This window comes from Equus quagga, chromosome 9 (assembly GCF_021613505.1).
Source record: "Equus quagga isolate Etosha38 chromosome 9, UCLA_HA_Equagga_1.0, whole genome shotgun sequence".
Taxonomy (NCBI): Eukaryota; Metazoa; Chordata; class Mammalia; order Perissodactyla; family Equidae; genus Equus; species Equus quagga.
Window position 1 is genome coordinate 15,634,967 of NC_060275.1, and position 144,179 is coordinate 15,779,145.

Here is a 144,179-nt window from a genome sequence, read left to right on the forward strand (position 1 = left end):
TTATGAGGCCCCGCAATGTGTTTATCCCCATCCCTGCAACTAGATGTGAGATATTGAGGGGTGTGACATGTGTCTGGCAATAGGTAATAAAGGTTTGTTGAATGAATGAGTGAATGAATCATGTTCCTGCTGTAGTGGGGCTCTTGTAGCAATACCACACTTCCTCCACCATCCTGTTTGTTTTATTTCTTGTCCTGATAATTAGCATATCTCACTTGTTCTAACAGATTATTACACAGCAAGAGGTCTGGTTGAGGAGGAGGTATTCTTGGCTGGTGACCACCATAAGCCCAGTCCCCGCAGAGGATCTGAGAGGGGGAGGTAGGCTGGCTTTTGTGTTCCTTGGGCCTTGGATAGTCTTCAATTGGGTCTGAAGAAAATTGGCTCATTGCAAGTTAGATGCATCCTTGCCCAGGGCCTGATGGCACTTCTTTCTGTATCCAACCTTGTTGCCAGCTTAAAATATTTCCAAAACATGTCTCTCCTCATTTTATAGGATGTTTGTGCTAACATTTCAACAGCAGAACATTTTCAATGTATTACTGAAATTACTTTTATCTTCCACATTGTTTCAGTGACAAATGGTTTGCAAGATTATAAATCTCATGAAACAGCGATGTCAAGACAACAGCAATCTTATGCAAAATTCATAAGTATTGTCTGGAAGAAGGTAGCCAGTAGAGACAAGGACGTAAATGCGATTATGAGTGGTGTTGTTACTGCAGGTGATTATTATTGAACTGTCATCTAGATACATTTGACACTTGCTCAAATAGTTAATTGCTGTGGGTTAACTAGTCACTAGGCATTTATTGAGAGCTAAGCCCTCCACTAAAGGATAAGATAATAAACCAAATAATTCCTGCCCTTGGAGAGTTTCCAATCTAGTTAACGAGACTATGTATGAATAGAAGCAATAAAGGTACTCAAGAGCAACTTGCTACTGAGTTATTGAGGCTCAATGATACATTTGTGCTTGCTTAAGGCCTGAAGACTAGAGACTGGGTCAGGAGTAGGGGGTTAATCAGGAAGGATGTAGCAGATGAGTTTTAAAGGATGAATGGAGGAACGGTAGCATTTACAGGTGAGGGAAATAAACCTCTAAGAGGTATAGGGACCAAACCCGTAAAGCAATAATGGATTTATTAAGTGAGTTATTTAGAATAGCACCTGTACATCACATAAAGAAAAATATGTCACTTTTCAAAGATTTGCTCGTGCCATTAATTTTGGAGTGGGAATGTGATAGGTGTTGGGGGTTTTGTGAACGTGACTCCTGGTGCTGTCGTATTTGATGTCTGATGAGGAATGAAACCCGTCTAGCTGGAAGGAGTAAAATCATTGAAGATCATAGTTTCTGTCTGATTGGCTGAGGCAGGAAGCAGGGAGAGCACCGGCTCTAAACAGTAACTTACTCAATCCTGCATTTCTTTCTAAAACTCGCATGGAAGGCAAATATTTTTCTCCAGGCCCAGGATTTAATGCAGCAGAACTAGGAACCGGTTTAAAGTCTATAACGAGGAAATTGAATCTGAGAACTCCCTAACCCTTTCAAGACCTTGACAACTTTCTACCTTTAGTCTGTATAAGGTGAATTTCTGGTAGGAGAAAGCAGCGCTCGCTCTGCCCTGTGGCAAGCTGAGATGTTTACAGTCGATGTGTTCAGGTGAAAATTTGATGTTCAAGTGAAGAAAAATAGTGGCAAACACCGTGAGGTGGATGTGGCATGGGGAGGGGACGGGAGGAATTAGGAGAGAGGAAGAAAAAGAGGTTTTCCTAGTTGCATCTTTATGTCCTCACAGCTATTCCATGCAGAAAGTCAATGGGAAAATTCAGAAAGAGTTTAGGAGCTCTGAAGATATTGGCTCTCCCAAATAGTTTTACATATTGTGAGGTGCTAAAACAGATTCCATGCAATCCTCAGTAAAGAATATTGGATTCAGAAAAAGAAAAGAATTATCGGGTGCCGTTTGATGGTTGTCGTTGGGAGGGTGTTGGAGAGAACAGATTACTGGTACTCACAGGGTTTTTTCTTTGAAGATGATCTCAAAAGTCACAGATGACAGGACAAAGTGGTATTTAAAGATTCATATTAGTGTCCAGACTCCTAAATCCTTTGTTGAGGCTCAGGTTAACAGACCTTGGGGCCACCGTAATCCCTATCCCGGGGCTCTCTCTTTGAACATCCCAGTGCCGGCACATCTTCCTCCTTTGAAGGACTGTCCTGAGGATTTACAGGGATAATATTCCTAAAGCATTTTGAGCAATTCTTAGCCCTGAATAAGTGGGAGACATTGTGTTTTTTTTTTTTTTATTTTGACAATTATTAACATTAGATTTGATTTTTGCAAACACTTGAAAGTCATGTAGAGGGAAGTCTGATGTATAAAGAAGGGAGTCAAGCCAAGACCCGGCATTTGGAGTCTAAAAGGCAGGCAAAAATGGTGGGGTTGTTTCGTGTGGTTCATAAGCTGAAAGTGAAAGGTTATATTTCACTAAAAATTCCTGGAAAAGAGAAAGCTTCGAAAATATCTTGCGAGGACATCCCTGCGCGCTCAAGGTGACGGCTTCACTGGCATGTGTATATTCTGGTGCGCATTCTGAGGACACTATGGGATGTTTAAAGGGGAATCCAAAAAGTCAGGGAAGGCTCTGTTACTGGGGAAAGTTGGGGGTGAGGGGTGGGGTACAACCCAGAGAAACCAAGTAATAGGAGCCCAGCATGAGGTCGAGGTGTTGAGGCTGCTGTTGCCACAAATGCAGAGGTCCCCCTGGGTCCTGGCTGGTGCCTTGGGGACTGAGGAAGATCCCAATTCTCTCCTTATGGAAGAGCCAGAGGAACAGCCTCCAGAGGGAGCTTCTCTTTTGACTTTGGGGGACAAGCAGTTTGGGTGGTTACACATATGGATATGGATTCTGGCTCTACCACGTGTTAATAATTGGGCTCTTTAGTCATTCTGAGTTCACTGATCTTTTCTTCAAAATTGGGACATTTAACACATTCTTCAAAGGAGTTTCTGATTTTTATTATGAAAATTTTCAAAGTTTTCACAATTAAACAGAACAGCACACATAATAACCCCCCATGTATCCATAAGCCTGCTTCAAAACCTATTACTTTACACTGATCTTATTTTTTTTCTACTTTTACCCCATCACTCCCCCCACTCCAGATTATGGGAAAGTAAGTCACAGGCATTTTGTCATTTAATCCATAAGTATTTCGCTATGAATCTCTAAAAGATAAAGTCTCTTTTTAAAACTATAACCACAATTCCATAATCACACCTAAAAAAATAAGACCAGTAATTTCATAATATCAAATATCAGCTACCTAGTCAGTGTTCACGTTTCTCCATTCATCTCATAGTGTTTTTTTTTGTTTTGTTTTTAAAGATTTTATTTTTTCCTTTTTCTCTTTATTTATTAGCTTGATAAGTTTTTCTATAAAGAGAAATCTCTCCTCTTCAACTATTTGGTAACCCAGAGATAGATTGTACGGGAAAGGTAGATTAAATGCTTGTTTCTTTCCCTTTATTTACCTGTTTTCAAAAATAATGTGTGGGTAAGCATCTTCAGAAAGTGACCGATGAGTTTGTTTCATAGATTTAAACATATTTGATCAGTTTCAAACTGCTGTAGTTATGCTTGTCAATGCTAAAATTGTCCCATTTTAGAGCACTAGGAGCTTCTTCAAGTTGGCCTCTGACTCATTTTGGCAGACCATCAGTGGTCTGCCCGTCCTTTGGGATGAGAAGAGTTCTAGGCTTGTATTGTACATTTCCTGCCCCAGACCTGGAATCAGCCACATCTGTGGGAGCCTGGTTCCTTTTAATGGGAGGTTGTATTTTGAGACCATATTTTCATTGTTTTCCAGTACTCATTGCTTCTGAGTGGGTCATTGTTTCTAGGTCTTATCAATGGATAGAGCAAGGAAATACATGTGTAATTGGTTGACATGTTTAGTAAGCCTCTTTTAAATGTTGGTTTCTTCTCATTTTCCCCTTCTTTCCTTCAGTATACCCTCCTTTCAGTTTGGTTGTTGAGTTCATACTGATACTTCCAACTCAAATTCAGATACTCAGGGTTTTTTCCTAACTTTTTCAATAATACATCTGCCGCACCTTTTTTGATGCTGAAAATCCTAGTTCCCAATTCAAACCAACATATTTACTCACTTGCTTTATCTCAAAATATACAGACAACACTCTCAGAATAACAATTGCAACACTTCCACCAACAAGGTGATAACTGAAAACTGTTAAATTTTTTAATAGTTCTTTTTGTCCTTAGGTTATATTTCACTAAAGGATGCTCATTTAAATTCTGTGTTTTAGAGTCATTGAAATAATCCTTCTTGGAGTGGTTATTCTGCCAGCTCAATTCTCCACTAGCCCATTCATTTTCTTCATTTTGCTTTAGACTTTTAAGGATAGCATATTTTTAAAATTTAAATTTGTTTTATAGTCAAGGTATATTCAGATGAGGCTAGCTTTTATCCTCGTCTTCTCTGCCCTGTACGCCTTGCTTCTATTGTTTTAGCTTTTAGTTTTTTTCTCCTTTTTTTTAGTATAAGCAAGTTTTTTAGTATAAACAAATTTTAAAAATATAAGCAAATATTCCTTCTCCCTCCCCTTCTAAGCTAAAAGTAGCTTACTCTACATGCTTTTCTCCACCTTGCTTTTTTCACTTAATATATGCTGCAGATCTCTAAGTAAGAATATTTTAAATACTAAATAAAATACAAGTCCACTGACTCATCCACAATTTCCAAATTCTCAAAGGCTCTGAAAACCCAGAATTTTATTATAATCTTGCAACTCATTTAGGGAAAAAAAAAATCAGACGTGAGCACACATAAAGTTATTTATTGTCTTTATTTTTTATTCTTATGTGCCTTTATACTTGATACATTTTTGATGCTGGAATATTTAATGTACTTGACTATGGGTACAGCCTGGTAGATCAATGGCAAGTACTAAAGCATCAATGGAGGTGTTAAATAATATATGGTATATGCACTGTATTACTTTTCTGAAACCTGAACATTATGAATTTGGAAACATATCTGGCTCCAAGGATTTCAGACAAGGCATTCTGAACCTGTAATATATAAATCATGTATTCGTCACTTTTGGTCCCTTTTCTTCTCCCAACACTTGCTTTTGAATTTTTTTTTTTTTAACGTTTGTGACTATAATACTCAGTCTCCCATTTTAGTATAACCGGGTAAATAATGTGATTCTCTCAGTACAAACTGAATGGGGACAGAAGTCCATGGTTTTTTTATTTTTATTTTTTATTTTTTTGCACAAGCCACTACCAGGTGGGGTTCAGAGACTTCCTCTTCAGTAAAGTAACTTCAGGGGCAAGGATTTCTGGGGAGAGGCTTTGAAGACTCAGAGTAGTATGTTGAAATTTTAAGTATAATTATGAAGCAGATGCATTTTAAAGAAAATCCTGGTTGGAGTGTTTTCACAGAATTCCCAGACTTTGCTAACCCCTTCCGTGTTAGAGTATCATAGAGTTTTGAGGTGGAAGAATATTGGTCATTGCTGGAAAGCATCTTCCAGAACAACTGGACCAACCATGACTTACACCAGAAGCCTCTCCTAACTTTGCCTGTTGCTTTTATGAGGAACCGTTGCGTTTATGGTGCTTATAGCGGGCAGGTATGAACAATAATTACAACACTGTTCTACTTGGTTGCCAAGTGGTTTTCAGAATTATTACATCCTAAGCTTTGTCTGGGAGGTGACTTATGCCAAACTTTTTCACAGGTGAGAACTGAGAGTCCTCTTAGTGTGATAGATTGTATGACATTCACAATACTTGTTATCCCTCCTTTTGAGAGGATTTTGCATCCCTGTCCCATTGACAGAGCCATTGGACTTGCTCTGGACAGTAGAGTGTGAGTAGAAATGATGTGGTCCGCTTCTGGGAAGAAGCTTTAAGAGCCAGCATGTTACTTTCCATGTGTTCTTTTCCCTCTGTCACTAGACTGTCCAGATCCAAGATAGAAATTGCTCCATCAGCCTGGATCTGAGAGTGAGGATGATGACACAAAGCCACAATCACTCGGATAGACATGTCGTGTGAATGGGAAATAAACCTTAGTAGTTATAAAGCACTGAGGTTTTGGGGTTGTTTGTTACCACAGTATAACCTGTCTTATACTGACTGATGCCCTTGCCAAGGGTCATGCAGCCAATGGTTAGATGTGATAGGGAGCCCCAGGGTCCAGATGAAAGCCCCAAGTGTTTACTAGAGACAACAGTTATCCTTTTGGTTTTCTAAAGCTCACTTTCCTTCCCTATTCTAATTTCTCAAATTGCTTGAGATGCCTAATTAGTATTCATGAAGTTCTTTGAGATCCTATGTTTATGGCAAGTACTAAAGCATCAGTATCTTTAGATATAGCAAGTATTAAGTATTATAAATATATTCACCATTAGACAGGGAGTGAAAACAAGGTGACAGAGAAATTAGTAATCTAGGAAGTGGAAGAAAGATGAAAAGGAGACAAGAAACATATCATGATGGATGAATTTGTTTGGTATTTTAATTTTCCTTGCTCTGAACTGACAGAGAGGACTTTTGAAAGAATGGTGCTTTCATCAATCTTTCTAATTTCTTTCACCAGAATAAGGAGATGGGAAGGTTTCATTTTATGGGGGGAAAAAAGACCACTCAGGATAGAATTTTAAAAGTTTAATTTTTGCATTGCATCTCTTTGTTCTTATATGCTCATATACACATGCTGAGTTTGGGGGTTGAAAGACCTTCTCTCCCTCTCTTTTCTCTCCCTCCTCCTCTTTTTCTTTCATTTTATTAAAAGAAACCCCTAGGGCGAAGCTATCACATTAGTACCCCAGGCCATAGAAGAGGGTGTATTATAAAGGCCTTTGCAGCTCAGGTAGGGACAAGTCTTGGATAGATTACTGAATTCTGTACCCTCATGGACTAAACAATTCTAAGGCTCCAGCATATTTATTCTAATATCTGTAGATCTTTGAGGAAATTAACTAAGAGTGGGAGATGATATGATATTAAGAAAGCTTAGAGAACTCACCCCTTTCCAGGAATTCTGTTTAGTGCTCTGTTATCAAAGAGACCTTGTGTCAGTGTGTCCCATGCCAGGAACATCTTCCTTCTATTGTCTATTGAAAATTGAAATTGTTTCAGTCAAAAAATACCATGTATATATCCCAGGATTCCATAAACATTTATCGAGTGCCTACTGTGCGCCAGACTTTCTAATACTCATCCCCAAAATAAGCAATTTGGAAGAACTCGGGATTGGCATAAGATTCCAAATCACTTGGCCCCAACTCATAATTACAGAACAATGGAAGACATTGGAATAAATCCTTGAAATGCACCAATTTGGCTTGGCTTATAAAATCTCAATTGAAAGTGTGAATTGGGAAGGCAAGAAAGACCCACAGATAAGCATCCAAATGGAAGAGGCTCAAACTGGACCCTGCTACGGTGGTGCCTGGACTTTTGGGCAGTTGAGTGGCCGGAATCAGAGGAGCTGAGATGCTCAAGAACTCACTGACTCACCCTGAGAATTTTTATTACTAGGTAAAACATGCCTTTCTTTTGAAGGATGATTACAGTACAGTAACTATGATGAACCACACTCTAATTGACTTGGAAGTTCCAAATAACGCAAGCAATTTTCTTAAGAACATGGAGCATATATAGTTATACTCACAACCAGCATTCTATTTCACTCTCTAGTTCTGACATAACTGTAGGAAAAAATACCCTTGATTCTATCCCAGTGTCAGTATGAATTAAATTCTTTCATCACCTATAGTTGGAGGACAGCAAAGTATCGTTTCCTTTCCATCAGCTTTTTCTCACTCATAGATGTTTGAACAAGTATGAGAAAAATAAATTCTGGCAAGCATTAACTTGCAACTGCAGCTATTTGGGGAAAAAAGAAAACAAAATAAGTTCAGTCCACGACAAGGAGAAACCTATTGGCTATTGTCAACGAGGCAGGATTAGGACCAAAGCCTAGCTCTCCACCCGGACCTAATTTACTGCTCTCTTACCTCCCCACGGCAGTCTGGATGGCACACGGACCCCTCGCCTTCTGTAGAAATGCTTCTCTGCTGAAACACTAATTGGCCAGAGTCAATGGGGTTGGCTGGGCTGTTTCTGACTGTTTTGCTCACAAGGCACCAAAAACAGGAAGGCGTTTTTATGGGCTAGAGCCAAATCAGGTGGGTTTCACATATTGCTATCAAAAGATCATTTGGGAAATGAGCTGGGAAAAGAAAGACAGAAAAGATAATTGATGAAAACATGTAAAAATAAAGCCTCGCTCTGATACCCTGCCTCTACCTCATTCCAGGTAAGAAACTTATTCTGTAGCTCTTAAGGCAAGGTGGCAGGGCCATCCACCAATGGGATTTAAGTCCTGGCAGTGCAAATGTAGGCAGTCTGAGATAGCATTTACATTGCTGAGATTTGAGGTGGAGTGAGATGGGTAAAAAACATGCTCAATTCAAAGAAATGACAAATAGAAAGTGATGAATAAACAATTCAGAATTTGGGTAAACAGATTTCAAGATAATGAATCATAAGAAAGAATTCTGTCACTTTCAAGTAAAAAGCTTATAATTTTTGATTATCTAACAAGACGAATTGGTCATGCATGCATTCTCCGTGTATTAGTTATCTATGATTGTGAGACAAATTACCCCCAAACGTAAGCAACTTAAAAAAGAAAACCCAAATACGTATTATCTCACATGGGATCTGAGAGTCAGGAATACAGGAGTGGCTTAGCTGGTGGTTCTGGCTCAGGATCTCTCATGAGGTTACCATCAAGAAGTCAATCAGAGCTGCAGTCATCTGAAGGCTCAACCAGGGCTGGGTGGCCTGCTGTCAAGATGACTCACTCCCATTACCCTTGGTTGGAGGTCTGTTTCCTGTCAGTGAACTTCACCATTAGGGTTGCTTGAGTGTCTTCACAACATGGCAGCTAGCTGCCCGAAAGAGTGACCTGAGAGAGTACATAAGGAGGAAGCCACAATGCCTTTTATGACCCACGCTCAGAAATCTCATAAGGTTACTTCTGTCATATTCTCTTTGTTAGAACTAAAATACAACCTACACTGGAGGGGAGGGAAATTAGGATCCATCTTTTGAAGGTAGGAGAGCAAAGAATTTGTGAACATATTTTAAAACTGCTACAGTAATGAATCACAGGAAAGAATTCTATCACCTTGTGGCAGAAAGCTTACTATTTTTGTTTATCTAATGTAAACAATTGTTCTTGCATTCTCCATAATTTAACCTTAGGCTGATCTCCCCTTGCTTACATAACAGAGTAGTAGAGAAGAACATCATTTTAGGCAATGGGTGACTAGTAAAGAATGAATCTGTCTGGAATTTTTAAAGAAAGTAGAATTTGCCACTTTGCTTACCTGGGATGGTTCTAGCAAAGCCATTCAGGAGACCCAGCAGACATGCTGCATCAGAATCACACCAAGCCCACTCCATCGTTGTGAAATTTGTGTAACTGCTCTTAGCTGCTTTCGTGGCCGAACCTGATTATGTTTCCTTCTCCTCTTAATCAATGCCTATTCTGTGTTGTGCATGTGCTTTCTGGGACCAGAAATTTGGGGAACGAGAAGGCAGGACCACACATGGAGTGTGATATTCAGTTCTAAGCAGAAAAATAAAAAGGCAAGACCATCTGATGGAACAGGATGGAGGAGACCCCTGGCTGCGCTGTGTGCAGAACCCTGGAAGACTCCTGGGCAGTCTGACCTGGAGAATGTGCCGTCCATTTCCCCTTGAGTCTTAGCATGATAGTGCAGGCTCCCTGAGTGTTAGCCGCTCTTTGCTGGAGGGCTCTCTCTGGAAGCTGGAGCCTGATGTCTCTCAAGAGCGGCCCCCGATTAACAGCTGATGGGTGGTGTGTACATCCCTGGCTCCCTTACCCTTTAGATGGAATAACTCTGAGGCCCATATTCTACACTGGTTTCCAGGTTGCCCGAGGATTGTGCTCAGGTTGTCCATAGTGGTAACTGGCCTGATAGCATACACGCTGTTGGCTGCCTTGGCTTCCCTCTCAATTCCTGACTCCTTTACTGTATTTCCTAGAACCACCTCCCAAAAAAACTACTTGCATTTGAACAAATCCTTGTGACAGAGTCTGGTTCTTAGGGAATCCAATTAACTCAGTAGATGACATGACCACTGTCTTCAGATGTTTGAACGATTTTCCTATGAAAGACTGATTAGATTTACCATTCAAAGGGAACACTTAAGACGACTAGATAATGGTTATTAGGGTTAGTGTAAGGAAGAATTCTAGAATAACTCAAGATGCCTGTGACAGTTAGTTTTATGTATCAACTTCACTGGACTAAGAGATGCCCAGATAGTTGGTAAAATATTATTTCTAGATGTGTCTGTGAGGATGCCTCCAGAAGAGATTAGCATTTGAATCAGTAGACTGAGGTGGGTGGGCACCATCCAATCCATTGAGGGGCTGAATAGAGCAAAGAGGCAGAGAAAGGGTGAATTCACTCTCTCTGCTTGAGCTGGGACATCCATTTTCTCCTGTCCTTGGACATGGGCACCCCTGGTTCTCAGGCCTTTGGACTCAGACTGAACGGCACCCCCACTTTTCCTGGTTCAGCTTGCACACAGCAGGTTGTGGGACTTCTCGGCCTCCGTAACGGCATGAGCCAATTCCTATAATAAATCTTTTCTATATATCTATATATAGCCTATTGGTTCTGTTTCTCTGGAGAATCCTGAATAATGCAATGCCTAAAAATGAAATGGATTGCCGTGGGAGGTAATAAACTCAGTGTCACGGGGAGTGTTTATAGAGAGGCTGGCTAACCACCAGGCATACGTGATTGATATGAGGCCTAAACTAAGCGACTTTGAAGGTCAGAGGTGTGTTTACTGTGAAGCCAATGAAGCTGAAACTTTTGGGTCCTCCTCTAGCACAGGCCCCCTTCCAGGCCCAGCAATGTGCTTGTATGGCCATACATTTCCATAAACATACAGATCTTTGTTTTACAACTGATTAAGACCACTGACTGTTTCTACTCCAACTTAATATTTTGTCTGGGAATTTCTTGAAACAGAATTTATTAGAATTCCAGGGTTTGCAGGTAACAAGTAACAATGCTGGACGTGAATAGAATTCTGTGTGAAGTTGCATGTTTTTATACATCCCAACGTACTGGATTGAATTTTAGAATATCTGACACATCTTGTCCTGACAAAGTATGGTGGTTCCAGATGAAACAGCATGCAAAATTGCCACCAACGCGGCAGAATAGCCTGAAAAAGCAAGTGACAATGGCAAAAAATTTCCAGTGACAAAATTCTTATACTAAGAGCAATTTGATAACATAATATGTCACCTTTCCAATATAACAGCAATTATACAAGTATTAAAATTGCCTTTTGTTTGTTCTTTAATTTTAGATGAATTTTTAATATTTTTCATAATTGTTAACCAGCCAAAATTTTAAATATGACAGACAGGAAGTATCTTGATGGAAACCCTAAAGGTAATATCTAAAATAAAATGGTTGTTAGTATTTCTCAGCTTTTTAAAGTTTATGTGTATGGTGATTTCTTTTCTCATTTGAAACAGAATTCACTTTTGTACCTAATTTTGCATTCATAATGTGACCCTGTCTGTTCCTTTTACTTAAAGGGGCCCACATGTAATTGGGGCCTGCCACTGTCTGAGGTACTTTTTGATTTGGAGATTCTGAGTCATGAATCCTCTGGTTTCCATGAGCTGAATGGCAACCATGTTCTTTACTTATCTGCTTAGGAATATTTGGAAGAGTGGATTCATGAGATGTGTGGCCCTCTAGCTCAAAAGTGCAGGGAAAATTCCCAGTCGTGCTTTACATAAAATCTTCATATACAAAGCCAGGGCTGGCGAAAGCCTCTGCCATCTCTCTCCATAGCCTTGTCCCCTTAGGGGACCATCATTTGGATGCTTACCCACACTTTCCAGAAAGAATCTCATAAACTAAAAGGGCTCTGTAAGTGTGTTATAAATAACAATAAAAGTAAAATGATAAAACTATCCTTTTGAATGCTTTCTAATCTATATGCTACTGCCCAGGGACGAAAGTTGATGATTATACAAATATGTGTGATAATATTAATTTGAATGATCAGCATGAGGAGAAAATGAAACAGTAAGACAACTAAAAGTGGCCAGTTACAAAAATGGTTTAAACACCTAAGTGCTTATCAACGGACAAACAGATAAAGAAGATGTGGTATACACACACACACACACACACACACACACACACACACACACACAATGGAATATTACTCAGCCATAAAAAAGGTGAAATCTTACCATTTTCGACAAAGCGGTTGGACCTTGAGGGTACTATGCTAAGTGAAGTAAGTCAGAGAAAGACACACACCACAAGATTTCACTCAGATTTGGAATATAAAAAACAAAACAAAATCAAACCAAAACAAATGAACAAACAAAAGTAAACCCATAGAAGCAAACAACAGATTAGTGGTTACCAGGGGGAAGGTGGTGGGGAAAGGGCAAAATGGGTAAAGGGGGTCAACTATATGGTAATGGATAAAAACTACACTGTTGGTGCTGAGCATGCTGTAGTGTATACAGATGTTGAATTATAATGTTGTATACCTGAAACCTGTATAGTGTTATACGCCAGTGTTACCTTAATTTTAAAAAAAAGGGTTAAACGTTCCTTGATTGCAAAGGGATAAGGTTATGTGGCTGGAGCAGGAGTTAGCAAACTGTGGCCCATGGACCAAATCTGCTCCTGCCTCATTTTGTAAATAAAGTTTTGTTAAAATGCAGCCATTCTCACTTATTTGCATGTTGTCTACAACTGCTTTCACCCTTTCACTGCAGAGTTGGGATGACAGAAATGGTATGGCCTGCAAAGCTTAAAATATCTACTATCTGGCCTGTTCTAGAAAAGGTCTGCCTACATCTAATCTAGAGGTAATCTTTGGACTGGACAAAATTTGTCTCCTTGGAAGTCTGTAGTATGGATATATAGAGAGGGAAAATTATTTTTCTATAAAAATATTTCCAGTAAAAGGGATCTCAATGTTGTAATAGTTAGAAGAATTTTAAAAATTAAAAAAATATATTTTTGGCAGTGAAAGTTGTGAAACTTCTCTATGCTCAGGTCAGGCTGTTAGCGATGAACGCAGAAGAGGGGAAAGAGCAGGTTTAAAAATATTTTTGTCCTCAGTTTTCTCATCTGTAACTATCTATGAAATGAGGAGATTGGATAACGTCCTCGCTCGGATCCCTCAACTTTAACATTTTACGGTTTTATGAAGTCTCTTGAATTCCAAATTCAGTGAGCCTGAATTCCTGAGGTTTTTCTGTACCTGGGGCCTCAGATAGACAAAGGAGGGGCAGCACTGGCCCTCCCGTGCGAGCTCCTGCAGGATCGGCCAGTGTGCGTTCCTGATAGCAGCCTTCAAACCATGGGGACCCCTTTCCCACTGAAATTTGTTCTCTGTTCCCTTCTTTCATTCCTAGACCCCTGGTATTAAAATTTATTTCTATTTTTACAAGACCTACCTCGATTTTAGTAGATTGTTGCAGGATCCAACTTCATGTCAATCACCACTATTGGCAACTTTTGAATAATATTAAGAGCCAGGATAAAACACATGGAGTTTTTTTTCTTTTTTTGAATAGGAAGACCCACATGGGGGCCTTCAAACGTGTTTGCATTTATCTCAGGTCTTTAGAGGCCCAACTCTTCCAGTGGGACCACTGATGTCTGTGTGGTTCACTGGCTAAGGATGGGCCTGGAGATGCACATCTCACGTGGACCTGAAACCAGGAATGAAATCCCTTAGTCTAGTACATACTCCATACAGAAGGCTATTTGTTTCATACTCGGGAAGAAAGTGACCGTATTTTATAGCCTGGAAGAACTGTTAGAGTGTCCCCAGAGCTTTCTTGTTAAATAACTTTTAAATCCCAATGCTCTTGGAGCCTTAGAAGTTGCAGTTTTTATTATGAATGATGTCATTACCTAGGAAATAGCCACCCAAACCTCATTCTTTGAAAGGATTATATCGAATACTTCTCAAAAGTATGGAGTTTTCTGTACACATGCATTAAACTACGTAAACTTGCTAAATTGATTATGTAAATTTTGGAAAATAAACAAATATTTGCTGCATAAATATTTCTAATATCCATACTCTATATTACATATACTAGAAGCTATATTTTGCCTTTCTATTAAGTTTTGCAAGTATAGCTTAAGAATAATAATGATGATGCTAGTCAAAATAGCAATGCAGAATTTTAATTGAGAATAATAAGGTGCTCGGAAGGTGATAATGAATATAAATCTCACACAACCTTACGATTAATTTCTTGATTTATTAGGAAAGGATTTAGAAAGGTAAAAATTCAGCCTGGTTCCTATTAGTATAAGACTAATTATGAATTAGTGGCGTCTGAATTAGCAAGGTTTTATTTTGAATAAACTTTGCTTTTTAAAAAAATTCGTTTCGATTCTGTAACAGTTTTTTGTGGTTGTGTCTGTGAAGTCTCCCATAGCTGAAAGTGCCCACTCACTGGAGCCGAAGATCTCACCCTGAGGGCCGCGCTGTCAGGGGCATCATTGTGGAAGACGCTCCTGCCGTTATTTGTGGTCACTGCAGGTTATTTTAATCCTGAGCCGGTGGTTTATTCCACAGCGGTCTGCTCTCATGATGGCTGGGAGGCAGAGTGGAGCAGGGTAAAGAATCCTGGGGTCAGACAGACCTGAATTCAAGTGACATTTCCGTGACTTACTAGCATGAGGTCTTAATTTCTCTAAGCCTCAGGTTCTTCATCTGTAAAACGGGTCCTACTTTGTAGGATACCTAATGGGACTGAATGGGCTTAAGTAGGAAGAGTGCTCTTCAATGTGCTGTGTAAAGGTCAGCCAGTGGTGTGAACCAGCTCCAGGTCTGACTTTCGTACCCCCAGCAGGGTCTAACATTCCTAATGGGCTTATAAGAAATGTTTATGGAGCAAAATTAAAATCCACCACTATATGTGCTGGAGGGTTCATGGTGGTAAAAAAGAAAAGGGCCTCGGTTGATCTGACAGTGGGATAATTGGTTTGGATTTGAGCATCTCACAGAGCCCTTTTAGGTTTAATGCTAGGTGAGCCCATGTGGGTTCCTGGCACAGAGCTCCTAAAATGCTTGGAATTTCCTGACTTATAGGAGTGATAGGAGCATCTTTTGTTATTCCTAATGAGCTCATTTCAACCATCCCTGAGGTTTTGCTAATGAGGTGACTCTTGGCAGGGGGCTCCTAGATAGCTTCAGAATGGGGGCTGGTGGCCAGAGAGACTGAGCCATGACCAAAAGGTTGGAACTTTCAGTCCCATTCCCTGACCTCTGAGGAGGAGAGAGTGGCTGGAATTTGAGTTCAATCACCAATGGCCTATGATTTAATCAATCACGTCCAGATCAGGAAGCTTCCATAAAACCCCCAAAATGAGGGAGTTTAGAGATCATCCAAGTTAGTGAACACATCCACGTGCCAGGAGGGTGGTACACCCCAACTCCACAGGGACAGAGCTTCCTGTGCGTGGGACCCTTCCAGATCTCGTCATGTGTACCTCTTCCCCTGGCTGCTCATTGTATCCTTTATAATAAACTGTAATAGTAAGTAAATATTTTCCTGACTTCTGTGAGTTGTTCTACCAAATCATTGAACCGGAAGGGGAGGGTGCAGGAGCCCCAGAATTTTTAGCCAAGTTGGAAAGATGTGTGAGCAGCCTGGACAACCATCCACGACTGGGATTTGAAGGCGGGATGGTCTTACAGGACTGAGCCCTCACACGCATGGGAACTGACGCTCACTCCAGGTAGTTAGTGTCAGAAGGGAATTGACCAGTTGGACGCCCAGCTGGTGTTGGAGATCAGAGAATCTGAGAGCCCATAATGACCATTTCTGATACGTTTTGTAACCTAATCCCCCTGTGTTTATTGTTTCTAAATTAACTAGAAGGGTAGCTGGGACAAAGTTTGTCACACTTCTAGGCTGGTGCGAGGGAGAGGTGTGTTCGTGTCTTCCCGGCATCTCCACAGTGTGATAGGGAGGGCCGTCTCTCTCCTCTGGACTGCTGTTATCACATGGGCATCTTAGAGTGAGAAATCAATGGCCTAAATGAGCAACTATAGGGCCAAGAGTCAAGAGAACAGGGAAGTTAGTTGCCGTGGCCAAAGTCATCCTCGAACCACAAAAGGGGATGCTGTGTGTAAGCTTATTGCCTGGAAGAACCTTTAGGGTCTTTCTAGCGCTTTTTTGTTAAATAACTGATCCAGACTGAAAACAACCCCCTCACCCCCAGGATTTTCTTATTCACTGCAAATACTTTCTGGAAGTGGGCAGGGTACAGCAAACATAAGCAAACACATAAGTCAATATCTCATCTTCATTATCGTGTAATATCACTGGGATGGATCTCATTCTAAGCATCTTCCTTGCCCTCAGGAATCATGCGTCTACTCCTGTGGTTCATCTTTTCAATTTTGAAAAGCTTTCCCACAAACCGTTTTCTTCCAGTTCTGGCCTTATGAAGCGAAATTAATTTACTTGCCTCCTTTCTGTGGTGTCAGCTTAGTTCTGTTAAGTTGGACGCTGGAGGACATGTGTTATAACCCTCCATGAGAACTAAAAAATGTTTTCCAGCTTGTAAATTGCTTTTTGTTTATTTAATTTTGTCTTTCACGGACTATATATTCAGCATATGCCTCTGGGGTCTTTTATACATTAACAATTCAAAAACCACTGACCTATAATCATATGAAAACTCCCATTTTATCTCCAGTTTACCCATAATAGAATCCTGTTACATGAGTTGGGCAGAAGCCTTGTGAATAGATAATCTGGCCTCTAAAATGCTCAGTCTTTATGGAGTAAGTAGGGATTGTAAATTCAAATTGTGAGCCATTTTGTTCTTGTAGATTCTGTCATTGTCACACAATTATAAAGCATTCCAAATTTTATTATCTCTTTAGCCATCTCCTGATCAGGTTAGTTTTTCATTCTTTTTGGTCAAGGTTACTGACCCTCCCAACAGGTGGAGATGAAAGCAGTTCACAGGGGCAGAGATTGCTTCCGGTTCCGTGTAGGTGGTGAGTAAGTCCTGGGCATCTCAGCAATCCAACATCAAGAGGCATTTCCATGCTACCCGGGGATTGCAATATGACATTGAAGCATCTCCTCCTTGCAAAAAAGTAGTTTACGCCTGGGACATTTGAAGACTTGGCTGAAATTTGTCCCTCCAGCTAACAAGTTTGGCCCGTTTCCAAGAGGAAAACCAAAAGCGTTTGTTTAAAACAACAATTACGCTGAATGTCTGCCAGGTTCTGATGAACGAGACAAGTCACGATGTTATGTTAATGACAGCTTGATCTAAATTTCATTATTCGGTTTTATCGAGAGTTCTGTTACGAGAAAAAAGGAGACAAGTCTAAAGCTGCAGCTATACATGGTCATTCAGTCCATTTTCTGTGTGGCTGTTTGTTTTATTTGATTTTTGCACAATTATTTAGGATACCACATAGTTAAGGCAACTGGGTCATTACAACAGCTAACAGAATGGACCATGTAACAACATATTTATCTGGGCCATTTAGGACAAATAAGGTGAATTTTTTAAGGCTACATAACCAGTTTATTGAATGGAACCATCTCAGTGGATACAAATAGGACGTGGTATTATTTATTTTTCCCTTCATGGCCTTGTCAGATCTCTGTTCCCTGACTTGTGATGGCACCGTGGGCAGGGCTCATTTCTTGTGAGTGGCTTTCAGTTACAAGAACAATCTCACAAGTAGCTGTGACTCACTTTCAAGAGTTAAAGTGTCTCCTCTAGTTTAAATCAAAACTTGAGCCTCCCATGCAATTCAGAGCTTCTTCCTTCCCCACCTCGGCCTCACCCTCGCTCAGACGCTCAGAGACACAACGGGGAAGGGCGGGTTCCTTCAACTCCTCTTCCTCCTCCCCTTCCCCACCCCCCCATCTTCTTGAAGACCACACCCCTCCAGCCTCAGTGAGGGTCCTTCAGGGGCCTCCCACTTCTGCCCTGGAGTGGGAGGGCCTCTCCTTCTGCCGTTCCATAACTTTCTCCAATTACTCTTTCCTATTTCCTGTCTTTCTTAAATAAGCTGGAAGTGGACTATAGGGATTTTTCTCCTGTTGTTCTCAGCATTGAGGCTGTACTCAGAATATATGGCAACAAGAAAAGTCCTACTAAACATCTTTTTACAGATACATATATCACAGCACAGGTATGTTCCAGTGTAGACACTTCACGTCATTTGATCAGAGAGTTCATCAGAGATCAACATAATTCCTAGAAATTCTTTAGTTTACTAGGAAAGAAGTGACCCTAGAAAGTGAGTGTTGAGAAGAATAGCCAATTCTGAGCTTTGGATGCTGTTATTGTGTACTTCAGGGCCCAGAGGGTCTAAGTGTCTTCTTAGATTGTCTCTCTCATGCACATGATAAGGTGATGTTGGTGTCCACATTGACACAAGTGGTTCCCATTTGTCAGAGACGGAATCAGGACCATCTGTCTCCTCTTGGTACCACCTCTAGATAGTGGGTGGTCTGAATAATGTGGAAAGGAGTCCTGAGTTTTGTGCTGTTTCTACTTTAATTTGTTTATTTTTCATTTAACTGCTCTGCTGGGAACATTAAATCAATGTGGATGATTTTTGAAGAATGTAATCTAGAAAATTCAATTATTTAGTGCCTGGAAGGGTTTCAAAGATTAAAATGCTGTGTAAAAATGTGTAAGCATTTATTATTAAAATTAAATAAATGTTTGCTCCATGCAATTAAACTGCGTTGTCAAAATGGTTTGTATAACTCCTCAAAGCACATTTTTGTATTATTTTTGTTCCGACTTTTCCTAATTCCTCCAGGCAGAATTAGAAATTGCTTTCCTCTGTTGCTCTCATAGCTTTTTCTTTATACCTCTATTTTAGCTAGATTCGATTCAATTTGGTTTGATTTAGTTTCAAATAACATTTATTAAGCGTAAACTATGTGCTGGTTGTTGTGCTAGGCTCCAAGGAAAAAAATTAGGTTGTACTTTCCATCAAACATCTAGAGTGTGTGCAAGTACACATGTGTGTGTGTTTTAACTTTAATGCAATTAGTTCCGTGGTAAGAACAAAATTCAAAGAAGGCAGGGGGAAGGGAACACCTGTCAGTGTTCCCGTTGCTGAAGAGTTCAAAGGAGAATGATTTTGGTTGTGTTGAATTAACTATGAAAGCTTTCATCAAATCTGTGTCCCTTCCCTTTGGGAAGAGTTCAGATCTTAGTGGATGGGTGGAGAAAATGCTCCTCCCACCGCTCCCATGGAAGAGGCAGGATGGAGAACTATGGTGGCAAAATTTTGCTTTCACTAGTTTTGCCCTTGAACTTGGTGAGCACAGTTGTGCAAATTGGACTATTTCTGAGGTCTCCAGGTCCTTCAAGTTTCCAGCAAGTGTGCCAAGCATGATGGCGACCTTCTTCCTGGAATCAAGCAGTTCTCTTCACTTGCTCATAAGTCTGACTTGTTTACTGAGAGTTGATTCTGAATAGTAGACAGTTAGTATTCAGAAAAAAATAGTACGGACCAGCCTTCACGATCATAAAATCATTGCAAATGTGAAAATTGGAAAGTCAAGATTTTAGCCTAGACCTTTGAGTATTAGCAAAGATTTTGAAAGGGAAGGACATTAACTAAACTGAACTAAACCAAAAAAATTATGTATTAAAGTTAAAATACCAAAAAAAAAAAAAAACCAGGATAATAATCACAAACCATTTGCATTTGTCAAAAAAGCAGGATGGGGTTGCCTACATTATAGATATTTATTGTTGAAATGTTGAATTCTGAAAAAGATGAGAAAAGCATCTTCCTGTTTACTTCTTACCTATAAACATGTTTCACAGCCTATTAAAAGCTCCTCAGGAGCAAAAATCCTTTTTAAACCATTTTTGAGAGGCAGCAAGTTTGATAGACTATGAGGTTACTTGAGTGTAAAAGACCAATAAAATAAATAAATGGTGAAAGGGGCAAAAAAAGTGAAGGGAAGGATTACAAAATGAATGGAGTAATTTCCATTTTTTTACATGCACTGGAACAAACCATGGAGGATGTGAATTTTTATTCCTCAAGAATTTGAAAAAATCTGCTGGTAAAATGATCTGGTTCTGGAGCCTTTATTGGGAAATAGTTCTTTGATTTTTTTTTTTAGCTTATTTTACTGTTATTACTCTAGTACAGTCTATATTTATGGGTTTCAATTTTGGAATCCCTGTCTTGACAGACAATTCTGAATTAACAAATGAATTAAAAGACATGAGTTTGAATGTAGGGAAGATTGTAGTCAGTACATGGAGTGGTTTAAAATGTGGCCACAAATTCTTCAACACTCTTCCCTTCGGAAGGTGCATCCTATCCCCTTCTTCTTGAATGTGGGTCAGATGTAGTGACACACTTCTAAAAAATAGAATAAAGAAGAAATGATGCTGTGCAACTTTGGAGACTGTCTGGGTCATCAAAGGCACTGTGGTTTCCTGCTTGCTCTCTCTCTCTCTAGAATCACATGCTCTGGGGAAAGCCAGCTGCCAGGCTGTGAGGACACTCAGGCAGCCCTTGAGGGGCACATGTGGCAAGGAACTGAAGCCTTCTCTCAGAGCCAGCCAGGAACAGAGATGTCCTGCCAACAGCCATGCGAGTGAGTCTTGAAAGTAGATTGTCCAGTCCCAGTCAAGCCTTTGGATGATGGCAGGTCCAGCTAACACCTTGCAGCCTCATGAGAGATTCTGAGCCAGAACCACTTAGCTTAGCCACTCCTGGATTCCTGACCGCCAGAAACTGTGAGAGAGAATGAATATACATATATTTTTAAGCTGGAAAGTTTGGAGATAATTTGTTACACAGCCGTAGGTAACTATTACAGTGCAAAGAGATGCAGTGAGGGTTGAAGAAAGGAGAGGTCACATCCCCTTGGGAGGATAGCAGGAAAGGAGAGGTGTGGCATTTGAGAAGGGTCTTTCAGGGGACTGAGCGAATACGTGCATATGGAGAGGAGAAGAAATATTTCAGGGGAAAGAACAAGGAGATGGAAAAGTAGAGGTCATGTTCAGTGGTCTGTTTCTATGGCCTAAGTCAGAAACTGGTGGCAGATGAGGCAGGAAAGGTGGGCTGGCTCCACAAAGTAGAGCACCCATGTGTTTCCTCTTCCTCATCCAGACCCCTAGGGACAGCTGTTCCCCACGGTTTGATCCTTGGATCTCTGCTTTTTCTTTATTGAGTTCCTTGGTGATCTCATTCACATTTGGGATTCTAACCAATTTCTACCTGGATTACTTTAAGATCTAATTCAGACCTAACCTCAATGATTCAGTCTCACACCTCCAATTGTCTGCTGATCTTCTCCACCTAGATATGCTACCAGCATGTCAAATACTTCTGGCTCCTAAATTCATCTTTCTTTCCAGCCATCCTCCCTAACTAACTGCCTTAAATCTCAAGGCTGGCACTGCTACCGTCACCACCATCCAGGTTGCTTTTCCATAGGCCACTCATCTGGGGATAGTTGTAGGAATCCAAGAGGAAAACTCTCTCATGGAATGTTTCTAAGGATGCAATTTAATATCCCTGAATGGAAGTCTGTGGGACAATCCAGAGGAAGCATTGTCCATATTGTTCCCTTTATAGTTAGCCGAACTGCTTGCCCCATACACATTCGTCATGCAATCCCTTGTTACCATCTGTGGACGCCTGTTTTAGATCACATTGAAAGCAGCAATTTTCCTTTTATTTTAACCCTGAATGCAGCTGTTCCAGATGTAGTGTATCCGTCCTGGACTGGTGAGATGAGGTTGTTGAGAAGGTTGGTCCTCAGGGTAAAAACTTCGTCATCACACTGACGTCTTTCTGCCATCAGTCTTGAAGTCCCCGCCGTTCTGCCTGCCCGTTGTCTCCTGTTTTCAGCCATACCACCCACCCCTAAGTAGTCAGGATGGCGCTGTAGTTCAGAGATTCTCAACCCAGCGGCAAATAGAATCCCTGGAGAGCTTTTAAAAACCCCCTTCTCTGGGCCTCGCTTAAGACTTACTAAATCAGAATATCTGGGGTGGAGCCTAGACATCTCATTGTGTAAAAATTCATCCTGCGATTCTACTGTGTAGTCAGGTGGTGCCCCACAGGTGGATGAGAAGAAGCATGGCCTTGGGATCTGATGCTCCCCTGGTCTGTAATTACTCTGACCTGGGAAAATCATTCACCCCTTCTGAGGATCAATTTGCAATCCTGTAAAATGCAATGAAACTTCCCTAGCTAGATTATTGAAGGACAAACGAAACAGTGGTGTTGAAAGACGTGACAACTATAAAGAATTAGGGATTATTATTAAGATTATCACACTTTTACTGCTTCTTGGCTGATTCCAGTCCTAATCACCTCTGCGGGCACTGGGGTAATGGCTTTTTAGCTGCGCTCCTTGTTTCCGGGATCTCTACCCTCCAAGTCATCCTCCACAGCAGGGCCAGATCAGAAAGCACACTGGCTCAAAAACCGTCCTGCTTTTCATTTCTTGCAAAATGAAGTCCACCACTCCAGACATCCTCAAATCGAAACTCGAACCACTTTTCTAACTTATTTTCTATTTCCTAACTCTAGCCCATCTGCATCCAACCTCCACAAACGTCTGAGCTCCTATCAGATGACAGCACTGAGCTGGAGCTGTGGGGACATGCAAAGATGAGCCAGAGGTACGGGAACCGAGAAGCTGGCCATCCAGAAGCTCGTAGAAATGATTAGTTAAATATGATTAGTTAAATGATTAATTAAACAATTAGTTAAATGATTAGTTAAATATAATCTTCGAAGACATCTTTAGCTTCTCCATCTCTCTGTTTAAGGCTCAGTTCGCATTGGGCCTTAAGCAGTTCTTGAACAAACTTTCAGAGATGAGTGAACGTCATATCATTACTGAATGGTAGAATAACTGGGGCCTATTTCCCATGTTTTTGAGGATTACAATAGTTGACAGGGCTGGGTTCATGGACAGGCAACCTGTGCAGTCACACAGGAACCCCGCCTCCAGCCCCCTCCCCATTCTGAAGGGTTCAATGCTTGGTTTAATGCTCTGCTGTCACCATCTTGAAATTCTTAAAGACTTCTAGGCAGCGGCCCCCATTTTCGTTTTATATTGGGCCCTACAAATTATTTAGGCGGTACTGATACTGAGTGATAATATTTGATTATTCATTTATTTCATTTTTTTAAATTGATTTTTTACTGACGTAACATTGGTTTATAACATTATATAAATTTCAAGTGTACATCATTATATTTTGACTTCTGTGTAGACTACACTGTGTTCACCACAAGTCTAGTTGCCATCCTTCACTGCAAACATGTGCCCTTTACCCCTTTTGCCCTCCCTTCACCTCCTTGCCTTCTGGTAACCACCAATTTGTACTCTGTGTCTACGTGTTGTTGTTGTTTTATCTTCCACGTATGAGTGAAATCATGTGGTATTTGGCTTTCTCTGACTTATTTTGCTTAGCATAATACCCTCAAGCTCAGTCCATGTTGTTGTAAATGGCAAGATTTCACCTTTTTTATGGCTTAGTAGTATTCCATTGCATATATACATACCACATCTTTATCCATTCAACTGTTGATGGGCACTTGGGTTGCTTCCATATCTTGGCTATTGTGCATAATGCTGCAATGAACATAGAAGTGCATAGATCTTTTCAAATTAGTGTTTTCGTGTTCTTTGGATAAATACCCAGAAGTGGAATAACTAGGTCATACAGTAGTTTTATCCTTAACTTTTTGAGAAATCTCCATACTGTTTTCCATAGTGGCTGTACCAGTTTAAATTCCCACCAGCAGTGTATGAGGGTTCCCTTTTCTCCATATCCTCTCCAACACTTGTTATTTCTTGTCTTTTTAATAGTAGCCATTCTGATAGGTGTGAGGTAGTATCTCATTGTGGTTTTGATTTGCATTTCCCTAATACTTAGTGACATTGAGCATCTTTTCATGTGCCTGTTGGTCATGTGTATATCTTCTTCAGAAAAATGTCTATTCAGATCCTTTGCCCGTTTTTTAATTGGGTTGTTAGTTTTTTTGTTGTGGGGTGTATGAGTTCTTTATATATTTTGGACATTAACCCCTTATTGGATATATGATTTGTAAATATCTTCTCCTAATTGGTGGGTTGTGTTTTCATTTTGCCAATGGTTTCCTTTGCTGTGCAGAAGCTTTTTAGTTTGATGTAGTCCCATTCATTTATTTTTTCTTTTATTTCCCTTGCCTGAGGAGACACGATATTCAAAAAGATACTGCTAAGACTGATGTCAAAGAGTGTACTGCCTGTGTCATTTATTTTATTTCTGTTTTATTGTTTTAAGAAGGATTTAAGGCAGCATAAAAGATGACTACAATGGAGGAACATAAAATTTAAAAGTAGCTTCTTAATGAGGCAAAAGAAAAATAAAGTTAGGAAGTTAAGATGGAGCTGGACTGAATTTATTACATTAGAAGGCATGTCAGGTTATCCAATTCGCCTGCTAGAAATGGTTCACAAATATGGTTTTAGGCTTTCTGGCAGCCATTGTGAGGAGGAAGGAATGACCAGCTATAAGATGTATGATACCCACGCTCAGCTAAGGAAGAAGGACAAATATCCCTGATAGGAGGTCAGGGGAAATTTCTCTCGTGGATCTTCCTAATTGGGATGGGCCACAATGTCCTTTAGGGAAAAACAACACTGGCTTAGCTGCCTTGCACATGAGAAGGGCTCAGTACATATGCGCTGAATGAGTGAATGAATACCACAGGGCAAGGATCCCCTGGGTAAGCAGTGCTATTGAGAAGTCCAATTCCTGTAAAGCCCAGAGGGAGAATTCTTGTATCATATCATAACTCTACCCCACCCACACCCATCACTCTCCCAAACTCTTTACTTTAGATGGATTTGGCAATAACTGTGAATCCCATTCTGGCTGAGCTGGAGTAACTGAGTTGTAAAGACTTTGTGAAGAAGCAACTTAGAGAAAATCCCCTGAGAGGGCATGTTGGAAGCATGACTCTGGAAGGCAGAGTAGAAACTCCTTTCGGTAATTTTAAATGAATACTTATTAAACACTGTGTGCAGGGCATGAGCACTCTATTCTGCATGGTGCTGGGGGCGTGTGGATGGATGTGTGTGCTAGGATGGATGGGGTGAGTAAATAACAGTTGCAGTCTTCAGGGACCTCTTGGTGTTACAGATATGTGAATAGCTAGCTATGAGGGAAGGGAGGAGGTAGTAAGTGCTAAATAAAAGAATAACCAATGGGTTCTAAAGGACCCAGAATGTCAAAATGAATCTGGAGAAATCTGAGTGAGCTTTGAAGGGACAGAAGGTCAGGGTGAGAGGCAGAGATGTCAATACCCCTGGAAACTTTGAAAACACAGTCTTTGGGGATTGACAATTATAAAGGTAGGTCATGTTGCTGCATAAAGTCAAAGAAATTATGAGAGTGAGGATAAATGAGAGCAAATCTACTTGAAATCTTGGGGGAGATTTGGGACCCTGTGGTACTACGAGCCACAGTGTCAGGCTTAGAAGCTACTTGCTGACCCTGAGCTACAACAGGAGAGGCTTGGAAGAGACAGATGCGTTTAAGCCAAATGAAGCGAATTGCCGGAATACTGCCGTCTATGGGCAGAATCTCGGTGCAGCAATTCAGGGGGAGTGCTTTGGGTTTGGCAGACCTGGGTCAAGTTCATGTTCACCATTTACTGGGTATGTCATGTTGGGCAAGGTGCTTAAATTCTCTAGGCATCGGTTTCCTCCTCTGTAAAGTGGGGATGCTCATACAACTAAGGTTCTTGAAAGGATGCATGGAAATACTGCAGGTCATGGGCAGCAACACTATCTGGTTCACAGGCTCAATTATCATTCACTAACCAAAAAGAAATTATTGTTATTTACTGATTTTGGAAGTGATTGCTATCCTGAATTTCCCTTGCCCTGTGGCAGAATAATTTGTGTTCTTTAAAACAGTCACATATATGAACATGCCAAACTACTGTGGTCACTGGGAAGGGGAAGACAGAAAGAGACTAAAGGAAAAAGGTTGAGAATGGAATGGGGGGTGCTTTACTCCATCCTCCCACCCCCAGCACACTCCACCCACAGGGAAGGGAGAGAAATAATAGCAGAGGGAAGACATTAAGGCAAGAAGAGGTAGAAAGTGTTTGGAGAAAATTCTATTTGGCATTGCCCTGTGGTGACCTCTACAAGGATCAGACCTCTAAGTGACTCCAGAGGTTGCCATCTCTCCTCCTGACCACTAGAGGGTGCCCTGATTTGATCCTCTGCATCCACAAGCCACAGAAACAGATGTTTGGTTCCCTTCTGTTGGAATGACTATGGCAGGTCCTGACTGAGAACAGAGACAGTGGGGAGAATGGGCTGGGTGAAGCCAGGTCTGGGCCTGGAACAGGTGTGGCAGTGCCAGGTCAACTTGGGTAAAACGTAGTCTAGGGATGGAGTAGAAGAATGGATCCTGGAGGGACTGGAGCTAGCTTCTGGGGACCAGGAGGGCAAGGCATTGGATCCAGAATTAGGTCTTGAAAATGGTGGTGGAACCTCCATTCCTTTGTTCCTTTTCTCCTGTCTCAAAGCTGCACCATTACATTACCTGGCAGCTGGAACAGCAGGTTTAGTGGCCAAATGAGGGGAGGAGCCAACTGGTGCCAGGAAGCTGACAGCTGATGGAAAGGAAAGATAGGGAAGACAGTAGGGACGGCGTGGATGAATGGAAGATGAGGGTGTACCTGGAGGGAAAGAATAGGACAGAAGATGGAGGTGAGGCACAGTGCGGTAAGAGAGGAGCTACACGTCCAGTCCTTCCCTGGCTGGTCAGATGTGGTCACTCCAACCCAGTAGGCAGTGAGAACAGTATCTCACGTTGATTGTACAAGGAATGGAGTTCGGTTTATAATGATTTCCCTCTACCATACTTATGGCAAAGACACTAGCAACTTACTGGTGGAGTGAGGATCTTATTCAACCCCAAACTGTATAAATGTGACGATAAAAGAGCAGAAAGCTGATGTTGGGGAGAGTGTCCAGAGAACTTTGGCATCACAGTCTAAGCTGACTTTCAGCCAGGACACACTAAAAGGGCCATATTGTTTACGGCCATCGTCCAAGCTGATTGGTGGATGCCTGAGCCTACAGCCTGTTGAACGTGTTGACCATCACCCCAGCTACGGTCACATAGTTCTAGCCGGCTATTTTGGAATATGTGTTGTACGTATCAAAGATGAGGCCAAAACAATAGATGGTTTTGTTCAATCCAACACCACTTTTAGAAAAGCAATCTGGATATAATTCCCATGAAAATCCTTTGGGGTTTCCAGAATACTTCAGTATCTTGTTCTAGATGAGGCTTCCTTGTCCTTAGATAGTACCTGGTTCTAAATAGGTAAGAGATTAGACACTGGCAAAGAGCGTACTTCTCTCACTTAGAACACCTTATCAGAATAATTAGTCTGTGAGGATGGGTTTAAGGAGGGCCCCAAAACAAAAACCAGTCTTGAAATGTGCACTATCTTTAGCAATCATTATTAGTAAACTATCTCACACTATACATACTTTAAGAATTTTTTTAGACTTTTTAAAGACTAGGTATACTTTAAGGTCGTAAAATATCACCTAAAGAAAAGTACATTTTCAAATTGAGTAACACTCATTCTTCCTCCTGTGTTTCTCCTTTACTTTCACACAGAACACTTCACTTCTGACAATTCTGGTCACCAAATGTGTGTGTGGTTTTTCCCCACAAGCAATTCTCTGCAACAACAATTGCATGTCCTACAATTTAACTCAATTCTGATACTATCTATGTGGAGATAGCGTCAGATCCTACAGGTTAAAGGCTCAGTACCACAAGACTGCACCCGCCCCCCTCGCTTCAGATGACAACTGCACATCCAGGTTGTCACCTGTTCTTCTGACCAATCAGCTATAAATCAGAGATTCTCACAACCTCCTCCTTGGGTTCAATTAACTTGCTAGAGTGGCTCACAGAACTCAGGAACACACTTTACTTATTGTTTACCAGTTTATTATAAAAGGAATGATAAAGGATACAGATGAACACACAGATGGAAGAGATGCTCGGGTCAAGGGACGTGGGAAGGGGTGTGAGCTTCCATGCCTTCTCCAGGGGTACCATTCGCTCTGCGCCTCCAATTGTTCACCAGCCCAGAAGCTCTCTGAGTGTCATACTTTTGTGATTTTTATGGAGGCTTCATCAAGTAGAAATGATGGATCATAAACTCCATGTCCAGGCCCTCTCCTTTCTCTAGAGAATGGGGAGTGGTGCTGAAAATTACAAGCTTCTAATGATGGCTTGGTCTTTCTGGTGACCAGCCCCATCCAGGAGCCATCCAGGAGCCCACCCAGAGTCACCTCATTAGAACGAAACACTCTTATCACCCAGGAAATGACAAGGGATTTAGGAACTCAGCGTCAGAGACCAAATAGCAGAACAAAAGATGCTCCTAGTGCTCTTATTTCTTAGGAAATTACAAGGGTTTTAGGAGCAGTGTGCTAGGAACTGGGGGCAGAGACCAATATGTATTTTTCTCTTATTTTATACCAATCAATTTGGTTTAAACATCTATTAGGAAGGATGATAATGTGTTTGGTTAAAGATGCCTCTTCAGCTTATCACCAACAGCATGTGAAAGCTATCTAAACACGGGCTCCTACTTCAATGTTTTTAAACAACTTTATTGAGGTGTGATTTATGTACCGTATAATCTGTTTGTTTTGTGTGCAACTATCACCATAACTTGGTTTCAAGATGAAATTTTAACATGTTAAACGGAAAACTCACCGTCATTCTCGGGCCGGATTCAGACCTCTAGGGGTCTTCAGCACTGAGCAGGGCTCGTTCCCTGTGCTGATTCTCTTCCCTCCTCCTTGCTTCCCTCCTTCTCACCTTCCCTCGTAGTGTGTTAGGCGCTCGGGGTACAAGTTGAAAGATAATCTCTGTCCTTAAAGATCAGGAAGACGGTCATGGAAAGCAATGAAAGAGATCATCACATTCTTTCATGGACGTGTCATTTCTGATAGAAGAGCTGTCCGAGGTATGATGGGGTCACATTTCTCTCAGCCCCACCCCGAGTTCTCGGAGATTTAAGGGCTCAGCTCAATAAACATTCACCTGCGCTCCATGCTGCTGGTGAAAAGATGAAGTCATCCCTGCCTGGATTTAAGCAGCTTTAATTCCACCTCAGGTGACTAAGCATCACTCAATGTTATTGGTTTGACTGACTTTGCAACCCAGTCCCAAGAGCCCAACCTTTGCCCGTGGGAATGGACACAGCCCCATCTTGTGCCCTCTCTGCTAACTGGAAGTCTCTTCCTATTTACCGCCATGGCTTGCTGCCTCACTTCCTCCAGCTCTCTATGCAGAAGGCACCTTCTCACGGGGACCCTCCTTGCCCACTGAGCTGAAATTTCAGCCTTCTTCCAACACGAAGACTTCATAATCCCCTCCCCGCTTGACTTTCTCCCCTTCCCTTTTTCATTCTCCAACAGACAATTTATTTTACTTATTTATCATGTTGTTTATTCTCTGCTTCCTCCATTAGAATCTAAGTTCTTGTGAGGGCAGGAGTTTGGGTCCCCTTTCTTCTCTGGCCTAACCCTAGGGCCAGGTTCTCGGTACATAGTCCGTACTCCAGGAATATTTGTTGAACGACTTCCTGACTATGTGATCCTTAGCATGTTCCCTGGGGCTGGGGTTGGGGCCCATCCTGATAACCCTAGTTTTTTAACACCTGGGAAGCTGTCTTGATTTCCTGTCACTGCCACCCACGGGCAGTGCCTGAGTGTGGAGGGTATGCCAGAAGCTTTGACCATGCTGCCCGCCAGCTCGCAGCTCTGAACCCTGCCTGCTCCCAGCAGCCTCGCTCCTGCAACTGCCTCCCTAAAGACTCCGTTCCAACGTGTTGGTGCCTGTTCCTCCCCTGACTCAAGCTGTTGTTGCCTGCCCCAGCCCGAGCCCCCAACTAGTCTTAAGAACTGGCCTATCCCAGTCTGCCCCAGTTAATTAACCTTCTCTGTGTGACAGCTGTACAAGACTGGACAGAAGGCAGAACACCCATGATGCTGTGTGAATTAAAATCCCAGCCAGTGGGAATGAATGACTAGGGATGGAAGAGTTTACCCCACACCAGGCTGAATGCTTGAATCCTCCTAAAGAACTGTTTTGAAAGCAGCTGAAAAAAGAGTTTAAACATTTTAGAATAATTACTGATCTCTGAAATTAGCTTCTTAAAAGCAGTCTTTAAAGTCACTCTTGTATAATCATAATAGTCCTAGGTTAACTTTCCTAGAAAAATCTTGGAGTGCTACAACTCACCATGTTATTCCAAGCTCCTGGTCAACATCAGAGTTTTCAATACTCTCATTAGCTTCTCATTGAAAAAACAAATTTTATTTTCTGCCCTGAAGTTGAGGCTGAAAATAAAGACTCCTGAAGTCTTCTATTCCAAGGATACCTTAGGCTTTTAAGCACACATATAGCTTCCACTCCTGCCAGGTGTACCATAGAGGATGTAACTCAGGTGAGCGAAAGGACACGGATCAGCCAGGTGACGGCTTTACCTGGATCCTGGAGAGGACTGACACCCTTCGAGCTTTATCTGTCTCTTGGTGACCGATTTCTGTATATGCTCAGTGACAGCACATTGGGGCATATTATGAACAGGTTTTATTTGTGGGACAAGGAGGGTCAGTGGAGTACATTATGAATTTTAGTAAGTCACATAGAGCCCCTGTTGGTTCATATGGTTGCCTTTTCATCCTCTGGGCAGAAACACTTCAATGAGCTATTGGGGAGGTTAGAGTGGGAGTTCTTTCCTTGTGTACAAGACAGTAGGACATAAAGACAGTTCCATTCCAGCAGCGGGGAAAGGCTGCACGCTCTGCTGGGTGACTTAAGGGCCACTCAGCCGAACCCTGGTGCTGGAGATCCAGGAAAGTCGGCAGAGTCATAGAATAGAGTTTTGAGTCTTCATTCTGCGTAGAAATCCCTAAAAAAAGGTGCCTGAAAAAAGGCACCAGAGGGCATGGAAACCATCCTCTACCAGCGACCTTTTGCCTCCGTTCTCTTATTTTTGCAGTTACAAGGGGCAGGAGACCATGTCTTGGGATTTTCTTGGAGAAACTAGACACTCTAAGCACGTCCCTAAGGTAGGAGTTAGGTTTCAAGGTGAATAGGTTAGGTCCCAGGACGTCCTGGTGGTTGGCACTGCCGTGCCTCTCCGGACTGGCACCTCTCTGCTCCCCTTCTCCCCGCACCCTATCTGAGGGAGCCAGGTGGTGGGGATCCATCCGGGCCTCTGTGGATGTGTCCACGAAAGCAGGATCCCACCCTGCCTGGACTACGCGAACTTTTAGGGGCAGCCAAAGATTATCTGTGGTGACGCGGATCCAGGGCAGTTTTTGGAATCGTGACGACCTCAACTCCTCCCTCGCTCGGTCCCCAGGTCCTGAGCTGCAGACCGGTCCTCGCCAGCCTCTGCCCCCACCTCAACCCCGCCCTCCTGCCGGCTCAGCTCGGCCTCCTTTCACACCTGATTCCAGTTCAGGTCCCGCTCGCGCGCCGTGGGAAAGACAACCTCAAGGTCCCGGCTGAGGTTGGACCCTTGGGGGGGGCGAGGCCGAGGGAGCACGCGAGGGAGGGTGGGCAGCTCCTCACACCGGGGGTGGTTTGCGATTCCGGACAGACAGACCGACGTCCCACACCAGCGCGGGCGGGAGGGCTGGAGGAGGTGGAGCCGCCGGGGAGGGGCGGTGCCGCGGGGAGCGGAGCCCGGCCTCCCGCCCCCACCCCCTTCGGTGCCTTAGTCTGGGCGGTGACACAAAAAGCTCCCGCTCGGAGCCGAGCGCCTGGCGGCGGTGTCCGACCGGGAGCGCGGAGGGCGGCCGGGCAGGTGGGGCACGTCCCGAAGGGCCGAGCCGGGAGCTGGGGCTGCAGGCGCCGAAGGCGCGCTCCCGGCGGCCGCCCCGCAGCCCGCGGCGCGTGTCTGGCTGAGCGGGGGGCGGGCGCGCCGGGACCACCCCGAGATGCTGCCGCCGCAGCTGCCGCCGCCTCTGTAGGGAGCACCCGAGCCCGCTGCGGAGAGAGGTCTGTGAGTTTCGGTTTGTTTCTCTGCTCTGCCCCTCCCGGGTTCTGGGCGGCGAGAGGGGCGCGAAGGGATGTCTGCGCCCCCAGGGCGGCTGCACCCGGAGCTTGGGAAGCAGGAAAGGGGGGCTGCCTCCTGGCGTATTGGCGTATCTTTTGGATGGTGAGTAGGGGTGCCACAGGGGTCCCGGGGAGAGGAGTGCCGGGCGCGGCGGGGCGTCCCCGGGGCGCAGGGGAGATGGTCCCTGGAGTTGCGTTTCTCCCGAGCGCTGGTGGACTTGGGCTGACGGCTGGGGCGGGGGAGCGGCGCTGTCGGCGTCTCGGCGGAGTCCTCGGATGCCCCCTGGAGCTCCAGTCCTAGGGAGCTCGTCTCGTGCCCGCGCCGCTCGCGCCCCTGAGATGCACGTGCGTGCGCGCGCGCCCTACTTGCGCCCCCACCCCTCACACACCCCGATGGTCCTCTCGCAAGCCCCTAGTCTAGCGCCTTCCCCACCCCCAGAAGTTGCCCTCGCGCGCCCCTCTGCGGCCACGGGGCACCTCCGGGGAGGAGAGGGCGCAGAGGCGGGCCAGATGTTGGGGGGCTTTTGTGTAGACCCACGCGCCTGGGGCGCTTGCTCCTGGAAGGGCAGCGGCAGGACAAAGTAGGCTGGACTCGTGGGACGCAGCTCGGGAAGCAGCGGTCCCCGATCTCACCTGGGAGTGGGGTGGGGTGGGGGGAGCACCGCACGGTTTTGAAAAGAGTAGAGAAATCGGCGAAACAGAGTGACAATAATTTGATGAGGTGGCAGACAGGGGCAAAGGAAAGAAAGGATGCTCGCGAATGCCGCGCGGGTGTGTGTGTGTGTGGGCGGGTGACTGGGCGCCCTGCGTTCCCGGATAACCGGGTTTACCTAGTATATTTTGTTAGTGTATATTTGCCCCAAGATGTTATTCTCCGCCTTCTCGGATTTCTTTTTTCTGAGGGATTACAGTTGCTAGTAGAAGCTCTACTGCCAAAGGAGAACTTGGGGGCGGGGGAGACTGCAGAGGAGTGGGGGGAGGTGGTTATTTATCCTATAGAGACAATTAGGAGGCGTTACGCCCCCTCCGCGGCCCGCCGGCCCGCCATGCCGACGCACCTCAGCCGTATTCCTCCATCTCCCCCGGGGCCCCCCACTCCGCCGCTGACCGGGGAGAGTGCGTGGATCTCTTTCTCTGTTGCGCGTATCTAACCCTTACTGCCTGTATTTCACTGCAGGCTGAACAGAGCTCACGCTCAATTGTGCATCCTGCTTGCCCGCCTCTTGCCTCCCAGACGCGTACCATTTCCACTTGATGTCATCACGCAGAAGGGGGTGAAAGGGACTCGGTGACAGATTCAGGTAACCCCCAATAATCTGGGTAGCCGACTGGGTGTCTCTGGGTCATTTAGGCCAGCAGGGTTTGCACTGGGCTTTTTGAGTGGTTTCTGCATCACATCATTCCGTTCCTGTCTGTGTGGCAGAGGAGGGGGCCCTGAAACTCCTGGTTCAGAGAAAGAAATTGCAAATGACTTTAAACCCTCCTTTTGAAGAAGTCATTGGGCGCAGGGTGCGTTTGGGGTTGTATAAATTCCACCTGATTTCCTTTGATGGGAATTTTGATACAGTCAGTGCATAGGCACTTGTATCTGAATGTGAGCTTTGGATATATGTATGCCTGCTTTCTTATCTGTGGCAATATATTTTGGCTTCATAACTGAGATATTGTTTATTTAAAAGATGTCATTGTAAGGCTGATTATAAATTTGACCAGGGCTCAATTAGGGCATTGGTCAAATGTGGTGACCTTCTTGTGAAATAGTGTCTTTCCTTGAAATAGTGTTTGCAATATCAAGAAGGACACGCCAGCAGTAAGTTACTGGGAGATGGAAGGGAAGGGTGGGGTGGGGGAAGCACAAGGAGAAAAGGGAGCTTTAGTTAAGTTTCCGTTTATATAGCCATGAACCATTAGGCTCTCATTCTGCGTTGTATCTTTGGGTCGTTGGTTCTTTTCCAAAAACTCTGGGCTGTTCTTTTCTTTCCAAGGATAGTTCTGTTTTGCTGTCAGCCTAACCAGATCAGGGGTTATCTTGATAGAGCTCAATGAAACCGTAACCTTCGGACAGATCGGGGCACCTTGGCATTGTCTCCTAGAGGGCAGAGTCCTGGCGTCCTGCACAAGTAGGAGGGACTATGGATGGTTGTGGAAATGGACTCGAGGTTTGCCTTGCAGGAAGAAGGCATTGCTGAGGGCCAAAGGCTCCTGGAGCCCTCTTGCACTGCAGCAGCAGCATCAGCGTATCTGTGACAGATTCTCTCTTCACCATTTTCCCCCCAAATCCCTTGAAACATAAAATTTAGAAACTTGAGAGATTTGTCATTCACCTCTAAGGTAGTTTTATTTTGAAAGGTGACTTTCAAAAACCTAAGTGACACTGGCATTTTTCCTTCCACTCAAAGCATTCAGGAATCCCTAGGAGTGGTGAGTTATCTAGTCCTGGCTGAAACAAAGCCCAACGCTTTAGAAAGATCAGATTTGCAGTGTGTTGGGAGAGAGATATTTTGACAAGTAATTTTTGTGTCAGCAATAATGCAGGGTGTGTGCTGTGTTCCTGCAAAAGGAAAAGCCACGTGATGAGGTAATAGGGAGTATAATAATGCAATAGAAACAAAGGGTGTGGTTTTTTTTTTTTAATAGAAAAAATAAATACCTCACACACAGAATTCCACATGGGAAAACAGCTGCCCGCGCATGTAAATGCACGTCCAAGAACAAAGATCGCCATAGTGTGGTGTTAGGTTTCGCTGTGGTTTTGAATTGTGTACAGTAAGAAATCATAGTAAAGTGTTGTACTGATGTTGAATTTTTTTTTTAGGTGCAGGCTCCCCACCCCCGAGATGTCTGCAGGAGTGTGGTTAGCTTTAGGTTGGACAAGCCCTAGAGGTTATGAGACCAACCTTTGCCTCCTGTGCCCGAGTCCTTCCTACAATGCTCATTTGATTCATTTAATAGCAGATGTTTATCAAGCACCTGATAGGTAACAGGCTCTGTGGAAGGTGCCAAGGGGTGGGGTGGGGGCGTGTGGAGACATAAAAATGAACCACCTTCGGGGAGTTTACAGGTTGAGGGAGACATGAAGGCCTGATTCCGGTTAAGTTCCATGGAAGCTAGACAGAGAGGAACGGAGTGGTATTGGACTTCTGAGGAAGGAGGCTAGGATCATTCAGCCTCTACTTGAATGCCTCTTTCATTGGGGAGCTCACTACTTTGTAAATGACTGGACCTGTTGTCAGAAGGTGACCTTTTCTTCATAGTCTTTAAACTCCTCAGCTGGGTTCCACATGAATGGTTAGATTTCCTCATTGTTGAGAGGTCATTCTGTTTTCACTCCTTATTCCCTGAGTTGTTTGAACCTGTCTATCCTGTTGGCACCCTCTACATTTCAAGGTATTATTCAGTCCCGGCTGCACTTGAATTTTGAAACAAATTCTGCTGTTCTGGATTATCTGATTTAGAAAACAGATGGGGTGGGGGAATTTTTGCAGCTTTCTCTCTTTTTTAAACAGTGATGTATCAGCAAGATAGGTTAAGTTGCGCTGCAGTAACAAATCACCTCCAAATCCCAGTGGCTACGTACAGCTTCTTTCTTTCCCGTGCTGTGTATCCAGCGTGGTCAGCAGGTGGGCCCTGTTCCTCAGAGTCACTCAAGGGCCCAAACTGAGGGAGGTGGGATCTTGAGGGTGCTTGCAAGATCACTGCAGCATTGGAGAGGAAACCAGAGAATCTTGCTCTGGTAATGACATGATCTGACCCAGCAGTGACTTCATTGCCTCACCCAGAACTAGTCCTATGACCCCATTTAACCACAATTTCATATTTATTCTACTGAAAAAGGGAAAACAGGCTATAGGTGGACAGTGCTAATGACTTCCACAAGTGGTGTGCCTGGCCGAGAGTGTGTTGCTGCCAGGCCTAACTCGGTGCTTTGTGGACATCATTGTTACACGACTATTGATTGAATGAATGAATGATAAATATCTTAAAGCATCTGGTCCTACCCCAACACGTTACTTACTGATATGTTGGTATTCTATTTCCTAATATGATTGTACACTGGTCATCTAATAAAAAATGATGATTTTCTTTTTTTTGCCTGCTTTGAATACTTGTTTACTCTGAAGTGCTAGGCCAGGAGATATTTCCAAGGCTGGTTCTAGGAGGTTCGGTGCTTAGCGTTATGTAATAGAGAGGTGTTACTCACAGACTTTCTCTCCCTCCCCATCTGCCTCTTGTCTAAGACTTCCTGAGTTTGTTTGGAACAGCCCAGGGGAGAAAAAGAATGGCAGTGGGCCTGGCATCACCCAGAAGGTGGCCTCACGTAGCAAAGACTGCAGGGCATCAGAGGGCACCTGGAGAGGGCCGGCATGGGTGTAGTGTGGCCTTGGGTCACCCTCTTGTTACTTTGATGTTTAGAAAAAGCAGTTTGGACAAGAGGCTTTTTCTGGTCTCAAGACTAATAGACCACCCAGAGAGTTCTGAGGCATTTGTCCTTCCATCAGCGGCCCTCCTGGCTGTGAAGGTGGCAAGTTTTAAAGCCCTCCTTGCTGCACTCTCCCTAAAAATACTTGGGTGCTGTGGAACAGGCATTGCAAGGGCCTGTGGATTAAACAGTGGGTGGCTTGTGGAGAGATTTTGCTGTGGAAAGGGCTGGCCACTCAAATATCTTTATTCATGTTGTGATAAATGCATGCGTAGATTAGAATTTTCAGGATTTGATAAATACTTTAGCATAAACATAAGCATGGAATTTAACAAAATAATATTGCTTCTATCTCAATAATCACCTCGTTGAACATATTTTTAATAAAGACAGCTCTCTGTAGGCAGGTAATGTGGTAAACTGACTGTTAGCCCCCAAGACACAGTGACTAGAGGACGTGAACATTGGCCTAAGAATACAGAGGCTGCCTTTTGGTCCATCTTCAGTTGAGTGACAAGATATTGCATCCAAAGGGGTTCTGATGTGGGAGATGAGCAGCAGGAAGAACCAGATGTAGACCATCCAAGACCTCCAAGAACCAATTGAGGGTGCCTGTGGTTGGGCTAAAGGAGAGGCACAAACTGAGCAAGAGGGAAAATTAAGCCTGAGGGACTAGTCTTGAAGTATATTTGGGAAGCTCCAAAACACATTTCTATATTTAGTTTGGGCTCTGAGTGTCTATCACTTTAATTTCGTAACAAAGTTGGCTGTCCAGGTAGAGGACACTTGTGGAGTGAGTGTGGCTCCTGGCCCTGACTGTTGCAATGTTGTGGAAACCTGAAAGGAGGAAGACATTGGTTTTCTTGCTTCTTCCTTCATGGCTTCATGAGCTATGCTGCGTGTTCCGGAGTCTGCCTCAATAATTGAAGTCACAGTTTGGATAAAATAAGTATTTGTTTTATGTTTAAGGAGTTTCTACTTCTGGTTGACTTACTATCATTGTAAGATATAAAGAGGGAGGCCTCAAGTAGTGTATATGTGACTTGCATTTCCTTTGGGTAGTTCTTGAGGCCTGTGCTTTCCTGGCTTAGACCCTATATGACTGCTGAGGCCTAGATACATCTTTGTAGTGTTATGCGGGGCTGCTTGTGGTCTCCTGGGAGTGGAGGGGGTATGCCCTATTTACCGCTTGATTCATTAACTCCTGCATAGATAAAACTCATTGCCAACATCCTGTGTGATAAAAGTTATTCTGACATCACATGGGCTTCCTGGGGCATCAGACTTCAAGCAAGGAAGGGATTGATCAAAGGCGGATGTGTTGCTCGTAGGGGCAAAGTCATGATGAAGTGGAATCTACGAGTGCTGTGTTCTGTGCTTGCATTTTCTTTTCCTACTCCCCCTACCCCCATCTTATTCCTACCTACCAAGGAAATGTAACTTTTCTGCCTTGATTTCCATTTATAAATCCAGATAATCACACTTAATGTACTCCTCACTGAGGTTCTGCAAGAACGGATGAGATTTTGATCGTCAAAATCTTTGATGATCAAAGATTTCAGATTTGACAAAGATGTCAAATAGTTTGACAGAGACTGTGGAAATAGAGAGCATTGTTATTAATATTGCTGTTTTGCTTACAACAGATTAACTGTCTCTCCTTAGTGACAGTTCCCATATCTCCCTTAATTTTCATCCCCACTGCTGGCTGCGTCCTAGCCGAGAACCTTATTTCTCTCTGGGCTATTAGAATGGGTACCCTCACCTCCTGGCTTTCCCACCCCCAATCTGTATAACAAAATATTGTCACCCTTAGGACAGAAGGTCATTTTAATTGTTCATTCCCTTGCTTAATAACCTTCAGTGGCTTCTGTTTTTTTGGGATGAGCTTCATGTTCTTTAGTCTTTCCTTTGAAGTTTTCCCCAGACTTCTTGTCCAAGCTTGACTTTTGTTCTGCCTGACTTTAAAACACTACATTAGCTGGCCTGTTTAAGCCACTATTCTCCAAAAATGCTTTGTATAGCCACTTTCTTAATTCTCTAATATCCTGTGGCCCACAGTGTCCTCTCCCTATACCCCATTGTTAAAAGTGCAGCTTAGCTCTTAACACTTCTAAAAATCTAACTCCTTCACTTTAGCCCTTAGCAATCCTTCACTCCTCCAAAGTTCTCTGGCAAGATTGCCTCCATCTCTTGTATCATTCAACATTCATTCATTCTACAAAGAACACCTATCATAGATTGTCTTGTAATATCGCCTAAGACTCAAGTATCTTTTTCTTTCTGTTTGATTGCAAAGAACAGAAACCCATTCAAACTAGTTCACACAAAGGGAGGTATATTGAAAAGATGTCCCAGGATATCTTTTATCATCAAGCCACATATCACAAGAGTCCTAGTGAATGGGATTCTTCCAGTCATCGTTCAGCTGGGGGAAAGAGTGAATGAGGCGGACACTTGCCTTCAAGGGGGCCTGCAGCCTGGCAGATGAGACTGGGAGATTGAGACCAGCAGGATCTCAGTTCCTTCGAAAGCTCCTTAAAGATGAAGACGGGATGAGGTTTGGCCTTATTTTGTATTCCCCACCATGTTTGTACATAGTGAGGGCTCAGTAAATACTCAATCATTGATGAGTTTTTGACAACACAAAAATGATTGTGACCTACTGTGAGAAAGGAATTTTAGATACTTTTAGCCTGTAGACTTAAAAGAAGTTAAGAAGAGAGAAACTTATTTTTAAGAGCTTTGCCTGCTTGCATTAATAGTGATTAAATGTTGAATTAAATTAGAGTTTCCAGGCTGCAGTGTTCACACCAATGATTGGGAGGTGAGCATTCTCATTAAGAGTCATCATTCTAATAAATGAATTATTATTGATGGTCTGTTTTTCAACTTCACTTTGCCTGCTGCTTCCAAAACAACAATAAAACAAACTAAAAAGCCCCTCTCCTTGGTGACATATATAGAAAGCAGCATTAGAACTTTATACCCCACCAGGCCACCCCACAGTCTAAAGGAGCAGATTTTGCTGTTTGGGTTTGACGCAAGTGGGTGACAATTGCCCACAACTGTGGCCACATCTCCCTTCGCAATTAACTTGTGGCGTAAATGCCTTTGTGATAGACATCTGGTTTACCTACCCCTTTTGGTTTTGGAATACACATTCACGTGATACTCTTTACCGCTCAGAATGCTTGATCATTATGGATAGTGTTATTATGAAAGAGGAAATGTGTTCAGCTGCTTGCAGAAGATGGCCAGGAATACATTAACATTAAAATAATGTTCTCAGTTTGATGGAGAGTGAATGGAGCTGAGATAAATGTCTCAAAAACAAAGCATCTGGTGTGAGGTCCTTTTGCAGTTGTGTTGCTCCAGGGTAGATTTCCAAATTGCTTCCCTCCAGGTTAATATGACATTAAAAGTGGTTAGAGAGCACGTGGATAGATCTCTGTATTTTAAGAGAATTTACCTCTTTGTTGCATGAGACATAAGGGTTTACTGTCATTTTAAGGGAGTAATAGCTAATTCTACCATGCAGGTAGAGAGCCATCCTTAACTGGGGTAAGTACCTTTCCATCCACTCCTGCTCTGTCACACTAACACTTCAGAAACCTAAGGTAGGAATCTATCTATTCACCTCTGGTGGTAGGTAAAATAGCATTTGAAACACTGAACATCAATGACTTAAACCCTGTATTAGGTATACCATTGTATTTAGTAAATTTATTCAAATATTGGGTGCCTACTGTTTGTCAGGCACAATTCTACAAACTGAAATCCCTGCCTTGCTGTAGCTTAATGCATAAACTTAACTCCTAATTAATTAAGTTTTCTGGGTTTTTTTTGTTTGCAATGGCAAAGCTAAAAGGAGAGAGAATAAAAGAAATGTATCTGATATTCTTCTTTCTCAATTCTTGATCCCTCACCATAGATGTCCACCTTACTCAATCCTAATTCGGTTGAGTGGTTAAAAAAAGGAATTTTTGAAGAGAGATGAGTTTGGGTTCAAATGTGAGCTCTGCCGTAATGACCTTGAGTCAATAAGGTCTGACCGAACCTTGGTTTCTTCATTTGGAAAATGGAGGACAGTCAACCTCATTGAGTTATTATGAGAGTAAGTGAGATCATTTATACAAAGTGCTTAGTGTGCTGCCCTACGCATTGTGAGCACTACATAATGGCAGCTATCTTAATGTCCATTTTATTTAGCATCTACCATCCACCAGTCTTGGTGCTGGATTCTGGGAATCTCGGGGTGAATAGTCATGGTCTAAACTGAAGAAGCTCTTAAATTGGCCAAGGAGATAGCCGCATCCAAATAACTACAGCCTTCGGCATTTATATGAGGATTTCTTCTGTATGTCATTGTCATTGGAGTCTTGTCATTGGAAAGTCTTTGTACAGCTTTGCTTAAATACTGTGGAGTTTAAAAGTGATAGCTCTCAAGAGGAAGCTGGAGGAAGCTGGGGGAAGCTGTGAGGTTCTAAGATAGCAGGCAACCCAGGCCTTGCTTAAAGGGCATAGCCTCCTTTGTCCTTTGACCTTGCTCCTCCCAGGCAAACGAAGGACCTCCTATAATGGACCGCCCTTTCTTAGGGTCTGGTTTCTTGGGAATAGAGTTGATACCCAACCTCTTAATCTCAAGTTCATGTGCCAGATGTGCAGTAAGCCAAACACTGAGACATCATGCTTGGAGATGGAGAAAGGTTTATTTGAATTGGCCAAGACAAGAAGGCGGGAGCATGAGTGCTCTCAAATCTACCTTAACAAGAGAAGAAGGCAGGGAATTTTATAGAGCTAAGGGGTGTGGCAGGAGGAGTTTCAGAGAAACAAGGGGGTAATCCATGTTTCTTTCACTCCAGAAAGCCCCTGGGCAATGGAACTTCTGGGCATCAGTGGCAGCTGGGGGCTGGTGATCCTTGAAGACATTCTCTTTCTTCTGTAAAACAAGCCCATAAATCCTTGTGAGCCTTGAGTCACCCCTTCAAGTTAAATAGAAGACAGCAAATTGGAGGATTAATTTCTTTTCATAACAAGGTCAAAAGGTAATCTTACTGAATATTTACAGTAACCCTCCAGGTACCCAGCTTCAGAGTGACCTATCGACTCACTTTGTTCAGGACTAAGTGAATACCTGGGTCAAAGGACTTTTTGTTTTAAAACCAGAGCAGTCCCAGGAAAACCGGGACATGTTGGTCACCCTATGCAGGGGTCCTGTCCTTGTTCTGTGATTGTTTTTTGGCATCCTGAAGCAGGCTTTGTGGACGTTTTACAGGGTTAGAGATACAAACATCCTAAGAGAAGAGGCAGGCGAGAATGGGGCAAGATAAGACGGGAGAAGGCAGCTGGTTTTGTTAATCTCTTTATTTATGAATCAGCTTTTTAGCATGGGATCTTTGTTATCATCAGCATCATCATCATTTTTTTTTTTAAAGAAGAGAGTGTTTTAATAAAGGCAAGAGAACTAGACTATACAATATAAATGTAAAGTTAATGGGATCTTTAGAAAATTCCCCTTCAACAGTGGTAGTTGCTGTGGCTGGTAGGATTGTTGCACAGGGCTTGGTACACAGTAGGCACTGTGTAAATACTTGTTTAAGGAATGGTGGAATCAGTTTAATCTTCAGAAATAACTTTGAGAGTTGGGTTCCTGTTCAGGCTAGATTGCTAATTGTAGTGGGATTTCAATCTGGGTCCTTCCATAGCTCATTTGAAAATGCATACACCTAGATCCTCTCTGGCTTCCTGGTTGCACTGATATTCGGAGCACACTTATGTGTAAGCTCTTCTTGACTTTTTTCTTCTTGACAGAACCACATGATGCTAGCAGATGAGTTGCTTTGTCTTTTGTTTGCAGCCAGGATGCTCACGTTGTAAGCCTGACAGTAGTGTGGGCTGTGATGGGGGTGCTGTGTGCACAGTGCCCAGTGCTTTCCTCTCAAAGATATGGGAGGGATTTCCTGATGAGTCTATTAATACCAAGTGGGGGCTGGGAAGGGAACTAGGCCTGCCTCCATAACCACTGAGTGGAGATATCTGGAGCCCGCCCTCCAACTAGGCTCCAGTTTGCTGGCATTCCTTCTCTCCATTCCTAACACGTGGGATTGATGGCAATGCATAAGGCTCCTGGATAAGCCACAGATTTTTCTAATCTTTAGCTGATACCTCAAATAACACTTTGTGTTCTGTTTCTTCTTGAGAACTGTAATTGTTTATCTGAGGATGGTAGCTTGGTGCGGGCAGGACCTGCAGCAAGTTGCCAGAAACAGTAATTAGCTTGCTGGTTGCCAGTTCTGTAAATTTCATGCACGTAGCGCCTGAAGGCAATTGCCAGACATTCACGTCACCCTTTCGGTCAGATTCCCGTGTCATCAGTATGCGTGCCGAGATAGTATTTCATTTATGTTCCTGATAAGCCAGATTTCTTCATGCTCCATTACTTCACCTAAGAAAAAGGTAAATACCTTGTCTACGAAAGGGGAATCTTTTAGGCAAACAGAATTCATGTAATAAATTCCCTTTCTTTCTTTTTTTTTTGTTTTGTTTTTCAAAGGGTTTTTTTTTTTGAAGATTGGCACCTGGGCTAACAACTGTGGCCAATCTTCCTTTTTTTTAAGGATTGGCACCTGGGCTAACAGCTGTTGGCAATCTTTGTTTTTTTTTTAATGCTTTATTTCCCAACCGCCCCCCCCTCCCCCCCCCCCTCCCCCCACCCCCCGGCCCCCCGCCACCTAGTTGTATATCTTAGTTGCAGGTCCTTCTAGTTGTGGGATGTGGGATGCCACCTCAACGTGGCCTGAGGAGCGGTGCCATGTCCGCGCCCAGGATCCGAACCCTGGGCCGCCACAGCAGAGCGTGCGAACTTAACCACTCGGCCACGGAGCCGGCCCCTCCCTTTATTTCTATACACAAAATGCTAAATGTTAGTTCAAAGAGTTAGTGTTTCTCTGCTGGATCAGTCATTTACTTTTTTTCCCAATAGTGGAGTCATGGCTATCAAAAATTCATCACTCCTACACCTTGAGTTTATATCAAAATAATATCGCAAAATAAGTATCGCATCTCATGGCTGTCGTACTCCCTACAAGAAGTTCGTTGATTTACAAGGGAAAATATCTTCACTAAATGTGTCAGATTTCACCCCAGACTTCTTACACCTTATTTGTGGAACCTGACCATGGAGATGCCAAACCCTCTCTTTGATGAGCTCCTTAAGATAACATTCTTAGGGTTAAGTCCAGTCTGCAATGGGAATTGAAAAAGAGATACTATCCAGACAGGTTAGAATTCCTTGTAAATTAGGAGGGGAGTGATAATTAATTTTGAAGTCTAACAAACGTGGTTCAGCGTGGTTCTTCTAATTGTCTCGGCTTTCATTATATTCCCTGTCCTTCACTTGTTGCAAAGGGCTACGCCATTAGATTCTGTCACCACTTTTAGTAAAGGTGAATGGGACTTCACTTAGACTAGAACCCTTGACATGGGTTGTTCACCCGCAATCTGGAATTCTTGCCTCAACACAGAAGGAAGCAGTTCTGAACAGCCTGACTCTCCTCTGGGTTCTGGAGTCCGCTTCCCTCATTCAGCTTCTCCTTCGAGATTCTGACTTGTAAAGAAACAAATTTCTTCCTTTTATGAGGCTTTTTACTTCTAGGTGATGGCTGTTGTTCGATATAATCTATAGTACTTAACAGCTAAATACACTTTGTTTTCGGAAAGCTGATCACAGTGAAAATAAGAAGAGTAGAGAGAGGGGCAACACTCTGAGGGAGGAAATGAGTAGAGAGATAATGGAGGTAAATAATTGTGTAGGAATATGTATTTTTAAAAATTCAATTTTAGTTTCAAAATCAAGAATAGCTGTTGTTTACGTGGTGATATTGGTTTCGTAATTAAAAGCATCTTGCCCAAAGCAAATTGAAGTTGTTATTAATAATGTTCTGTAAAATGACATGGAAGTTTGTCAGGTATTTTCCTTCCCAAACTCTGTTGGATTCCACAATGTATTTCATGGGAACTGAGAGACAATTTTGGGGGCAAGGGGATAACTGCAGTACAAAGATAAAGATGGTGTTTATTATATGCGTCAGGCGCAGTCCTAAGTGCTTTACGTACATTATCTGGGAGGCAGGCGATCCTGCAAAGTTAGGTGTCTTGTCCAACATCACGTGGCGAGTTGATGCCAGAGCCGGGATATCAACCCGGACAGTCTGTGCTCTTAACTGCAGTCTGGGAGTCACGTTCACAGCTCGGATTAGGGATCAAAAGAAACGAAAACTCGTTTTTTTTTTTTTAAAAAAAAATACAAAACGGGTTCAACGTAACATAATTTAGGAAGAGATCTGACTTCTGCACTGTCCTGTCTTTGGGAACAAAGACGGACGATTTTGGTCAACCGTCTACCTGAAGCAGTTTGATGTTGGCTTTGAGGCAGTGTGGTTTGGAAGAGTCGGTGATGGGTTCTGCTGGGGAATTTGCAGTGAGGTTTCTGGCTATTAGCTGAGCTTTGCCCTGAGCTAACAAGTTTCTGTGAAGTCTGGTGGCATGAATTGTTTCTCGAAGGGCCACTTGACTGAAAGCCAGCTTATGTAGCAGGGAGGTTAAGACTTTCATGAATACACGACTAAAAAATATGTTTGAACAAGAAAGCATTTTTTACAACCCCTCTTCCCCCACTTACTGTTTTCCCCCATACCAGAAAGGAGAATAGATCACATTCTTTCATATTGCCATTCCCTTGTTCATGCAGTTCCCTTTTCCCGGAACACCTTTTCTTCCTGCCCTTCCCAACCCCTACTTCCCCTAAAAAAACACAACATCGTGATGGAAAGTTGTAAGTATGTGCTTCCAAGACTTCCTTCCCATCCCACCTTCCCTGTGGATTCTCCTCCAACTCTCTCAGGCAGAATTACTTTCCCTTCCATTTGTTCTTTTTAACCCCACTTACCCCTGTGTATGATCATTCTGTATATGGTTGCTTCCTCTGCTCCATTGTGAATTCCTTGACTGTAGAGACCCTGTCTTGTTTAAGAGTTTGGAGGAGTGAATGGAGGAGTGAAGAAGTCAATGAAGGAACAAACTATCGATACGTGGATTTGTTGAGATTGATTAGAATATATGTTAGTGAAAAACGGTGGTAGACCTGAGCATTGATATGTTATGTGATGTGGCAATTGACTAGATGCTTACCAAAATCTCAGCATTATTGACATTTGAGACTGGATAATTCTTTGTTGTGGGGAGACTGCCCTGTGCACTATGGGATGTTTAGTAGCATCTCTGGACTCTACTCATTAGATGCCAGTTGCCCAGTTGTGACACTCAAAGATTTCTCTAGACATTGCCAAATGTCCCCTGGGAGTCAAAATTGTCCCCAGTTGATAGGCACTAGACTATCACTAGAAAGTATTAGACTACTTTCCGCATCTAGGTGGGACCATGTGACTGGTTCTCACCAATGGGATGTGTGCGGAAATGAGAGGCAGTTAAGAGTGGGGTGACTTTTCCACACTTGCTCTCTTTCTAGTCTGCTGGCCAGCTGCAGGGGGTGCAGGGGAGAACTGCGGAGCCCTAGGATGTGGTGGAGCCACAGGATGGAAGGAGCCTAGATCTTGAATGACCATGTGGAGCAGAACCTCCCTTACCAAGCTGCATTGGGATGCATTGTGAAGAAGAGATTAAACCATTAGTGTGTTAGGCCAATGAGGTTTTGGGGTGTTTGTTTTGTCACTCAGCGTACTGTGCCTGACCTTCCTTGACACCTAGGATGGAGAGACCTTGCTGACACAGCCATGCCAGTATTCCAGGTAGTGAGTAAAAACAGACATTCCAACCAAAAGAGACAGACTTTTTTTTGTTCGTTCTTGTATAGCATCAGTCTTATTGCTATGATTCTTTTAATTTCTATATTGTATCAGCAAGTAAGATGGTGATAAATGTAAACTTGTTATTCCACCACTCTGACCATTCTGACGTGAATAACGATCAGCTTGGAGCTATAAATAATTTTAGTAAAAAGTAATAAAACATCAAGTATCCTAGCAGTTGTCATTTCACTGTGTATGAATATGTGTCTGCAATGCAAATTCAAGTTGAGATATTTGTGGCAATTTATGTTTAATGTATTTCACCCTTTTTGGGGGAAAATGACAGATGTTGATGCCCTACAGTCACAGCTGTTCCCCACACCATTAATAAATAAATCACTGTATGATGTGATGGGCTTTGAAACGGGCTCGTATGTGCTTAGTCCAGCTGAATGCAGTGGATTAGTGTCCTTTAAAAAGCTGAACCCAAAAGCTTGCTTATCAGACTAAATTCAGCGCGTAGGTCTAGGATTCTTTTGCAGCAATTAATTGTATTTGTGGTTGTGTCCACGCAGAGCCACTGACCGAAATGCGTAAGTCAAACGGTTTCATTTGGCACCCATCTGGATGACAATGGTGGGGTTGTTTGTGGGAGACAATGGCTGTTTGTGGGTGAGCCCTTCTATGGCTGAAAGCTTTGTGTTTGATTCAGTGGTCTTGGTGTCTTCTCCGTTTCCACAGCATTCAATCCATTGTTCAAAGAGCCCCTCCCAGTGAATTTCCCCCTGCTCTCAGTCAATCAAAGAATCCCTGTCAGGAGATTGAGCAAATCTGGCTTGACGATTTCAAGGCGGTAAGGTCTCTCTTTCTAGTAAAAAATCCTGCTAGACATCTTAACTACCAAATATCTGATTCTTGTGGTTTTTTCCCCCCATATAAAATATATTCACAGTAATAAGAATAAGACGAGCTAACAGGTATGGCACTAATTATGTGCCAGCCTCCAAGAGTTTTGCATACACTACATGCATAATTCTCACAACTGTCTTATGCGGAAGGTACTATTAATATCTGTATTTTAATTTGTCTATTTACGAGAAAGCAAGGCATAGAGAGGCTAAACCACTTGCGCAAGGTCACAGAATGGTTAAATGCCCCAGCTGGGATTAGAACCCAGCCACGAGTGACTGCAGAGTTGATCCTATAAACCGCTGCGGTGTGCTGTCTCAGACTTTTCGTTCTGTTAAGGAGACTCACTTTCTCTGAGAGGTTCTATATTTTCATGACTTCAACTAACATCTGCATGTGAATAATTGAAAAAGAGTTATTGATATTATTGCTTTATTTTTGCATGGTTTGAGCATGATTTCCCAACTTAGCTGTCAGCTGATGCTCTTGTGTCTTCCATAATTCTTGGCACAATGCTTCCTTGTAAGAAAGTACTAAATTAGCACGTTGGTTTGATTATTTTTATACAGAGATACTCCTTTAGGAGGTTACTCCTGTAGGGGTATGAACACACTTACACAAGGAACTCAAAGGCCAGGTGGTATTGGATGAAGTGGTATTGGCATTCAGAGGGAGAAGATTACTTCCTGCCAGAAGATTTAGAAGGGCTTCATGGAAGAAGTAGCATTTGATGACTCCCTTGAAGGGCAGTAATCTGGACATGTGGGCAGGTGGTAGGGGAGGGTGGATCTTGTCTTCTGGACAACAAGTAATGTGCTATGACTAGAGCATGGAGTATGTGAGCCAGGCTAGTACAAAAAGGATTAGAAAGGTTGGTGGGAATGGGGACTTTGGGATTTATTTGGAGGAAGCCATTGATGGATTAGGGACAGGGAAGGACATGGGCACGAAGCTGTGCTTTCAGAAACTTAATCTGGCAGCAGTCTAGGTAGATTGGAGAAGGAAAGGTCAAAGATGGGGAGACCAGCTGGGGTCCAGAGAAGATGTAGTGAAGATGTGAACCTCAGGGGAGGCCACAGGAATGGAAAGGATGTGTGAATGCAAGTGACATTTCAGAGACGAAATTAGTAGAATTTTGGAGACCAGTTGAATGAGAGGTGGGAGGTAAATAGGTTTTCAACTCTGAGGTACTGGGTGAATAATGATAACAAATATAAAATTGTAGGGAAAAGACCAGATTTGGAAGAGATCAAGAGTTCACTTTGAAAATAGCATTTAGTAGAGAGGTTAGAGCTGTATCTTTGAGAGAAATCCACATCCAGATGGTCATTATGAACCTGAGGTTGAACTATGTTGCCAAGTGGGAGAGGGAGCCCCTAGGGAGCTGGCTAGGAAAGGACAGTGGTCTAAAGGATGGTAGAAACAAAGAAAAAAAATTCGTTTTCTGGAGCGAAGGATATTTGCATACGTTGAAAAGTAAAAGTGTTATGTGAGTTCACGTTATAGTGTAGCTTAATTTATATTTATTATTCCCAAGTTGGTTATGTTTCTCCTAGACTTAAAATATTTAAAATATTTTACAGACTGTGTGTGAAGAGTGTTATGTATGGGACCCTGCCTGGAATATCAGGAATCTGGTCAGAAGCCCTTCTGCTCACCTGAACTGGTTAACTCACCATTTCCTAGATATGCTCTGGGCTAGCCTGCCTTCTTCCTGTTGCCTCCTTAAGGATACCACCTTCTCTTTCTTCCTCTGACTTTCTGTTAAAATCCTAACTCTTTCTTTAATATCCCACACAAATCCCGTTTCTGAATCCCTGATGAATACAGCTGAAAATGGCCTTTGCTGCCTCCTGCATCTCACAGACCTTGGTGGAGGTCCTGGCATGACCAGCTGCTGACCAGTGGTAGATGTGGATGCTCTGAGGGCGGGCCTGCCTTTATTCATCTTTGCATCCCAGGGTTTTCGTCAGTAAATTGTTTTTTACCAGTAAATGTTGGCATGAACCATTCTGTTATATCTCCAAGTAGTTCTTAGTCTCCTAAAGAGCGCAGTGATCTAACACTTTTGAATATCCCCCACACCTTGTTGGATACGGTGTCTTCATGCTGCTGGTGGGTTAAGGGCCGGCTCATTAGGAAGTTTTCTTTTCTCTCGGTGGGCACTGCATCTTGCTGGCTGAAGCTTGTATCTGTAGTCAGAGGCATAATATGTTGGTTCCACCATTGGCTTAGTTTATATTTGCCTGCTATTCAAAAGGCATATTCACTGTGGTGATAGAGTCTTCTCTTCTCAGTTAACGCTCTGTGAAATGGGCAGCAGGAGGGAGCGCTGAGGCTAATTGCCCTGTCGTTTTGCCTTTGGTTTCCTGTCAGATGTTGGGGTAGGTTTTCAGGAATCAAAATACACTCAGAGCCCAGCTGGGTCAAATAGTAGTAGAAGCCTGATATTAGTTTTTATATTTCTAATATTAATTAATCAGACAGAATTCACTTAGTATGATATGAGGAATGGTCATGAATAAACAGAGTAAAACTATGCATATTGGGGTAGATCAGGAAAATACTTCAGGGAGTACAGTGGTTTTAATTTCCTTTTGTGAGGTTTGTTTACTAACACAATCTGAGCTCCCTCAGCCTCAAAAAACTCCTAGTAAGTAGTATGGATTAGCTAGAATGTGCTGTCCTGCACTCTGGTCTCTTCCATTTTCTCAGAAAACCAGTCCACTCTCTTTGGGTTATGGAGAGAGAACTTTCATCTCTTCAGAGAATGTGTTTGGTGGACTGACGTTCGTAACTGACTTTTGAAAATTCAGTTTAGTATGTTGGCAGAAAAAGAAGCAAATGGTGGCAGTTGCCTGGCTCTGTGAGTTGTGAGGCCTGCCGGCTTTAAGTGTGGAGACTGAAAAATTTTGAGTAAAGTTTTAAGTATGAAATAGCTTTGAATTGGACTTACACTTTTATAAGTTAAAAAAAAATTCTAGTACGTACTTGGCAGTCACTAAATTCCAAAGCATCTTGTGAGGCTCTATGTAAGTTACCCAATTTAATTCTCACAATAATTCAGGAGTAGATTTTTTATCCCCATTTTTTGGATGACCAAACTGAGGCACAGAGAGGTTTAGTAGCTTGCTCAAGGTTACACCGTCAAGTGGAAAATCAGATGGAAACGCTGAATCTGATCAGCAGTAGCAATGGTATGTCAGCCCGTTAAAATACAGCGGTCTTTCAAAACTTTGTGGTAGTAGTTACTAATAAAAGTACCAATAAAAAGAAGAAGCTGCCATCAGAAACAAAATATACTAACAATAAGCATCTTTATAGTAATTGTTCACTACAAAGATGAACGTGATATTAAAAATGAAATACTAAAAATTTTAGTTTTAATTTCGGTTACTCTGTGCTCTAGTCATAATAGAGTTGTGATTAATTATCTTATTGAGGCTATTTTGTTTCTACACCAGAAATTCATCTGGAAATTATAGTGCAACAAATAGCTGCTGAAATCATGATGGTGGTAATTATGTCCATGACATAATCGTGGAAGTATAGAATAATGAGGTTATTTTGAGAGAAGTCCGCGTTAGTAGAATAGCGAATGCTTTTCAAATGTAGGACAAGCACGAAAGGAAGAAGTCCTAATTGTGGATTTGTGATGTGTAATGGAAATGGGTGTTTTCAGGAATATTTTGGAGATTAAAAATTAGACTGTTCAGAGTTAATTCAGAGTTTTTAACCAGGCATTATCAAGGTCACGAGCAATATTTTTGGCTCTGGCAGTAAGCTTTTTAAATACACGTTGTCAATCTCTGGGCTGTTGTTCTGTGAAGTCTCCATTTCTAGTGCTGGCAGTAACTTACCTCATCAGGGTTGCTGGCCTCCTGCCTCAGGATCCCTTTCTAGAGCCTCCCTCGCAGGAAGTGTTGGCTTTTGCCATGAACACTCCCAGGAGTCAGGAGCTTACCGCGTCCCGAGTAAATTGTCCGCATTTTATAGTTGGGAAGACCTGAGACTAAATGAGGTGAGTTTATAGAGCAAGGTCTCTGCAGTTCAGGAGTGGGCCTTGAGTTAGCCCTGATAGAACATGCCATCCTGTTCAACTCCGGTCATGCCCCAGGAGTCACTCTATGCCTAGCCTAGCTGTCCAGCTTGTCCTTCTGATACCATCGGACTACCACAGGACCCTAGCAATGCAGTCTCACTGCACTGGCCTGCACAATGTCCGTGGTTTTACTGTTAGGGGATGCATTCCATGTGGTGTGGTGAAAACAGCAGGAATTGTGGTCACTTAGTACACTGAGGGCTATATTCCTGTTCTGCTACTTATTTATGAGCCTTGTGATACTGAGCAAATGATTGTGTCCTCATTTAAGATGAGACCAGCAGTACCTATCTTGAGAGGTCACGATGAAGGTTAATAATGATAAATGATGTGCACGGAGGCCTTGCAAGGTGCTAGGTACTGTTTTAAGTATGGTTGTGGGCCGCATAATGAGGTTTTGGTCAATGACGGAGTGCATATATGACAGTGGTTTCATAAGATTATAGTGGAGCTGAAAAATTCTTGTTGCCTAGTGCCTCTGGAAGAAGACACTCAAGAGGTTCATCCATGACTTCAAAGGGTTCGCCAAGGATGAGGAGCTTGCAAAAATCAACACGGCTGTGGTTGAGGTGGCAAATGACTTCCACCTCGGTGTTGATGACATTGACACTGAGGAGCTCCTGGAGATGGTTCCTGAGGAATTGTTGGAATTGGGTCAGGGACCCATAGCTGAAGAAGAGGCAGGAGAAAAAGCTTGTAGAATAAGGCTATAAAGAAAATATTTTGTACAGCTGTACAATGTGTTTGTACTTTAAGCTAAGTGTTATTACGAAAGAGTCAAAAAGTTTAAAAAAATTGAAAAGTTTATAAAGTAAAAACGTTACAGTAAGCTAAGGTTACTTTATTATTGAAAAACAAAAAAATTTTAAATAAATTTAGCGTAGCCTAAGTGTACAGTGTTTAGAAAGTCTACAGCAGTGTCCAGGAAGGTCCTAGGCCTTCACTTTCACCCACCACTCACTCCCTGACTCACCCAGAGCAACTTCCAGTCCTGCCAGCTCCAGTCGTGGTACGAGCCCTATACAGGTGTACCATTTTTTATCTTTTATACCATGTTTTTACTGTACCTTTTCTGTGTTCAGATATATTTAGATACACAAATACTTACCATCGTGTCACAGTTGCCTACAGTACTCATGCCGTACAGGTTTATGGCCTAGGAGCAATAGGCCACGCCATATAGCCTCGGTGTGTCGTAGGCTATACCATGTAGGTTTGTGTAGGTGCACTCCATGATGTTCGCCCAATGCCAAAATCACCTGACAACACATTTCTCAGAACTTATCCCCGTCGTCAAGTGACACATGACTGTATTATGTATATGTTAGCTCATTTAATTCTCAGAACAATCATCTGAGGTGGGAATTGGAGGCAGGCCCAGAGAAATTAAATGATGTGTCTGAGATCTGAGGCTGGTATGTAGACGGTTCAGTATGAATTAGTTCATTTCTCTTTTCCTTTTGGGTTTTTTTGAGTCCTGTGCTAAAATGTGAGTGCCCTTCTAAAGGGGAACACACTCGCCTGCATAAGGGTGTAGTAGCTAACCATTGGAATCAGGTCTCCACCAAGCCCTCTGGGAGGCAGGTGCAGATGGGAGGACAGGTCTCATGGGGGGAATGTGAAAAAGAAGAGCACGGTCATCTGGGCAGATTGGCTCTACCAAGACTGGGGGATGGGGTGGTGGGAGGAGTAAGCTGAGCATCAAAACCAGGGCAGGAGGCACGGACGTAGGAAGATGGTGTGGAGCTCACTTTAAATGGGACCATTTTACCTTGCACAGAGCTGGTCCCTTACTTTGGTTTCTCTTTTCATTTTTTCTTGGATCTGAAGACGTGAAGTCTACAAACATGCTGGTAGGAAAATAGGACTTTGATCCTTTTTCTTTCTTGGTTAACCTTGTAAGAACTCTTCTTCTTTCTGCATCCTTAAAAAAGGGAGAGAAAGAATGGTGATGCTCTGAAGCAAAACCTAAATGGAGTGGGGTTTGGGTCTTACGTGGCCAAGACACAAACACTGGACTGGCCTTTGGAGCAATGGAGTTGGCAAGGATTTGAAGTCATTTCCCCAGGGGAAGCAAACCAGTGTGAAGAACTGAGGACTGAGGGGACAGATGGTGGGGACCTGAAAGGAAGGCATGGTTTTCCACCCTTTCGTCCTTGGGTAGAAGAAAACCAGAGCAGATGAGAGCACTTTGTAGAAAAAAGCTATGTGGAAGATAAGGAGACGAAATGTATGACATGAAGATTTTTTTAAAAATACCATGCTTGTGTATATTTGCCATAATAAATCCCATCCTCAGATACTAGGGTCACTAAAACCTGTTTCTCTTTGGAGTGCATAGACCACGTCATGGCTGCAATGAAATTTGGCCGCCGAAGTCTTCCTGATGTGCTTTCTACACCCCCACCCTCACTGCAGCCTCTTTATAATCCTAAAAGCAGGGGATTAGTGTTAAATGTGGGCCCAGTAAAATAATATTTCCATATTTTCAGATCTTTTCTTTCCAAGAGAGGGTGAGGTTTGGGAGAAATGGAAATACCTTCCTAGATCTGACAAGATATATGGCGAAGCCGGACTTGGGTTGGTAGACTTGCCCATCTTTTCCTTCGTGGATTGAATTCTGAGTGGACAAGTTCAACATGTAAGTCTATATCAGAAAATGCAAATACTTGTAAGTGAATCCTAATTACACTGCTTCTGCCATGGTTTCCTGTCCAAAACACATCTGCTTATAAACTTCTCATTTCATCTGTATATGGTTGTTGCTTGTATAGTTAGCAGTTGAAATTTGAGGATGGAAATTTCCCATTTCTGTGGATTTCACTAATTAGAATTTTTTTGTGATAAATTGAAATACTTCGGGCTGGGGTTTACTTTAGCTAGTCCTACTTACAAAGAAATGGTGAACTTAGGATATTCATAGAACAAACAAGATTACCTGCATGATGCTAGAATGTCCTAAAAATCTTTTCTAAGAACCTCAAATGCATGTGAAAGACCTGTGTTCTTAAAAACAATGAATACTTTTTAGTTCTTCTATTTAATCATTAAAGTGGGAACCCTAAGAACCTCAAGCACAGGCAATCCTTTATCAATCCGCTTTTAAGTCATGTGTGAAGAATCCTGAATGTTGTTGACCTTTTCATGAAATTGCCTTCGTAATGCCTGCTCCTGACTTTCCTAGTTTTCTGCTCTGTATCTTTCCACCACATAGCTCCAAGGCAAAATACTGATTTATGCTTTTCATTCATTTAGTGGAGGACTTTGAAGTTGCTTCTAAAGCCCATACTTATTCCTGTGACCCAAGTGGCCTTTCTGGATGCCCTGTGCTGTGAGCGCCCTTCAGGGTCAGCTAAGGGTGACTGGGCTGGACCTACCTCCGTCCCATAGTCTCTGAGCTGACATTGAACAGGTGTGGCTGTTCCTGAGACACTGAATAAACTGGGAGAAAAAGAGCAATATTGGAAAATATTTAAAAAGTGCTTTTCCCTGGGAGAAACACCCCTGAACATAACACAGATATGTGTCATAAGCCTGCAGCAACACTTGAGGGCCAGCCTCCATAGTCAGCAGCTTGTTCTGAATGCCTGTGCTGGCTGCAAAGAAAATGATTGAAGAGAGGTGACAAACCCAGCTCCGTTCGTTACCATGAGTCTCCTTGGAAGGTTTTGTGAAAGATGAGCCGGGGCTCCCAGATCACCCCCCTGGGCTCATTAAGTTCTAAAAAGGTGAGCAAACTTGATTTAATATATTGTTTGTTTGAGCTAGCGTATTAGTTTAAGGTTAAATTTACATAATGGTAGAGTTGTATTTTTATGTGCGTGTCATGTGTTTTTACAGTACCACGAGTACCTCAGAGAATTCCGTGCACTGGACATTTGTAACTGTTTTGTGGGATATAGGAGCGTTATTTTACATTTTATATGATTACCATGAGTTACAGCTGTTATCTTTGCTTTTCGTGCTGCATTGCTGATGGCATCTGGGTTTATGTGATGCCGAGTTCACGGTCGGGAATGGATGCCCCAGTGGTAAGACTGATGCTTTGGGGAGTCCAGCCTGGTTTACATCGGTTTCCCCTCGTGGTAGGGTTGACAGAAGAGCTTCAGGGAGTGGGGACTGCCTCCTTAAAAGGAAAAAACAAAACAAAACAAAACCCCAAATACCGAACTTGCATCAAATGTCTTTTTGCTCTCCCTCTGCTGCCAGGAAACAACAATAAAAAGCAGTCTGAGTTGTGGCTTCAGTTTGTCATCTCTTTGCTTTTGTGATGCACGGGTAGCTCTTGAGTTCCACTCTGAAGATTATCTCTTGCCGATTTTAAATCCGAAACAGGCTCGCTTCATAAAGCCGTCAGCGAGCGAGCAGACACCTAGGTGTTCTCCACCTCCCATGGTTGCCACGTTTGAAAGCTTAGGTGAAAAAAATTCCCTGAAAGGCAGAGCTTTTAAAAAGTGCACATAAACCCTCCCGTCTCCTTATCCCCTCTCTTAAGGGACCTGAGTCGGTTTGGGACAAGCCGCTAAATCTGTTGTTTGGTTTTGTTTTTACTTTTTAAAGTGTCGCTGAGGATTCACCATGGCACACTTATCGTTCCAAAGCTTACGGAGCATCTCACCATAGCCCTGCTAAGCTGTGGGACACAGGGACAGGTTGTGGGAAAGCCAGAGCTTCTGCCTCGGAGAAGGTCACAGACTTGAAGGGGACATACAAGTGTACCCCAATGTCAGTAGAAAGCAGTGACTGTTCGACTAAAGGGATGAACATGACACTGCAGGAGCACCCAGGGGGAGAAGAGACTCCGAAGGGGCCACAGGAGCCGTCCTGGGAGGACAAGTGGAGGGAACAGCATGTGCACGTAGTTTGGAAAAGCTGGAGTCAAGGGTAGATGGAGAAGAAGGTGTGGGTCCCATGAGGCTGGAAACGTAACCAAATCACCAAAGGACCTGTAGATCCTGGTGGGCGTGTGGGCCCCACTGGGTGGGTAGTAAGGAGTGAGTAGAATATTCGGCTCTCTAGGGTGGCATGATCAGCTGGCTCAGAGCATGAGAAATTGGGCAGAAAGTGTGAGTGTGAATCCTGGTTCTGCCAGTTACTCGCTCTGTAACTTGGGCAAGTGTTTTGAATGTCTTTGTTGCCATCCTTTGCTCTGTGATATGGGGATGGTGAGGGCGCCTTCTCTGAGTTGTCCCAAGGATGAAGGAGTCGCCATATGTAAAGCCTTGGCATGGAGTAGCACTCCTGAGGGCTGGCGGGGATAACTTGCCAGTTAGGAGCAGTACACAGGATGGTTGGAGTGAGAGAGAGGTTGGAGACAGGGACCTGGTTTGCAGGCTGTTGTGGTGGTCTGGGCTTCCGCTCCCAGGGAGGTGTGCCCTGTGGGACGCTGGTCCTATGGGCTCCTTTGGAGGTGGGGGTACATGGTCAGGACTATCCCTGCCTGCTTCTCCACTCTAGCCTAGGGTGTGAACCCAGGTGGTGGTGGGAACAGACCTGAGAGAAGTTTTAGGAGGCGGAATAACCTGGGCTTGATGAAACATTGGAAGCATTATATTATCTTATCCTTTAGACAGCGTGGTTATTCCAGTGCCCACTCATTCTAACAGGGAGATGTGTAATTGAACCTTAGCTTCCTAGCCTTCCTTGCAAACTAAAAGAAAATAGCCATTTTTAGAGTTTTATGCAGGTTTTTTGGGGGGCGGTGTGGACAGCTATCATGGGGATATTTGCCTTCAATTTAAAATGAGTTTCCTTGGAAATCCATTGGACTATATGTCTAAAATCTAATGCTGAGAAAACTCTTTTCTGAGGCACAAAAATACTAGTCTGTTATGAAGCTCTTTGTGGCAATAGAGACTGTAAGTACTAAATTCCACAACGGAGTGGCGGCTGCTGATGGCGGATTATCTAGGACTTGGTTTTAGGCAGGTTTGGAAAACAATTCAGCCAAGTATATAAAGGCGATGGGGGAAAATAGTATTGCTTTTTTGTGCTGCCAACCAGGTTTGTCACATGGATTAGTAATTTAGATAGGAACAGCCATGAATCACTGCTTAGAGTGTTGCATTTAATTTTATCCTGGAAGCAATTTCCTTTCAAATTCTCGAGCGGTAGTTATCATTAATGAATTAAACATTATGAAACCCGGAGAACTACTAATTCATTTTGAAGTAAGTAGACATTTAAATCTGTGAAAGAAACCTTAAATTTTTTTCAGTGGTGTTTAATATTTTCAAGCTGACAAAATGTGGAATGGCATTTCTTGCATGTAATTTAGGTAGGTAGGTATTGGGGTGCCCAACATCTTGGCTGCAGGGTTGGGGGCATCACACGTGAAGTCAGGGTTTCTTGGTGAACAGGGACTGGATGTTTTCCAGAAGGGGTAAGATTAAAATATATGGAAAAGGGAGCTGGTTAGTCAGAGCTCTCCACCCAGAGTCCTTATCTCCAGTGCTTTTTAGCTTAACTCTCTCAGTCCTGTCCTTTCCTGGGACACCTGCCACCCACTCGGTCTCCGCCTTCTTTCCCTTTATCAAGTGTTGCGTTGGCAAGGGTTCATTCAGTCATCAGAGGTTGCTGGACTCCAGGCTATGGATGCTTCAGCCTCTCAGCCATGCTGAAGTCTGTCTTCTGGAAAATGCGCCCTTGTGCAGGGTGACGGTGGTGGAAGGGCCATGTGGTCACATAGGAGTGCTTGAAGGTTTGGAAGCAGGACATGAGAGGGAAAACAAAGGCCAGAGTCCTTACCTTTCAAGCCTAGAAAATGTGTTCAGTTTCTTCCCCAAAGATAATTTAATGTAAACAGCTGGTTGGAGAATCGGCGGATCATGTCTACAGCGGGGTTACTTGAGTGACTGAAAAAGGTAAAAGTGCTACTTTTTAAGGCCAGGAGATTCGACTTGTTTTGGACGTGGACGACTTCTAGAACTTTTGTTTAACTCATCTTATTTTTTAGAACATATTTAGGGCTGTTATTTATCCCCCTCCACCCCACGACCCCACTTTTGTTTGAAAGCCTCTTGCTTTGTCAGCTGACGTTGTTTTCAGGATGGTCATCTCGTGTGTGGGCAGCCTCTGATCTCATCTGAGCCTCAGTTTCCTCATATGTAAAATGGGGTTGATAATACCTGCCCTCTCACCCTGCCACAAATGTCGTGAAAATTAAATAAGATCGCGGATATGCAAATGCCTACCTAATACCATTCTATAAGCGTATGAGGTGGGAGGAGCTAAGAACGTATTGGATTCTGGCCACCCCCCATTCCAGTATGACCTCATCTTCACTAATTACGTCTGCAACAACTGTGTTTCCTGGGAAGGCCACGTTCTGATCCTGGGGCTTAGGACTTAAACACACCTTTTTTGGAGACACTGTTCAACCCATACCCCTCGCTCACCCCCACCCCCACAGGTGGTTTGATACTCGTTCATGCCACAGCTCAAGCCCGTTTTTAGAGGGCAGCATATGCCACCCCGGACAGGCATGCAGCTAGCCCTGGCTTTTTCTAGAACTGGTAGCTGTGACGTTATGTCTCTAATGACTGTGTCCTGGAGCCCCAGGAGCATGGTGTGTGAAAGCTATGCAGCACTTCAGAAGCAACTTCGAGTTTGAATTAGCACCCAGACAGCTCTCTCGTGCTCTGTTGCTGATTTCACTTAAGTCAACTAAGCCTGAAACCAAGAAACTCAGATGGTACCGGGGGGAAGTACAAAAGTCCTTCCAGTTTTATTTGAAACAATTGGTTTTATTGGAAGTACTGAGGTGGGAATTTGAGCAAAAGCGTACTCTGTCCCATTCTGCAAGGTGGAACGCGTATGCAGTGGCTTCTGAATGGTGCATCCAGGTGGCTGGGATGCCAGAGAGCTCTAGCACTCATCCATAACACGGGATCGTGGCCGAGGGACATCAGATTGACCCATGTGGGTTAGAAAGTGCCTCCTTTGCCCCCGCAACCCACTGCATTAGGTAAGTGACATAATCCAGTGCATAAGAAACAAGGAGTTTCCCCAAATAGGATTCATACCGTAAGAATGAAGCCAGGAGACACTGAGTTTAGTCCCAGTTTTGCCCCAGTCTTGCTGACTGAACTTAAGCACATTTCTTATTAAAATGGGATCCCAGGTTTCTCATCTCTGTGTGAAAATAGTGAAATTTGCTGCATCGTGATGTCTGCAAGGCAATTAATAGGTTGCTGTATGCAAATCGCTGGCAGACCTCAAATAAATAGTGAGGGATGATAATGAGGACAGCCACTCATTAACTTCGTCTCCATGAATAGATAGATTTTAGGTTCAGACAGAGGCACTTAAGTAAGAACAAGGTCGGAGATGCAGGGGGTCAGTGGAGGAGCTGCTGGTCTTGTTCTCAGAGCCCAGCTAGGCCAGGAAGGGGTGCTGTAGTCTTGCCTGGTGGATGCCCTGTATAGAAGTCCACCTGCCAGATAAAATGGAGGAGCTCCAGGAGGGCTGGGGGCTTGGGGCATCCCCTCTGGGTGACGGGTTGCAATGGGAAGTTGAGGGAGACAGTAATGGGGATTATTTCCAGAGGCGGCAGTATCTCAGGGACGGGCACCAGGTCCTAGGGTACATGGTTGTCGGGAAGGCAGGTCCAGGTGGCTTGGGGGAGGGAGGAGCAGCCAGGAGTCCCGTGAGCTTTAGGCCTGGAGGGCTAAGGAACCAACAAAGGACTGAAGTGTAGAGGAGCCCGGACAAGAAGTCACAGCAGAGCCAGCAGTCAGGGGCACTTGGGTGGGATCCCAGAGAGTTACACCCAAACTACCTAAATGTCTCCACTAAGGGTAGGGCTGGTCCCAGGAACTTGGGTGGGTGGAGGGGATTCCAGTTGTGAGAAAAGAGGGCTGGGGCCGCCCCAACCCAGGGTGGGACAGACCATGTCTGGGACAGAGCAGTCACCCTACTCAGCTCCTTTCAGGGGCTTAGCCCTGCTTCCTTTGTTTTAGTAGATTTAGTAGCAGAAAAGATCCCCAAACATAGCTAAACTCCTACCCACCACCTCGGCACAGACTAGGTTTGTTTTTTGCTGCTGCTGCTGCTGTTTTAGTTATCTGATCATCTTTAATCACAGGGCAAATGCATTATTTTGGAAAGCACTATTGAATGTAGATGTTTATATACTTCCACGACAAATTTGCTTTAAATGACTATTGATTAACAGGGCTGAGGCTGAGAGGTGTTTTGTGATACGGTACCTTCCAAAAATAGAATGAGCAAAGGCCCACGGTCAGAGTTTTGATTGCTGGCCGGGGCCTGGAAGACGTGGAAGTGGAGTGTGGACTTATTTGCTGCTTTTGTGCCCCTGTACGATCAGAGCACAGCCATGAACCATGAGGCTTGGTCATTTGAAAGAAGTCACAGTAGGTGAGGAGGACCACGGTAGTGACAACAGACTGTGAGGCGCGTTCTCTTGTCTGTAGCGGCTGGTGGAGAAAACTCCATCTCTGTGGCTGCTGAAAATTTGCTTCATTTTGTCAGGATTCAAACCAGAGTGTTCCGAGGCCCTAGGGGTTCAAAAGCAAGGCCCAGGCAAAATATAGGACAGCTTTTGATATAGAAATTATTTTAGTTTCACCATGAAAATAAAACCACATGGACATGTGTCTGATGTCCTGGAGGAGGTGTTGAAATAAGGAATTTAGTGATCTGGGTTTTTGTTCTCACTTGACTTGGGGTGAATCATTTCATTTCCTTAAAGTCTCAGTTTTCTCATCTGCAAAATAGAATAATTTCTACACTTTCTCCCTCCCGCAGTGTTGGGGGTAATCCAGTGAGTCATATACACAGCAGTGTTTGAAAACTGACTTCTTACGCAACTGCTAAGTAGGAATTGTTGGCACAAAGGTGAAAAGTCAGATTCTCTCTCTTTTGTGCCTGTTCCCCTGCATCTATTTTAATTATGTTCACTCCAGAGTTTTGATTGAAAAATGCTAGTTTTTCCTTGTTTTACTACTTAATTGATTTAAAACGCTACCCTGAGCAATAGCACTGTATCCAGATGAGGGCTGCTCCAAGAGGAGGAATTGGGCGGGAGGATGTTTGTAAACAATGCTTAGGTGACACTCTTGTGATAATTATGGCTTTTTGAAGAGGATTTTTATAGCAAGTCCTCAATTTTCCTGTCACTTTTTTCCTGGGCTCTCCCACTTCAACAAATGCATTGGTTCCATAGCGCTGGTTGTTAAGGGAACTAAATCCCAAGAGAGCTCAGTGGCTCTGCAAATCCACTTTGCGTTTTCTGGGGCTGATTTGGTGAGCCCTCAAGAGGATAAAGTTGTCTGAACACCCGCCTTCCTCACCCCGCAAGGACAGGAGGCAGAAGGTGTAGCAAATCCCCTAGACACAGTTTCCGGGTGCGATGAGCTGCTCTCCCTGGATCAGAATGACCTTGAGCACTGCTGGGCAGTCAGTGGCCAGAGACCCTAGTGATGATGCTCTGTGTGGGATCCGAATCCCAAGGATGACCCCCCCATCCCTTCTGTGTCTACACTTGGGAGGTTCTGAGAGCTAGTGACAGCCTGAAAATGCAGGACCCTCCTACAGAGAAGTATAAGCGCCCCCAGGGGACTTTGAAATAAACCCTTGGGACCCCCAGGCGTTGTAGCTTTCCTGAGTTGGACCTGTTTTGTGTTTCACTCTGTTCTCTGCTTATGTGTGTCTCCAGCTTTTAGTTGTGAAGACTTTGGAACATCGGCTTCATTGTCTCCTCTTTACTCACCAACTCAATTGGCATCTCATTTCAGATAGAAGTCAGCCAGTAAATTTTGTTAATGGATCTTTGGAAGCTTCTAGAGTTGGAATTGGAGGAGCCCTTGGAGGTCATCTTGTGCAGCCCTCTCACCTTACAGATGAGAACCCTGAGACCCAAAGAAGTAGAGTGACTGGTCCAGGTTACATGTGAGCGAGCGGCAGAGTCAGGATAAGAATCCAGGGCTCTCTGGGAAGCATCAGGAGGATGTATTAAAGTGTGGAGTAAGGAATACTTAGCAGGTGTGCTCTCTTTTAGTTTAGCCAGGTTATTTTTGAGGCTGTGATATTGCCAAAATAATGAATCACATGGACTCGAACATCCTAATGTTATTACATGTTTATGGTTGACTCCTGGTAACCAGAATTCCCTGCTGATGCTACCCTTGTTGGAAAGCTTGACGAAATGTTTTGATTTACTGTTCTGAATTAGTGACCTGAACTGACTCTTAGAGGTCAGGGAATCTTGCTACCCCTTAGAATCATTCCCATTATTGGTTATAACTGTATACACTTATAGCTTCTGAGCATGGATGTGGCATGAACACAAGCCATTAAATATTTTCCAGCCCTGCCGTTTGTCCCCACCACATTAGCTTATTTAAAATACAATATTCTGGTTGTTTGAATTCTTCCACATGACCTTTAAAAGCCCTGTTTGCAGTTATTTTATAGTTTTGGGGACAGAGTCCATGAGTTATCTTAGTCCAGGAAAATCATGTAACTTGCTGGGATCGTACCAGTTGCATTCTGATGAGGCACTGATTTTTTTTCTTCACCACTATTTTCACATCAGATTGAACACAGGCACAGGTGAGGTCTAAGCTTAGCAGTGGTATTTGCTTGGCTTGTTAACTTTGTCTCATTGTTCAAGTGGTGTGATTCAGCACTGGGTTCTTTGCTCCCTGATATGAGAGGAGGGGAGATGAGAATCCCAAGGCATCAGTGGAGGTGTGACCATCGGATTAGAACCTTCTTCATGTCAAAGCCTTACCTGCTACTTCCTGATTACCCCAGCTAAAGTAATACCATGTTCCAGAAGACCATGACCTGAGACTCTAAATACTGCTCCCTCCATTTAGTTCCCTCAGTTGAAAGGAAGAGTGAAGGGAACCATGGCAAATCTCTGAGAGGATGGTTACCTATTATGTAATTCTGAATAGGTTCTTTCAAACATGGAGGATATGGACGTCACCTGTTATAAATTTTCCTCGAGACGGTTACTCCGTGTATGTATGTCTTAGAAAGTTCAGATTGTTTAGCTCTCTGAAAACCGGGAGCTTGCTTTTTTCCCCATGTACTTTCATGTGTGACTGACCTCTCAGGGAGTTGGGATCTAGTAGTCTGTATAATGAGTAACTGCCTCAGTGGGCTTGCTGGTTCTTCTGGACCATAGGGAAGGGGTCTAGCTTGAGGCAGGTTTACCAGTGGGGGTGCATGGAACTGAAAGTTTCCACTTGGCATGTATTGCTTGAGAAACAGAGAAAATGATTGGGGCAGAGTGAAAACACTACTTGTTAACAGTATGGTGAAAACTTAGGAAGGAAAATGATATTGCAAAGGTTGCCTTATCCTGGGGGGAGCCATAGGAGTGGCGGAAAAAAAGGGGGGCTTGGAGTTATAATCTGGTTTAAATTTGGCCCCGTCGCAGAGGTGAGACCTGGTTAAGTCATGCAACCCTGAGCGCCAGTTTCAGTTGAACAGTGAGGGTGGTGGGGAGAGAGAGCGGGCACAGCAGTCGGGAAGGTGATGTCTGCCTTACCTGTGGCAGGCTGAGTAATTGCCCTCAAAGGTGTTCTTGTCCTAATTCCTGGAATCCATGAATGTTACTTTACAGGGCAAAAGGGGCTGCAGAAATGACTGAGGATCTGGAAATGGAGAGATTATCCTGGATTATCTGGGTGGGTCCAATGTAATCACAAGGGTCCTTTCTTATAAGAGGGAGGCAGCAGAGGAATATGAGGAAGGGGCCACAAGCCAAGGAATGCAGGTGGCCCCTAGAAACCGAGAAAGAGCAGGAAACAGAGTCTCCTCTCAGAGCCTCCAGAAGGAACCAGCCACACCTACACTTTGACGTTAGCCCAGGACGACTAATTTCAGACATCTGGCCTCCAGAAGGATAAGAATAAATTCATGTTGTTTTAAGCCACTAAGCTTGTGATGATTTGTTTCAGCAGCCAAAGGAAACTGATACACTTACCTACCTCATAGTTTTTGTACTGATTAAATGTGAGTTTGTATCTATATATTTGTAAATCTCAAAGTGCTACAAAGATGTTAATACTTTTAAAAATGAATTTTTATATTCATCTGGATTTCCAGGTTAACGTATGTCAGGAAGTCCAGGGGAACAATAATCAGGACTTTTCAATTATGCAGCAAACAGACTTGTGTCTGAAAATTTAAACCCATGTTATCAAATAATTCTTTTTTGAGGAAGATTAGCCCTGAGCTAACATCTGCTGCCAATCCTCCTCTTTTTGCTGAGGAAGACTGGCCCTGAGCTAATATCTGTGCCCATCCTCCTCTACTCCATATGTGGGATGCCTACCACAGCATGGCTTGCCAAGTGGTGCCATGTCCATACCCGGGATCCGAACCTCAGGCTGAAGCAGAATGTGCGCACTTAACCGCTGTGCCACCTGGCTGGCCCCTCAGATAATTCTTAGTTGTGAAATTCTTCATGGTCGTTAGCACCTGTGAGTCACTTTTTAGGTGAGCAGGCAGGTGTGTGCCTTACTTTCTGTCCCTGTGGATGCTCATTAGAGTCACTGGGAGAGCTTTTTTAAAAGTCCCAGTGTCCAGGCTGCACCCCAGGACAAATAAATCAGAGCCTGTGCGGGTGGAGTGTGAGCATCAGTATCTTTTAAAGCTCTCTCGGTGAGTGCAGGGCGCGGCCCGGGCTGAGACCCACTGCAGAGGTGTCGTGTCTGCTAAGTCAGATTTTAAGTCAGTTCTCTTTGAAGTTTGATGATCTAGGTGTTCTTTCGAGTTTTGGGGGAGATGCTTTTCCGAGGATTCTATGTCATACCTTTCAAGGATATTAACGTATCAGTTTCTGAGCTATGGTGTATTTCTGGCAAGAAGGACGAAAGTTTTAGTTATCCAGCACTCCTGAGATGTTTAGGAAACAAGCTGGTGGGCCCTGATGGCAAACACAATTTCCATAAGCAAACACTTTTCTCCTCAATTGCCCAAAGATTTTTAAAAGCAATAGTGAGTGGGAGAAAAGGAAGACATTCAGGCTTTCTCCTCAAATGGTTGAACCCCTTGAGAATTGATAAATACTGTTTGTACTTACGTCATTTGTCCTTATGTCTCCGTTCTGGAGGAGAAAATAATCATTTTGAAATTTCTTCCTTTGGAACCACTGTTGCCAGAAATGGTGGTCTTTGAAAGTTTCCCTTGATGCCTCCCTGTGTTCCTGGGTGCATTGAGCTGCAGTGTGCCTTGGGGGGCATCTCTGGGCTGCTTGTCACTGGCAGCGCCCTGGCCTTTGACAGCAGGTGACGTCATCTGCCTTATGTATGTCACAGGAAGAGTGTTATAGGTAAACTGTTTTTATAAATCACAAGGTATTATGCAGATGTCGCTATTGTATTTTCAGTGGGAATTCTGGGTTGAAGTTAGAAAGATGATAGAAAGCCTGTAGCGTAAGATTATTTTCATGCATAAGAACACATGGGGGTCTTTACTTTCTGGGGTTCTTAGTGACCAAGTAGAGACACTGGGTCTAATACCTCTAGAAATCATGTGGTTTCTTACTGGTCATTTATCAGTTGAGTTTAATTTGCTTATCTGTAAGTGGAACCATTAATACTTCGCTTTCTTAAGGTTGCCTCAGGTGAATTTGGGTGTCCAGGCAGTAGGGCAGTACTCGAGTGTAACTCTGGATTATATTGTCTCAGTTTGAATCTTGGCTCTGAAATTTATTGCCTGGAGGACACTCAGGAAGCTGTTTCACCTCTCTGTCCCTCAGTTTCTGCATCTGTAAAGTGAGCAAATAAGTTACCTTCTCATTGGGCTATTGTAGGGATCAGCTAAGGCACTAGGGAACTTGGCGCTGGCCCTGGGTGTGTCACCAGGGCCCTGTCCTTCTACCTCCTCACCCATGAATGTGGGGCAGCACACGAGCTTGAGGAAGTGTTTTCTCCTCTTTTCCTTCCTCCCTCCATCCATCTCTTAATACATATTTATTGGATACCTACTAGTTGTAGGAATTACACTATGGATACAGTTTTTACGCAAAGTAGACACTCTCGTCAAGAACGTTAATGGTTTAAATGTTTGATGTAAAATATTGACACAGAGTTGTGATGGGAGGGATTGGGTGGTAAAGCCTGTTTCTGATAGATCAGAAATGTAAGACCTCACATGGTTTATTTGCACCGACCGCAGTAAGATCATAGGATGTTTCTGTTATTGTGGGTGTCAGTAAATGGTCTTAGAGACCAGGCAGAGGAAGGTCGTTGGCACGTTGCTGATGTACCGAGTGGTCCCCTGGGAAGTGGACATGGTTCTATGATTGGCCATACGATCAATCATATATGAAAGCAAACATGATGATTGGGCATTTCTGTATGCCCGGTGCTGTGACAGCTTTTGGGGGTGCACGTTGCCTGCCCGGATGGAGCTCCCTGAGAATCTGGAGCCCTCACAGGTGAGGTACTTCCAGTGAGGATGCTGGGTAGGAGTCTCAGGAAGCTTGCACCAGATCCCTGAGCTCAAAGAAGCATTTTGGGTATTTTATGGTTCATGAAATTGTTTCTTTTTTACCCTATTTTTGGCTCCCATTCACAAACTGGTTTATTTGCTGCCATAAATTTATACTTTTTCTCATAGAAAATGGGCCCAAGTGAAATAGTCTTTTTCCACGATTTCCCTCAGTAGGAGTTTCTTGTGCTCTAATCAAGTCTGTGTAGCTTGGCCTTGCCTTTCAGTAACTTGGGCTTATTAGCGGTTAGAGCCATTAATCAAATTTGGTGGTGATCATAATAGCCATTTGTGTTATTTTTCAACTCTGCTTTTCAAGACTGAAAAAGAGAATTATTTTAAGGACATCAAATAATTCTAGAGAATGCTCAAAGAAATTTTGTACTTTCACCAATTCCACTTAGAACCGCATATGAAAAATGATAATGAGGATGATAATGATTACATTCTGCTTTTGAGTCGTTACTCTATGCCAGACAATATCCCAAGGGCTTTGCACATTCTTATGTTATCAGCCAGCAACTGTATGAGGTCGTGCTTTCTTAGTTTTCACATTCTACAGATGAGAGGCACTAAGGCACAACAAGGTTGGATAAATTGCCCAAGGTCAAATGGCTCATCAGTGGAAGGTCTTCTGTTTGATTCCAGATGGGTCTGACTCAGTAGTGCTTTCCACACTACTGTATTATTGCCTTGGCAAAATCCATACTTAGGAGGTTGGGAGAGAAGAGCCTCTAAAAGAGACAGGCAGGATGTATTAGCTAATTCACCCCGGTATGTCCCTGACAAGTTTGGATGAGGAGACATCGTATTTCTTTTAGAGATAGGGATGCTGAGCTGCTGAGAAATTGAGAATTGCCTCAGGTCACACAGTAAATCACGGAGAGAACTTAATCCAGAAGCCAGTTGCTCCTCAAACTCATTCGATGAAGACTCAATCTACACAATTGCACAACTGACATCAATTCAGATGAATTGATGGAGGAGAGATCCATTTCGTTTTGGGTAGTCTGAAACCAGAGGTTTAAGAATTTTCATTTTGGATTAAATTGTAAAACTTCTTTTTTTCGTGTCTTGGAAAACTGCACAGGCTGTGGCGTCTGCTCAGTGGTCACTTTGGGTGGGTTACTTCAACTCAGCAACGAATACTTCCTTTGCGTGGCTGTTGGGAGGAGTGGGTGCTAATGGCACCTAGAACTTTGTAGATATTCATTATAATTGCCCAGTGATTGGTCACTTGTTACACATTTGAAATAACTTTAGAAAAGAGAACAGGGTTCTCCAAACTGTTATCACGGGTCTAGAGAAATTCGTCAGGGTCAACTTCAAGGTAGCAGAAATGGAGATTTTCTCAAAAGGAAACCCTCTGGCCTTACCAGGTAGCAACTGCATCTTGGTTTTTGTGTGTTGTGTACTGGAGACAGTTTGCTTTGGACAGAGGAGTTAGGACTTAGGTTATGAGCTGCCGGGGCAGGACCTCCCCGGGGCAGGACCTCCCTGACTCAGACCTGGCTCCTAGATCCCAGTGGATCGGCAGCTAACAATAAGGGGAAGTCAGGAAAGCTTGCGGTTCCTCTCCAGTCACCCCTTCCATGCTCTTTCCTGGACTGGTCAAGAGTCCAGGATCTCCATTGACTATGAGAGGGTGTGCTGGACCTTCTCCACTCATCCCTCCAGATCATTCTTCTGTCTTCCCATACCTTCTTGGGTTGCATCACCCCAGCTCCCTTGCCCTCTGGCTTCAGATTGGGTTTGGCCACTGGCAGGAGATGGAAGGACAAGAGAAGAGAGAGGTCAGAGCACTCCTTGCCTGCCCCACTGCCTGAGCAATGCCTGCCTGAGCCCCATTTCCCTACCTCTCTGTTAGCTCCTTAGCAGACATTCCATGGCTACAAGCTTTTACTGATTCTGATGACAGCTCCCTTCTCTTGCCCTTCAGCCATGGGGTTGTTAGGGGACTTCCACTACTGCCTATCTCTGGGGTCTTTGACAAGACCCTCAACCCTGCACAGACCTGCATACTGTCCGGTCCCTTCCTTAGCTCTCTTCAGTTACTCCTTAGGAAAATGTAGCTGAGTCCGGCCTCGGCCACGCGCAGACTGGGTCACCGTGTGTTAAAATGGTAAGCATATGGATGTTGCTTGCCCTTCTGTTTCTGACTTCCAGTTTTATTTGGAGAGAAGTGATGGTAGTGGAGTGGTATTAATTTTGTTTCTTTGACCATATGTGACATACTAGGTTCTCTCTTAGAACATGGAATCGTTCAAACGTGTGATGTAATTATTTATGGTCAGAAAAATTGTGGAAACATTGTTATCTCTTGCAAAATGTTGCGAAAACTAGACAACTAACTGGTGTGGTGGGACAGAGAACGAGGGGACAGAGTCAGTAAGAGCCCATTCTACCTGCCACTTCATAGGGCGTTAGTTGGCTGGTGAGACAGAAGCCCAGAAGCAGTTTTTCAATCAAGCGTTTACTATGTGCCAGGCACAGTTTTAGATGCTGGGGATGCAGCACCGAATAAGACACACACAGAGCTCACATTCTGGGCACTTAGGGGATGACTTCAAGCAAAACAAAGTAGTTAACTTAATAAGATATTAGAATATGATGTGTGTCTGGAGAAAAATAACCAAAGAAAGGGGAGAGGGGATGCTGGGAGGCCTTGCAATTTGGAAAAAAGCAGTCAAGATAGGCCTTCTGGAGAAGGTGACATTCGAGCACAGACTTGAAGGAGGTGAGGGGGCAGACACATCAATATCTGAGAGAAGAGATTCCGGGCAGAGGGAAGAGCGTGGAGTGGAGGGAGCAAGGAGGGGAGCAGGGGTGGGGGTCCGGGGTGTGATGGGCCGGATGGTGCAGGTCCCTGGGGGCCACTGTAAGAACTTTGGTGTTACTTCTTATGACATGAGTGGCTACTGTAGGGTTTGAGGGAGGGGTAGCATACTCTGACTTTTGTTGTCACATCACTCTGGATGCAGTACTGAGAGAAGACTATAGGGGGCAAAGGAGGGGACAGGGAGCCAACCAAGATATTGCCAGTGCTCCTGGTGAGAAGGGTGGTGGCCTGGACCAGGGCGGGTGCAGGGGAGTAGAGAGAAGTGGTCGGATTCCAGAAATTTTTAAAAAGGTGAAGCTGATGGGGTAGGTGGAATATGAGTTATAATAGAGACAGGAGACCTGGATGATGCTGAGGGTTTTGGCTTGAGCTGCTGGAAGGATGGAGTTGGCAGTAACGGAGATGGGGAGGACTGTGGGGGGTGCATTTGGGTGCACTGTGGGGAGACTGGGAATTCCATTCTGAACATGTTAACTTTGAGAAGTCTATGAGAAACCCCAGTGGTGACCTCAAATGTGTGACTCTTGTCAGTGTTTGAATGATAGCTTTTAGTTTCAAATTCTATCACCCTTGGTGGCTGGCTTTCTCTGAGGCATGTTTTAAGAAAAAGAAATGTTTACACCATGGCTGTAGTGATTCTGAGAGTAAGCCTCAAGGCAGAATATGCAATGCCTATATTTTCCATTGATGCAAAACCATCTTTGCATAGATAACAGATTCAAGGACACTTGTGGGAATTTATTTGGAGCCAAGAGACCTTTGGCACTGTTTTACCAGCTCTGACTGTAACCACACCAAACCTTTTTTAGAGCAGAGCTGCGTGTTATGGCATTATGCAATGAGGGTTTCAAGTCAGCCACAAAAGCAGACCTCAGATGGAAATAGCACATTTAGCAAAGCCCTGATTTTGCTTGTGTATTAAAGCTTTGCTGCCCTTTCAGATATATTTTTGCTTTTAAATGTTATTCTGGTACCTCTTGTCTTGTGCTTTTCTCGCTACTTTCTTCTTTATTTCTGAAAGTTCTGTTGTTGGCAATGTCACAGTTGCTGCCAAAGTGAAGCTGGACTGTTAGTAGGGAGAGAACACCAGTGTTTGTTGAACAGCTATTATATGCTGGCTACGGGGCCGCGTACCTTACTGGCTACCCACTGAATCTTCAAAACTATATTTTGAGAGAAGTATGATTGCCCCTGCTTAACAGATGAAACTGAAACTCAGTGAGGTTAGGTGACTTACATAGGGCCATGCAGCTAATTAGTGACAAGTGTTGAGATTTCAATCCAGATTAGTGAATTTCCGAGATCCAGGGCCTGAATTCTGTACAAGTTCTCTCTTCTGGAAGTCCAGTGCTTCCAGCTGTTCATGCATTGCTTTGTCTGGCTTTCTTACTGATGAAGGGGAGGTGAGCAGTACTAATATTTCTATGCCTGATGCTTCTTTCATAAACGTTTCTACGAGTTTGCCAGAATGTATGGTGCACACCTGTTGTGTGCTCACTCTTGGTGTGAGCAGCAAGTCCTCAGGCGGCTTACGCTCTGGCAAACATTAAATAAGGAATTATGTGGGAGAAGAATGTGAGGAAAAGGAAGGAGCAGGTGTTGCATGAGCAAGCATCAGTCTGTTTGGGACCACCTTTCAGCCCACCTCAATCTCTAAACCAAAGAATTGTCCGCCAAGGAGGTAGGGAAGAAGGCTCTTGGCAGCAGGAACAGGACAAATAAAGGTCTGAGGTTGGGCTGCGGTTGGATTAGATGAGATTACTCGTGTGCAGTGGTTGAGGGGAGGAGAAGTGCGTCTAGGGTAGATAGAAGTGGTCCGTCTTTGGTACTAAATGACTCTTGTAATTTTGACTTTTTATTTCATGATACCATAGCCAAGATAGTTTTATGGGATTTTTTTTAAGGGTTAGGAAGAAGCCAAGAACAAGAGTGAGCATGGTTGGATTGAGAATTATAAGTGTGCATTGGCTAAATTTTTCAGCGGCCTTAGGGTCAGGTTCACCAAATGCAGATGATTACTGGGAGGACAGTTTGAATTGGCAGGACTGTCAGCTGGGCTGCATTTGCTATGGGAAGCCAGTTTCTCGAAGAGTGGGGAGGGTGAGCACATTAGAGGGCAATGTCTTAACGTACGAATGTATCCATCCGCTTAAGACGAAATGATAGGAAATCTCTCAAAACCTGTTGTAAGGGAAGAAATCTTTTTGAGTATAAACTTCCACCTTCAGCTAAACAGATGAAAGGTTGATGTTTTCTAGCACAAAAGCTCCTGGGTGGCCCGTTTGGTTTAAGGGGTGGCCAGAATGGTATGCACTGTATGCCCAGCTGGCGTGGGCCGCCACGTGGGCTTGGCGAGAGGTCCTGCACTCTGAGCCATCTTCATTTTTTAACCAGGTTTTATCTGAGATGCCTAGCATTTTCCTGCTTACACAGCCCATCCCAAACTGTCACCTTTACAAGTGAATAAGAAAATCGTCTTAACCCAGCCTCCCTGCTAGTATAAAAATCTTACAGTGTCACCAATATTTTTCTGCCCTCGTATCCACTTATGGCCCCCAGGAGGAACAGAGGGAATAAAATGAATGAAATAGGCTCTTTGTTACTTGCCCTACATAAATTGTTCATCACTGGGGTGAGTGGGTGAGTAAATGTCTTTTTGCAAGGCCATTGTGAATATCTAAAGGTCGTCAGAGCCTTTAAAAACGAGAGTAAAATGCATTTTGCATATTCCCTTGAGAAATCAAGTTTCACTGCATCTTATTGCACTCATTGAAGGTACAAATTGTAAGCACATACGACCTACACTCCCATGTTACCATTACTTTTACAGTCATGTGTCGCTTAATGATGGGATATGTTCTGAGAAATAGGTCATTCGGCGATTTCGTCATTGGGCGAACATCATAGAGTGTACTTACATGAACCTAGGTGGCATAGCCACTACACACCTAGGCTGTATGGTACTAATCTTATGGGACCACCATGGTATATGAGGTCTGTCGTTTTCTGAAACATCGATATGTGGCGCGTGACTGTATTCTCTCATAACTTCTAGAGATATTGGGTAGATGCAACATGAATAATTTGTTGGACTGTGTGCTAGTGATTTAGAAAAAGAAGCTTACCTTCTAGGTAAAAGGTGCTACTGTGAATATCCTACAGTCCTGAACATGTTTCTTACACATCAACAACAAAACAAGTATACAAAAAACACCCATGCCAATGTGGCTTAGTCCACCAGATCAAGATGATGAATGTCCTTTGCCATGGGGCAGTGGGGTATTGCTTTTATGATTTTCAATGTTCTGTTTATCATAACTCATTTCAGATTAGTTGTGAGTTTTTTTTTTTTTTTTTGAGGAAGATTAGTCCTGAGCTAACTGCTGCCAATCCTCTTTTTGCTGAGGAAGACTGGCCCTGAGCTAACATCCGTGCCCATCTTCCTCTACTTTATATGTGGGACGCCTACCACAGCGTGGCTTGCCAAGCGGTGCCATGTCCGCACCCAGGATCCAAACCGGCAAACCCCGGGCCGCCAAAGCGGAACGTGTGAACTTAACTGCTGTGCCACCAGGCTGGCCCCCATTGTGTGAGATCTTATAAAAGAAGTTTGTTCATGAATTTGACTTTGGCTTTCAAACAAAGTGATAGGCATCGATTGTGCTTTGTAGAGTTTTACACTTTGTGCTTTTTAGACTCCTAGATACTATTGGTTTTTAAACCATAGCCGACAATCCTGGAGAAAGTTAATATCTCATTTGGTGAGACTTGGCATGAGAAATGAGTGAAAATGGCTAGAAACACACCGTCGACCTACGTCTTTTCTAGCTAGAGCTGGCTTTTCTGTTAGGGTGTGCATGAGTTAAGAAAGGAAATATTTTTTTCAGTTGCTCAGAAACAGTTGTCAGGGTACCCCTGGTACGTGCCCGCGTGGGCTTTTCTAAAATCCTTCCCACAGAGCAGGTCAGCAGACACCTGGCCACATCGGAACTGCATTTTAAAATGCAGGACACTTGGGAGGAAAACCCGTCTGAACCACTTCCATTCTGTGGAGTCAGGCGGTTGTGGTTGAAGGGAGTTGCCAGAACCAGTCCGGAAACAGGAAGTGACTTGGTGAAGCTCACCCAGGAAGGCCCTCAATGGTCAGGCATTTGACCTTCTGCCATGAAGGAAGGGATAGGCCAGCGGAGAGCCTTGTGTGAGTCCTAATTTTTGCCAAAACAGTTCTCTGGGGGAACCAAGTCCTTGTAACTGTTGGCCTGAGTCTGACAGCTGCCAGGCTTGTTAAAGAAATGACAGTGGCCTCCAGAAGAGAAACAGGCTGCTTGGAACACGAAAGAACGTGTTGTTTTTATGTCTGGCGTGTGGTCAGCTGTCACGTAATAGAACTGTGCTGCGAGTTAGAGAACTAGGCCACAAAGGGTCTTTCAGGAAATGTTTAGAATTTGGAATGATTCTGACCCTCATTGTGTCGCCTGGAAAATGGAACAATGGCTTGTTCATAACAAATTGTTCAGTAGGAAAAAATGTAGTAAGAGGAATTGCTGGTTAAGTAAATAACACAGTAAATATGATAAACTTGTGGTAAAAATAAATGTGAAAAAAATCAGAACTGAGTTTAGTTTTGTGATTTGCTGTTACATCCCTCGTGCTGGCTTTAAAGATAATACCTTCTAGTCTAGGCCTTGGGCCAAACCCAGCCCGCCTCCTGTTTCTGTAAATAAAGTTTTATTGGAACACAGGCAGGTCTATTTGTTTGCGTGTTATATATGGCTGCTTTCTGCTACAATGACAGAGTTGAGTAGTTGTAACAAATACTGTATGGCCCACAAAGCCTAAAATGTTTACCATCTGTCCCTGTCCAGAAAACGTGTCTTGACCTCTGTTCTAGAACTTTGCCACTCAAAGCAGCATTGGTGATTCATTGGCACATTAAAGTTTGAGACGCACTGGCCTGGGGCAGGAGTTCTTTACCTGGGGTTCAGTGATCAAACTCCATGAAGAGATAGGCACAATTCTGTTTGTGTACATATGTGTATTATCTGCACTTTAATCATCTCAGAGGTAGAGAAGTCTATACCCTTCCTCACTTTCTCAGAATCGTTTGTAACTCCAAAAAGTTAAGAATCATTAGACTAGAAAAGGGAGGCCTCAGTTGACTCATGGATTCATCTTTGAAACGAGGGTTACGAAAATCTCAATATTCCACACCAAAAAAACGTCAGATTCAGCTTGTGCCCATTTATTTATTTATTCTTAAATAAAGAATATAAGATTTGCAGCACAGCTGTGGGATATGACATTTTATAACTATTATTAATGGATAAGGGACTATTTCATGGATATTGGTTCCTTGAGCCTTAATAGCTAGTGTCAGATCACATTGTGGTTCTGGAGATATTTATTACATGCCTCTCCCACCTTGGAAAAATGAAAGCTCTAAGGTCCAAAATTATAGGCCTTTGTAGTGACTTTTTATGGGTACTCACTAGAAATCACTGCTAGTTAGCCTGACAACGTTATTAAACATCCATCATGTACGGAACCCTGTAGGAATTTCTAAAAAGCAAAAGATGGAATCTAAAATGGGCTGAGGCTGACTTCTGATTGTCTTTCCCATGAATGGCAGTTTTGTGTACTCTGGGTTTTTCTCATCTCATACCAGGCTCCTGCATAGGTAGTAGGAGATGATTTATATGTCATCTCTAGGTTACCCAGATGGATACCTGCTTCTGGAGATGGAAGCTGTGTAGACCAGTAAAAGGAGGAATAACAATGGTGCTTTTAGAAAAGTGTGGTTTCAGAGATAGAGAAAGGCAGGAAGCTCAGAAATGCAGGACTAGCTGAGGAGAACTGACCTGGGGACTAAAATATCACCCCCACAAACCTGAAAAGGTACATATTACCTTGCTACAGCACCTAAAACGTTTTTTATCTATTAGAGATTAATGTAGGGTAAGATGGACTATCACTATTAACAATGTAAATATTTTTTGGTCCTGTTTTTCCATGGGAGAGTTCTGCTCTGGGACAAATAGGTCCCCAGGGTCCTGGGTTCTGGGAGCTGGGATGAAGCTGTCTGCAACGCAGGACTGGCTTTCAGGCTGCCTGGGATCCAGGGACTCTGAAAGTCCATTTAGGAAGCTAAGAAGTGAGAAGCAAACACACAGAGTAATATGGCAAGGGGAGAGGCTAAGGATGATGTATCATATGGAACTGGGAGCCCCCAGACCAAAGGGTGAGGCTTTGGAAGAAAAGGAGGAGAAGGTGTGAGAGACAGAACAGGACCCCCACTTTGTAGGCACAGCTCCTCAGGGTTGTGGGTTATGAGGAAAGGATAGACCAGTCCAAGTTGCAGGATCCTAGGAGATTTTACTGATGTTGAGGCTTGTTTACTTTACGGGAGCAAGACTTTGGACATCTCCAGTAGAGCTCAGAGGTTACATATATTTCCTAGCTGTGTCCATTGATAGAGTCTGGGAGCAGTGATGCCCAATGGCCATGAGCACACCTGTTACCCAGATCTTGGTTTCTAAATGCCATTCTGCACTGAAAGGAGCCAGAGCTCCTTGGAGAAATGGCTGATTCTGGGTCTGGGCAGGGTAAGCATAAGATGAGCCTAAAACATCCTTTTGTGCCACAAAGTAAGGAAGTGCTCAATGAATGATAGGGACATACCAAAGGGACACAGGAGTCAGCTAAGGAGCTCCCAATAGCCAAACCCTGGGGTATTTTCAGCATCAAAATAAATATAGCAGTAATGGATCATAACTCATTGAATTATGTAAAGTCAATGAGTCCATACTAATATGAATAAAATAAATAAGGAAAAGAGGACATTCTACCTTCAATAGAATGTCAACTAATAAATGTAAAAGAAAGGGTAGAATTAAAAATCATTTGGCAACCATCATGTTATAAGTAATTCAGGCAAGAAATTTTAAAGCACGCTAAAATTAGTGTGCCCAAGTTTGATAAGGAACAAGATATTTACATAGCCTCACAGTATCTCTCCACAAAATACTTGTTAAATACAAAAGGGGGGAATTAAGAGTAACGTTGTAGTGGAGCAACCTGGGAGGCAAAAGTGATCACGTTAGTATAACATATGACAACCACCTACTGGGATGGAATGAGAAAATTACAGCAGCACTACTGTAATATCTCCCCTCTCCCCACCAAAACAAATGTAAACCTCAGTCTATTCATGAGAAAACATCAGACAAACTCAAATTGAGGGACATTCTACAAAATAACTTCCGGTGATCTTCAAACTGTCAAGGTTATAAGAGTCAAGGGAAGACTGAGGAAATGTTCCAGACTGAAGAAGGATGAAGAAACATGACACGTAAGTACAACATGTGACCCTGGATTCTATCCCTTTGCACCATTAGGGCGTTTAGTGAAATTTGATTGGGGTCTGGGGTAGTAGTGTACCAGTGTTAGTTTCCTGATTTTAATGGTTGTACTGCAGTTATGGAGGAAATTCTTTGAGGATACAGGAGTAATGGGACCTCAGGTCTGCAACTTACTATCAGTAGGTTTGGGGAGACGGAAGCTTATTTGTTTTTTGCAACAAGGTGGGATCCTATGGGTAATCGTTGTGTTTATTGAAGTTGTGGAAAATGACGGCAGTGGTTGGCTCAGATTGCAGACGGGTGAGGAAGGTTGAGAATGAATTGGCAGCTTGTATCGTTTTTAGCAGAGAAGCAGGCTTTAGCAGTGACAAGGACAAAGGAACAGATGGGAAGTTGTCAATTTGGGATAAGGGAACACCAACCTATAAAAGAGCGGAGCTTCTCCAGGAGGGAGTAAATAAATGGGAGGCAAGGAGTTGAGTCAGGAGAAAAGGATGGGTTAACACTTTGATGGATCTGGTTGTGGAGGGGAAAGCAGGGACCTTGAGTGGAGCGTTGAACAGCAGACCTGCCTCAATCTGCGTGCTGTCCTTTGCTGGACCCTCCAGTGCCATCCTAGTAAATGGCAGCTCTTCCCAGCCGTGAATGTTAATGTTACCTGGGGATGCTCTGTGGCTATCTATAGATGCTTTGGGGCCAAGCTGGGCAGGAGGGGTGGGAGGAGAGGTGGTTTGCCAGGAACTTTGGAAGGATTACAACAGTTTATTCTAGAAAGAGAGGTTGGTTTTAGCTCACACTGAGGTACATTTCATTTAATCTTCGTTCTCTCAGATTCATTTCTGCTAATGCTAATGAAAATCTGGCTGGCTCCAAGTCCAGGGTGCAGTGTGAGGATTTAAGTATTATTCCTCTGCCTTTGGTTATAGGGCTGATCTTTCAAGTCCTTTTTGTGACTGCTGCTGTGGTCCCTTGAGCATACCAAGTAAATGAAAAGCCAGAAGAGTCTGAAATCGAATATACAGGATTGTTTGTGTTTCATATTAATTTAATTCACCGAAGGTATGAACGCCTAGCATGTGCTTCAGTGCTGTGGTTTGCAAAGATAAAGAACATGTGTTTCCTGCTCCGGAGGAGCCAGGGTCTCGGGGGAGAATTGTGAGTGAACAAACAGTTATAATGCAGCATGGGAAGGGGTTTAATAGGGGCTGATGAAGGGCTGAGGAGTTGGGGTGGAGGGAGCCTCGGAGTTCGTAAGAGCTGTGGAGAGAAGCCTTCAAGTCAGGACGAACAGTGTGTGTGTTTCTTCAAAGAAAGGCACACAGGCGAGGAAGTAGGAGTTGGAGGGTATCTTGGAGTCTAGTGGGGGCTGCGAGGCTGGGAGACGGGGTCTGTGTGATTAATAGTGGCTGGATCAGAGGACCGTGTGTGACACCCTGCAAAGTCTGGAGGGAAGAGTACACTTGGGCGCTAGGAGCCAGGAACTGTGCTAGATACTTTGTCTGGCAAAAGAGAAAATTAGTCAACGAAAGCCCAAAGTCAGTGTATTAGTTTGCTCTGCTGCCATAACAAAGTAGCACAGATTGGGTGCCTTAAACAACAGACATTTGTTTTTCTCACAGTTCTGGGGGCTAGAAGTCTGAGATCAAGGTGTCAGCAGGGTTAGTTTCTTCTGAGGCCTCTCTCCTTGATTCGTAGATGGCCGTCTTTCCCCTGTGTCTTCACATGCTCTTCCAAATACCCGTCTGTGCCCTGATCTCCCCCCTTATAAGGACATAGTCATATTGGGTTAGGGCCACCTAATGGCCTCATTTTACCCTAATCACCTATTTAAAGGCCCTGTGTCCAAATGTAGTCCCATTCTGAGGTACTGGGGGTTAGGACTTCAACATAGGAATTTGGGGGGGATAAAGTTCAGCCCATAACAGTCAGGAACTTTTGTTTTTGTAGATTCTCACTCAAGTTTTTAAAGGGCAATTAGCAGCCTTTCTAGAAGTGTGAGAGGCTTGCTTTACTGCATTGGGGCTTTCTCTCACCTCTAATCTTAGAAATAGAAGGAATAACTGAATAGGTGGAGTGGAGATGAGGTTTAACATTTTGCCACACTTGCAGGCATCGTGACACGTCACCCGAGGATACTTCCAGCATGTATCTCCTGAGAACAAGGACGTTCTCCTACAAAATCACAACATCATCACACCCAAGAAGTTTACCATTAATTCAGTAATATCATCTAATATATAGTCCATCTTCAAAAATGTCCTTTATCACTGTAGAGTCCCCCCCACCCCCACCCCAATCCTGGATCCCTTCATGTTCATACATCATATTTAGTTACCACGTCTCCTTAGTCTCTTATAGTCTAGGACAGTCTCCTTGTTTTTGTTTTCCTTTCCGTGACATTGACACAGTTTTTTTTTTTTGGTAAGGAAGATTGTCCCTGAGCTGATGCCATTCTTCCTCTATTTTGTAGGTGGGACGCTGCCACAGTGTTGCTTGATGAGTGGTGTGTAGGTCTGCACCTGGGATCCGAACCCAAAAACCCTGGGCCACCAAAGCAGAGCATGTGAACTTAACCACTACGTCACTGCGCCGGCCCCACATTCACAGTTTTGAGGAGCCCATGCTAGCTCTACATGTCTCTTTCTTCAAGATTAAATTCGAGATGAACACTTTGGCACCTTACCTCATAAGCGGTGTTGTGTTCTTCCCAGGGCATCACCACAGGAGGCACATGACGTCAGTGCATTCCATTATTGGGGGCTGACAAATTAGATCTTTGGTTAAGGTGGTGATATCTGCCAGATTCCATTGTAAAGATGATTTTTTACCATTTAATAAGCAATCTGTGAGCTGATACTTTGAGGTAAATAAATGTCTTTCAACAACCTTTCACTCAATGATTTTAGCATCTATTGATGATCTTTGCCTAAATCAGTCTCTACATTGGAGATGGAAAAATGGTGGTTTTTAAAATTTAATCAATCATTTTGTGTATATAAGCTAACATTCATCAATTAAAAAAGACAAATCTACCCCATTCCTCTCTTTTGTTCCCCTTCTCTTTCTGTAGTTTCTCTCCTTTGAGTATCACTGTGGAGTCACAGATTATTTTTTTTTCTTTTGGTGAGGAAGATTCACCCTGAGCTAACATCTGTCCTCCTCTATTTTTTGTATGTGGCATGCTGCTGCAGCATGGCTTGATGAGCAGTGTGGAGGTCTGTGCCCAGGATCTGAACTGGTGAACCCGGGCTGCCAAAGTGAAGTGCCCGGAACTTTAACCACTTAGACAGGAGGCCGGCCTTATCACAGATTCTTTTTTTAATTCAATGTCTTAGAAAACATTATGTGTGTCTCAGTCAGCTCAGGATGCCATAACAAAATACCATAGGCTGAATGGTTAAACAAACGATTATTTCTCACAGTTCTGGAGGCTGGGAAGTCCAAGATCAAGGTGTCAGGAGATTCACTTCCTGGTGAGAGCTGTCTTCCTGGTTTGTAGATGTCTGCATTCTTGCTGTGTTCTCAGATGGCGGAGAGAGAGAGGGCTTTGGTCTCATCTTCTCCTTCTAAGGGACTGATCCCATCATGGGGCTCCACCATCATGACCTCATCTAAACCTAATTACCTCCCAAAGGCCCCACCTCCAAATACCATCACATCAGAGGTAGAGCTTCAGTTTTGGGGAGACACAAACATTCAGTCCACAAGATCATCATTCTCTTCTCTGGGCAAATGTTGCCAAAATTGGCCAGTGCAGTTTGAGCCCCTTCAGGCTGACTCCTTGGCCTTTGCATATGACCCCATCGTTCTTACTTGATGGCACTGTAGGATGATCAGGGTCGCTTTGTCATTTCCCTACCCTAGGCGTAGAATCAGCCATGTCCTGAGGATGTCAGGTTCTTCTTAGTGAGAAATGGGATTTAGAAACCAAGACCTAGGAACTAACCGTGCTCGTTTGTTATTGGACTGTCACTGTTTTTTCAGTGGACAAAGCTTAGAAATATATATTATTTAAAATCATGATTGTATTCTGATGGTTCCAATTTAAATTCAACATGACTATGTTCCTTTTCTCCTTCCCTCTTTCCAACGTTTTTATCCCCCTTCTCCCATAGTAAGAAAACCTTGTTTCCTAACGACATCAGTATCATTGCTTATTTGTTTTAGCATATCATAGATGCAAAATACTTTCAGAATGCCAGCTCCAGTAGCACCAATACCAACAACAAAACCAACTAAGTAAAGTTCAAGATGGCTTGGCAGTTTTTATTATTATTATTTACTATTAAAGAGTGTGTCCCACTAAAGGTGTGTTCATTAGTTATGTAAATGTGGTTATGTTGTCCATCTGAGTTCTCTTCACTTCTTTCTGTTTATATTTAATTTTAGGGCTTGATTTTGTTCATCCTTCTGATTTGATTATTTTTGGGGGCTATGTAAATGTTTACAAGACTCAAAGGTCACAACTGTATAAAAGATACACTGAGAGAGGCCTCACTTCCGTGGTCCTTCCCCTCTGTTCCCATCTACCTCCTTACTGATGACCATTTCCATTACTTAGTTTGTTATTTGGTTATTTTTGTAAAAATAAGCAAATATTTATTCTTACTCCCCTTCTTTCTTTCACCTTGTTTTTTTTTTTGCTTTTTTTCACTTAACAGTATAACCTGGCTGTCATTCCAAAGCAGTTCATAGACCTCGTCCTCATTCTTTTGGACGACCACATCCTACTCCATTGAGTGGATAGCCATTTAAAAATGCATAGTCCCTTTGCCCCTGAAAGCCCTCAGAATGTTTCCCATCCGCTAAATTAGTTTCTGCGAATGGGGATTTAGATTTTTTTTCTCTAGCATATTGCTATTCCAGACAATGGTGAAGTGAATTCCTTGTGAATATGTTACTTTGTGTTTATGGAGGTGAATTTTCAGAGTGAATACTTAGAAGTGGAATTGCTGGTTCCAAAGGTAAAGTCATTGGATAATGACACATTCCCCTCCACTGTTTTATTCTCCTGACAGCAATGGGTGAGAGTGCCTGTTTGGGGCTAGATTGTTAGCACCCTTTTTAGTTAGAGTAAGGAATTATCAGTGGCTTTCAATTGATGTGGGAGCTTTTTGCAGATATTTACATTAGGACCGCACCCCCAGGCACTGATTTATTCTGTCTTCAGTGGACATGATGAGACAGGGATTCAAATTGTTTTGTAGAAGTACTAGCTTAACATCTAAGTTCAGTTAGCTGTACAGTAAGTTTCTCCTTTAACTAATTTACCATTCTGGGAGGAGGTAAATAAAAGCATACAGTTAATGCATGAACCTTATCATGGTCATGATTTCTGAATTGCCTACAAATACTGGTGACCATGTTGCCTTAGTTTTCCAAAAATGGCATGATTCCAGTTAGTTTCCATTAATTCTACAAGTACTTGTTAAACTCTTACTGAGTGCCAGTCACTGCCTAGGCACTGAGGAGAGAATATAAGACAGACCAGATCCCTGTCCTCAGGGTCTGTGTTCTAGTTGGGGAGATGCAGGTAAAGAGGAGTCCATTGAATCCCGCAGTTGGCCAAACATGGTGTGTGTGTCAATTTCCCTGCGCTTAAGTAACTCACTTTCCAATGGGGGAGACACAGGTAAACAGTATATGATCATTATAGAAAGGAGTCCTTGGAGAACATAAGAGTGACATCTAACCCTGCTAGAGAGGTAAGAGAAGACTTCTTGGAGCTGGTGATGGATATATGGGCTGAATTTTTCCAAGCTGAAAAAGAGAAACAGCATTCCAAGCTAAGTGAATGATGTGTGTGCACAGGCTTAGAGGTGACAGAGGCATGTTGTTTTTAGAGAAGTGCAAATGGCTCAGAGAGGCTGGAGTGTGAGATTCAAGACACGGCATGACAGAAGGAAGATTGGATAAGAAACTAGGGACAACATCCTTTGTTCCAGTGCCTGGTGCATAGTAGGTGCTGAGTAAATTATTGTATGGTTGATTGCATGAATGATGATTTGCTGATTTGTGGAATAGAGCAGTTTTGCCTTAGCTTTTTGCTGACCACACTCACAATCAAAGGAGTTGGTGTTCCTAGTATATTTGATATTTTATCTTGTGGATAAAACTGATTTTTTTATGCAAATGGAAGATTATGAAAGTAGCCATAACTGGGAGGGGTCACCTGGGTGATGTATTGCCCTGTTCTGGATTGACGGACAGAAAGAAAAATCTCTTCAAATTGTTGTCACGATGTTTCTGTCTCTTTTATCTGCTTATTATAATCCAGCTTCGGGGATAGATGGCATTTTAAAAATGTATTGTCCCTTTAGCCCTGAGGCCTTGGAGTGTTTCCCATCAGCCAGAGAAAAACAGACACGCTCACAGAAGGCCCTCGTGTCAGTGATGTTAGCTCGAGATCACTTCCTCAGGAAACCGTGTTTGTGTGTGAGTCTGGTCCTGTGGTCTCATTGGTATTCCTTTAGGCGGGACCGCGGAGGAGCTGCGACAATGAAAGTGATGCTTTGAAGGACAGGGGTTCCTCGTGGAAGCTGGAATTGGATTTGCAGCTGTAGCCGTGGGCACGTGAATCACCTTAGATTTGAATTTGAGACCTTGCTGCCTTCTCCCTCCTTTAAATGTAGGTGAAGTGTGACCTTGTCTTAAGTTACTCAATAACTTGAGAGCAGAGAAGTATTTTCTGAAATTGACTGGCTGTCTCCATAAACCGATTGAACCTGATTCCCGTGACCTCCATCAGCTAATGGATTGTCAGAAGTTTATTTTCATTTAAATCTGTATTTGTTGTCTTACTCCTATTATTACTACATCTCTATGAAAAGTGTCAGGATTGCATAAAGCAAGGAAACGGGTATTTTCTCTGTTGGTAAAAATCAGTGAATTTTAGTAGAAACATAGAATCAAGAATGGATGGAAGCTTGCTGCTATCGCTTAACTGGCACAGTGACTTGAGATACGTTTTACCATTTCTTCTGCTTTGATAAATATCTTGAATTAAACACATATAGATTTACCGTGTTATCATAGGTACTCTGAGAACAGACTGACAAAAGCTCAGCATTGTCAGCTATAGCAAATTACTATTTGTGATTGAAAACACATTCTTCATATCAGGCAAGACCTACCTAATACAGGTGGGCTCCATATAGGTGTGGGTTCCAAAATGCTATCAGTTTTATTTGCTGGCCTGAAAGACTGTGTTCTAATTTGTTTTCTATTACAAAATGCATGCTTGCTAAATCAAACTATTTAAATGCAAAGGTAGAATATGGTTAGCTTAAAAAATATTAACTTACTGTTAATACATACATAAGTTATTGAGAATTTTTTGTGCAAAGGTAACAAAAGCTGAAAATTAGTAAGTTCTTGGTAGATTAAACAGGCTGAATTTAATAGGGTAGTACACAGCTATTTGGGAAATATTTTGCCTTACTGAATTGGGATACTGGTTTTCACCCAATAAGACTTATCAATTACTTTAACTAAAACTACTAACTTAGGACAAATAAACGTTCCGTACTATAAAGATACAGATAGATATTTTTAAGTAGTTTTAGTTAAGTAGTATGTATATACATGTGTGCTTAAAACAAAAAATTAAATTTCTACATATTGTGAATAACAATGCAGACTTTCCTACTTGTTCAAATCCAAAATACTTTAGAATGACTTTACCTCAACCAAAAAAATATCAAAAGGATATTGCAAAAGGCATTGGTAGAAATTACTATTAAGTGTTGTTCATTACTGATTAATTCAGATACTGGCTGTCAGTTGTTTAAAAATATAACTGGATTATTGTACTTCCCCTAAAATTGGGCGTATTTAACGTGAAGAAGAGTAATTGCAATAACTCCATAACAAAACCAGTTTAAGACTTAGGAATTGTCTATCTTTATTAGTTAAAAAAAAAAATGAATTGGCTTTTTTTTTTTTAAAGATTGGCACCTGGGCTAACAACTGTTGCCAAGCTTTTTTTTTTTTTCCCCCCTGCTTTATTTCCCCAACCCGCCCCCTGCACAGTTGTATATCTTAGTTGCAGTTCCTTCTAGTTGTGGGATATGGGACGCCGCCTCAACGTGGCCTGACGAGTGGTGCCATGTCCGTGCCCAGGATCCGAACCCTGGGCCACCGCAGCGGAGCACGTGAACTTAACCACTCGGCCACGGAGCCTGCCCCAGAATTGGCTTTTATGTGACCTATATATGTAAATATACTTACAGATCATGACACATATATCCCCTAATATACATACTGTATTTTGTATATGTATTTCTATTCTAAAAAGTTTACATAATTAAAAAATGTGTTTTGGAAGGAAATTGTTTATTTGATGACACGACCTTTAAGCTTGAACATTTAACAAGAAAACTCATTTTTCTATTGAAGTTATTTATATGTAAAGTTTTTCTAATAAAATTATTACTATCTGACCTAGAAATTGTATCTTCTTAGTCTTTTTTGCCTTGAGGGTGCTTGGTGAGAGTAGGAGGTAAGCATTATGTCCTAAATTGCTTAATTTTTTTTTCTTGCAGCTTAAATACTTTGTGCATGGTTTTGGATGTAAAAATTTGAATAATCCATAGCCTCACCCTTCAGTTTTGGGCTTCTTGGAAAGTTGAATACTCTTGTTTATCGAGACAATAAGAGAGTGAGAGTCAGCCAGGTAGTTGTATCTGAGTGTTATTTAGTAAATGAATGCCCACTATGTACCATCTTTCGTGCTCAGCAAGTTTCATTAATCTGTAAAGATGTGTCTGTTTCAAGACGAGGAAGGGGCTCAAAATGAATAAGTGACAAAGGGAGAGACGGTGAATCTCACACTGCCCGACACTGATTCACAACGCGGTGTTCGGAGAGGAAGGAGTTTACAAGGCAAGAAATGGCTGTGGGCCCAGAGACCATTGTTATTTGACAATGTAATGACCTAATAAGCAGTTCTAGCCTGGCCCCACAGACTGTCTTACACGTATTTTACTGTAGCTTTTTAAAGATGCGAATTTGTACACTGTTTAATCTGTATAAACTTGAACATTGATGATTCATAGTCTCTTCTCCTCCCCTGCTTTTTCTAGAGGGCCTATTAATGAAAACACCTATTTCTTTATGGTCTAATAATTGACTTGGGGAAAGATAACTTCATATAAGTAAAATTATATGGTAAAGCTAGTTGCCCAATAGTTATCTAAATTTCACATAGAAGTCAGGACTTCAGTAGTTAGAAAATGTCAAGATTCAGAGTGTGTTGGCCTTCTCTGTAACCTTCAGACCCCTTACTGCATTTCCTCAGAGCAGCGCTCCTTACAAATGCTACCTCCATCCAGTGCCTGAGCCAGAAACCTGGGGATCTTCCTCATTCCTCCTTTGCTCTCCCCTCTTTTTCAACTTCCAGCCGAGCTCCATGTCCTCTTCATTTGCTCTTTTCCTGCCCCTCCACCCCCACTGCTTTCATTCCAGCCTGGCCCCCCACCTTCCATTGAACTCTGCTAATTCGTTCCTTGATCTGCTGCCAGAGGAGCTTTAAAAAATAATGCACAGTGGAATATTACTCAGCCATGAAAAAGGGATGAAGTTCTGATTACATGCTTCAACACAGATGGACTTTGAAAACATGCTTAGTGAGATAGGCCAGACACAAAAGAACAGGTGTTGTGTGATTCCACTTATATGAGATACCTAGACTAGGCAAATTCAGAGAGATGGGAAGCAGAATAGGGGTTACCAGGGGCTAGGGGGAAGGGAATGTGGAGTGTTACTGTTTAATGGGTACAGAGTTTCTGTTTGGGATGATGGAAAAGTCCTGGAAATAGTGGTGATGGTTACACCACATTATGAATGTACTTAATGCCACTGAATTGTACACTTTAAAATGGTTAAGTTGGTAAAAAAAAAAGTAATAATAATGATACTGCAGTTATGATGGTGATACTCCTCCCCTCTGAGGTCCTCACAGCCCTTATTGCTTACAGGAGAAAACCCAAACTGTGTGGAATAGGAAGGGGAGGGGCGGCTCTTCCATTCATTGGATGACCACCTCTTCCCACAAAATAACAACCACTGCTTCTGCCCTCCGGGGCCTCGGCCTTCCTCAGTACCCTCTCTGAGGATTGGAAGGAGGAGGGAAAAGGCCCTGCTTTGGCTTGATCCCCGCCTCCCTTCTCCTCTCCCCTCGCCTCCCCTCTCCTCTCTCCCAGACCTATTTGCCCTTCTTGAGGGCATGTTTTGATCTCTGCTCCTGCTGCCACCTAGTGACCTGGCCTTTCCCAGCCTGCCGGGACAGCTGCCCTGCTCACTGGGACCAGAATGTGAAGGAGGAGGAAGTACCATTTTGGCTTTGGGCCCAGCTGTTCCCTCCGGTCTCGCTTTAGAACGGTGTAGCCCAGGTCAGGTTTTAACCCCCACCACTTTCTTTGTCTGCTTCTCCACTGGGCTCAGAACATGGAGGGAAGGACTGTGCTTAATTAGTTGATTAGTTAATGCTGCTCAAACCCCATTGCCCTCCTGGCAGACCTGGTCCTTCAGGCTGTGCTAACCTTCTCTTTCCTGCCTCATGGAACAGAGATTAGTACCAGGAAGAGCCAACTGGTGCCACTCGTTCTGCCTCATCTAGGGCTCTGTGCCTTTGCACATGCTGCGTCATCATCCTTGAAGTTAAAATGCCACCTTTTCCTGAAAAATCTCTCCTGACTTCCCCAGACAAACAGGTGTTCCTTCCGATTCTCCTTGATACCCACCCCCTCATTAAGCCCAGATCACATTGTGCTGCAGTTATTATTATGGCTGTCTTTGCAGGGGAGGGCCCCATCTTTTTAGATCCCCCAAACCTGGAATAGTTCCTCATGCTCAGTACATACTTGAGTGAATGCATTTGGGGTAGTATTTGTTACTCTAGAGTTTTCTCTGAGAAAGGTGAATGTGAAGTTGAACACCTTATTTCCAAGGTCACCTGAAAGTACACTCAAAATATTGCCACTTTCCCCTAAACCAGTACCTACAGATAGAGTTTTAAATGCACAAATTCAAAGATAGAAAGCAGAGCAGTGGCTGCCGGCGGTCAGGGCTGGGGGTAGGAAGGATGGACTGGATGAGGTACAAAGGGGCCTTTTGGGATGACAGAAATAGCCTGGTGGGTGTAGTGGTTACACAGCTGCCTACATTTGTCAAAACTTATTGAATTGCATGCTTAAAATATATGCATTTTAATATTGATAAATTTTAGCTCGAAGTTGGCTTCAACATAAGTATAAGGAAGCAAGAGGAGAAACCTTCTGGATTTATCGTTAGGTTAGGAAAGATGGATTAATGATTGATGGCGTTTGGTCGCACCACTGTTCAGTATCTAGTGGGGTTTTTTTTCTTCTTACCTTGCCTAAATGGAAAATCAACTTTCCATTGAGTTCCTGCAGCTGGAAGTAAGAAAAAGCAGAAGTGATGACCAGACTGACAGCTGACTCCCCAGGGCACTTAATTTGAGGACCGGTGCCTTTAGGAATTCTTTGCAACTTTAGTTTGAGGCTTACTTAACTCGTGTGATGAATCATCCATATTGAGGGTATGTAGGGAGATTGCAGCCATAAATAGCCTCTGCTCAAAGAAAATAATCTTATGAATGGTGTTTGAATAGACTTATTTAAAGAGAGATCTGTGAAACCCACCAGGCTTTTTATGTGTCATTCTTTTCAAATGTTCAATGTAGAATGTTCTCTGGGTACTTTGAAGAAATCTGAAGAAATATGTATATGTATTTTTTAATGTGTGAAAGCAGATGAATCTTAACAATTAGGTGTTTTTTTCTCATTGAGCCAAGACTTTCCTGTCCTGCGTCTCTTTGCAGCCTTAGGGTGCTCTTGTCATAAATCATATGTGTTCTGCGGGACTTTGAAGGAATGCTCTGTGTTTGGGGAATTTATCCAATGTCCCGTCTTGGTAAAGGTCAACCACCAGAAGATGCTGCTGCACGGAGCTGAGATTAACCTGAACCAATCTAAATTGGTTCAGCTCCTTCGTGGCCTGCTGTGACTATGCAAATGAACCCTCGTGTTCAGACTGTCAGGAGGTATTACCATCGTGTCTCTGTGAAGTTCCATCAAACGAGGGGTTACCTTTAATCTGGAGCTGTCGTGATGAATGCTAGAATCATCGCTCATTGGTTGAAGTCGTAGATACCAATTTCTAAGTGTGAAGAAAGTTTGGACTCCTCCCTGTACGTTCTCACTAATGGTTTTAGGACTCGCTCCTGGTGGGACAGGCAAGTCATGGTCCTTGTCAGTGTTCTTTGCTCAACTCTCTTTCCTTCTGTTGCCTGGAAATAGTCATTTAAAAAGATGTTGCATCTGTAGAGTTAATAGCCCTTTATTGTCTCCCCTAAATAATTATGGAAGTATTTTGCATTCTTTAGCTTGACAGAAAAACTCAGGTGAGATAATTCATGTTAGAGCAACAAGCCGGTTTGAGGAGAGGCGTCTCCAGAAGGTGTACTGAATTTAGGGGGTTTAAGACAGGGCTGATCAGAAATGATGTAGCTCTGGGATCAGCAAATGATGGCCTGCTGGCCAAATCCAGCTGCAGTCTCTGTAAAGGCAGTTTATTTGGGACATAGCCTCGCCTGATCCTTGACATACTGTGTGTGACTGCTCTCACGCTTTAATGGAAGAGTTGAGTATTTGCAAAAGAGCCTGTATGACCCGAAAAGCCTAAAATACTTACTACCTGCCCCTTCACAGATGGTTGTAGGGGCCTGATGTAGATAAAATATATTGGGAAAACATTAAAACATAAATTGCCTTGGGGCTGGCCCAATGGTGTAGTGGTTAAGTTCGCATGTTCTACTTCGGTGGCGTGGGGTTCCTGGGTTTGGAACCCTGGGTGTGGACCTACACACCGCTCATCAAGCCATGCTGTGGCAGCATCCCACATACAAAATAGAGGAAGATTGGCAGAGATGTTAGCTCAGCAACAATCTTTCTTACCAAAAAAATAAATAAGTAAATTTCCTTGAGGGTTCAGTTTGTGCTGGAATTTGTGGTTGGGTAAAAAAATAGGAGTGAGGAATGCACATGTGTGTTCATGTGATGAAATGCAGGTATATACACAGGAAGTCTCTTTGGAGCAGGTCCTCTGTTCTCTGCACGTAAGAGCAGACCAACGGGGGCCCGCAGCTGAGAGGCCTTTGCTCTCCAGGGAGCTTGCCTCCTGGGACATCCTTGCAGTCCTAAACGCACAACCCCTAGCCCCCAAACCCTTCCCCGCAGCAATGACTTAATGTCCTTCCCTGGCATTGGGCTGTCTTTAGACTCCGCCTTGAGATACCAGCTTGATCTCCTGCATCTCTTGAGGCTCCTGGGCTCAGAGGCCGCCTTGCTGTCTGGGACAATGCTGACATGGATCGGATGTGACACTTAATCAAATAAAGGAAATTTTGGTGTCCTTCCCCCTGACTCTCTTGATTTCCAATGTCCCTGCAGTGGAAAGAACAGTGGACCAGCTCGTGGGCTCCCTGGGTTCCAGTATCCTCTCCTGCTCTACCAGGGAATGATGGTTCTTTGCTTAGTGGTTCTAAGCCCTATGTGTGATCACTTGAATATGTGTGCTCACTTGAAGAAGAGTCTCCTTTTGGAGCTGTGTCTGCCTTCCCTCTCTCCTGTGGTTCTCTATACATGGTTCAGGTTGCTCATCCAGGTTCCTTGAGGACAGAGACTCTTCTCTGCCATGGTGTCCCCAGTGCTTTCAATCCTTAGTGGGTTCCCAGTAAATATTTATTTACCTCCCAAAACATATTTTGCCCTAGTAGATGGCCAGCTGTTGGGAAGACTTAGGATTTTTGTTTGTTTTCCATCTCTTTGGCTTTACTTGTGTGCCTGACTTGTCAGTTCCTTCAGCTCTACTCAGAATTCTAGGAGTTGGGGTAATTGATCATTTCGCCTTTGCTCTGCCTGTCTGTCTGATGGCATCTTTTATCATCCCCTCTCTCCAGGGAGCCTGGTGGTCCCCTGACAGTCTTTTATATCTCTCCCCTGCTTTTATGACTGTCCGCCACTTTTTATTCGCTGTCACTGGGTGATCAGAGCAAGTAAAGGTGAAGCAGTGTGTCTAATTAATGTCAGTGTTAACCTTGGCCTCTTGGCCTCATAACCTTGGTATGAACTGGACAGCCATGCAGGCTTATTTTCAAGGGAAAGTTGGGACCACCTTTACCTAGTAGCAAGTTTGGGTAATAAGGATATCTTACTTGATCTAAGGTTATTGATTAGACGTAGAATAGTTACCCTTTTCTTGCTAAAAATTGAGGTTGCGGCTGTTTCTGTAGGGTGTGAACTCTAGTTAGACTCATTCATTAAACTAAAGGTGTCAAGGAAGAAATTTTTGTTGTTGTTTTTGTTGAGGAAGATTGGCCCTGTGCTAACATCCATTGCCAATCTTCCTCTTTTTGCTTGAGGAAGATTGTTGTTGAGCTAACATCTGTACCAATCTTCCTCTATTTTGTATGTGGGACGCCACCACAGCATGGCTTGATGAGCAGTGTATAGGTCTGTGCCCAGCATCCAAATCTGCGAACCCCAGGTCCCCGAAGCAGAGCACGCAGACTTAACCACTATACCACTGGGCTGGCCCCAAGGAAGAAATTTTTAATATAAATTGCATCCCATTTATTTTAGATGCCTGCTGTCTCACATAAATGTGCATTCTTGTGAGATCACTAACAGATAATGTTTATAAATTATCTGTCAGGTATAATAAGCATAGAACAAACATCCTGACAGCTCTGTCATGCTGTCAGAAACCCAGGAGTGTGTCTAGCAATTACTTAGATCATAGAATTATTTTTCTAGAAGGCACTCTAGGGGATCATGTAGTCCAGTGTCTTTGCAGGTGAGGACACCACGGGTCACAGAAAGGTCATTTGCTTAAAGTGACCCCTCTACTTATGGGCAGAATTAGAGCTAAATCCTCCTCTCCTGATCCCTAATAGTAATGATTGTCTGATAGATGTTGAAACAAACCAACAAAAACCGGTGGTTATCGTCACTCACGGCAATACTGAAATTTGGCTTTAACTCCTAAAAATGTCTTGATTCCAGTATACTTTTATTTTAAATATGCATTGCCGGACTGTGAAGGGGTCAAATTCGTTCATCTTTTCACTTACTTGACTTAAATGAAATGCTGCTGAGTAAACACATCACTGGAGACTGTAGTTCGGTTTTAGCTGTTTGGTTAGTTGTGTTTTCACGACTTGATGTGTGTGAACAGAGATGGCACGTACGCTGTGGCCAGGTCGGTCGGGCCCATGGTTGTCTCAGTGAGCAGTGCTGGTAGGGCCAGCCCTTTGGTTGGCTGGCAAGTCCCTGGGCTGACCTTGGCATTCTGGCCAATCTGCTGCTCCCTGCCTGTTCAACCACTGAACTCTCTGTCCTGCCCTGCTTGCCTCTGCTACCAAGGCCTGTCTGCCTCCAGCACTGTCACCACCCCCTGCCCCATCCCCCTTGGTCATCCAAGACTTTTAAGTGGCACTTCTCACTTTCTGGATTCTTTGCATCATCAAATAGGGTAAACCAGGATGCTCACAGGAGGAAACAGTGCAAATGTTAGAGCTTGGACCAATGGAATTCTCCTTTGAGATTTGTCAGAGTCCTGGAATCCACTGCCTTCTACCTTAAAACAAAGACAATAGGTACACCAATTGGACTCTACATGTATTAGGCAATTGTGTCCTGAAAAAGATTGCTCTCTGCTACCAGAAGAACAAAAGTCAGTGACATCTGTCACCACCAGGCCGTTCCCATTCTTGCCACTAATCAGAGTGTTGCTAAGATCTAATAAAACTGAGTGGTCTTGCTAGCTGAAATGCCAAATTAAATGGAATAGTAATTATTTTGTTTAATCTCGTTTCAAATATTTACATTTTCTTGAAGAATTGAGTAAATGGCCTGCATCAGACAGACAAGCAATTTCAATGGAATAAGAAAAGAAGTAGTGTCTAGTTTAATGTCTGCCTTTGAGATTTTTCTCAACACAACCATTGAATTTAAGGTCCTTATGTAGACCATCAAATAGAACAATTCAAGGTCAGCCAGATGTAATCAATATCAGTTCATGCCACAGTTCTGGGGGAGAGGCTTCGTAATTAATGCCACTGTCACAAACCTAAATCGGAACGTATGAGGAGTATAAGGAGAGTAAAATTATCTGGATTATTTATTTCGTCAGCCTTTGTAGCCTCATATGCCTGGACTTCTAAAAGCAACTGGGACTATGAAGATCCAGTGTTGGAGACCTTAGCTATTTTATTACCCACTAAATTCCTGGGAGCATTTTATCACCCCCACACCTTTTATAAAGGTGCTTAAAATTATATAGGCTAAGAAAAAGAAGAAATTTTATTTTGTGAAAATATATCGGTGTTGTAAAGTGCCAAAATCCACTGTGCCCCAACGACAACAGAAACAGATATACCCCTTTGGTTTTTTGGCATTTCCTCCCCAAATCACGCCTCCCTCCATCTACACAAGTCTCAATCCACTTTTTAAAGTATTTAAAACCAAGGTGTGCATTGGTATCAAGTTCAGTGGTTACTCAAGGCCTTTCACCTGCGTGTTTGTACAATTGATATTATTTATGAAACTAAGTGCCATTTTATGAAGATGTATTAGAAAAAAAGTTCTATCTCGTGAGCCATAATTATTTTGAGAATGCCCTCCCTTAGCTACTTTTCCTCTTTTTGCAGTCTGTTTTTTGATCTTTACCTTAGTTCTTTCAAAATAAATTGTAGTGACATTTAAAAATTGTTCCAATATATTTCAGTGTAGTCATGTGCCACATAACGATGTTTCAGTCAACAATGGACTGCATATACGACGGTGGTCCCAGAAGATTAGTACCATGTAGCCTAGGTGTGTAGTAGGCTATACCATCCAGGTTTGTATAAGTACACTCTATGATGTTTGCACAATGACAAAATCCCCTAACGAGTCCCCATTGTTAAGCGATGCATGATTGTCTATACTTGTTCTGATGCATTCTACCAAAGCGTTCTTTCCTTTTAAATTTAAAGAGTATTTTATCTGAGCATTACATCTTGCCAAACACAAGTTCCTAAAGCAATTGCCAGTGTGTGCTTGCATATAACGCATTTGACCGGAAACTCTAAGTTTCTCTTCTAGCCTGTGTGGACCTTGTTTCCATTCCTTTTCTTGGTAGTTGACTCACATCTTTTGAGTTTATGATGAAAGGGAGAAAGAATGATTCATCATTAGCTTCGGTCCATACCCTCATAAATTTCCTTCTCTTTACCTAACTAATCATCATCATTACTAATTATGCTCCAGAAAATAAACTGGAATTCGGTACAGGCTGGCTTAATATAGAACAAATCAGTGTATAAATCAGAGAGGCTACTGTCAAAAAGGCTTGAGTGGCGGGCTGGCCCCGTGGCCAAGTGGTTAAGTTCGCACGCTCTGCTGCAGGCAGCCCAGTGTTTCGTTGGTTCGAATCCTGGGCGCGGACATGGCACTGCTCATCAAACCACGCTGAGGCAGCGTCCCACATGTCACAACTAGAAGGACCCACAACGAAGAATATACAACTATGTACTGGGCGTCTTTGGGGAGAAAAAGGAAAAAAAATAAAATCTTTAAAAAAAAAATAGCTTGAGTGGCTGAGCACGGAAAATAGGAAGTGTTTTCCCATTCTGCTTTTGTGTTCAGCCTGTGTTGTCAGGCCTAGAGCTGACTCGGATAGAGTTGGAAATTGAGTAGTATAATCTAATTTTAAGGGAGCTCAACAGCAATTAAGTGAACATTACTTGGAACATAAATTCATGAATAAAATTGAATGTTGGTTTTGTTGAAAAATGATGGTGTGGCAGGTCTTGGGGCAGAGCCAAAGAGAACACTTGCATCTCTCCTTCCAAGCTGTTCAAAATGGCAGTTCTTTGAGAGCCAGGAAGTGCCTCTGGGCAGATCACACACAGCGCTGAAGGGAGAGCTGGGAGGGAGGAGAGAGCTAGAGCCAAGCCCTTCGCTCCATAGCTGTCCTGAAGCCCTGAACTCTTTGAACTCACTTGACCTTCAGCCACAATTCCTTCATCCCTGCCTGGCTGGTGAGGCAGTAGGCTCCTGAGAAGTTAAATGACACGTGCCAGTATCGCAGTGATAGTACAAGGATTTGACCCAAGATTCTTTGAGGCCAAAGCCCCTATTCTTCCCACCCTGCTAAGCTGCTTCCCATATCTTTATATGGAAAGAAGGTTAAGAAATAGATTGATGGTCATGAAACATTTTTTGTTCCTGACTCCATTTACAGTGAAGTTGGTTGTCCTCTCCAAATTCATAGCATTACAAGAATCTGTGCTTTTTTCATACCCCCTCCACACTTTTGTTGTTTCTACCACTGGTGTTCAAAGTGATCTATCCCCCCACCCCCTTCACATCTCCCTGTAATTTGTAACCTTATGGGCTGATCTCTGACGGTCGCCTTTAACAGTAAGGCTAGGTAAGGGCATTTGCCGAGATTCATCAGCAAACCCTGTGTTTTGTTTTTGTTTTTGTTTTTTTAAGAAAAAATAAATTCAGTACCTTGGGTATAAAAGTAGAAGAATTCTACCCTACTTGCTAATACACTGGGGATTTCTGGATCCGTTCCACGTTCTCCACTGCAGTGGTCCACACATTTCCCCCTTTCTAAGCTCCACACACTACCTTCCGCTTATACCTGTGCCTGGTGGTCACCATATTGGACCAGACCATCTGGCTTTGAGCGCCCTAACTTGCCTCCTCTGCCCCTCTGTGCTCAAATGTCTCTTCTGAACATAAAAAAAAGCATTCCTTGATTCTTCTCTCTCCAAGCCACCATCCTACCCCTTCACTTCACACTACCTCACAGGGGAATCTAATATTCACATACTAGCCCCCTCCAGTCTCCATCATAACCCTGATACTTTGCTGAGACCTCTATCAAAAATGCTAGTGACCTCCTGGTCACCGAACCCCAAGTCTTGTCTTTTTCTTTTTTATTCTTTTTTTGATGAGGTAGATTCACCCTGAGCAAACATCTGTGCCAACCCTCCTCCAATTTTTTTATGTGGGATACCTCCACAACATGGCTGATGAGTGCAGTAGGTCCACACCTGGGATCCGAATCTGCGCACCCCGACTGCTGAAGCAGAGCATGCAGAACTCTAACCACTTGGCTATGGGGCCGGCCCCCAGTCTTTTCTTAATGTTCGCTCCCCATAACCTTATGCTGCTTGGAACTCTTTTGCCTGGGAAATGTGCTGGGAGACATTGATGGGTTTCCCCCTACTTCTGACCCTCTTCTTCCTTTTGACCTCTCTGTTCTGTTTTATCTGGCTGGTATCTCTTCTCTGTGGATGCCACCTGGATCTCTTAGGGCCAGTCCCTACTTTTTGCTGCAATATCAGCTCCACATTTTCAGCTTCTTTTTGGATCTTTAATATCTTCCTGAATAACTTATTTTTTCCATCTTCCTGCACCTCAAATGGAATATGGCCAAAATGGAACTCTCTGTCTTTCTCTTCGCCATCCCTGTTTCTCTTAATGATACCACCCTTCTCTCGAGACTTCACCCCGCTTACAACCTCATTGTAATACACTGCCAGATCCCACTCGACTTCTGTAAGGCCTCTCAGCAGTTTTCATCTCTCCATCGTAATTGCCACTATTTACCTCAGCTACTCATTATCTCGTCTAATATTATAATAGCTTCCCAGCAGGTCTTTCCAGTCTATCCTGAATATGGCTGCCTGATGAATCATTCTCATAGCCTTAACCTTTCTGGTGTTTTCCCATTGCCCACTAGAAAGTCCCACATCTTTGGCCTGGCTCTTGAGGCTGTCCACGGTCTGTGGTCTGTGGCCTGTGGCCTGTGCCTGGCTATGCTCATCTCTCCCCTTCCTATGGGACCTGCTTTCCCTGGCTGGGCCTGTGGGAGGGTGCTTGCAGGTTTTGTGAGAATTCTGTTTCTTTAAAAGTCTTCTGTAGCAAAAACCTAAACGTAAGAGCTAACTCTATAAAACTCTTAGAGACGGCATCTGTAAGTTACTCTTGTATTAGAAAAAACTTTCTACCCAGTGTGTCACAGCCAGAGTATAGAAATCATTCTGTGATTGCTCACCTCCTTTCCTTTGCTCATGCTGATTTCTGAACCTGAAAATAACCTGTCCCTGGATTTTACATGTCTAAATCCTCTCCATAACCCAGATTTTTTGCTGAGCCATCCCTGACTCCTCCAGCTCCTGTATGGCGTGTATCACTTTGTATTTACATTACAACTGTTTATGTGCATAACTGTTTGAGAACTTCTGGGCTCAGAGTTTCTTATGGGCAGTGACAAGGTCTTAGTTGCAAGGGACAAAAATAAATACCATAATGCTTGACACGTGGTAGATATTTAATGTGATTCAATTGTAATGTGGTAGATATTCAATGAGAATTTGAATGAATAAGCAAATGGAAGAGAAAATATTTCCATTTGTTCGTTCTTACCTAACTTTAAATTGCTTAAGAGTAGGATTTGGATCTGATTCATCTTTATATCCTACAGTAGCCAGCATTGTGCTTTATGCGTGATAGATACTCAATAGGTATTTCTTTATTTTTTTTTCAGCTTTATTGAGGTATAATTGACAAATGAAATTGTAAGATATTTAAAATGTACATCGTGGTGATCTGACATACATCTTGTGAAAGTCTTCCCTCCACTGAGTTAATTAACACATCTATCACCTCACATATTTATTTTTTAAATTTATTTTTTATTGCAGTAACATTGGTTTATAACATTATATAAATTTAAGGTTTACATCATTATATATTTTGATTTCTGTGTAGATTATAACATGATCACCACCCAAAGACTAATTACCATCCATCACCACACACATGTGAGCCTAATCACCCCTCTCCCCCTCCTCCCTCCACCTTCCCCTCTGGTAACCACCAATCCAATCTCTGTTTCTATGTGTTTGCTTTTTGTTTTTATCTTCTACTTATGAGTGAGATCATGTGGTATTTGACTTTCTTCCTCTCACTTATTTCACTTAGCGTAATACCCTCAAAGTCCATCCATGTTGTCACAAATGGCCAGATGTCATCGTTTCTTATGGCTGAGTAGTATTCCATTATGTGTATATACCACATCTTCTTTATCCATTCGTCCCTTGATGGGTACCTAGGATGCTTCTAAGTCTTGGCTATTGTGAATAATGCTATAATGAATGCAGGGGTGCATGTATCTTTAGGCATTTGTGATTTCATGTTCTTTGGATAAATGCCCAGCAGAGGAATAGCTGGATCATACAGTAGATCTATTCTTAATTTTTCAAGGAATCTCCATACTGTTTTCCATAGTGGCTGCACCAGTTTGCACTCCCATCAGCAGTATATGAGGGTTCCCTTCTCTCCACATATTCTCCAATATTGATTGTTTCCTGTCTTGTTAATTATAGCCATTCTGATGGGAGTAAGATGATATCTCATTGTAGTTTTGATTTGCATTTCCCTGATCGTTAATGATGTTGAACATCCTTTCATGTGCCTGTTGCCCATTTGTATATCTTCTTTGGAGAAATATCTGTTCACCTCTTTTGCCCATTTTTAATTGGGCTGTTGGTTTTTTTGTTGTTGAGGTGTTTGAGTTCTTTGTATACTTTGGATATTAACCCCTTATCTGATATATGGTTAGTAAATGTCTTCTCCCAATTGTTAGGTTGTCCTTTCATTTTGTTGATGGTTTCCTTTGCTGTGTAGAAGCTTTTTAGTTTGATATAGTCCCCATTTGTTTATTTTTTCTGTTGTTTCCCTTGCCCCATCTTGCCCCATCTATAAAAATATGCAGTTAAGACTGATGTTGAAGAGTGTACTGCCTGTGTTTTCTTCTAGAAGTTTAATGGTTCCAGGTCTTCCATTCAAGTCTAATCCCTTTTGAGTTACGTTTTGTGTATGGTGTAAGATAATGGTCTACTTTCATTCTTTTGCATGTGGCTGTCCAGTTTTCCCAACACCATTTATTGAAGAGAATTTCCTGTCTCCATTGTAGGTGCTTGGTTCCCTTGTTGAAAATTAGCTGACCAGAGATGTGTGGGTTTATCTTTTTGGTGAGAACATTTAAGTTCTACTCTTAGCAAACTTCAATTATCCAGTAAATATTTCTTGAATTAGTGGATAGATAAGTAGTTGATTATGATGTGAGCTTTCTGAATGCTTTATTACTATATTTTACTTTCAGTAATTCCATTTAGGTGCTCTTACTACAGCTAAAATATTTTGAAATATATTGCTATTTTGATCATCAATGTTAATTTTTATCAGTGATTATTTTTGACTTTAAACTTAACTTTTTCTGCATTCTCAATTTTGATTTTAACAAATTGTGTCTCACTGGGGAAGGGGATACACAAAGGGGTAACTTAATTTCACGAAGGAAGTTAGAAAGAAAAAGAAGGTTAATTTTTTAAGAAAAATGTCAAGAAGCTTTTCTGTGTTATTAGCTCCTGCCTCTGGGTGTAGGTGGGGTTCTAGGACTAGCAATTATTTCTGCGATAGTGGTTGAATAGTTCTTTCCAGAGTCATCCTGGCTCCATCGAGAGACATAATTTGGATGCTTTCAATAGGAAACGGGGATGGGCAGCTTTCACTGAAACACTGCTGGAGCACTCGGTGGGGGAACGGGGCCTCAAACCCCAGTGAAGTTGAAGAAGGACTAAGTTACTCTGCCTCCTGTCCATACCAGAAGGGTAACTCTTTTTCTTCTTATGGAGAGGGCTGCCTGCAAGTCCTCTCTGTCAACCTTTTTTATATAATACTTGATTATGATAAGTGAATTAATAGTATTCGCTTGTAGTTGTGTTACTTGGTGCAACCTAAATAGTAATGAAATTGAAAGAACTGACTGAGAAATCCTGGTGATCTGAAATCCTAGTGGTCCTGTGTGCCTTGGTAACCCCAACTGCCTGAAGGTTTATTGTAGCTGCTGGTTTTGTTGTTGTTTTGGTCTTTTTTGTTGTTTTATTTTTGTCTCTTTTAAAACCAATTGACAAGAATTACCTTGGTTCAATTGATTTGGTGGAACAGATAATAGATGTCTGCCTGTGCTTCTTTGGTGGCATCCTTTTAATTACCTGTGAGAGAGGAATAGTTCTAACCTATTGAAAGTGGGCAAGCTAGTGACAGGAAGTACCTGGATTTGTGAAGTTGCCCACATCTGGCAATGAATGCTTATAGGAGGGTCAGTAGAGTCAGTAAAAGAAGGTCAGAGGATGCAAGGAAAGAAATTTACTTTTAGGAAATGCTACAAACTTTTTGGAAGCAAGAGACTTTCTCCAGGGTATTTGCAAGAACAATCCAGGGTCCACTGAAATGTACAAAACAGAAACGACAGACTCTGTGTTTGTGAAGTGTGGGGGCATCATATACCCCCACAGAGGTATTTGTTTCTTTAGAAGGGAGCAAAGTATTCACAGTGACAAGGCATCTGAGACAACTCATCCATCTTCCACTGGACGTTATGGGAATCCTACAGTCTCATGACAGGGAAATTGTATGCTTTTGACCCAGTGTCAAGACTTTTGAGCAGTGGTATAAATCCATTAGATATGCTGACTTCTCAGCTTGTTTGAAATAACTAACTTTGCATTTTTTGTCTCCTTCAGATATGAACACACTTAAGAGTGCTAGATGCTTCTGAGCTCCCCTATCACCTCACAACTTTGGAAAGACTCGAAGAAGGAAGGTGCCGGAGTGGAGGACTCTGAGAACAATCTCCTTCCCCTTGGCCTTGACTTTTCTGTTCACAATCCACAATGGAGACACTCTCCCAAGATTCGTTGCTGGAATGTCAGATCTGTTTCAATTATTACAGCCCCCGGCGAAGGCCCAAGTTGCTGGATTGCAAACACACCTGCTGCTCGGTGTGCCTCCAGCAGATGAGGACGAGCCAGAAGGATGTGAGGTGCCCCTGGTGCCGGGGCATCACCAAGCTGCCCCCGGGCTTCTCCGTGTCGCAGCTCCCCGATGACCCCGAGGTCCTTGCAGTCATTGCCATCCCGCATGCCTCCGAGCACACCCCAGTCTTCATCAAACTTCCCAGCAATGGGTGCTACATGCTGCCCCTGCCCATCTCCAAGGAGCGAGCGCTGTTGCCCGGAGACATGGGCTGCCGCCTGCTGCCTGGGAGCCAGCAGAAGTCTGTCACCGTGGTGACCATCCCTGCCGAACAGCAGCCTCTGCAAGGCGGGGCTCCCCAGGAGGCAGCGGAGGAGGAGCAAGACAGGCGGGGTGTGGTGAAAAGCTCCACCTGGTCTGGGGTGTGCACTGTGATCTTGGTGGCCTGTGTCCTGGTCTTCCTTCTCGGCATCGTGCTCCACAACATGTCCTGCATTTCTAAGCGCTTCACTGTGATATCCTGTGGCTGAAGAGGGCTGCAGGGAGTCTCTTGTGGGTGCCAACTAGGGGTTGAGCAGATGTTGGTGATGGGATCATGATGAGAAGATGGGGAGCGATGCTGATCATTTGGTGCCGAGCACTGGCCTCTGGGCTGCCATTTGATTATCCGAAGACTGACATGAAGGGCAGAGTGTGAGGTCTCAACAAGACGCCACCCAGATCGCTCTGAGTGTTGATGGCGACAGCTTTGAAGACGATTGCATGCATCCTCATAATCATTTATTAAATGGATTGTAATTTATGATTTTTCAAAATCATGTTACAAGATAGACATACTCTACTTAGATGTTAAACTGTGCCAGTGCATACAATGTGATCTTCTCTAAATGTGGTAGATTCAAACAAAGATGCTATGTGTACAAGTAGAATTAAACCTGAGAATCCAAGTAAAAATTCAGCGGCGACATGCAGTGCTGGTTTCTTTCCTTTTTTTAAAACAAAACCTAGTCTTCATTTAGTTGCTAAGGCTTTTTATACTTTTTGAATGGCACCCAAATTAAAGTAAGTTAAGCAGGCAGTCGTTTTTTGAAGAAAATATTTGAACAAGTGTTTCCAGTGTGTTGTGTTTTGTCAGGTATCTTCATTTTTCTTCCCCTTGTAATTAGAGCTTGCTACGTGTTTATTAAACTGAACGCCCAACAGGGGAGCAATAAACTGAGTAATAATGAGAAATGCCTAACCCCACAGGAAACCTGTAGGCCAATTTTTCTCAAGCCATCTCACAAAATAAGAATTTTAGATGTAAATATTGTGTATTTGTGTGTATATGTGTGTGTGTGTGTAATTGATTTACCTCAGGTTTTGAATCTTTTCAGAAGAATCCCAGGGGTAAGACTTTGTGGGTGCAAATGAGTCCAGGGTCCAAAATGGTGGCTGCCTCATGGGCACCAAGACACTCCCAGTGAGGTGTCACATATATGTCACTTCCGACACTTGCTCCTCTTCTGTGCATTCAAGTCCTGTATTCTATGAGGCACAATTAGAGACTAACAGAAGAATCTATCTTGTCTCCCAGGTTTGGGGTATTATAATAGCCTTGAGTGTTGTTAATGGATGACAAACCTGGACTGGCATTTTAATAGACAGTCCATGATTATTTTTTGAAAGATATTTTTCCATGAAAGTTAAACCGTTTAGAATTCCAGTTTCCTTTTGTTGGTATGAGTGAGAAAATCTCTTGTATTTCAAAATATGTTTTTATTGAGAAAAGTGGCGAGATAAACTAACAACTTACATTCCCAATTTAAGTGGACCAGTTCATCATCAATTCTCAGATATCCTTAAATGTGTAATGGTGTATAGATGCTCGTGAAGCAAGATCTGCTGGTCTCAGATGATAAATTCCTCTGCTGGGATGTGTGTGCATTCCGAGATAGCTGTGAGCTTTACAGTTCTCTTCTAATTTCTTTTATGGAGTTCGTGAAGCAAGCGATATGTGACAAGGACTCCTCTCATAAATATATCTGTTTATGTTCCATTGAATCCTTGAAAATAGGGGGAGGGAAAGATGAGCACTGATGCTTCCAAAAAGCAAGGCTAGACATAGCCTGTAACACTGAGACAATTTAATTTACTTATATGCTGTTACCTTCAAGCAGCACACAATATGCACGTTAAAGTGATGGAATAAATGTGAGATAAAATGACAATAGAATACCTAGAATCCAAGGCTAGCACTGTTCTTTGGTGTGAGGATTTGATATAAAAATATGAACTCAGATTTTTCAGATCTTTCAAATTTGTCGTAAGACCTTTAGGAAATGTCTTTGAAAGCTCAAAGTAGAAATTAGGTTAAAATGCCATTTTATTGTGTAAGCTATTGGGCATTATACAACGAATAATCTAGGATTTATTTGGTATTAATAATTTAGGTATCATATTAGCTGAATACTATCCTCTATTACGTAACATAATATATTGTTGGGTTAGTGTCAATTTCTCAGACTCTCCAGGCTGCCGTAATGCATGTCTGACCTAATTTCTATTCCTCTTGGGGAAAAAAAACCCCACAGAAATGTTGCATTAAGAATGCTGCATTTCAAATGGACTTTACCCTTGTAATTTTAAGCCATGCCACATTCCAATTAGTTTTGTGGATGATATCTACATACATTTATGTACAGTATGAAATGACTGGCTCTGTAGTGTAGTGTGTGATAGAGTTCTACATGTTAAGTAGGTTACATATAGACACTAATGTGTGTGAGGATACAGCACCTGTATTTTTTAGTGGGAAACCATGGGGTAAAAATGCCCATGTAACTTTTACTTCAGAATAACCCCATGCTAGAGCCATGATTAAGCAGTGCAAAATTAATCATCTCTCTGATAGATTCTTGACTTTACAATTTAAAAAAACAATAACGACCCAAGTCAGAATTTTTTGTGTGAATCTTACTGACATAAGAAACATTGTTTGAATGGATTCTGCCTGCAGTTATTAGTCTATTTGCTTGTTAGGGTGTGCATTCACGCACGTGTGTGTGTGTATGTGTGTGATGTCTCAGCCTGCCAGATAGAATTTTTATAGATTTAATGATGTTTTAATGTTATTTGTCATCCCCTTGCTCTGGCCTTTTCTGGCATTTACCCATGACACTAACAACTCCTCTACTCCATGTGACTAAAGTCCAGTAACACAATCAGCCAGAATTCACAGTCCGTGAAAAAAAATCACAACTGAAAGCACAGAAAGTTAGAGCTGGAAGCAACCTCTGGTGGCTTCATTTTATGGATGAGTCCACTGAGGGCCACAGAGGTGTGTGGGAGCTAGTGATTTTGGAGCCAAAGGGAGACAGCAACGTTTACACTGCAGGCTCCTCTCGCTCCTTCGTAGGCCTGTCAACATCTCTGTTGGCCTCTGATCCTTTTCAGGGTGGGTGATACCCTTTACTAACTCAACTATTGCTTTAAGTTTTTTTGTTGTTGTTGTAAATTTATGTATTCGTTTCAGTTAGCATCTACCTCTATGGGAAATGAAAGGAGGGTTGATTTAAGGAAGAGCATAGACATTCAAAGAAAACCATGTGATTTGAATTTTTTAAATTGCAAACTGTTGGTTTCCCCCTCCTCCTCTTATATGTAAAGGACAGTGAGTGTTGTGTAAATAGTAAACTATAAGAAGCATGAATTTTCGTCTTTATTAATGATCTGGACATAAGAGAATGCTTAATATGTTAAGTAGAGCCAAGTATGCTATAAAAAGCATTGTCTTTGGAAAATTTTTGTATAATGACCTGGGGCATAAGTTGTGATGAAAGGCAGATAGCTTCTCAGTTCCAGTCATACTTTATGATCAGGAAGCTATAAGGCGTTTTCCTTAAGAGTATAATTAAGTTTAATCTTGCACATGACTTAAGAGCAGGTCCCCTGGAGGTTGAACCGTGTGCTAGTGCAGCCCTTGGGATTGGTGCTGTTCAGCAGAGCCTTCTCTGATGATGAAATGTTCTATGACCTATGCTGTCCAGTACAGTAGCCGCTAGCCACATTGGCTATTGGGCAACTGAAGTGGGGTTAATATGACTGAGAAACTGGATTTTGTATTTTATTTAAGTTATTTAAGCTTAGTCACTCACATCTGGCTAGTGGCCATCATATTGAACACTGCGGTTCTGGATGATTGTGCATTGGGATCTAGCAGCCAAGTGTTAATGGAGGAACAGAGTAAGGCTAAGAAGACAGTTTGTGGTTTAGTAACATGGAACTGGCTAAAAAGAAAATTCCTTTCTAGGCTTAAAAAGTATATGATCTCAAGTATGACAGTAAAAATTCATTGATTGCCCTTTGAGTTTATTACTTAGATAATTTGGGCCAAGGAAGGATCAGTGAAGCTTCAAGAGTGCTTTATGAAGCCCCTTTTCTGGGATCATTAGCTGCATGTGAATCTCTTGTCCAAAAATAGTAGTTGACAGTAGCTGTAAAACATTTGACTTGCAAGCTATGCATGACCTGTACTGTGAAATTGTGTTTAGGGTCTTGTGGCCCGAAAGTAAATGTTACAGAAAAAAAAAAAAAGCCTAATGAAATCTGTCTTCACTTTCAACATCTTACCCAGATGTCATTGCTGCATTAGTGAGGTGTGCAATATAAGAGCAAGCACATTTTGCAGTGTTCATAGAAAGTGTTTTGGTTTGCCCTGAAGTCTGCCAGCTTGTTGTATTTGGTGTGGGTATATGTGGGCATCATTTTTCAGATGCCAGGCTAAAACATTGGTACTATTTTTAGAGTGAGATTTGACATTGTCTTATTTTTGTTTGGGTTTTTATTTTAGTTATCACTGAAAAAATTGGAGATTTGAAGCCTTGCACAAAGGCACTTTTTTTTTTTTAACATTAAAAAACATTGCCCATGGAATTTATAGACTTGGGGGTTATCAAAGTTACTAAAATTGCTTTCTAAGTGAGGAAAAGGAAGCAGAAAACTCAGTTTGAGATATATTTTCATAGAAAGAGGAGACTCCTCCTGATAGCCCAGTATTTATTCTAGTCTAGATTTTGATTTGAAGAGTTCCTGTTGTTTTATTTGAAAACCTATACTGTGTCAAAATTGGTTAGTCTGCTTTTTATTGTTTCTGAATGTAATGCAAACCAAATACATGTGCTTCACTTTAGCAGAGTTAGGTTGATTTTTTTTCTAGAACTCATCAATGGGCATAACTGTTCTTTTTAGCTTGTCTTTAAAAATTATTTAAATTTTTTTGCTGAAATGGTCATTTTTCTTTAAACTTAAGAGGAAGTTAGAGATCCAGAGGTTACTGCTATGAGAGAAGTGATAGGCAAAAGGCTTGAATTTCTAGCTTCTCTTAGAAAAATGCTGCCAACCAGTCAGCATTTTGTTTCCATATAAGAAGTGTCGTCAGTCAGTTGCTCTGTCATCCTTGACCTAGAAGGAGAGGCTGTTCCTTGTCATTTCCATCATTCTCAGTAAAATGTCACCCACAAGGTAATCCTTACCAAAACAGAGACTCCAAAGAAGAAAGAGATAGTCAAGATAATTCAGTAACTTTTGAAAGTAATAATCTATTTCAAAAGCAATGATGATCAGTTGCTAAATTTTGTTTGACATGAAATACTTCTAAAAAATAAGTGGAAATTCAAGCCATTGATTTTTCTGACACAATTGATTCACTATATGTAGGTATATATCTATAGCTATCTATATAGATATATATCTGTATAGGTATAGATACATATATGTAGATACACACACACATGAGTTAGCTATAATAGGAGTTAAAAAAATCAAGTAAAAAATGTTGTTAGTCATGTTTTCCAGTTTGTGGATTATACAATGTTGAATTTAGATGTTAATATCTTAACAAATGCTATTGGCTATATACATTATGTCAAACCAACTACCTTTGGGAGTGTCTATATAACTAAACTCTTGAAACTTTTCAAATATATGAAGAGGTGGCGTCTACTGTGTATGTTTCATTGGAAAGCCATTGATCATTAAGCAGGTGGGGCATTTAATTTCTCTCTCCCTCAAATAACATTTTTTGGCTCTGCTCAAGTGGTCATGGGTGGAGCACCATTATTCCTGAACTCTTGCAATATGGCTCTGATTTTTCTGCACAAGTTTCCTTGCACAGTTGGGCCAATGATTTTTTTTTTTTTTTTTCAGGATTCACTGCCTGGGGTATCCCACTATGTATATCTCACTTATGATGTAGTGGTGCTTGAAAACACTCATCTCGTTAGCTGGACTTTATTGTTCTAGTCTAAGGTTTTTGATACTATTCATATTATGATCTTTCTAGGGACAATCAGTAATATTTGGGGCAAAGTACTGATGGGTCTCTTGAGGTCTGCAATAGCATGTATTTTCTTTGTTTTTCTGGGGGTGTTCTCGTATAGCTGTCCCTGTTCTTCTAGAACATTAATTTAAATTCATCACTACGGGATGCAGGGCTAGTAGCCCATGTAAAAGTCTTCTGTAGTCTCCCTGGGGTGTGAGTTATTGGGTTATTCTAACAAGAGTTTTCCAAAGGGATGCTCAATTTTTAATTTGACATTGCTTTTTGAGAATCCAGAAGCAGACAGTTGGATATGATGATGGTGAAGGCACATGGGCTGTAAGAAGAAGGAAATGGATGAGGCAAATGCCCCTTTCAGGGGAACAGTTAATATCTATGTCATCTCTGTTTAAATAGCAGGAGAATAGTGTAGCAGGTATCTTACCCTGTGCTTCAGGAAATTCCTGGTTGGATTTTCCTGGCTGAGAGACAACTGAACTATTAAATAGATCCTGTTTGGGAGGGGTGGAGAGGTGGCCTTGGGTCTGTAGCAACAGAGAGGCAGATATACCCAGAGAGTGAGAAAATACTTGCAAAAAGGGAGAGGAAGTCCGTAATGGGCTTAGAGCTCCAAACAAAATATATAGGAGCTAAAGGTCAGTTGTGGCAGAAACCAGCTAAAGAAAGAAACACAAAACAACTAGGGATAACTTAGCCAAACACAGTCTGTCATTCCAGCATGGCTACCAAATTCAATTCAGGATGTTTCAGTTGAAGACATATAGGGAATGTGCTCAGCTGATGAGAGGATCCACGGAGGCCCCATTGGGTTGTTAGCACACTAGACAATTTCAGAGCCTCTAGAGCTCATTGCTGAGTCATTAGAGATAAATGCTAATAACATCCTCTTCACTGTGAAATGCAGTGTCTGTGCCTGTGGATGTATCCTGACTTGAATAGGTTAATACCATTGGGAAGACTTATTCAAGAATATTTTGGTTTCTATCCTGGTGGTTGTCATTTATTATATTTTTTTATTCCACCACTTGTTCCTGTCTGCCTCACTTGACTGTTGCAGGTGAGGAAGCTGGTTTCAGCTTGGGGTGGTTACAAACTCCCAACATAAGCCATGCAGCTGCTGCTCAGGGTTCCTGCCAGTCTTTCGGCTCCACTGGTGGGTTCCCTGGCCCTCTTGATAACTAATACTCCAGTCAAATGGCTAGATGAATGCTGCTCAGAGGCTGTTAACTCAAGTCCTTGACATGTTTCATTTACAATTATGTGGATTATTTATTTTAGGAGCTTTTCTTTTAAAGGGCCAAATAGCTCCACAGATAAATGAGCTGCTGGGCTGTGTAGAAAATATTGTCCAAATGTTGCCAAATATTGACGTTGTAAAGAGGATATCAAGCTGCTGTTTATAAATCAGAATGTCTTAAAAGCATTCTTGCTTGCTCTCTGTTGTAGATGGTGTCTTAGTAAGTCTTGAGTTTTTCCAATGAACCCAATTTTAATATATGGTATTTTTGTATGCCAAACTGATGTCTTGTCCTTTGTATATGTGGTAATGTTGATTTTACGACTACTGTTAAAACACATTTGCTATGATTAAAATTCATAAAATGATTTCAAATAGACTCACATGTTGGTTTTTTTTCCTCCCACCCCACGAAGCAAAAAAAAATTGGGTGGAATTTTCATCATCAGCTACTCTAAAAATTTTAGTAGACTTGGATAATGAAGCAACAAGGAGCTGCTGATCCAAGGATTTTAAGTGGAGATGACCTTCAAGTGGTTCCTCTGAGAAGCCAAAGAACTCGTTTGTAATGAGTGAACCCAAGCATGTTTTTGCAACATGCTTGGGTTTTCATGGCTTCTGGTGGCTCTATCTTTACCCTCCACTGTTTGGAAATGATGCTACATGTGTCAGGCCACAGGAGGACCATCTTGTTGTACCCAGTGCAGAACAACTTCACACAGCCCCCTGTGTAGGGAGAGACAGCATGACTGTCTCTTGGCTCTGAGTCTGGAAAGGTATCCTTCAATAAGTGTCTTAATCAATGGGACAGAGGGTGTTTTGGAAAGCCTTTTTTTATAAAAGCATCCTGTCTTTCAATGACTCTGGATCACATCAATGAATTTCAATTCAGTTTAACAGGTGGCCTAATCCTCATTAAGGGGTTATCAATGATCTGTTGTGCCTCGTTGGTAGTATAAGCATGCTCTGGCTTTCTCTGGGAAATCCAAAAACAATCCCCATAGTTTTAAAAGTGAGAGGTTACTGTGATTCAATACATTTCTTGTACCAAAAAGCAAGCTTTGTAGTAGGGAGTCCAAATTTTTGAAAGTGTGAAATTTAGCGTATTTTAGAATTTCTGGTATAGATTTCCCTGGTCTCAAGCAGATTGTGTGTGTGTGTATATGTGTGTTGGAGGTGGATAGGGGTTCCCTTATTGTTAGAACGGCTTGCTCTTGCTTGAGCTTTTCTGTGAGCTCGAGAAGGAGTTGACTAGAAGAGGCATTTAGGCATTTAAATGCCTTAGCTTCTCCATGTCCTAGCTCTTCTATGCCAGGACTGGATTGTATCTAGAGTCTCATCTGCAGACTTCTCTGTAGACTTAATGGGAGCAGAGCCAAGGAGAAGGGATCCCAGGAGAACCATACCTGCAGATCTTGCCTGGGGATAACCCAACCAGCAACCTCTTCAGAAGACGCTCTGTTTGGATGGCACAGATTTTCTGCCTTTGGGTGGAGGGTTGGAAGGAGAGGATGAGCCTGTGTCAGCTCTAAGATCTCTGCCATTCTGGCCTCTCCCTGAAAAGGGGGACTGAGTATGAGTGGTTGAAGGTCCACAGGGGGATGGTGGAGGGCACACAGAGAGTGAGTGGAGCCAGGCTTGGCATCCACTGCGTGCCACCCTCACAGTCCTTACTTACACACCCTCCTCCAGATACTCTGCTGAATTTCCTGAAATGAAAGCCTATCTATCTGCCAAAGCATTATTTTTCTTAATGCTTTTGTTTCCAGTGAAGTTTCTTGGAAGAGAAACCCATTTTCAGTGTACACAATGTATGTAGCACGAGGCTGGGTAAATGGCAGCTAGGGCGAAAGGAACTGATCCTAGAATTAGACTGAGCCTCTGCTTTTCTTTTTATAGCTTTGAAAACTTTTGCACAATTTTACTTGACCCAGAAAATGATACAGCTGTAGTTGGATTCAGTCTCTCATTCCCTAAACATACTGCTACTCCCTGTATTCCCCATCTCTCTTCACTCTTGTGCTTGATAAATGATTGTTTTATTAGTATTTGTGTATGTGTGCATGCATATGTATTTGTGTGTGTGTGTGTGTGTGTGTGTGTGTGTATACTGTCCTGGGCCACATAACGACATTTCAGTCAACAACAGACCACATATATGACGGTGGTCCCATAAGATTAGTACCATACAGCTTAGGTGTTTAGTAGGCTGTACCAACCAGGTTTGTGTAAGTACACTGTATGGTATTCACTCAACAACGAAATTGCTTAAGGATACATCTCCCAGCACATGTTCCTGTCATTAAGTGATGCATGACTATATGTATATGTACACACACATATATATGAATATTTCATGGACTCTCAGCACAGATTTTTTTTCAGGTTGAAAGAATTAAGATCTTTAGAGAGATATCAGAGTAGAGAAAAGTACTCGGATTTGGCTACAAAGAAATGGTAATTTGCGTAGAATCATGAGGAAAATTAGAGAGAGGAAGCTCTCCTTCAACCGCTCGTTCCTTCACTCAGAGTTCCCACTGATCACCAGGCACTAAGACAAACAAGATGGAAATGGTCCCTGTTCTCGTGGACCTCACAATCTCGTAGGGAAGACAGGCATTAATAAATAAACAATGTTAGGTACAGTGCAGAGGTACATGGTGTTTGAATGAGCATGACACAGAAGGGAAGAGCTGACCTGGTGGGTTGAGGGTAGGGGATGTAGTCAGAAAAGGCTTTCTAGAGGAATTTCCTTCTAGGATCAAATCTGAAGGATAAATTGGGGTCATTGAGGACCATTTGTGGAAACACATTCAAGAAGTGACAATAAGAGACAAAAGAGACACGAGGCCTTCTAGGGAGACAGAGTTGGCTTTTCTTGTTAGGCTCCCTGCCATTCATACATTGCCTTGTGCCATGTTACACTGCAGTTTATGCTATTCCAGTATGACTCTCCGGTCCCCCAGAACCTCCACAAAGGAGCATTTTACAAAAGCACAGGTACGAGGTCCACTTCACTGGTAGATATTTACATCAGACATCACTATATGTGAAACTGGCTCCACAACGGTCATTTCACCTCATTGTGCTCATATAACATGTGGTTATTTTCTTCTGCCTACCTCATGTGCAGAAGAAAAGGACATGTGGAATCTTTTTTCCGGTACTTATGCTATTAGTTTCTGAATCAAACGGATTTAGAGTCAATATTGCTGATGTAGGCTACAGATCAAATTTTGGCTAAGGTAAAGTCTTGAGAAGAGCATTTCCTGGGCTATATTTTCATCTATTAGTAGGTGTTATATGAAAAATTGTTTGTGGTTAAATAAACTGGGAAAATATTGGGTAGACAGGTTTTATTTTGTTTTTTAATTGTAGAACTCTTCAGAGCCTTTAACATGTGTATAGTTCTCTGGAGAAACAGAACCAGTAGGTGGTATGTGTATGCATTTTCTCTCTCTTTATGTATATTCATGACATCTATGTGTATATGTGTGTATATATATGCATAGAGAGTGTATATATGCATCTATCATATATACACATATATGCCATACATAGCATATAAATACTTATCTATATCAATCTTTGTACCTATATATCTCTGTATGTATCTATGTATCTATAGAGAGAGAGGTTATTTTAGGCAATTGGCTCACGTAGCTGTAGAGCCTGGCAAGTCCAAAATCTTCAGAGTAGGCTAATAGGCTGCAGACCCAAAGAAGAGTCGATGTTGCAGCTTGAGTCCAAAGGCAGTCTGCTGGCAAAATTCCCTCTTCCTCAGAGGAGGTCAGTCTTTTCTCTCTTAAGATTTTCAACTGATTGGATGAGGCCCACCCACATTATGGAGAACAATCTGCTTTACTCAAAGTCTACTGATTCAAATGTTAATCTCCTCTAAAAAATACCTTCACAGCAATATCCAGACCAGTGTTTGACCAAATATCTGGGTATTGTGGCCTATCCCAGTTGACACGTAAAACCGCAATATGCTAAAGGGCCTTGCAAATCTCTAGAAAGGGAAGATAATACATAGCACTTTCTTCCAACTTATCTGAGTAAAGAATCCATTATTTGCAGAACACCTATTAACGTCTGGTAGAACACAGTTTGGGGAATATTGACCTTGAGTAATGATTCACAATTTTGACTTATCCCAGATAATAAAAATCTGGCAAAGAAAAATATATATATAATATATACAAGGTGTTTATTACTTATGTAATAAGATTAAACCATCAGCTCATATGTTTGCTTTTTTATTTTAAAACAATATCATGCAAATATAAAACAACTTGATACTTGTTTTAGATTTACCTTGATAGCATATTGTAAGTAATTTGCATGCTAAAATTCCATGTACTGCACACATTACCAATTAAATGCTCTCACATTAGCAAATTATAGGGGGAATATGTATACATCTGCTTTACTAATAAGGGTATGGATGATTCATACTTGAATGCAGTGTGCGTATACCAGAATAGTTTTGGAAAATTATAGCCTAAAAATTCATAAATATTCATTACTACAAACTGTGGGGTTAAAAACAACCCACAACAAACTAAATTGATAATGATGAGCAAAACTGACAATAATTTGCTGTTAAGAAGCAAGAAGAGCAGCAATTAAAAAACATGATCATTCTAAGCAGTACTGCTAATGAATACGCATCCTTCCCCCCAGTTGTAGGAATTCGACTATTTGCATATGCACATGTGCAGTAGGAGCCTTACAATCTTAGTAAAATACTGAATTAGTAAAATGCATAAACTCTCTAAACTCTAAAAAGCACTAATTTTAGTTTAAAAATACCAAATTTAGCAAAGCATATGTAGGCAGTTATTAATGAGCTGATCTCATTCAGGCATTTAAGAAAAAAGTTTTGGGATTGGTGGGGGCAACCCATTATGGTGACCTTTTGGCCCCCTGGTGGACAGAGGACCATATTTTGAGAACCACTGCGTAGAGGATCAGGCAAACAAAGCCATTTGCAAACATATGAAAAACGCATAAATTAAAAATAAATAATTTTTCCATTTCATAGACCATCATTTTAATAGAAATATAAATTTCATGGAATGAAATCAATAGTTGTCGTATTTACTTTCAAGTATACTCAATATGTAAGCAATATAAGGACTATCTGTGCTCCTATAAATTTCTGTCAGTTTTTATGAACTTTAAACACACGAGTCCCCACTGCACAGCTAAATTCTCTAAGTTACATTCTCCTAACCCCACCAGTTAGGACAAACCCCATTTCCTTCCTAGCTTTATGACAGGCAACCAAGAAATGGTCCCGATTATCCCATGCTCTCTGCCTGGTCCTCCAACCATCGGAAAGGTAACATTCATTCCAAAGATGCTTGTACTGAAGTTTTAGCTCAGCCCTCCAGCCTTTTCCAAAGAAGATATTTGGTGGTTTTTATTTTTAGGGAGACCACTATTAATTTCAGAATGACTTCAGTTTATGTAATTCTACCAAATGGTGTTTTGCTTTAAAAAAAATACAAAAAACGATAGCCTGAATACAAAAATTTTGAAGAGAAGCAGAATTAGGGAATGTGGAGAAAGACGTCCCATGGCAGAGGAATGAAGATTTTGAACTAGGGACCACTGACAGAGCCCTAGTGATGCCGACTGGGCTCCATCCCTGATAGGCTGGGATTTCTCTGCGCTTTGCACTACCTTTGGGTCCCCCAGCACCTAGCGGAGTGATGGAGGCTCTGTGAGGACATGCTGAATGAATGAGTGTATGAGTCATGCTGTCTGCTGGGAGAATTCAGTAACCGGAGGCTTCGGATACACTGACAGCTTTGGAGTGCCCAGGCTGGGTGGGGCTTTCTTCTTTTCAGATCTCATCATTTTTTGCACTTAGATTCTTGCTGTTGCTGTGGGGAATAGTTTGCTTTCTCTTTCCTGTCCATCAAGCCCATTTTAATGAGCTGTTCCTGTTCAGCTGTCTTCCTGCAATAAAGTCATTTCCTCTTCCTCAAAATGTTCAGGCTCAAGGCTGACTGGCCTGGCCACTTCCCTTGTTAACTAGAGTTCACTGTTGTCGAGTCTGCACCCACACTCTCACTTTGACCACCTATAGATGTTGTATATTCCCCATAGTCCATTCATTTGAATACATGGCCACGCTCTATTTTGTTGTATTTAATTGTGGTATGTGGTGTGCAATTTGGAGGGGGGGGGGACAGGGCCCAGATTAAGGTGAGGCAAGTGAGGTGTCTGGGGCAGAGCATATAAGGAGGTGCTTACTCTCTGAGAGGCCTCACTCCCCTCACCCTAGTCCCAACTCTGGGAAGAGGAAGGGAGGATATGTGTGGGTGTTAGTGAGTGTGAGTGAGTATGAGTGTTAGTGAGTGTGTGAGTTAGAGTGAATGAGTATTAGTGGGTGAGCATGAGTGTGTTAGTGTGAGAGGGATTGTGTGTTAGTGCAAGTGTGAGTGTTAGTCTTGACCGTGACTGGGTTGAGGGTAAGATTCAGATACACACTCGGTTTCCCCCACAGTGATCAAGGTGGCCCTCCATATACATAGGTGCTCAGTCAATGCTGCATATAGCCAAGTAGAAAATAATCCAAATTACAATGTCATACCTTATCTTCCCCTGTGGAAGATCTAAAAAAGAAAAATTTAAGCCAACTTGAAAATATAAACTTTTTTAGGCATAGATGTCAAACGTTCACTTTAAATATGATTTACCTTAATTGTACAATACTTTTAAAATTGTAGGTGTTTTTTCTCTTTGCCTCATAAAAAAATAGTTCTATCAGATGACCTCTGTAAGAATCTAAGACTAGCATTTCCTCATATGACAGTAGGGATGGTAATAATAGTACATGATTTATGGGGTTGTTGTGAGGATTAAAGCAGTTAATGCGAACAAACGACTCAGAATAGTGCCTGGTATATTGTGGGGTCTCCACCAAGGATGACTACATGTGTGTGTGTGCACGCGCGCTTCTAGCTCGTGTGAGAACCTTGTTACTCAAAGCATATGAACTTCCTATTAAGAAAGACAACAAGGATGTGAAAATTTGCACTATTTCCTCCTATCTGAGGGATAATTTTTCGAGGTGAAACAAGCTTACCTTCTCTTTGGGCATATACAGTAACTGTCAAGTAGCTGTCACTGACTCTTCCTTTAAAAAAGACCTGCATTCAATTCTCAGTGGAGGGTTCTAGAAACATAAGGTGAATTGAGGCTATGGAAAAAGACAGTTGGCAGACAAAGCCTCAGAAATAACAATGACTAACCCTCTGTGCAAATATGACTCTCTTTATTTCTTGAATTTTTCATGCCTTTTGAGTGAGGTTTTTTTCTCCTCTGCTGGCTTTTTCTGAAACAAAAAGCCTGTTTCTTATTTCATTACAGTCTTCACTTTGCTTTTCAAAACTGAGTGACTTTAGGTACCTCTGATTCACTGGATTTATTTGAGAAGCTCAAGTACTAATTTATTTATTCCATTTGTTCTTACAGCAGGCCCATTACCCAGGGATTCTGGGCACACAAAATTGATCTGCTTGAAACTGGCAAACAAGAGCTGGTTATAGATGGATAGTAAGCAAACAGTCTCAAAACATTCGTCAAAAGGACTCTTCCCTTCCAGAAATGCTTGGTTAAGCAGGTTGGTCTTGCAGTTTTCTTGGATCCTGACATTTTAGGCTCACAGGAGTTGCCTATTTATTTGACAGACACAAGAGGAGAAGCGTCTCTCGTGAGGGTGGAGCAGCAGCAAGGAGCCCCGTGTGGGGCAGTGGGGGGACCCAGAGGTGAGAGGTGCCCCCAAAGCATTATGCAAAAGCCTCCCCTGGAGGTCTGTTTACTTTGCGATTCACAAAGGGGAAGGCTCTGGGGTGGGTGATTCTGTGCATCTTCCAAAGGTCTCTAGTAGTTTCAACCTGGGTTCAAGGAGAAAAAGATGAGAAGATGCTGATTCCCACTAAGGGGAGGTCAGGAAGGAGTGAACTGGAAGAACGAAAATTGAAGATCTTCCGAAGGTTCCCATTAGGGAGAAAAGCATGAACTTGGAAAGGATCAAAGAGGAACCAGAATGCCGTCCCTGTTCCTTGTAAGTCCCTCCTCAGCTGAGGAGACCTGTTGCAACACCACACTGTCCCTGTCACTTGCTGTCAGCCTTTGAGGAGGTCACCTTATCATTCTGGGCCTCTGTTTTGTTATCTGAAAAACGAGGCAGTTGGTCTGCAGGAAGAGTCGGTATGCGTCCAGTCTGGTGAAAGGAGTTCTGCTGGAAGAAATAAACTTGAAAACCTCTCTTCTGGGTGATTTCTAAGATGCTTTCCAGTTCTACTTTACTTTTTCTCTAGCCTGTCTTTTCCCGAGAATTCGGTTGACTCTTATTTGGGCCTAAACTGGAGGTTTCGGCGGCCTCTGCATGGGGGTTCAGGAAACAAATTGCCAGCGTCACCTTTAAGGCTGCTCCCCGTGACCAAATGATTGTGGGGGTTGTGCCCGGAGGCCATTTGTCATTTTCACAGTTTGATGGGGTACAGTGGCTGATTTTAGGAAAGCAGCATCAAAACAATGTAGCTTTGAATGGACCCCTCAACCTGAAGCGCTGTCATTACAGCAGGACTACTCTCTTTTCACAGCAACAAAACGCACACCCAGTCATATAAATACATCGGTGGAATCAGCCACAGTTAACTCCAAATGGAGCGTGGAGAAATGTTGTAGGTCTGGGAGCCACAAGTAAGTGATGACCTGAGCGAGTGGTGGAAGACGTGAGTTGCCTCTTTGAAAGCACGCATGTTTTGGGACACAGGCGAATGGAGACACCAAATAAAATTAGTATTAGTGTATGAAGGGGCAGGGCGCAGCTCACCTCCCAGCTCCCGCAGATGGCAGAGGAGCCTGCAAGCACATTCAGCCTAAATGGGTCACCAAATGCTTTTTGGTTTTCCTTAGCTTTCAAGACAGCTCATCATGGGCGGATTAGTCTTTCCATCTAACACGGATATTTCACAGACTTTACCCAGGCAGCAGGAACGAGGCAAAGGTATCCCGTCAGCACCCTGTAAGTCCTCATTATTAACCATGCCAGAGCTGTGTGTATGGATAAGTGGATTCACTGCTCATTTTAAAACAAACCAGAAACAGTCCTGCCTTCCTTCCCCTTTGCTGGGCCATTTCTGTCTAGATCAATGACTCCGAGAATTCTACAGTCTGCTGAAAGATTCGACTTTCTTTGAAATTTTCCATTGCCCTGACCGATAGCCCACTGCTAAGCAGATTTCATTTCCTGAAGATACATAAATAAGGAAATTGTTTGGAGCTGTGATGTCATGGCACCGGGTTGAGAGTACACCTGGACCAGAGGAAGAAGATCTCAGTCTAAGCTCAGGCTTTGTAGCTTGTTATCAGTGTAACCTTGGGAAAAATGAGTTCACTTCTCTGAACCTCAGTTTCTTCATCTGTAAAATGGGGATGATAAAACTTACTCTTACTACCTCACATGGTTTACTTACTCTGGGGATCCAACAAGATAATGAAGTTTGTGAAAATAATTCTAAAGCTTAAAAATATATCGTGTGTTAATGAAATGCTTCAGTTAATAGTGAATGCTCATTAGATACCTATTAAATGAATGACTATAAAGACCATATAGAAGCACCACATTTGTTTATTTTTCTTCTCCATTCTTGTGACCAACGCCCGGTTCAGATGCTCATCAGGAGATTCTAGTCAACATTAGCGAAGGCTAAAATCCCTGCCTTCTGCTCTCTTTCTATCACCTGCTTTTTATCCTTTTCACTAATGCTGGTGTGTTCTTTCAAAAACTGCACATCTCTGAACTTGCCTCTCTCTTGGTTAAACCCTTTACTGGCTCTGTCTCATCAATAAGACCAGGGTCCAGGTACCTTAGCATCACACACAGGGTTTCTTGTTCCTCCTAGCCAGTCTATTTTAAAGCTCCAGCAGTGTTCAAGGATTTTAAATTTTCCCTGAATGCAATTGTCCACGCACTGTCTCTCCCTCCCTGTCAGTCTGGCCTGACAGGGAAACTCCTACTCGACTTTCCAGTGTAGATGTCGTTTGTACCAAGAAGGTTTTCTGACCCTATGAGAGAGTTCATCAGTCCCTGCTCTGTGGGACTCGGTATCTTATGAGCTTCTCTTCTTGTGCTTAGCACTCTTGTAGGATTCATTGGCTTATAAACCTCTCTCCTGCAGGATTGTGATCTGCCTGTAGAGAGGGAGCCTTCTTCCATCCGTCTGTCTAAGGGATCTGTAGAGAGGGTCCTCACTTCTATCTTTTCTCCCACCTGCACTTCTTGTACACTGCTTGGCTATTGAAAAAGTTGATACTCTCAGGGGCTAATAAAAGATGTGTCAGAATGTCTGCCCCTGCATTGAATGGTCCCATTCAATGGATTGGATTCTTCCTTTTTTTTTTGCTTGAGGAAGATTAGTCCTGAGCTAACATCTGTGCCAATCTTCCTCTACTTTGTATGTGGGTTGCCACCACAGCGTGGCTGATGAGTGGTGCAGGTCCACACCTGGGATCTGAAGATGCGAACCTGGGCTGCTGAAGTGAAGTGTGCCAAACTTAACCATTATGCCACGGGGCTGGCCCCTCCTCCTTTATTTTTTCCTTCCTCCCTCTCTTCCTTCTTCCCTCCTTTCCTTCATTTTTTCCAGTTATTTCTGTCAACCTCCCTACTGAGAGTTGTCACTGTGATCCTGTTGTGTAGTGTGTCCTGTGCTTCAGTGTGAAGGCTGAGGATGGACCACCATATATCTCATAGGGAGATGTGCCTGGACTCTGTGGCAGCTCTTTCTCCTACCACTAGTAGTCCTGGATCAATATTCAGTCCTTGGTTAGCAAATAGTCCACATTTACTAACAAGGACTTATTTAAATAAATTATTTAGATTATTAATATATCTATGTATGTATACCCACATACATGTATGTATATACACATATATGTATGTATATATAGGTACATACATTCATTTCCTTGAAACATACATAACCAATATGTATGTATGTGTGTAACCAATATGTGTGTATGTATGTTTCAAGGAAATGTAATTACTGACAGTTTTCTGAATAAATGGCTGCTACTGTGTTCATGCATATGCATGTTATATATAACATTGGATATTAGCATACATATGAATTATAATTCTGGTTTTGCACATGAGGATTCTAAGCACAGAAACGTTACATAATATTTCTAGAGCCATATAAGTAGTTAGTGGTCTCAGTGTTCAAATCCATGGTCTGAAAACCATAGATTTCAATAAATCAAGATTCTTTCTCTTTAAGAGAATTAGCTTTGAATGTTGTATCCTTAGGAGGTTTTTATGCTACAGCATTATCCTTTTTGCATATATTTACCCCTAAAATAGGGAAAGAGGTAAAAGAAACATGGAGGAAAAGAACAAAATAAAAAGTAAATAGGATATTTGCTACAACATGGATGGACCTTTAAAACATACGTTCTTAGTGATCTAGGCCAGACACAGATGGACAAATGTTGTGTGATTCCACTTGTATGAGGAATCTAGAGTAGGCAAATTCATAGAGACAGGAAGCTGAGTAGAAATTACCAGGGAGTAGGAGGAGGGAGGAATGAGGAAGTATTGTTTGATGGGTACCTGGTTTCTGCTTGGAAGGATGGAAATGGATAGTGGTGATGGTTGCACAAAATTGCAAACGTACTTAATGCCATTCAACTGTACACCTGAAAATGGTTAAAATGGTAAATATTATATATATTTTACAACAATAAAAAAGTAAAATAAGAAGTAAATGGGAAGGAATGCCCTAACAGTTTTATAATCCCGGATGAGAGCTTCCTCCTGGGGCAGCCGTAGAAGGAGCGTGAAGTGTGATTGAGGCCTCTGCCATTTGCTCTGGGCAAATAGAGTTTAATTAATCACGGCCAACCCCTCTTCAACAGCTCTCACCAGCGTGGCAGCGGCGTGGGGCAATTACTGCTGACAGAGTGAAATTATGTGGAGGGGGAGTATCTTAAATTTCCTCTTCAAAATTAAGGAATTATGCAAAGTAAATGCACTATATCTAATACCACTTTAATCAGGGTTAAATATATTCTGCATACAATCAAACTAGACTCATCTGAAATGCATAGGCTCGGGTAAGAGGAGAAGGAAGAACTTTTCCCAGGCTGCCCACCTCGCTGACCTAGGCCAGTGTGGCTAAGCAGTAGTCCAGTTCAGCCTGAAACGCTTATTTGATCTGCAACAGTGTTTATCTTAATTGTCAATATTTAAAAATCTGGTTATTTCTCACAAACATCTGGATTTCTAACTTTTCTTGAAAAATCTGAAGGTCCAGTGACAGAGGCCCCTCACTCTCTGCAGCAGATGGGTAGTGGCTGCCCCATCGGGACTGGGCCTGTGGAATTGATATTTCTGTCCCACACTAGTGTCACTCACTCATGTTCTCTGCTTGGCCCCTGTGGACACCTGAGTTCCTATCTCAGGTGTAAGTCTTCCCTTTCTCTCATCTCCTCAAGAAAACTTTGTCCAGTCTCCCAATCCCCTCCCCAGGCTGCTCTTCATTCCTATAGCACTTATTGTGTCTACACTACTCTTGACCATTATCACATATTATCTTTTATAATGTAATATTGACCTGACAGAAAGTTCCAAACTTCCTGAAACAGAAAATGTAATTATTTTGTACCACTCTCTCTCTTATTTCTGCTTCAGAAGACACAGCCACTCAGACCCCAACTAGACTGTTAGACCCTCAAGTGCATAGACTACACATTAAAACATTGGATTTTCCTAACACCAAGCATGGATTGGGTTGGTGTCAATTATGAATCAATAGGTTTGGGAACGTCTTTACGAATGAAGATGACTCACTGAGTTCAGCTGGTTAGAGCACCATGTTAATGCGGTCAAGGACACAGACTTCATCTCTTGCAAAGTTAATCAACTTGACGTATCCTGTGGTCATGGACCATGTCTCATCCTCTGGCCAATACCTATTCTTGCTCAAAGGGCAGCAAGTGTGACGGACTCATGCAAAACCATCCCTTTGTCCTGGGGAAGAATTCATGGCTCCTAGGTTGGCATTATTTTTGTACAAGGAGACTGTCCCTAAGACAGTAAAGGCATTTTTACCAAAGGAAGATAGCCACTATTTGTTTTTAAGTTCATACTATAATATTTTGAATGAATTGATGATGAATTAATGAATTCTCAATTAATGAATAACTCAATAACTGATATTACTTATGTTATAGGAAGACTGGTTGTTTTAATATGAAGAAAGAAGACCATGACATCAGCAATGTAAAGATAGAGTGAATGAAGTTCACTGCCATTAAGAAGTCACAGGGGCTGGCCCCATGGTGCAGTGGTTAAGTTCACATGTTCTGTTTCAGCGGCCCAGTGTTCACTGGTTTGGATCCCAGGTGCAGACCTACACACTGCTTGTCAAGCCATCCTGTGGTAGACGTCCCACATATGAAGTAGAGGAAGATGGGCACGGATGTTAGCTCAGGGCCAGTCTTCCTTGGTGAAAAGAGGAGGATTGGCAGCAGATGTTAGCTCAGAGCTAATCTTCCTCAAAAAAAAAAAAAAAGAAGAAGAAGTCACAGTAATTTATAGGAAGAACATTCTTGATCTTTAAAGAAAAAAATAAAACCAAAGAACACTTTTAGGAAATTGAGTATCAGTGTCTTGCCCCTTTATAGTTTAGTACTTTCTAGTAAAGTCAAATTCGGGCAGTCCTGCTTTTCACAGTGCCATGTTAACTGAAACACTTGCATGTTAGAGTCACGACCTCACTTTGCACAGTTCCCATATGCATGGGCTTTGGTAGACATGGTCCTGTGCAAAGTGAAGACTCCAGTTAAGTCTAGTTAAGGCTGTTGTTCTGATTTTATACAAAGAATGAGAGACAATCAAGGAAGAAGTGAGGATGTTTCCATGATGGTTGAAATAAACTAAAGAGTATATGTGGTGAATTACTTAACAATTCAGATGAAAGGCTATTTTGCATAGATAGGTTTGTTTGTAAATGTCAAGACTTCCTTCTCTTTCTTCGAGCTTTTCATACAGTCCACTCTAACACAATTTGTACTAGTCAGGATGGCTAGGTTATGCTGTGATAACAAACAACCCCTAAATCACATGGCTGAGCACCACCAAGCTTGTTTTTCACTTTTGCAAAGTTGTTTGTGGGTCTAGGTGACTCGATCTAAGACAGCTGCCCTCCATGCAACATCTCAGGATCTAGGCTGAACGGAGGGCCCACCACTCTGCAGCTGTACCACCAGGAACACGTGACTCATTGGTAGATGGAACTGTGAAAGAGGGTCTCACACTGACCAGGAAAGGCTTTGTCCTGGAAGTGACAATCTCCAGTCTGCACCAGTACATGGTCCTGTCTAACTGGAAAGGAGATGAAGAGGTGTCACCCTCTCACATGCCCCCAAGGAGAGGCGGACCAGAAATGGGTAAGCACTAGAAGTCACCACTGCACGTTTCCAATCACATTTTGAGTTTCTTCAACTGAAAATTATATACCAAAGTTGTCTGGTAAATATTCCAGTTGTTCTCCATAAATCCAGCTTTGAGGAACAGGCGATGAGTATCACCACTTTATTTGGAGATGCAACTCAGAACAAAAAAGAAAAAGGAGGTCCTCATTCATTCATTCCTTCATCAAATATTTGTTGAGTGCCCACTATGCACGCTGGTCCAGGTGCTGGGATTCAGCAGTAATCAAAACATGCAGAAGAGTCCTTGTCTTTTTGAAAGTGTATTTTTGAGGGGAAGATAGACTATAAAATAAATGAATTACAAAAACAATAGGTATCTACTTCAGATGATAATTAGTGTCACGGGGAAAATAAGCCCCAGTGAAGAAACACAGTGTGACTGCGATGGGATGGCCATTTTAGATAGGTGCCCGGGGAAGTCCATGATAAATGTGATTTTGAAGAAAAACCTTGTTTGTGTGTGTTAATAGATGGCAGGCACTGTGGGGCGTGGGACTGGATGGGTTTACAATATCGATTCTGTCCCCCAAGGATTTTACAGTGGAGGGAGGAGATGGAGGGTATTCGGACTGTAAGAAAGGTTAAAAGTGATTTTTTAAAAAAGAGGAGTTAATATTTACTGACCATGAACTGCAGGCCAGGCTCTGTGCTAAGTGCTTTCCATGATTTAACTTATTCAACCTTCACAACCACTGGCTACCTCATTTTTCAAAAAGACAAACATAAGCTGTGACTCAGAGAAGGTAGGAAATTTGTCCAAGGTAACACAGCGAGGAAGAAGCAGAGCCGAGCCTCAAACTCAGTCCTCTGCCTCTAAAGTTGTCCTCTTGATCACTGTGCCCTGTTGACTTCTCTAAATGTGATAAATTTCACAATAGAGGTGTAACTGAAAGGCAAGAGTCTACCTCTCCATAGGAGGAGGGAAATCAAGGAAGGCTTCCTGGAGAAAGTGGCATTTGACCTGGGCCTAGATGAATGACTAGGATTTAAGGTTTTCGAGGAGGTTCTAGTATAAACATTGTGGAGTCACAAAGGCTTAGGGCATGCTGGGGGAGGACAAGAAATGTGTATTTGGCTAGAATTGCTGGAGAGAAAGGATGGAAATAAGCTTGGAAAGAAATTTGAGGTCAGGTCACAGAAGATCTTAAATGCCAGGCAAAAGAATTTGAACTTTGTTGAAAAAAGCAATAGTAGCTATGGAAACCTTTGAGCAGAAAAGTAGAACGAGGAAAGGCTGTGTCTTAAAATGAATAAACTGGCCAATGGTGTGAAGGGTAGGTTAGACTGGGGACATTCTGGTGTGGGAGCTCAATTAGGAGCTTGTGTTAGTGGAATGGAAAAGCTTGAAATGAGCAGTCATTTTAGGAGTATAATGGATAGCGTTTGTAATGAATATGGGAGGGGAAGTTCAGGGCACAGGGAGGGAGGAACAAAAGATAACTCAACCTGGTGAAAAGTCTAGATAATTCTTTATTTTCTTACAATTTACTTTGTTTCTGCTTCTAACACTTCTCTTTGATCCCCAGACAGGAGTCAAAAGAAGAATTTTACTGCAGACTCTTTTTTTAATGAAATTCAGTGAATGCCAATGGAACAAAGCTACTTAAAGCATGAGTTGTAAAGCTCCCAATCTCTTCTCCCAATGAAAATCTCGTTAGCTTGCCATTTAAAAAGTAGCACATTCAAATCTGACTTTGTTTGGCTTGTACGGTTTGATCCCTTTAAAGTGATCGCTTTTCAGGAGGGTGGCGGGAAGCCTGAAATTTCCATTAGATAAGCCAGAGGTTTACCTGTTGGAGGAGAGAAGGTATCATCTTCCTGTTGCTAGGTGATGGGTCTCTAAGGCGGTAGTTCAGTCTTAAAGGATCAGAGCTGTTTTTAAATTCCTTCTCTTTTGAAAACGAACATCGATTTAAAACTAACCCTGAATGCCTTGCTCTGGTTCAATAAGGAATAAAACAACCTGCCTGCCATAAATCCAGCAAACTTGCTCACACCTTCCCCAGAATAGATAGCCCTCGTTCACACAGCTGACCGGCCTTTACTGTATCTACAGGGTCTGGATAAGAATAACGAGGCCCAAGCTGAAGGCTAGGAGCCATCCTCACTCCTTTGTTGCTTCACAATTCTATGACGCATGTACCATTTTCTTCCCTTTAATAGATGACGTGATAGTTAATTTCATGTGTCAACTTGGCTAGAGTACGATGCCCAGCTGTTTGGTCAAACACTAGTCTAGATGTTGCTGTGAAGGTAATTTTAGATGTGATTAACATTTAAATCAGTACACTTTGAGTAAAGCAGATTGCTCTCCATAATTTGCATGGGCCTCATCCAATCAGTTGAAGGGCTTAAGAGCAAAAACTGAGGCCCCCCCCAAAAAAGAGGCAATCATCCTCAAGCGTGCGACATAGAAACCTTGCCTGAGTTTTCAGCTTGCTGCCCTGTGGTGCTCTGACTCACGACTGCAACCTCAACTCATCAGAATTTTTCCGCTTGTCAACCTGTCCTACAGATTTCAGACTTGCCAGTTCTCACGACTGTATGAACCAATTCCTTAAAGTCTCTCTCTAAATCTATATATATATTACCCATATCTATATCTATATCCATATCTATACCTATTGGTTCTGTTTCTCTGGAGAACCCTAACTAATACAGATGGAGAAACTGAGGCATACATAGGCTAACCTGTTCACAGTTACCCAGGTAATAAGTAACAAGCGGTGGAAGCAGGACGTGAGGGGAGTCTGTTCCGTTGACCACCAGACTACGCTACCTCCTGCAAGAGGATAGGGAGTTACTCGTGGCAGTTGTATTCAAACTCAATATACAAAGCCCAGACAAAACAAAACTTTTAATGAATTTTATCCAATTCCCAAAAAAGGAGATGCAGATGCTAGAAGAGACTCTTGGCTTTCTCCTCCTCTTTACACTTTCTCTCGTCTCTGAGGTGAGAGCTCCAATCAGAGTCTGCCCATGACGTATATTCTTCTCTTTTTCCCAAGCCTCTTTCTCGACCCATTCCCTATAAATTCTGAGTTCCACTCCCCTACAGGTGGTTCCAACAATGATTCATTCATACTTTTGGCTTAAGGAAGAGGAAGATAGTTTGAGTCTGAGTCCTAGGAGAGAGAGATTCACCACAGTAGCACAAACGTCTTTCTCTTCTCTTAAAGATGCAGGGGTTTGGTCCCCATGGAGGTTAGAGGTATTTATGAAATTTATGACTCTGTTTTGAGATAGGGAAGCATAGCCCCAGAGGTGGAACTTAGTGTGGTCCAAGGGATGAAGGAAACATGCACCTCCAGATCCCAGAACTGCATGAAGAGTAGTGATGTGGTCTGGTGCCATCGTCCCTGGGCTGTATTCATTGGGAATAATTAGAGCTGAGTGTATTTGGAGCCCAGCCTCAAAGGGGGAGCTTGTCTTATAAAATGGCAATTTCTGGAAGATTCTCACCTAAAAACTTGTACTCTAGCATTGGAATATTGGGGTAGACTGTTTGCACAAATGCCACGATAATTTCTTTCCCTGCCCTTGAGTAGTCCCTTCCCACACTGACTCTGGGCTTTGACAAGTGAGTTGCTTTGGTCAATGGGACACTAGCAAATGTGACACAATCATAGACCTGAAAAGTAGTTGAGCAGTGGGACTTGCTCTCTCTTTCTGTTCTTTTTGGAACCCTGAGGTTCCCACGTGAAGAAGTCCAGTCTAGCCTACTGGAGGATGAGAGGCCACATGGAGAAGAGATGAGCCATCCCAGCTGGAGTGTCCTAGACCAACCAGTGTGCCAACCCCCAGTCATGTGAGTGAAGCTATCTCACCAGGTGACCATAGCATGTGAGAGTGCCCGACAGAGATCAGCTGAGCCAATTCAGAAGAAATTCCTAGATGACTCACAAAATTGTGACCTAAATAGAATGATCATTGTTTTAAGCTACTTCAGGGAAGTTTGTTATGCAGCGTAAGCTAACTGATAGATGCCAGTGCCCTTCACTACATAAAGATACCATTTCCTCCTAACAAGATTCTGAAACATGTCTCTCAACTTAAATAGACTCACCATACCCATAAGCTGTTAACCTTATGAAAGGAACTTCAATTCATTTCTTTTCTATACTTTATATGATTTATTATTTATACTTCAACAATCCAATTGTTACAACACACTAATATTGAAGCATGCTAACTTTCTTTACAGTCAAAAATTCAACAACTAAGGGTATTTCAGAGTGAATTTTAGAGTTTCTTTTGTATCGTGGTGTTGGTGTAATGAAAAGCCATAGTGATGTCAACATTAATATGTTTAGAATTTACATAATATTTCACATTTCCAAAAATATCCAACAGTTGTTAATTAGACAATTCCAACAGTATTTTGGTAAGTGGAAGAGTCTATTTCCTAATATGCCACCAGAACAGAAGCTCTGTATGAGCAGCCCTATTGCCTGTTTGGTTCGTTATTTATCCACATCATTTAGAACCTGGAATGTAGTGGGTGTTCAGTAAATATTTGTTTAATGAATAAATGAATGATTATGGACCCAAAAGTCTTGGTTAAGTGTGTAGCTCCCTTTTGAGTACTATAAAACATTTTTTCATATTATTTATTCTCTACCAAAGGGATTGCTGCTTTCGCTCTACTTAATTAGCTTTCCAGCAAGACTACTAACATTAGAAGATATTCAAATAACTCTTTTTTAGAAGTAATATGTTAATTTTCTTTAGGTTCTGCAAATCATTGACCATTCCCAAAGAGTTCTAGATTGCCACTGTGTTATCTCTATTATGTTATCTCTATTTATATTCCTTGTCATCTAACAAGGAAGAGAACCCTCCAAGACCTGTAATAACTGATAAGGCCATTCATTTTGCAATCTGAAGGCACAATCTGCCATGTGAGTGGAGTCATCTTTGTTTGAATGAATGCCAGTCACGTTCTCAAGCTTGGGCTGTGACACTAAGGAAAAGTATTGAGAAAACCGGGAAGAGTTTGGGCTGTGGCTTAATCAGAAATTATTTTTTAAAAGTCTGTTGAATTCCAGCTGTGTAGGAAATGGTTGCATGAAAACTGAATTCTTAGCCCTTGTCTGCACGTTTGCATCATTCAGGGAATTTAAAAAATACATGTTCTATATGGTGTATGAGCATGGGTAAATGGGAACTGTGTGGACTTTGCTCAATTTTTCTGTAAACCTAAAACTGCCCTAAAAAAAATAAAGTCTGGGGACTGGCCCAGTGGCGCAGCGGTTAAGTCTGCACGTTCCTCTTTGGCTGCCCGAGGTTCGCCAGGTCGGATCCCAGGTGTGCACTTGGCACCACTTGGCAAGCCGTGCTGTGGTGGGCATTCCACATATAAGGTAGAGGAAGATGGGCACGGTTGTGAGTGCAGGGCCAGTCTTCCTCAGCAAAAAGAGGAGGATTGGCAGCAGATGTTAGCTCAGGGCTAATCTTCCTCCACAAAATAAATAAATAAATAAATAAATAAAATAAAGTCTGTTAATTAAAAGAAAGGAAGATGTCAACACACACGCACGCACACACATACACATGCACACAATACTGATATAATGATGTCTGGTCCCCAGACCAAATGAATCAGAATTTCTGAGGCTGGGATCCAGGCATTTGGATTTTTTAAAGCTTTCTAAAGGCTTCTAATGTGCAACCAGGTTTGTGAGGAATTGGCTTAAAGGCACTGCAGCTTTTCTGGCTAATGGAAGCTCCTTGAATGCAAATAGGTAAAGAAGCTTGGAATGTCTATCAGATGTTGAGTGGAAATGATGCATAGAGGTGTTGAGCTCGCGTCTGGAACTAGGGAAGCAGTATTAAACAATGCATTAATCACTATTGTGTTCACACGCCAATCATCTAAGAAAAAGCACTGTTTAAATCAACGATCTCCTTCTTTTATTAAAGCCTCAGCTGCCTGTCTGTGAAGATAATAGGCTTGAATTTAGCAACTCTGAGCACAGTGGGTTCAAGGAGACAGCTCCCCTTCCCCCATGTGTTTACCGTGAGATAGTCTGGAGGTTGGCTCAGGGTCCTAATTATGGCAATAACTGAGCATCCTTCACAATAAACTGCATGCAGGATGCTAATTATGAGTTCAATTCATCTGAAGCAGAATCCACCTACTGCGCAAGAGGGACACATATCCATCAAGCCCAAGTAAGACAAGGGGGCTGCAGAATGTGTTGTATTAATGCCATTTAACGTCTTTTAAGAGAGGCTTTCAGAGCTCTTTATAAACATTAGCTCTCTCTGCACTCTTGGGAAAGTTACTGATAACACGCTGGCTGTCGAATGAGCAAGCGAGCAAACGGAGCAAACGTTAGCCTTGGATCACCCCTGGAGATCTGGCTTATCAGCAGCTGGCTGAGGGCTGGGGATCCTTCAGAAGGTGCTGTTTCTGGTCCAAGGTCTAGTTCACACTGGGACCTGAGGCGGATCTCAGATTTCAGTGTCTCCATTGAGAAATGAGGATGATACCTCTTCTTCCCCATTTCGAAAGACTCTCAGACAAGTGCCTACCTCCTTTAGGGGCTCTGCTTGCTCTCTCAAGCCCTGTGGTTTCCCCCCAGGCAATACAGTATCCCAGTAAAGAGTGAGTTAGCCAGGCCTGAGTTCAAATTCTAGCTGTGTGACCTCAGGCTAATTACTCAGCTTCCCTGGGCTGCAGTCTCCCCATGCCCCAAAATGGGGTTTATAGTTCTAGTCATCACAGAGGACTGTTGTGAAGATTCAGTTACAGGAGGATTAGGATCTTCATTAGGACTCTGCCTGCACTTTCACACACTATGCCAACTGCTTCAGACAGTGTCAGGAACACAGTTCTCAATAAATGTGACTGTTGCTACCGTTAGGGTTTCCCCTATCCCTTGGTGTAAGACTGGGGTAGGGAGGCCAGCTAGGAGACCAATCTGGAGTCCAGGCAAGATGGCGTGGAGGCCTAGTTCAGAGAAGTGGGTGCATCTGAGAGCCATTTCAGATACAATGTACGCCATTTAAATCTGTGGTGGTCGAATGCATAAAGATACATGCACCCCTATGTTCATCGCAGCATTATTCACAATAGCCAAGGCCTAGAAGCAACCTAGGTGCCCATCAAGGAACGAACAGATAAAGATGTGGTGTATATATATACACAGTGGAATACTACTCAGCACAAGAAACAATGAAATCCGGCCATTTGCAACAACATGGATGGACCTTGAGGGTATTATGCTAAGTAAAATAAGTCAGAGGGAGAAAGTCAAATACCATATGATCTCACTCATAAGTAGAAGATAAAAACAGTGACAAACAGACACATAGAAACAGAAATTGGATTGGTGGTTACCAGAGGGGAAGAACGGAGGGAGGAGGGCAAAAGAAGCGATTAGGCACATGTCTGGTGATGGATTGTAATTAGTCTTTGGGTGGTGAATATGATGTAATCTACACAGAAATCCAAATATAATGATGTACACCTGAAATTTATATGTTATAAACCAATGTTACCCAATTAAAAAAAAAGAAAAAAAACTAAATGAAAAAACAGAAAACAAACTTGCTCGTTGAGCATTACTAAAACCGTTTAACAAGTAATGAGCTAATGTGTTGATATTCAGTGGCAAGTAACCTATTAAGATCTTCAGATTTGTAAATGATTTTACTTATATTTCACTTAAGTTGGTAGAATAGAGTCAACGTGCTAGGAAATGCTTATAGGAATATTTGGAGTATGTTTAAGTAAATATCTATTAAGTATGGCAGGAAAAATATAGTTTGAGAATCACTGTTACTAACACATCTACATACCCATAGATGCCCATACACAAAAGAGACCAGATGGAAACCCACCATATAGTTTATTCCACGATGGTGGTTTTTGTTCATGTGGTTGAACTCAATAAAGAATTGACAAATTTTTGTAATGTGGTTATGTTACTTTTAAAATGAGATTAAAACCACATTTAAAATAAACTTTTGAAAAAGTGAAAATAAATAAATAAATCTGTGGTGGAGGTTTTGGAAGCCTCCCTTTTGGCTCCTGTTTCTGTCTCATCCAGGAGTCCCCATTATTTTTGTTTCCTGGGGCTGCTGTAACAAAGAACCACACACTGGCTGGCTTGAAACAACAGAAATTTATTCTCGCACAGATCTGGAGGTGGAAGTCTGAAATCAAGACTCCGTCTGAGGTTTTAGGGAAGAATCTGTTCCACGTTTCCCTTCTAGCTTCTGGGAGCTTACGGCAATCCTTGGCATTCCTTGACTTGTCGATATATCACTCCAGTCTCTGCCTCTCTCTTCACATGGCATTCTTCCCTGCATCTCTCTGTGTCCAAATTTCTCTCTTCTTTTAAGGACATTACTTGTTGGATTAAGACCTAATCCAATGGCCTCATCTTAACTTGCTTACATCTGCAAAGACCCATTTCCAAATAAGGTCACTTTCACTGGTACTAGGAGTTAGGACTTGAATATATCTTTTTGGGGGAACAGTTCAATCTATAACACCCTTTAAGAGATTTCATTCACAACAAAGACAAGTTAGTAGCCAACAGTGTTGTTTTGCTTTCGTGAATTTTATTGCCATCGTCCCCTAGATGACTTCTTCCTTCCAAGTAATATGGGAAGGAGGGCCTTGACAGGTAGGATGATGCAACTTCCCACGTGAAGTGAGTGAGCCAAGTGTTTGAACTTTCAAGGGGCTCTGAGAATCTGGTTCAGCCTCCACCAGGCTTTGGAGGAGGAGACAGGGATCACCTCAACCAGCCCTTCCAGGCAAACTCCAGATGAATGCTTCACCTAACAGCAGATATTGTTCCTGGGGCTTCTAGAAGTATCTTATCACATTTGTCAATATTAAATACACACTTTTACAACAACTACAATTCAAATGCTTCAAAAGCAGACTTTAAAGAGCATACCCAGCATCAGGGTTACTACAACATCCTGAAGCGTTTATTACCAATGAATGTCAATTCAGTTGACTATTCAGATCCTTTTCCCTAATACACAGATCAGACCACCATGAAAACATTTCCTTTTGACACACGATTGAGCTTATCATTGGGCTCCTAGATGGGTAGAACGGTATAACGTTTCTTCTCAGGGACAGTGGCCTTTGTGGGGATTTTCCAATGCCCCTGGATAGGTATAATCAACATGATTATAACTAGTGGGAAATGCGCATGAGAGAGAGGGAGAAGTAAAAGATGATGTGAACTTTCTGGTTTGGGTATTTAATAGTAATTCTGCTATTTCAACAAACGGCATATTGGAGGAGGAGTTGGTATGTGTGTGGTGGGGAGGGGCCAAAATGAGTTCAACATGTTTGAGCATTTTGAATTTGAAATGTATATGGGACATCCAAGTGGAGAAGTCCAGAAGGTCAGTGACTATGGGCATAAAGTTCTGGAGTGAGATCTAAACGGTAGATGCTGACTTAGGCATCTTCAGCATATGACGGAAACTGAGGCCAAAGAGTGGATGCACTTCACTCAGAAAGTGTGTGGAGTGAGAATAAAAGAGAAGCCAGGATGGAAATGGGGGGCTCTGGTATTTATGCTCAGAGGAAGAACGGCCATGGAGAAGCCTGAAGAGGAAGCGGGAAGTGAGGCCAAGAGGTGGGAGACACACCAGGAGTCTCGTGTGACGGAAGAGGGACGGAAACAATTTAAAGGAGGAGGAGGCGTTCAACAGGATTAACTGCTGCTCGGCAGGCCAGCCAGGCACGGACAGAAAACTGAGCACGGAACTTTAGGAAAAGGGCATTTGATTGAGTGGAGACGATGCAAGTCTGAAAGCAGTGGTTGAGGAGTGAAAAAATAGATTCTACAAAGTATAGAAAATTATTTGAAGAATATCAGCTGGAAAGAGTGAAGAGAGAGAGAAAAGGAGGGCTTGAAGTTCCAGGAGAGAGAGAGATGGGATGATGAATGGAGTGAAGCCGCTGAGAAGACTGGAGATGGTGGGATCCAGAGGAGGGTCACTTATTTTTTTTTTTTTTCCTTTTAAAAAAATTATGGAAAAATATACTTAACATAAAATTTACCATCTTAACCATTTTTAAGTGTACAGCTAAATGGCAGTAAGTATGTTCACATTGTTGTGCAAAACATTGCCACCATCCATCTCCAAAACTCTTTTCATCTTGCAAAACTGAAACTCTATATGCACTAAACGATCGTTCCCCCCTGCTACTCCCCCTAAGCCCTGATAACCACCATTCTACGTTCTGTCTCTATGAATTAGACTACTCTAGGTACCTCACATAAATGGAATCATACAATACTTATTTTTTTGTGACTGGCTTATTTCACTTAGCATAATGTCCTCCAGGTACATACATGTTGTAGCTTGTGTCAGAATTTCCTTCCTTTTTTAAGACTGAATAGTATTCCACTCTATGTATAGGCCATATTTTGTTTATCCATTCATTTCTCAATGGACACTTGAGTTGCTTGCAACTCTTGGCTATTGTGAATAGTACTGCTGTGACATAGGTGTACAAATATCTCTTTGAGTCCCTGCTTTCAATTATTTTGGGTATACCTCTTTTTTTCATGAGGTGTGTCCCATATCAAGATGTCAGCCTGACAACTCTCCTGCACTCTAGCCTCACTTCCTGAACCACCTCGGTATCTGCAAAGAGGCCTTCTTCTCCCTCCTTTCCTCTCCCCACTCCTCCTCTCTTCTGCCTCTGATCCTGTTTTATCTCAGTTTTCCTCTCTCCATCTATAAGTAACTCCAGTTTACAAGGGGATACCCGTCTAATCTTCCCCAAACAGAACTTCACCATGCCCTTCTCTGCTATAGACTGTTTATGTCCCCCTGAAATTCATATGTTGAGACCTAACCCCCAATATGATGGTATTAGGCGTTGGGGTCTTTAGGAGGTGATTAGGTCATGAGGGTGGAGCTCTCATGAACTGGATTAGTGCCCTTATAAAAGAGACCCCACAGAGCTCCCTCATCCTTTCTCACCATGTGAGGACACAGCGAGAAGACTGTCACCTGTGAGCCAGGCAGCAGGCTCTCACTAGACACTGAATCTGCCGGCATCTTGATCTTAGACTTCCCAGCCTCCCAAACTCCAGAGAAAGACATTTCTGTTGTTTAAGCCACACAGTCTATGGTAATTTGTTATAGCAGCCCAAATGGACCAAGATATCCACCTCCTCAAGAACTCCCAGAACTTGCTTGATTCCCACATCATGTATGAACCCTTTGAGTTCCTTTTCAATGTCCTCACGATCAAGTTCATTATTACCTTTCCAGTCAGTCTTACACCCCAGTGCTCGCCTTTCTTTCTATTCGAGCAAATCACCGTTCCCTCCAGATGCCATGCTTATTCTTACCTCCATTCATGTTGCTTCCTACTTTGAAATAACCTCCCTTGTGCCCTTGGCTTGAACAAACTCTGCTCATCCAGGAGGGTCCAGTCCAAGTGTCACCCAAGCCCTGTTTCTTCTGTGCTTTGACACAGTCATTCACAACCATTGCACCATGTTCTCTTCTCCAGTCATCTATTATAGTTTGCGTTGTACAAGTTAATTCTTACTTCCCCGTGGGGAAGAACCATCTGATCTACGGGTTAGATTATAAAGTCCTTGAGGACAGGTCCCATATCTCTTAGTATCTTCTCTGCATTCTCTGCTGTACCTAGAGCAGCTGAGAGAAATGCTGAACCTTGATCTGGACACATGTCCCCTGGAGAAACGGGAAATAGGTTGGTTTACTCTAAATGGGCAAGTAATAGACAAAAAGTTGAGGCTGGAAAGGATTGTTGAGTCCTATGTAAGCCCAGAAAGGTGAAGAAACTTGCATAAGAGTATGAATTATTTAGTGGAAGAGCTGGAACTTGAACTCAGAACTCCTGACTTTTGGACCAATGCTTTTCTCCTTATACCACATGGGTGAATATTTTGCTGGTGAAATAAGCAATTTCAGGCTGAATTTGCTTCAGCTTGAAGTGGCAATTCACAACTCTGATTGCTCTTTTTGTCCTATACTCTTTAGCCATCTGAGTATCTCCAGCTCTAGCTTGTTGTCATGTACACCTGTCTTTAGAGAATGGAAGCACAGTCTTGAAAGTGACCCTAGAGCTCCTCCAGCTCCTTCTTGAATGCCTCAATCACTGGGCAGCTCACGATCTCAAAGAAGCGGATAAACCTACATGGCTGCCTTACTGATAATCTTAGCTATCAACTAGGTTTAAATGAGAAAGTCTCATAGGACTTGTTTTAGGAATGTGGTGGGCAGTGATAATCAGATTAAGTGAAAATTAGGTGGGTTTTAATCATTCATGTTGTGATGACGACCAGTTTCCAATTAATCTTATCACTATTTGAGGCCAAGTTTCTTCTTAAGGAACTCCTGGAGATGTTGCATGTTCAGGACTTTACAGCTGACTAAGAAAACGGGGATTACCTTAACAGGTCACTTTGTGTGTTCAATGATTTGTTAGCATTAAATGGTGACCCTTTGCTAGGACTGTGGATACAACAAAAGATGTAAAACCAAATACAAACCTCTGGAGTATTTAATGCTAGTCAACATTTGACTTAATTCCTTTGAATAAATGATTCTCCATATTGTCATATTACCTTCTTTTCCATGATAACTCATGTTTTAGATTTTTCAACATCCTAAATCTCTAATGTACCATCTCTACTTTAAAACAGATCCACATCTGACTTACTATTATTCCTTTTCTAAAGTTGTCTTGTAAATCATATTATTAAACAAAATTTTCCAGTCGTCCCATGAGAAAAAATATTACCAATATTGCTATTCCCTAGGAGACAGACAGCCTGCTATGAAATAACAAATTCAGCATTATTTATTAGTCGAATGAGAACATTTTATATTACATCAATTAATAATGTATAATCTTTCTTTAAATGCTTTATTTCCAATCCATTCTTCTCCACCAAGCTATCATTAAATCTTGGTTTTCCCATGGGAAATTATAAAAATTCTGCTGCTGTTGACACTGCCCCTCACCTTATAGCACACAGGCCACATGTTCTAATCTCATTGCCTATAAATTTAATACTACAAATTATATGTAGACCATAATTCATTTCTGGAAATTGTCGTCATAAAGTTACTGTCATAAAGCAAGCTATATTCTCCCATGGGAACCATGTTATAATTGAGGATTACATTTCTGATCCAGAATGCAATATCAAATAAATAATAGATATGCAAAATATGTGCCATAAAATCAAATATACAAAACTATTAACCTCTTCAATTAACTAAAACAGTAATGCCTATAAATTGGGCATAAATGGACTGTGCCCATTATATAATAGGCTCCCAATGGGCTATAAAGTGCACAAATAGCACATAAAAATTATTAGTGGCCAAATCAAAGACGTGACCTAAAATAGAAGCTGAAATTCACGTGAAATCATAAATTAGCAATACTTGTGTTGTGGTCTTAGACTATGTAAAGAAGTTTCTCTGGGTGGATGTTTGTACTATAAAACCTCTAAGATTGTTCCAGAGAACAAGTCTCGGGTAGTGTCATAGTGCTGTTAGCAGTGAGGCTTGGTGGGAAGAGAACGGAACCGGGATTCAGCCACTTGAATGGAACTCAGTTGACTTCTCTGAGCTAGGCAATGTACAAGGTGCAGTTTTAGCCCCAGCTGAGGTCTTGGGACCTCAACTTCCTTGGCTATTGAATGAGGTGTTGGAGGAATGACCTCCAGCTCTAAACCTCCCTGATCCATAGCCTAAAGGGACTTTATGAGGATGACTTGGATAGCCAGGTTTCTTAGAAAGCTGTCTTAAGATGTTTAGACTAATATTTTTTATACTTTCCTAGGTAGATTCATCTTCGCCAATGCAGAGGGATTCAAAGTCATTCCATCCATGTTAGGGATGTCTGAAAATATTTTAATAGTCCCTCTGTGTTGGGATGGACGCGGGATGAGGTTGAGGAGTAGGAGTGATACCTTACTGAAAGTTTATTTAAGATGACAAGAAAGCACAATTGACCTCCCTTTCACCTTTAGCATCTTCTTGATTTAGAGCAACATATGCAGCTGCTTGAGATCAAACCATATAAAAGTCACTGGAAAACATAAGCCTGTTATGGACTGAATGTTTATGTTCCCCCCAAATTCGTATGTTGAAGCCCTAATCCCCAGTGTGACAGTATTAGAAAGTGGGGCCTTTGGGAAGTAATTACGTTACCAGGGTAGCACCCTCATGAGTGGGATTCATGCTCTTATGAGAAGAGAGGAGAGAGTTGATTGTTCTCTGTTCTCTGCCATGTGAGGACACAGCAAGAAGATTACCATCTGCAAACCAGGAAGCGGGTCCTCACCAGACAAAGGATCTGCTAGTGCCTTGATCTTGGACTTCCCAGTCTCCCGAACTGTGAGAAAGAAATTTCTGTTGTTTGAGACACCAGGTCTGTGGTATTCTGTTATAGCAGCCTGAAGTGACTAAGGCAAAGCCCTGTGAGTTATTTCATTAGATACACGTTGGAACATTGTCAGATTAATTCACACTTCGTTAGAAACCTGCAAAAATTAAAGGAACTTTTCCATTTCTGGCAGTGTGCTGGACTTGATACCATACTGCTTCTGCCTCTGCAACTATTTAAAAATTATTTTCAAAGGCGTCAATGAGTTGGCGCAAAGGTAGGGGTACTCAGATGCTAAAAGCTAAGTAGGAGCTTTAACCTATAGATGCAGGTGGAGCATTGAATCAACCTTTTCACTTGAGTGTCTTTACTGAAAAACACAGTGAACTTGAACTTGGTTTTCAAAGCCTTGTGGGGACAGTGACACAAAAGCCAGGACCCACCCATGGAGTGTCTAAATAGAGGTCCCATGCATAAAGCTGAGACTCAAAGGGCTATGTCCTGAGGGTAATGATGAATTGGAAATAAATCCACACCTGGGTTGAAGGGGTGCAGGAGGGGCTATAAGGAAACTGTCTCTTGAATCTTGGAGTGAATAGGAGAAAGCAAATCTTTCTTGAGCATTCAAAATTATAAGCCTACTTCATACATATTTGTTGCCAAAATATAAAATACTTGGTGGTTCCTAAAACTTTAAGGTAAGAGTACATTAAAGTATTCGAGGATCCATTAGTGCTGCAGGCTTCTGGCAAAAGAAATAGAGATTCTCTCTGGAGGAAACCATCTTCATTGCAGGCCTCAAAAAATTCCCAAAGACGAAGTTCTAAGAAATATGAGTCACAGTCAAAAATTACAAAATAGCAAGGAAACAAAGCATGATAAATGCAAGGTAGCAGAAATAATAGTAGAAGCAGATAGAAAACTACGTCAAATGTTAGAATGATCAGATACAGAAAACCAATTTGCTGAATGTTTAAAGAAATAAAAGAATGGATTGAAAACATGCACAAAGAGCAATAAAGTAAAAATAAAAAAGAACCAATAGAATTTTAGAGATGAAAGTCCTTATAATTAAAAGGACTATGAGTTTCACAGCAGAGTAAATGTAGCTGAAGAGGGAATTATGAACTAGAAGAAAGATTCAAAGAAATGATCTAGAAAACAGCACAGGAAAACAAAGAGATTGAAAATATTTAAAAGGAGTAAGACACATGGAAGCTAGAGTAAGAAGTTCTAACATAAATCTCATTTGAGTTCCAGAAAGGCAGGTGAAAAAAAAAAGGGACAGAAGGAATACATGAAAGATAATGCCTGAGAATTTTCCATGGCAGCTTGCTTTCAAGAGAGAGGGAGAGGGGGAAGCCCAAGATGGAAGCCACAGCCTCTTTGTAACCTAGTTCCAGAAGTGATATCCTATCAGTTTTGCAGGATTCTATTCATTAGAAGCAAGTCGCTAAGTCCAATCCATTGGACGAGGGTGTGAACACCAGGAGGTGAGGAACATTGAGGGCCATTTTAGAGGCTGCCTATATTAGTCATCAATGAAATGCAAATTAAAACCAAAAATGAGATACCACTACACATCTATTAGAATGGCTAAAATAAAAAGAAAAAAGGATAATACCAATACTAACAAAAATGTGGGGCAACTGGAATTGCTAGTGGGAATGTAAAGTGGTACAAACATTTTGGTAAACAGTTTGGCAGTTCTTAAGTAGTTAAATATACATCTACCATATGTCATTCCACTCCTGAGTATTTACCCAAGAGAAATGAAAACCTATATTTACGCAGAGACTTGTACATGAATGTCCATAGCACGTTTATAACAGCCCAAAAACCAGATACAACTCAATGTCCATCAACAAGTGGAGGAATAAACTAATTGTGGCATATTCATGCAATTGAATATCACTCAGTAATAAAATGGAACAAACTGTTGATAAATGCAATAACATGAATCAATCTCAAAATACTTATGCCGAGTGAGAGAAGCCAGATCCAAAAGACTATTTACTGAATTATTTCACTTATATAAAATTCTAGAAAAAGGAAACAAATCTATAGTTAAGTAAACACATCAGGGGTTGCCTGGGGACAGGATGGAAAGAGGCATGGAGTGCCAAGGGGCATGAGGAAGCCTCCAGGGTGAAGGAAATGCTCTGCATCCTGATGGTGGTGGTGGTTTCACAGATTTTTACATCTGCTAAACTCATCGAATTGTACATTTTAAGTATGTGCCATTTATTGTACTTAAATTATATCCAACAAAGTTGTAAATAGAAAAGAAAGAACAAAGGCAAAACAAAACATCTTAAGACAAAAAAAAAAAAAAAAAGCTGTTTGCCACAACAATCCTTGGTTAAAGAAAGTTCTAAAAGATTTACTTTGGCCAGAAGGAAAGTAATCTTATATGGAAGGTCTGAGGTACAATAAGGAATAATACGCAAATGGTTAATATTTGGATAGATTAAACAATCATTAATTGAATAAAGAAAATATCATAATGTCTAATTTGGGGAGTTGAAAATATAGAGCTAAAATACTGCTCGATAGTAGTACATAATTCAGGAGGGAGGTGATGGGTATATGGTTATTTAAAATTCCTCATATTATTCATTGAGTGTAAAAATAATGAATAATCTGGTCTTTAGATAAATTTAGACTTTATTTAGTAATAGTAAGTATGGAACTTCCAAACTAACAGAAAAATGGAATGATTAGAACATAATCATAAGGAAGTCCAGAAAGTAGAGAAAAAGAAACATAAAAAAGATGGACAAAATAGAAAGCGACACATAAGATGGTATATTCGTTTCCCGCGGCTGCTGTAACACATTACCACAAACTTAGTGGCTTAACACAAATTTATTATCTTACAGCTCTGTAGCTCCTAAGTCCAAAATGGGCTAAAATCAAGACATTGGCGGGGCTGTGTTCCTTCTGTGTTCTAAGGGAACAGGCTCTGGGGGAGGATCTGTTCCCTTGCCTTTTGCAGCTACTACAGGCTGCCCACATTGCTCAGCTCATAGCCCCATTCTTCCACCTTCAGTACATTTGTGGTATATGGCAGGGTGCACGAAGGCAATTGCCACAACGCGGGGATGCTGTACGCCTGCCATTCTTCTGTCTTGTAATTGTAGGGTGAGAAAGCGTTAGGAGAGCAGTGAACAGAGGGCTTAGGGACAGGCAGTCTGCATGGGGGGAGGAACCCCAGAAGAAGAGCTGTTAGCTTAGGTGACCTTGTGAGAAGCTGGATTTGGGCTGCTGGGGAAGGGAGCTCTGGGTCCTCCGGCATGCTGAGGTTGGGACAGCCATGTCCACCCTTTCTCTGGAATATCCATTGCCAGGCAACCTGAGCACTGGGTCCTTCACTAGCTGGTCCAAATGTCTCTCACCATATGACAGAGGATAAAAGGGAGAAAAGGCACAAGTACCATACCAGAGATACACAGGGGACATAACTATAGGTGCTTCAAAGATTAGAAATCTAAGAATATAGAGTGAAAAACTTTACTATATTTGAAAACTTAGATAGAATGGACATGTTTCTAGGAAAATATGTCTTACACAGACATAGGAAATAAGCCTGAAAGAAGCTTATCTAATACTTGCACTTTCTCTGTCAGGCACATTCCGGCCTTGTTGCCCTTCGCGACACTAGAAAGCATTTCTTCACTATGCTTGGGGGTCGTTTTGACAAGCAGAATCACTAACGAAAAGCACAGTAGTGCGAAAAACGTGGCACTAAATAGACTTCGAAAAGGACACGTGCTTCAGTATAAGAATGAAACAAGAAAGCAGACTGGCGCCTAGTTCGCCCTCGGCTGGGAGCCAGCGGGTAGGGGGACTTGCACATGCGCACGTCTGCAGATGACCTTGAAAGCGCTATATTGATTTTGGCATTGCAGATAAATTTTAGTAAGTAGGTGAATTTGCAAATATGGAATCCATGAATAATGAGGTTTGATTGTATTCCGTTAAAGAGAAGGAAGACAATGGTGGAAGTCCTAGTCAGACCAGTAAGATCTGGAAAAGAAGACAATTTTCTTTTTACACTGATATGATTATGTACCTAGAAAATCCCAAAAGAACCTGATAAATTATTATCATTAATCAGAGTTTAGAAAGATTGCATAATACAAAATAATATACAAAAATTAATCTATATACATCAGCCATGAACATTTAAGAAAAAGTAATTTAATAAAATATACCATTGAAAATATATTAAGTACCCAGGAAGAAAACTCTTGAAGGAAGAGCAAGATCTTTATGGACAAAATTATTGAACTTTATTGAAACACATTTAAGATGTCAGTAAATGAAGAATATGCTGTGTTAACAGATGGGGCAAAAAACAGTTTAGCAAAGAAGCCAATTCTCCCCACATTTATCTCCAAGATAATGCAGTTCTACATAAAATACCAACAGGTTTTGAGGGTTTTTTTGTTTGAACGTGATGAGCTGATTTGAAAATTGATATCAAAGAGTGAAGGACCAAGAAGAGCCAAGACACTCTTGAAGATCCATTGGGGTGCCCTGCTTTATCGAAAACATATCAAGAATTATTACAACAATCTTGAGGGCATTATGCTGAGTGAAATAAATCAGAGGGAGAAAGTCAAATACCGTATGATCTCACTCATAAGTAGAAGATGAAAACAACGACAAACAAACACATGGCAACGGAGATTGGATTGGTGTTTACCATAGGGGAAGGCGGGAGGGGAGAGGACAAAAGGAGTGAATAGGCTCACATGTGAGGTGATGGGACTATAATTAGTTTTTGGGTGGGGAACATGGTGTAATCTACACAGAATTTGGACTATATTACAGTATACATCTAAAAGCTATATAATGTTATAATCTAATGTTACTGCAATAAAATTAAAAAAAAAAGAATTATTACAACAATCAGCATACTTGGGAAAGACAAATTGACCAATGGAACTGAATCAAGTGCCCAGAGACAGACCCAGATATATACAAAAACTTTAGTCACTGCTGGTTGGTGGGTAAAGGATAGACTACTTAACATGGTGCTAGGGCATTTGGTGATTCACTTCAAAAATATGGAAACTGAATGCCTGTCTCACATCACATAACAATCCATTGCAGGTGGATTAAACATTTACATGTGAAACGCAAGACCGTGAACTGATAATGGCTTCCGTTTTCCTTGAGGCTGCTGTCTCTCTCCCTTGGGAATTTGCCTTTGCAGTTGCTGCAGCGACAGTGTCTATGCCTGGCCTCCCTGCTGATTACAAAGAGGCCCTGGTTCTAGACTGCCCACAGGAGAGCTGTCCTTTGTTTCAGTCCATGAAAACTTTTAGAAGACAAGGTAGGAGAATATTTTTATGACCTTGTTATAAGGAAGGATTTCTTCAACAAGATAAACACCATTTTGAGGAGGATATAGAACAACTTGAACATTTATATACTGCTTATGGATCTGTAAATTCTTATACCTACTCTGGAAAGTAACAGGCATTATTGAGTAAATTTTAAAATGTATATATTCAATAACCCAGTCGTTCCACTCCTAGCGATATCTGCTAGAGAAACTTGCATTTATGTTACAGCAATTCATGCAACGTTGTTTAAAGCAGCCCATAATAGCAAAACACTAGAAGCAACAGGCATTTCTGTTGACAGTAGAATGGCTAAATAAATTGTAGTATATTCATAGAATAGAATACCATAAAGCAGTGAGATGGAATGAATTATAGTTACACACAACAATATGGACGACATTTATTATTGAATGAAGAAAGCAAATCTATGGAGAGTACCTGAAGTATGATTGCATTTATATAAAATTTTAAAATGCTAATTTAGGTGTATTGCATAGAGATGCAGATATGAAGTTAGAATTACAAATGAAAAAACAAGAGAGTGATCTCCAAATTAAAAATAACACTTTTGGGGCCAGTCTGGTGGTGTAGTGGTTAAGTTCACACACTCAGCTTTGGCAGCCCGGGGTTCACAGGTTCTGATCCCCAGTGCAGACTTGGCACTGCTGGTCAAGCCACGCTGTGGCAGCATCCCACATAAAATAGAGGCAGATTGGCATGGATGTTAGCTCAGGGCCAATCTTCCTTACCAAAAATCCTAACCAAACAAACAAAAAAACCCCCCCTTTTTCTGGGGGAGGAGAGGAGATGATAGGGGGACTCAGGGAGCTTCACAGGTAACAGTAGTACTCTTTTTCTTAAACTGGTTCATGCGTTATTGTGTTGTTATTCTTTATACTTTACATATGTACATAGTTTTTGATGTCTATATAAGGCATTTAATTAAACAGCTCAAAACAACACCAAACAACAAACAGAAATAAAATCTTTCAAATAATTGCCAAGGCAGGTAGTATATTGACAAGCCTTGACTGATAAGGAGCTTGACCTACCATTTATGTATTAAGCTGTCGTTGGCATTTGACATACATCATTTTGTTAAATTCTTTCAGGGATCCTTTGAGATACGTCTCATTACCCTATTTTATAGAAAAGGAACATTGAAGCTTAGAGAGGTTAAGTAGCTTGATTGAGATAAGTAGTAAATGATGGAATG

The 144,179-nt window shown here is 42.2% G+C and overlaps 1 protein-coding gene across 5 annotated transcripts; it reads left to right on the top strand.

Annotated features, from left to right (window-relative positions):
• Positions 1 to 31,999: 31,999 nt before the first annotated feature.
• On the top strand, positions 32,000 to 109,077 carry RNF152 (ring finger protein 152). 5 transcript variants are annotated; one of them, XM_046671813.1, is made up of 3 exons: positions 32,000 to 32,283; positions 33,514 to 33,637; positions 100,922 to 109,077. In XM_046671813.1, exon 3 carries the CDS (start codon positions 101,072 to 101,074, stop codon positions 101,681 to 101,683), a length of 612 nt encoding a protein of 203 aa, XP_046527769.1. In that variant the 5' UTR covers positions 32,000 to 32,283; positions 33,514 to 33,637; positions 100,922 to 101,071; the 3' UTR covers positions 101,684 to 109,077. The 5 variants fall into 5 exon arrangements, 4 of the variants coding, with proteins under 4 accessions (XP_046527769.1, XP_046527770.1, XP_046527768.1 ...); XR_006890131.1 differs by lacking the exon at positions 100,922 to 109,077 and adding an exon at positions 62,334 to 62,458 and having other exon boundaries at positions 32,001 to 32,279; XM_046671812.1 differs by having other exon boundaries at positions 32,001 to 32,279.
• Positions 109,078 to 144,179: the final 35,102 nt, after the last annotated feature.

Coding starts and splice junctions, on each gene's coding strand:
- RNF152 (XM_046671813.1), top strand. CDS start 101,072: ATGGAGACACTCTCCCAAGATTCGTTGCTGGAATGTCAGATCTGTTTC.